At 38.7% G+C, this 121,896-nt stretch overlaps 1 protein-coding gene across 2 annotated transcripts; it reads left to right on the forward strand.

The window, feature by feature from the left end:
- Positions 1-74,607: 74,607 nt before the first annotated feature.
- LOC127959272 (trinucleotide repeat-containing gene 6C protein) lies at positions 74,608-121,647 on the forward strand. Of its 2 annotated transcripts, XM_052558335.1 has the most exons (22): positions 74,608-75,327; positions 85,612-85,706; positions 87,721-87,742; positions 96,082-96,402; positions 100,211-102,439; positions 102,688-102,894; positions 105,383-105,540; positions 105,698-105,775; positions 105,875-105,932; positions 106,028-106,173; positions 106,289-106,435; positions 106,848-106,994; positions 108,589-108,708; positions 108,918-109,001; positions 109,151-109,394; positions 110,050-110,214; positions 111,027-111,215; positions 111,382-111,531; positions 112,857-113,072; positions 113,283-113,356; positions 114,237-114,376; positions 114,821-121,647. In XM_052558335.1, exons 2-22 carry the CDS (start codon positions 85,650-85,652, stop codon positions 115,200-115,202), a joined length of 5,334 nt encoding a protein of 1,777 aa, XP_052414295.1. In that variant the 5' UTR covers positions 74,608-75,327; positions 85,612-85,649; the 3' UTR covers positions 115,203-121,647. The 2 variants fall into 2 exon arrangements, with proteins under 2 accessions (XP_052414295.1, XP_052414296.1); XM_052558336.1 differs by lacking the exon at positions 96,082-96,402 and having other exon boundaries at positions 74,636-75,327.
- The last annotated feature ends 249 nt before the right edge of the window (positions 121,648-121,896 follow it).

Raw genomic sequence — 121,896 nt, forward strand, 5'->3', positions numbered from 1 at the left:
GAGGGGGTTAAACGATGAGAAATGAAAGGGCGGGGATGTATTCTCTCATCTGAGGGTGATCTTTGAGACAAAATAGCCCCAACCCCCACCTCTGATGCATCCACATCCACAATTAAGTAATAAGATGGGTTGGGTCTGATTAAAATGAGAGCCGAAATGAAGTGACTCTTAATATTTTCAAATGCAGTCTGAGCCTGTGATGACTAACCATAACACTTCCTAGTGGAGGTGAAATTAGTCAGAGGAAGGGCAACCTGACTAAAGTTCAGAATGTACCGACTGAAAAAATTGGCAAACACCAGAAATCGCTGGAATCACTTTACAGAAAATTATGTTTCTACAATATTTAGTAGTAGCTAGTAGTTTGTGCACATTTGACAGGTTCAATCAGCAACTGCTTTTACTTTGGCAGGATCCATTCGGATACCCTTGGGAAAGAGAATAAATCCTAGGAACAGAACTGACCATGCATGCAACTCGCACTTCTCCACACTGGTGAATAAACAATTATCTAATAGCCACTGGAGCACTTGCCTGACATGCTGGACATGATCACCCTCGCTCTGGGAGAAGATCAGGATATTGTCTAGGTAAACGTAAACAAACCGATCAACCATGTCTCTAAGCATGTCATTGACAAGTGTTTAGAAGATTGCTGGGGAGTTAGAAGTCAAAACGGCATGACCAAATACTCAAAGTGCCCCATGGGTGGTTTTCCATTTGTCCCCCTCCCTAATCCGAACCAAGTGATAAGCATTGTGGAGGTCCAACTTTGTAAAGATGGTTGCCCCCTGCAAGAGCTCAAAGGCAGATGACATCAGCGGCAAAGGATAACAGTTCTTCACTGTGATGTCATTCATACCTTCTTCTACACAAAAAAGAACTCCACCCTACCCGGAGAGGAAGAGGGTCGAATAATGCCTGCTACCTGAGAATCATGAGTAAACATCTCCAGGCACCTCTTGGGTGGATAAGTCCAGGCAATCGTACAAGCGGAGCAGAGGCAGAGAAGAAGCTCAGGACTTAATGAAAACTCCTCAGCATGACTGCCAGAAAGACTGTGAGCAGAAAACTCAGTGGCATGGGTAATACTGATAAGAAGGGTGCCACAAAGTGTTCTGACCAATATAAGCTTACCAAGGGCAACACACGAAAGTCCCAAGTCTGTGGCCAGCACGGAATCCATGAAGTCAATCAATGCCAAAACCTGATCAGCAGCCCCATTGAACAGTAACGAGACTTGGAACTCACAACGACCAAAAGGGAGCAGTTGAGTACTAGTGACACTCACCGTACACTGTGCGTGCTCCCTAGAGCAGTGAGCGCCGTCTCACTGCCAGGCAGGAAGCTGTCATGTGTCCTGCTTCCCTGCAGTAGAGACATAGTTGGTTATCCAGGTGATAACGTCACTCTCTTAAAGTCAACTGTGCTCTCCCGACCTGCATCAGCTCTTCCTTTGGGAAAACAAGATGTTGGGGAGGCATGTCACTTAGTGCTCCTGACATGGCTCTAGTGACGAGCTCAGGGGCAAACACACTCCTCTGATGGCAAGAATGGAGGGAAATCCGGTTATCCACTCAGATGGCAAGGTCAATGATCCCATCCAGGTCTGAGGCTAATTCGAGGCATTAGATTTCATCCTTAATATGCTCGGATGGACAGTGTGAAAAGTGGTCCCAGAGAGATTTGTCATTCCAGCCAAAGGATGCTGCGAGCATGTGAAACTCGATCGAGTAACTGCATACTGACTGTTTTCCCTGCTATAGCAGCGACAAGGCTCGTGCCACCTCAGTACCTTGAACAGAGCAATCAAACACTTTGCGTAGTTCCTTCGAGAAATTCAAAAGATGAGGAGCATTTCAGCTTGTTATCCCACATTGCCGTTCCCCACTCTCACTTGAACCACCAAGAATGTGATGGTGAAGGCTACTTTGGATCGCCCTGTGGGAAACATTAAGGCTGCATTTAGAAAATCAGAGAGTACTGAGACAAGAAGATAACAGTTAATAATGTCCTTAGTTTTACCATCAGTTCGAGCCTGAAAGAGGAACAGAGTCACGTGACAGACACAGTGATTAAGCTCGTACAGTATGTGTTTGCAGTACACAAGCTACGATGGTTAAGACAGCTGCCTCCACTCTGTGACCCTGTCTCACTCACACACACACACAGACACACACACGCACGTGCGCACAGCACGCAAAACTCTGCATTTGAACATTTAATAGCAAATACTTAAACTAATAACAAAACATACTTTCATTAGCTGATTCAGAAGTGTCAGATTGTCATAGCAAAGTCAGAATTACCACCTCTCCTAGGTTCAAGAAACCGCTTTTCCATAAAATGTTTGAAAAAGTTTGAAAAAAGTAAAAAAAAAGAATATCTCTTTGGATTTGATACTTTAGTATTTGAAACTTTACAGATCTTCTTTATGCACCAAGTGTTTGTAACACTCCAAAGAGAAAGGAAAAATTTAAATCGCATCATATGACCCCTTTAACCAAAGATTCCTCATTGCATCTACTTCCAGAAGGCCAAATAAAGTACTTTTGCTTTCACACAAAAACTCCATGTCTCCCTGACATGGTTGCATCAACACTACTGCGGTTCCTGAAACCATGCCTTCTTTCTTTGCATGAACATTTGGGTGTCATTAAGCTAATATTTCTACAACGTGACTTAGAGATGTTTGGGGTGTTTAAATGAGGCGTTTTAGCTCGGTCTGGGTCAGGCTTCTCTTTTAGAGCCAGCAGCCATATCACCTGGAGCCCAAGACTGGTTTCCCACTGAAAGCTAAGCAGGGCTGAGCCTGATCAGTACCTGGATGGATGACCTCCTGGGAAAAATAGGTTGTTGCTGGAAGAGGTGCTAGTAAGGCCAGCAGGGGGTTCTCACCCTGAGGTCTGTGTGGGTCCTAGCGCCCCAGTGTAGTGATGGGGACATTATACTGTCAACAAGCACCGTCCTTCGGATGAGACGTTAAACCAAGGTCCTGACTCTCTGTGGTCATTAAAAATCCCAGGATGTCTTTCGAAAAGAGTAGAGGTGTGACCTCTGTGTGGCGAGTGGGGTCGGGCCGAGAGCCATGGGAATCGGTGGAGTGATTGGAAATGAATGACACCTCGACCCACTGGTTTTTGAGTCCCAGGGAGGAGATAGAAAGAATATAAAAAAGGAGCGACGACAGTGAAGGATGAGAGAGGACCAGGCCTGGGCTTTATTTTATGTTTTGTTTTTTGTTTGTGTGCGGCAGTCGTCCGCGAGGGGCTGCCACGCTGTTTTTGTCTCAATATGGCTGCCGTCGCATCATCCAGGTGGTGCTGCACACTGGTGGTGGATGAGGAGATACCCCCTGACAATATAAGCACTTTGAGTGCTTAGAGAAGCGCTATATAAATGTAATGAATTCTCTTTTTTTTCCTTTTTGTGGGAGACTTTGAGCTTTGTAACTCTGCAGATCTTATATATGCACAAATAGCTACATAACAAGAAAAGGAAAAATAGAAATCACATCATATGTTTGTCCCTGCTTTTTATTTTTCTTATTGTATGTCTTTTGGATGTTTTTCCCCCTCCCTATGTCTGTTTAATGGTTGTCACTTGTTGTATTGCTGCACATACCACTTATATCTGCCAGCAGTGGCCTGTTCAATAACCACAGTGTGTCCAAATAGAGCAACTGTTTAATGTTAATAATGTGCATAATACTCTTTACTACTCTCAACAACAGGCAAGCTTCCAGAGCTTAACCCCTGAATGTTTTTACAAATTTTGTCTGGTAATGTTTTCCAGCTATAAAATTATAGTCATACCTCAGCTCTTGATTATTTGATTAAAGTGTAGTGTGTTGTAGCTGTTTTTCTACAACAAATTGGAAGCTCTTTCAAATTATGATAGTATTCTGGTCTGCCAACAAGCCGAAACTGTGTGTTGACTTCAGTGTTGATTTTGCCTCCTTCCAGTTATAATAAGCACAACATGATTCAGAGACTTAATGTGTATTATCAAACATATTATACAGTGCTTAATTAATTTGTTGGCAAGTCTTGTGGCTGGAAATTTGGGCAAACTGGGCATACAAAATACCAGAGCTATCCATATTCCTAACCATTCAATGTTGCTTGTACAGAGAAATCAGTGAATTTTGTTTAGTGTACAGTGAAATAATTGATTGTTTGCTACTTTTCCTATGGTATTGTAACATGGATTCATTCATTCAGCAGTGTTTGTTTCTCACAAAAGTAATGTAGGGTGTGACAAAGTAAGAGGAGAGTGTCTTGATGAAATCCAAACATCCAAGTTGTCACAGGACACATTTTACACTCCAGGTACCAGGTGTAAACAATAATTTGTCTTGACTGGCTACATGGGATCATTAAAATGCATCATAATAATGTGTTTCAATAGTAGTGCTAATGAACTTTTAATGACCTTAAAAGTGTAACTAAAATAAAGTGCTGAGTCTAAAATTAATTTGAAAATGATTCCCCATTGATGTTATTTTACAAAATTAATTTATTTTATTTACCTTATACTACTACTATATACCACCATAATGTAAGTTTTATTAAACAGATCTCTCTATACAATATATATATATATATATATATATATATATATATATATATATATATATATATATATATATATATATACCTTTGAACACCAAACTGTCTTTCTGACAGTCACTTAGGACTCCAGAAAGCTATTTCTATTTTATTCCCCTTTGTCACTTTACTATATATCACAACCATGCATCACGGTAGCCTTGAAGATTGAGTCTGACACCTGTAAGTGGTGAATCAGCTGTGGCTGGAGGCCTAAACCATTAGAGAACAGGAGAGCCACTGTGACTGGGGCCATTACTGCAAAAACAAGTGGAACTGGAGTTATTACACACACAGCCAATACATTCTGATTGATGACAGACTTCATAACAGTTATGAGGATTTTTCTCTTCTAAGAGCACACTCTGACACTCTTGAAGCAGTATTTGTGTTTGTGTAAGGGAGAGAGTGGTTTAACCGTGGTATTGATCTGTAAAGCTACCTATCTTTCCAATGACATGTTTTTCAGAATCATTTTCATCGTCTGAGCTTCCATCTGTCAGATGGCTGAGCATTTAATGCGTCCGTTGGATGATACATCTCTGTCAAGGATGTTGAGATGCACCCTTCAGTTGGAAAGAACCTGCTGTTCTGTCCTGTCAGTCCAGTCACAACACACAAAAGCAAAGAGCCAGCCTGCTTATTTAGTCAACTGGATCTTTCACAAACCATTTAGCTGGATGAAAAGACCTATCCCTTTATACTAAAGTGAATGTTTCCAAAACTGCTCTGGGGGCTTTTGCAAGCTGACAGCATCATACAACTGCGATTAAGGCATCCTAGTAACAACACGCACCAATGGGTGACTACTTTCCTCCCTTTAAAAAGGCATGGCTGCAAGTGAGTGTCACATCAAATTCTGGATCCCAGGAGTGTCTTTGCTTTTGATGTCATGTTTTGATTAATTAAACTGAACTTAACAGAGACAATTGCACCAGTTCACTTTATCTGTGTCCATATAGAAGCCATAATAAGGGAAACAGCCTTCACCACTACATCATGCTGCTCTGTGCTGTAATACCAGTCCACTGGGACAATTAACAAGCTCAATTCATGGCACTCTGGAACTAATTGTGTCTCTGTCTAGTGCCACTTTGTAGAGAGAGATGTATTTAAAGAAATTCTGTATGAATTAGTCATAATTATGAGATAAAATGATGTCACAAACTACCCAGATATTTTTCCTTAGCTAGAGACGCTGGATCTCTCACATTTGTTTCTTTTAAAGCTTTAAAATAGATCTCAACAGCACTCACTGTGCTCAGATATTTCTCCTTAGCTAGAGACTTCTGGATTACTCGCATTTGTCTCCTTTAAAGCTTCAGAAGAGATCAAAACAGAATCACACACTGTGCTCAGATATTTCTCTTTATCTTGTTAATCTGGATTTCTCACATTTGTCTCCTCAAAAGAACATCACACACTTTGCTTATATTTTTTTCTTTAGCTAAATAATCTGGGGTTTCATGTTTGTCTCCAGTAATGGTTTACAAGAGATCTCAACAACTTGTGCACAAAGTGTGCATCAAGTCAAGTCCTTGAAAGGCACTAAATAAAGGGGGGGGGGGGGGGCATAAATAGTTATAGTTAAATGCTATATTGAAATAATTCTTTACATTTATATAATGCTTTTCTAGGCACTCATTGCGCTTTACATTGTCTGGGGGTATCTCCTCATCCACCACCAGTGTGCAGCATCCACCTGGATGATGCGACTGCAGCCATATTGCGCCAGAACGCCCACCACACACCAGCTTAATGGTGGAGAGGAGACATAGTGGTGAAGCCAATCAGCAGATATGTCGATTATTAGAAGGCCATGTTGGTCAGAGGCCAATGGGCAAATTTGGCCTTGATGCCTACTCTTTTCGAAAGACATCCTGGGATTTTTAATGACCACAGAGAGTCAGGACCTCGGTTTAACATCTCATCTGACAGTTGACAGTATAGTATCCCCATGATTACACTGGGGCGCTAGGACCCACACAGACCACAGGTTGAGCACCCCCTGCTGGCCTCACAAGCACCTCTTCCAGCAGCAACCTAGTTTTCACAGGAGGTCTCCCATCCAGGTGCTGACCAGGCTCAGCCCTGCTTAGCTTCAGTGGGCAACCAGTCTTGGGCTCCAGAAAATTTTCTGAAAGAGAAATTACGCATAAATAAGGATGATGTTACTGTTTTAGGACAATGTTTATGTACTTGGGCACATCATCTGTTGTTGGAAATACTACCAGATGCCTTAAAAAACACTGATCTACAGAAAATGCAACACTGGAGCTTTCTTTGCTGAAAGACACATAAATGGCTTAAGACTCAGTCTTGATTATTAGTTATTAGATTATTAATTAGATTATTAAACACTGTTTAAGATATTTTAGATTTAGTCCGAGAGCTCTCAGTCTCTCCATTGAAACTGTGTGTACGGTCTACTGTCCATGTCCAGAAAGGTAAGAAAAATGTAATCAAAGTAGTCCATGTGACATCAGAGGGTCAATTAGAATTTTTTGAAGCATTGAAAATATATTTTGGTCCAAAAATAGCAAAAACTACGACTTTATTCATCATTGTCTTCTCTTCCGTGTCTGTTGTAAGAGAGTTCAAAACAAAGCAGTTTGTGATATCCAGTTCGCGAACAAATTATTCGATGTAACTGGATCTTTTTGAACCAGTTCACCAAATTGAACTGAATCGTTTTAAACGGTTTGCGTCTCCAATATGCATTAATCCACAAATGACTTAAGCTGTTAACTTTTTTAAAGTGGCTGACACTCCCTCTGAGTTAAAACAAACCAATATCCCAGAGTAATTCATTTACTCACGGGTTTGGACAACATGAGGGTGAGTTATTAATAACATAATTTGGTAACACTTTATAATAACTGCATGCTATTAATCATTAGTTAAGCATTAGGAAACAGTTAATTCATCATTTATAAAGCATTAATAGACATTTATAAGCAGTTTATAAATACAGATATAAATGCTTTATACCTGATTTAAAAGCATATCTATAATGTATTTAATAATTGTTTTTTCATACTTTATTAATGATCAATGTATCATTTCTAAATCAAGTATAGCATTATTTACACACAAGTTATTAAGGAGTTGTCAGTGGTTCATAAGATCACATAGAAATTGTAAGTAAATGATTAATAAACTATTTAAATGTGCATTCATACATCTTTTTATTCAGACATATAGTAATAGTTACTTATAGTGTTAATAAATGGTTTATTAACATGTATTTCTACTGTAATTCAGGGTTAATTCAGGTAGTTATGAAACATATGTAGTTGTTAGTTAACTATTTTTGTGAGCTCATCTAAAGTGAGGACTATTTATGCCTTGTAAAGCTTTTGCAAATGAGATTTAAAGGCTGTTAATATTTCTATGTTCTGTATCACTGTGTTGTGTTTGTTTCTGTTTTTTGTTTAGAAGATAACTGAGCCATCCTTTATGAATGCTTTACAAGGTATGTTATAAATGCTTTATAACTACCTGAATTTAAAATGATAAAATGATCATGAATAAAATATGAAATTACACATTATAGATATTCTTTTAAATCAAGAATAAAGCATATATATCTGTATTTATAAACTGATTATTACTGTCTATTGATGCTTTATAAATTATGAATTATCTGTTTACTAATGCTTAATTAATGATTAATAGTGTGTAGTTATTATAAAGTGTTACCCATAATTTTGATTTTTCGATGAACTAACCCTTTAATACATATGAGATGGAATAAGTTTTGAGCTCTTATTGAGGCATTTGACTTGGTGCACACTTTGTAAAGTTGTTGAGATCTCTTCTAAGCTACTTTCCTGCTCCTGTTCGATTCTCTCCTGTCCAATTGTTTTCTTTCTCTGTACTCCTGCTGTCCTGACTTTTAAAAGTCAAAAACTCCATTGCAATAAAAAAAGCAACAGCAACCTCCGAGCAGTCAAACTTTTTTATAATAGAGTCTTGCAAGAGATTACAGCAAGAGAATAAAGAGCTCTCCCATGTTTCTCACACATTTCTCTCCCACTATCATTTTGGATTCCTTTCATTCAGAACTTTCTCATGTGTCGGTTGTGTCTACTTTTATTTATCCTACGGATTTTTAGGAGAAGCATCTGAGACACTGTTGAGACTAAAACGAGAAATACATGAAAATCACAACTAAGTCTCCTGAGGTTAGAAAGAGCAATCACTGGGCAACAGAAAATATTCCTATGATGGAGTGTTGATAGAGATTGCAGCAAGACAGTAAAGATATATTCTATGTTTCTTCCATCACATTCTCTGTTTTGACACTTTTTTTCTCAAATATTTCCCATGTCTCATTTGTGCCTACTTATGTTTCTCCTAAGGAATTTTAGGAGAAACATCTGAAATGCTGTTGATACTAAAATTAGAGATATTTGAGAATCTCGTCTCTTGAGCTTAGGAAAAGCACCCACTGAGCAATAAATATTTCCTATGGGAGATTAAATTGAATCTTCATATAACAAGAAAAGGTTTAAATCTGGTAGTTTTAATGATAACCAGTTTTTATGACTAAAAAGGTCCCTACTGCTAGCCTTGATGTTTTGATGTTGTGCGTCGGGGGGATTACTTGGAATTTGTGTTCAAGACACAAATTGCTGTTTACTTTGTAGGTTATAGTGACAAATTACATGTGGTTGTATTTTAAATGTGCAGACTCCATATGCAGGTTAATATCTCCATAGTCAAGGGTCACTCTCCCTCGTGTAGTGATTTGACATTTGCAGGAACTGTGCCTAGTGCATTAATAACAATAACAATAAAAAAGCAATCAAATCTGTAAAGACAATATGCGCTTAATGTTTGCCCAGAATCCCTTGCTTAAAGCTTATTTCATCAAATTGGAGATTAGTGGCAGCTGTAACTTTATTAGAGGTGGAGCAGGCGTAGAGAGAACATAAATAATTCAGTGAGGTGTCTATGGGAAATGCAGTGATTTAATTCTGCAGAATGAAGTTTGCGGCTATGTCGACACTCTATGAAGCAGAGATCCCCCCATCTTCACTTTCTTTCACTGTCTGTCGCTTGCGTTATATATGCACTCTCGATCTCTCACTCACTCACTCTCTCACACCCTGTGTTCACTATATGGTTCATTCCTCAGTGTCAGGTAGCACCATGGCAACAATCTTACCAACTACATCAATCTCTTAGGCATGTGCCTTTAGCAGGAAAAGTGAGAGAGGAGGGAGAGCAGAAATAAATGAGAAAAGGAATCCTGTTTGGCAGGAGGTTTTGTGCTATGAAAGAAAAAAAGTGACAGAATATGCAGAATGTTTGCCACATGTGCAAGATTTAAATGCCATGATCACTGAGTCATTAGATTTCTTTATTAACACAGATTTTATTGCTTTGACCCAGTAAACACATTATGTACCCCTAGTGTTAATGTATGTAGTTCCCATTTTGTTATTTCTTTGAGAATCAATTCCTAACACTGTAGGAATAGTTTTAGATAACATTTTTTAATAAACATAAACAAATGTTCTAGGGACATTCTGGGCATGTAAGAGGTAAGAGGTGCACTCCTGTCTGAGGTCACAGTAAAGGGGTGGATGGGCTCTATCAGATGTACTGCAGCATGTCTCTCAGAGCACTGCATGTATAAAAACCCCAAGCAAACTGAGCTCTTGTGGGTTTGTCTGTGTTTTGTTTCTGTCTGAGCTCAGATATGAAGTTATAAAACAGAGAGGAAGCAGATTTTGACAATAGGAGTGAAATAGCTTTCCCTCCCACGTGTCGTGCTGTGGTTCCTTAAGGGGCATCTGCTGTGACTGATGTAATGGCAAGGTAATATCAGCAGCAATAGCAGGGAACTGAGACACTGCTGGACCTGGGGGTCTGAAGAGGGGTGGGGTGGGGATATAATGGTGCCGAAAGGAAAAGCCGCCACATTGCAATCAGTTCCGCTGCTCTGGCTCACTCCGTCACCTGGTAGCTTTTCACCGCAACCATCATGGCATTTTGATATGTGGGAGTGCCTATAGGATGATATTAATGGCAAGATGAACCAAGAGTTAGTTATGTGCCCCTGAAACACAGCCTCAGACTAGGGGAGGGCTCTTACCTCAGCAATCTGCTGCAGATATTAGATAGCACTGAAAAATAGCAGACACACAGCCTCCTTCAAGGCCAGAGACTCTTGGTTAATCTCTTCCTTGTTTTATTTCAAGGTTTTTCTCTGAGTGTGTGCTTGTGTTTCAAGGTTAGAAGGAAGCGAGATTCACAAACAGCTTTCTAGTGATCAGGAGATTTTAATGGCTCTCTTGGGAAAGCCCGTGGTCTGTTTTGGTGAGCTGTAAGACCTGCCTACATTTCTTACTCTCTTCACACTGCAAAGGCTCTGACACTGGTAGACTATACTGTACATCACTTGTATTTATTCACAGTTGGTCTGAATTTAATTTCACATGCAAAGGGGAACTTCTTAAAGGTGCAGGAGTGGAAAATGGGCCTCTAAGGGGAAAATAATAATAATAAATAATCAGCATGTATACAGTATGTGCCTCTCTTTGGGTATACATTTGTTTGTTTTGGTTACCACCAATTTCATAACTCAAGGGGAAATTTGCTTTTACTCATTATTAATTTGAATTTAAAATTTTCTTTGAACCTGTTAAGGGTGACACCCCAAACTATCAAAGAACTAGTGGAGATAAAAGCTGACTGTGTAACAGTGTAATAACAGACAGGAATGCACATAAGTGTTGTGCAGGTCCACATGTGTGACCAAAATAAAAAATGCGCTGGATAAATAAGTTCAGGCTGCTCAATTGCGTACCGATCCCGTTGACAGCTGTTAATACACAATCAATGATTTAGATCGACTAACTGTAATATTTTACAAGATTTCCATTTGAACTGAAAGCATAAATCTAGGCTATGAGCTGCCGGTTTCAGAGCAAAAATCAAAACAGTGACATTTCATTCACTGACACATTTTACTCTGCAATGCTGAAACTGGCAGCGCATACAATCTTAAAAATAAAGGTTCTTTATTTGCATTGCTGATGTCAATACAAACCTTTCACACCCATGGAACCCTTCAATTGCACAAAAGGTTACTCATGGTGGTTAAAAGTTATTTAGATTAAAATATAAAATGAAAATTATGTTTCTTTTAACTGTTAACTGAAAGTTCTCTGGCGAAGCCAAAATGGTTCTTGTTGTCGCAGTTACATTCAGTTAGGTTTCATGGAATTTTAGTTTGTATTCTTTAGTTCCTGTCTGCCTTGATTTGACTTTCCCACTTGTTGGCACAGATACTAGCTGTGTCCCAAAGTTGAGTGTGCACACTTCAAGGGCGGACTTCGAAGACCAAGCCTCTCAAGTGCACAGGATTTCCTAATTCCGACACCAGGTGTTTGGGCGAGGAGAGCTGAAGAGAGGACAATCCTGCCAGGATAGGTGGAGCCAGATTATTATTATTATTATGTTTTATCTATATTAATAAATATAGATTAAAACACAGGGGATTAAATAAAATGTTATAATAAATTATATTTATCAAATAAATCTAACAGGATTAGGTGGAGTCAGAATTTCTCATTTTTGTTTTTATGTTTTACGTCATAATAGAGGTGATGGTGATGTACCTCAGGCTTAGCTAAGACCAAGGCCAGGTAAAGAACACTGGTTTGCTCCGTGCTTTGTAAGATTACAACTATAAATGCAGGTACTGTCTTGGAGCTTACTTGAATAATGTAATGATGCATATGAAAAACTACAAAATACCCACATACACACACACATAGCAGTTCAAACGCTGGCTGATATCTTACAAATATTAGAAAAAATGTATTCATATTCTGACAAAAAATGTTGTTACTTTCATTTTCAAAATAATCAGAGGTGAATTGTAAGAAAGTACATTAGTTAAGTATACTCGTAAAAATATAAAGTAATATATATATATATATATATATTTATTTTTTTTTTTTTTTCTCACAGGACAGCAGCACTACAAAAATATGATATTTTACAACATGATGCATTGTTGTAGATTAAACTTCCCAACAGTATATTTAGTAGGCATCTTTAAATTTAAAAACCTTGAACATATTTAGAAGTAAACGGCAACATTCAAAATACTTCCACTGTCCACCACATTGTCCTTTGAGTCACTGAAGAGGTGCTGGTCATACACCATATACATAAGAGATTCACCTCCTGAAGACGCCAGAACACATGGAGGCAGGGCTGGGCTCAAAACTAATGTTTTTCTGATGTTAAACCTAAGCTATTTTGTAAATAGTTGTAAAAGTACTTTCCGTTATGTATAAAACAATTTGTTTTAATGTGTAAAAACATTTACAGGACAAACAAAAATAAACATATAAAAGAATGTTTTGTGAAAAAAAAAAAACAATTATAAGCTGCATTTAAAAAAAATTACAATGTACATAAGTATTTCTCTTTTATTTACATGAATATGTAAAACAAAAATACAAAATGTACAGAAAGTACTCAGGCTTATTTACAAATTAATTACAAACACAAAAAAATGAATAATGTACACAACTTATGCATTTCATTTATAACTTGCATCAAAAAAATAAAGTACAGAAATTAGGTTGTTTCAGTGACAACATCACATTTAAAAACAATATTGATAACTGTAATGTATCCATTTTTCCCACTGTTTTCTCTTGGCTAATGAATAATGTATTTGTTAAGCATTCTCTCAAGAAGAGAAAACTTGAGCTCTTCTCTCTCAAAAATCATAACATTATAAAATATGACAGCAGAACATTCATATTTGTCGACATCTCCTGCATGATAGCACTTCAATTGAAATTTGTGACCACAGTGATGCATGACTTTGGGACTGCTTACGTCGTGATGCTGTGACGCAATCGCACTTCAAATGCACACTTTGGAGTCCATACACTTAACTTTGGGACACAGCTACTGATTTAACTGGTTCTTGAATTGGCTGTGTGTCATTAATTTACCTTGTTGGTATCAGTTTTTAAGTTCTTCCTTTTTTCTGCATTCAGTGTCCAGTCTTCGCTAACCTGATTTTACCAAGTGAGACATGTTCCTGGGACAACATCGTTGTTGACCCTGGAACAACATTGTGATTAACCAATCAGATTTGAAGAACCAGTTTATAGATTTTGTGAAGTTTATGCTTAAAATCAGTGTTTGGTGCTTGTACATCAGAGTCATTCATCTATCATTTCCTCTGATTTTAGGGATTACTCATGGTTAAGGTTAGGTTTAGGTGTAGGGATATGGTTAAGAATATATTTTTGGAGTAAAATGTTGTTCCAGGGTCAACAAAATATGTTGACCTAGGAACACATCGGACTTGGCAAAATCAGGACGTGCTCCAGTCTTGCTTACCTTTATTGTGTTGTACTGTATCTATCATCTGTTCTGTTTACCTGAGCATTTTGTATTAAAGATTACTTTTTTGGATTCTCTGCCTGTCTGTCAACAACACACTGTGACCTGCTTTTGGAAACTTTAATTTTGAGAGTGTATACTTACTTGCTGACAACCTGCCAAAATAAAAGTTTGCTGATTTAGGTTTAAAAATTATGACTTATTGTATAACAAAAAATATATATATATTTATATTGTATTGTATACACTTTTATTGTAAAATATAATAGTATCATCACACTTTAATTATTATTTTGTTTATTATTTTATAATAAAAAAGTTGTATTTAATGGGTGACACTATGTGCAGAGTGAACACCAAACCAAATCTCCAGTGCTTTCATGTGAACCAGATTTATTAAAAACTTATGTGCATCCTGAATTATAGATGTATATTTATTATTATAAATTTAATTCTAAATTAATTGCAGATGTAATTAGATGCATTTTATAACAAATTATGTACATGAATGTATGTACAATGTAAGTGCATTGTATTAAATTAAATTTTAAAGTAATCAAGATGTTAGTACATGATAATTAAAGACACTTAATATATGAAGCGGGTTCAAATGTGCATCCAATAAATCTGTTACTGGATTATCTGTTGTTTACATCTAACAGTATGTTTTCTTTATTATCCTACTGCATGTCCTCTTAGGTCCATCTTGTTGTTTGTATTTGTTGATGTGTGATTATCTCATTGCTGAATGTATCAGTGGTGTAAAACAATTGGCAATTCTTTTATAAAGAAAATCTTCTTTAGGTTTCATTTGTTATTGTTGTTTTTTCAGAGCTTTTCCTGCACAGAACCATGAAATATTGTCTTTCCACAATTGTCTGCTCTGGACCAGTGTGTTGAAATGATATCAAACAGAGGTATAGAAAGAAAAAAAGACAGAGACAGGGGGAATGAGAGAGCATTTTATGCAATGCAAATCTTTTTGCCCACACTTAAATTAGTTAATTAAAACTAGAATATATCTTCTGCCCTTGCATGAAGAGAATAAGGAGCATTATGCTATGATACAGCATTTTGTTAATTAAGAAGTGCTCTAGAGGGGGGCTGATGGCGGGTAATATTTTTTTGACTATAGGATGTTTAAATTTTTTCATCCTAAAATTTCATATATCTGGAAAAACCTTTAAATTAAGTGTTGTTTTTTCACTGTATTATTCCAGCAAAGCTGATCCATTATTCTCCACAGACAAGTCTGTCAGCCAAGTTTTTAATGGCATCTCTCTCACACGCACACACGCACGCTGAAGAGCCAATGTGACCTTCAGCAGACTCTTCTGTGTTGTGTTTCTAAAAATAAAGCTGTGATCAGTGAAGAAGAGGGGCGTCTCTACCCATGGGCACACGCTCAAAGAGAGCCTAATTAACTCTTTCACCATTAAAGAGACAGCGAGGGGAGGTGTGAGGGGGGAGTGTGTGTGAAGACCTTACATGGGCAGTCTTGTGCTGGCAGTGAACTGATGAAAACTAATTGGATGAAAGAGAAGCAAAGCATGTCTGCTGAGAGGAGGAAAAAAAGGGCTAAAGATGAAGTGAATGCGGGGATGGAGATTGATGGGGGTGCGTAAGCCTGCAGTGCTGAGTTATGAGAGGAAACATATACATTTCCAAAGAAAATGGTTTAAATGAACAAGCACAATTAACCATCATCCATAAAGCAAAACAATTCATCAGAACAATCTAGATAAATGAGGCTTGAGACAGACAGTTTTAGATTATTGTGGTGTAGACTACTTATTATTGCAGTGATTAATGGTGTAAACATAATAGTGTAACATAACATAATCTCTCTGAGTTATTGTATTACGTTTAATAAAATTGTTTATATATATATAAACAATTATATATATATGTATTAGGGGTGTAACGGTTCACAAAATTCACGGTTCGGTTCGATATGATTCACTGGTGTCACTGTTCGGTACGGTACGGTTCGGTACATTTTAGATACAGCAAAAATAAAAAAATGGCAGATAAATTTCCTTGATTTTTAACAAATTTTTTATTTATTAAAACTAACAAAGTATGTTTTTTATTTTTTACATTGAAAATGATGGAGCTATTCTTTACCCATCTTCTATGGTGTTTTCTTAGCAGCATACTGTATAAACAAAAACAGCTCCTTATAAATAAAAAAAATCTAAATGTTATATTGTTATAGTAGTTATGAACAAATACAAAGATGTAACTTTTTATATGGAACTCTATAACTCTTTATATTGAGTGTGTTTTTACTCAATTGGTTCTCTATAGGGCTTATGTTTTTTGGAACAAAGCAGGAATTACTGTCTGGCTGAAATGGGCTCGTGAAGGAATATTGTAACGGGGCTCAATTACATTAAGCATGTTCTTAAAACCTGCGTTTTCCACTACAGAGTAATGCGCTCACTCACTCAGTACACGCTGAAGGCTCGTTGGAAAATGGCCAAATGGTCTTTCACAGAGCCATATAGAGAGAGAGTTGCGACAACGGAAGTTCGAAATGTTTGGTTGTCACGTGATTCGTGTAGACTTCAAATAGTTCCAGGAAGTGCGTTGGCGGCCATTCAAACTGATAGAGTAGAGTGACAGAACTGCAATTTCTGGTAATAAGGAGTCAATAAATGCATTTTTTTATATATATTTATACAACACACTGACATATGTATGTAGCATGAGTATGTAGTTACAGCGATGTTGTTTTTAAAATATTAAATCGGGTAATATTTGAGGATTAGTGTTCAATTACCGTTATTTTAAAAACGTATTTCAGGCTAACGTTAAGTTTTATAAACACGGGTTGCTGTTGCCTTTTTACGTTACATATTGTCCATTTTTTCACTGATCTAATGTTAACTCATGTCATATTGATGACTTTCAGGTAGTACAGAGACAGGCTGGTGACAGGTGATTTTCAGCTCACACCGCACTATGGGTCAATTAACTGTTAGCAGCAGTAATTAGCATGTTAAATAAAGGTAAAATGAAGCTTACTGTTTATAATTCTTACAATTACATATAGTAATATAATTATGTATTATAAATAATATACCTATTATATCTAATATAATTCTTACAATACTTATTCATGTACACAATATATTCTGGTTTAAAACAACTTAAGTATACGCGTATATAAACATGTACACTGCCATTCAAAAGTAATGACGCTGAAAATTCAGGTTGGCATCACAGGAGTATATTCCATTTTAAAACAGAAAACAGTTATTTTAAATTGTAATTATACAATTAACTATTTACAGCAATTCATGAATACATTTCTAATAAATTTAATAGCATGACAAGCATTTTGTATGTGTCCTTTCTTTAATGTTGTCCTTGCATAGTCTCCACCGTGGTTTACTGTGCTGCATGGGGATGCTCCACTCAGTCAGAGAAAGGTGTGCGAATGTATGGCTTCCCCGCTGACATAGAGAGGAGAAAATAATGGTTGGCTCAAGTCAGCAGGAGCAATCTAAATGCAAATAAAAATTACAACAACAAAAAATTGTTAGGTAATTATACTTACATTTATTTGCACTTTTTTACATTGACAATGTTTTACTAGAAATAAGGAACAAACAAACCCTTGCAAAACCCAGGGAGCTGAGACTCTGGGTGAGACATTGCAGGGAGTCATCAGTGTTACCTATAACTGTGCATTTAACCACCATGTGATATGTACTGTATGTGCGTAGACAAAAAAAAAAAGGTGTGTGTGTAAACTAAACTGAAGTCAGTATGCAGACAAATTGCGGCAAAGCAATTTGTCATGACCAAAAAATTCAAGAGTAGGCTGAGGTCAGATGCTATTCCCACAATCTTTGTACATCGTCCTGTGGTCAAAAAGAGGAGGGCCCTGCTCCACGATGCACCCCTAGACCTGTGAACATACAAGAAATGGCAGCTGATTACAGCTATGTTATTTCAGGTGATTCATATATAATAAGTACAAACTCGTACTAGTTGAAGTAAAGTGATGTGATATTTTCAATATTTAAAATTAGCAAAACCATGTATTCTACCTCGATCAGTTTCAAAGGTTGAGGAAAAAAGAACGAGGACACTCAGAGAAAGGAAAGTGAGAGTGAAGAAAAAGGACATGGCTAGAGAGGAGAGACAGGGACAGGTGACATTGCCCAGTCAACCAGCAGCCAGTCAGCATTCCAGTGAACCATCAGCCAGTTACCTGGGTCTATTAAAAAAATGTAAGAGACAAGAAAAAAAAAAAAAAAAAAAAAAAATCAAACAATGCAAAGGCAGCACTAAGAAAAATAATGAAAATTCAGCTATCAAAAAAAAGGTCCCCTCAGCTCTCCTGACCTGCATCCTCACTGATGCTCCATCCCAGAACAGTTCAGTGGCACCACTAATCCTCCACCCACCAGCACCCACAGAATGTTACAGTATGTTACTTTTATACACTAACAAGTTTAAGTTTATAATACAGTATTATTATATAATATAGACAGGTAATAGTAAATGAATCACAATGACTAAAAACACTCCACCCATGTTTTTGCAAACTCAATTCACTCTAAATTTATATCAATAGGGTGTATTTTATTATTAAGGAATTTAATACGTGTAATAAGGAACAAACTTTATAACCTCATTTTTACCACTTCCACTCACCGCTGTCACACGTTATATTGAACTAACGTAATAGGCTATGTAACGTTAGCTAACTTTCCCCACCCTGCAAAAAAATATGTTTATACTCCTTTTTTTCTAATTGCAAACACGATGGATGAAACTGAATTATGAGAACAGATTTTACAATTATTAGGGTGTTCGTTACTAAATTTATTCAGCTCCAATCCTAGCCTAATCTGTTAGTTATCTGATAACAAACCTTAAATCTACTCCTTTAATGAGTGATAATCTACTAGAAGGTTTTAATTTGCAATTTATTGTTATTAAGATGTACTGATAATATTCAATCTTATTATTTAAGCGTCTTACCTGTTAAAAGTGCGTCGCGAACCGTTTGTTCTGTTGCATCTCTACGGCGTGGCATCGGTTTGCTGCTACTTCCGGGAACTATTTAGAGGCTCCACGAGCCGCCATTGCTGTAAAAAAAAAAAAGCGTTCCATTGGAGTCAATGGAGTTGTCGTAACTCTCAGGAAATTCCGACACAGTACAGTACTAGTCCATTTTGATTTCCGTGTTTGTTTGGATGCCCCGATCGATTGGTAAAGTTCACCCAAACACCAGACCTGTTGGTTATTGGAGGATTTTCTATTTCTGGTCTTTTAAACGCAGTAGCCATTTTTGAAACGAGCCTTCAGCGCGTACTGAGTGAGCGAGCGCCTGAGTAGCATAACATAAACATATAAGTTGGTGTTTTTTTTTCTTCTTCGGGGTGTCAGGGGCGTTGTCTGTTACGTCGTTTGGGTTATTGGGCTACCTTGTTGAACACATATTATTATATTTCACAATTTTTTTTTTTTCCAAATATAATTAATTAGTCCAACGAACCGTTCGGTACATAGTGCGTACCGCGTACCGAACCGAAAGCCTCATATCGAACGGTTCAATACGAATACGTATTATATTATTATATATATATATTAGTGCTGTCAAAATTAGCGCGTTAACGCATTCGATTAATTTGAAATATTTAACGCGTTAAAAAAAAATAACGCAATTAACGCGGTTGCAGTTTTTTTTATTTCCAGTTGTGGCCTATGTGTGTTCAACGTGCAAAGAAATATGGATAAGACCAAGGAAGGACTTTTACACGGAAAGTTTCAGTATAAAACTCTGCCGGATTACTCTTCAGTCTGCCACAAGAAACATTACTCTTCATTTAGTCTGCCACAAGAAACAGCAACATTAAAATCATGAACTCTTGTTTAAAAAAAAAAAAAAAAACAATGACTGTAACAGTGCGTAAATCAGACCTTTCTGTAACGCTAACGTTAATAAGCTTAAACAAAAATAACGAAATAATTGTGTAGCGGAGTATTTTTTGTACACAGTGCCGCGAACTGTCAATCACTCCTGTACGCGTGCATCACTGTCCTCCTCAGCAGCAACTTGCGCTCTCTCTCTTCATCAAGCTTTAAAACAAAAAGGGAACAAAAAGATCATATTGTCTTTGTGCATAGGCTATAGATTAATTAGATAAATTAATATCTAAATTTGTGCCTTGCCGTCTACGGTATTTGTTTAGAACTTAGAAAAAAGATGCTGCAGCCAATGAGCAGCCAGCGGGGGCTGCAGGACGACTCAACCTCCGCAGACAGTTTTTAATGTTTATCAGACAATAAATACTCAAGATTTTGCTTTAGTATAACTCACAACGAGTTTCACACACCTTCTCCGGCCACGTTGAGTTGTTGACACATGCGCTATTCACTTGTATAACTTAAGGGTGAATGGGTAATGTAGTTTCTGCTCTGGGTGGGATGAATTAGGAAGCTTGCATTGTGAAGGGCGCTCTGAAAATCGGCAGTGCAGGTAAAAGATTAAAACCTCTATTAAAACAGATGTCCAAATGAGCGTACAGGTACGCTACAAGCACGTTCTGGGCGCACGGAGAGGTGGCGGTACGCTCAAGAGCTATATTTGGAAGTGGCAGCACTGAGTACCAGTGCATACCGGCCCACTTAAAGCACTGGCAATGACTATACTTTGGAATTTTTTTGCAGTCCACTTAGAATTCAACATGGAAATCATTTTTGTTTTTTATTGGCATTGATTGTTTTGAAATTCAAATGGTACTTACATGCCTGTGTTTTTATTTCTGTAATAAATATGGCTTTCAAGCCAACAGTTAATTTGGAGGATATTGATGGTTTATTGCAGGTATGTTGTTTACATGAGAAAATCTGTGTTACAAGTTAAACAAAAATTCCAATAAACAATCATATTTTGAATTTAAATAGTTTCTTTGTCTTGAGTTTACATTAATTATTGACATTTTACATTTACATATCCAAAAAGTTTCAGTCTTTTAATTGCGATTAATCGCGATTAATCGCGATTAATTTTAAAAAATTGTGCGATTAATTAGTTAATTTTTTTTAATCGATTGACAGCACTAATATATATATGTATACACTGAACAAAATTATAAACGCAACACTTCTGTTTTTGCCCCCATTTTTCTTGAGCTGAACTCAAAGATCTTAATGAATGTGCAGTTTTACTGTATTGGGTCGGAAACTAGTCAGTAAATGCTGTGACCACCATTTGCCTCACACAGTGCAACAATCTTGATCAGGCTGTTGATTGCGGTCTGTGGAATGTTGGTCTACTCCTCTTCAATGGCTGTGCGAAGTGGCTGGCTACTGGCAATAATTGGAACACACTGTCGTATACGCTGAGCCAGAGCATCCCAAACATGCTCGATGGGTGACATTTCTGGTGAGTATGCTGGCCATGCAAGAACTGAGAATTGTGTTCAGATCCTTGCAACATTGGGCTGTGCATTATCATGCTGCAACATGAGGTGATATTCGTGGATGAATGGCACAACAATGGGCATCAAGATCTCGTCATGGTATCTCTGTGCATTCAAAATGCCATAAATAAATGCACCGGTGTTCATTGTCCATAACATATGCCTGCCCATACCATAACCCCACCGCCACAATGGGCCTCTCGATCCACAAGGTTGAAATCAGCAAACCACTCACCCATACAACACCATACACGCTGTCTGCCATATGCCCTGTACAGTGAAAAGCAGGATTCATCCATGAAGAGAACACCTCTCCAAAATGCCAGATGCCTTTGAATGTGAGCATTTGCCCACTCAAGTTGGTTACGACAACGAATTGCAGTCAGGTTGAGACCCCGCTGAGGACAACAAGCATGCAGATGAGATTCCCTGAGACAGTTTCTGACAATTTGGGCGGGTATTCTTTGGTCATGCAAACCAATTGTTGTAGCAGCTGTCCGGGGGGCTGGTCTTAGATGATCTTGGATGTGGAGGTCCTGAGCTGGTGTGGTTACATGTGGTCTGTGTTTGTGAGGCCGGTTGGGTGCACTGCCAAATTCTCTGAAATGCCTTTGGAGATTTCTTATGGTATAGAAATTAACATTCAATTCACAGGCAACAGCTATAGTGGACATTCCTGCAGTCAGCATGCCAATTGCTGCCCCCTCAAAAGTTGCGACATCTGTGACATTGTGCTGTGTGATAAAACTGCTCATTTTAGAGTGGCCTTTTGTTGCGGCCAGCATAAGGCACACCTGTGCAATAACCATGCTGTCTAATCAACATCTTGATATATGCCACACCTGTGAGGTGGATGGATTATTTCGGCAAAGGAGAAATGCTCACTAACATGGCCTTAGACAGATCTGTAAACAACATTTTATAGAAATAGGCCTTTTGTGTACATAGAAAATGTGTTAGATCTTAGAGATCAGTTCATGATTTTTTTTTATTTTTATTTTTTTTTTCAGGCTAGTCCAGGTTCCACAATATAACAGTCTCTGTGGAATGTTCTACCAAGCTGAACAAATGCACCTACTGCTTCTTTTAAAGCCGTTAACACCAATCCAAAATCAAAGAACTAATGGCAATGAAAGTTTGCTCTGTTGCCTTGCATAACCTATGGGCCAAAAATTAAACTTGGACCAACCTCAAAGACAACAGCCAATGGACACCTAGAAAATACATTCTGCACCTACAAGAGATGGATTAGCTTTCCATGCCAGCCTTTGGCAGTAGCATATGTATTTGTCATTTAAAAAAAAAAAAAAAAAAAAACGGAATAGTACTGCGATTATACAAACTGTAAACAAAGAAGCACTTGCTTACCATTTTAAGATAGGAGTCATTTTAATTTGTTGGTATTCCAGACAGTTATGGCACTATAAAAATATTTAAATAAAAAAATTATATATCTCAATATATATATATATATATATATATATATATATACAGTATATATATATATATATATATATATATATATATATATATATACTTAGCACTGGCTAGCTAAGAGAAGGAGCCAATCAGAGTGGTCTCTTTGACCAATTATCACAGATTGGTGGCTTCGATGCAAATTCAACATGCTCAGTCGGCCAAAAAGCTAATGATGATTATCTGACTATGTACAGTAGTGCCAGTGATGTGGAACACCACAACTTGGCAGAAAGATGCTCAACGACAGCATGACATTGGCCAAAGTTATTTAATCACTGAAGACTTTTGTCTGAGGCCGAGTGTCCCACATAATTTCATTTGAAAATTATGAGATCTTTATCAGAAATGGAATACCTTCTGAAGAAACGGAGACCTGGTGATCTTTTCAAGGCCTTGGCATAACCTTAAAACCTGAAAGAAATCAGAAATACTCAACATAATATTATGCGTTCCTGCTGGTTTCCAGTTGTGTGTGTACTGAGCATGTGAATGTGCTGTATGCATGCACAGATGTTTTTATGAACATGATAATAGCATGTGTTGAACAGCTGGATGTACAGATGTTTTCCATCAGCCCTTGTGTTGTAAACATGTGTAATGGCCCACTCAAGGGCTTTTTTTTTCTTATCCCTAGTTTCCCAGACCATATATCAGGACAGTGTTACTGCTCCACATATCTGCTGTTGTGAAAAAAAATAATGATCTGAGAACCTTTGTGTGTTTGTGTGCTAGAACAATGTATATAACTGAGCATACTGCAAGTTATGTGTGTGTTTTATCTTTAAATATGTAAATTATGACAGAATTTTCATTTTTATGTGAACTATCCTTTTGTTATCTCTATGTTTTATGAGACTTGGATTGAATTTCCACTCATATAAGTTTTTGTGTACTCATGTAAAGGAAGCACCACTGAAAATATCGTAGCTTGATCAAGGAAAAATCTTACAAATACTATAACTCAGAGGTGGGTAAAAGATGAGGGAATCAAATGGCAGGTTTTTATACTATTTTTCTGAGACAATAAATGTAGCCATTATCACCGATGTGTAACATGTTATGTAAGAGAATGTTTACCCTGAAAATCAAGTGTGTGTGATTATTCTTTTAATAGGCTCCGTTATGGCTGGTGAGTCTAAAAGTAATCCGGCTCTTTTCGGCAGACCTTTAATTTAGCTCATTACTCGTGCAACTAAATGGTTTCGAGTGTTGAATTGTTCTGTAGGCTTAATTATGAGCAGGGCTGAAAACCCATTTGTTAGTTCTCTAATGGAGCTCAGACACTGACTTCACATCCTCAACATCCACAACCGCAACATCAATTATTCTCTGTTTGGATGCTGTTCTTGAAACGAGCGGAAACAGTTAAGAAGCCCATTTTCTCTGAATCTCTTCTCATTTCTCTCACTCTGTTTGCCTTTTTAAGATCAGTTTCTCTCTCTTCTTACTTTCTCTTCTGCTCATCTGTCTGCTTAGTCTTTCTTTTCTACTACTCCATAGGCATCACCTTACGTCAATGGTATTTTTATTTTATTTTATTTTTTATTATTGTTTTAAGCACAAGCCATATCTCTTAAATATTTTATAAAGACCCATTTAAATGTAGAAACTACAGAAAATATTTTTTTATTACAAATAAATATTCTTTGTAAATTGTTTTTATATTGTTATTATATTGAAACAAGGACAAATTAAGAAAATGTTTTTTATTAAGTGCCTATTTTTTTTCTTCGCAATGAGAAATGAATGAGAAACTGATGAGAACTATTTCAACAACCTACAAACATCTTCGGTCCCACATGAATTACCCAGACCCAAATTTGAAACCCCTGTCTTGATCTTTCCTTTGACAAATGAGTTTGCCTTAAATTTGCAGCCATTTCTTTTCGGATGCAATGTTAGTGTGATTACTGGTTTTCCTTTGTAGGGCATACATTATTAAAACAAGAAAAAAAATTAACTGTAAAATAAAAAACTAAAAACTAAATTCCAAATCTTTTAATCTGAAAACAAGTCAATTAAGCTTACCTTTTCTCATGAAACAACTGTATCTTGTTTAAGAATGTTTAAACAATTTTCATGGAAATCAGATAAATGTACCTCTTTTAACTTATTTATTTTTTAGTGTACATCACTGCCGGGACAAGTCCCCACTTCCCCTAACGCAAATAACACCTCCTATATAACATTTCTATCAGAATTTTTTCCTCTTCAAAGAGATAGCAGGTTGTGGACATCACCTGCATCTTAGGAACAAAGCCTCCCTCCTCCTCTGAGCTGCAGGAGCAGGAAAAAGCAATTACTGTGACCTCCAGAGTCTGCACTGGGGTAAATAACTCACCATCAGCAAGCGCTGAGAGTGAGACAGAGTGTGACGGGCACACATACACACTCCCCTCTCATGTGCCAGCCTTTAATAAGAAACTCCTCTCTTCTCTGAAACATGTGTCCTCTCCTTTGTAGCTCTCCCCATCTCTACCCTTCATTTCTCTACCCTCCATTTCTCATGCCCATGTACATTATTCTTTATTCCCTCTCTCTTTTTTCACTCTCTTCCTCCTTTCTGCAATCTATAATGCAACTGAGCTCCATCACTCTTCCCTGGGCATCCAATCCCCCCCCCCCCCCCCCCTCTGTCTCTCTCTGTGATTAGGAATCGGCGTGTCTGCAGCAATGTGGATTTGTCTGCTGTGAGCTGGGAAGTGATTGTGTAGTTGTCAGTGGGTTGCGAGCTGCTGATATAAATCTTAATATCCTACTTAAGGACCTGATTCATCATTCAGCTGATTTATTAACTGGGTCTCTCCTCCAATTCATCAAATAAACACCAGTTCAGATACTGAACAGCCACACAGCCAATTAAAGCATCACATAGCCAACTGGTATGAACTGTTTTTTGCTTCTCTTTCTCTTTTTCTCTTTCTTGGTGGGTGCAGGACCCCCCAAAAGGCGCATGTCGTTCTATAATATAGAGAATATAATATTTATATAATCAATATGTTTCCATTTTGAGTAGGGGCGTGTTGATCTACGATATAGAGAATATAAAATGTATATGATCTATATGATTCTATTTTAAATGTGTGACAAATAACAACAATATTAATGAATAAAAGCAAATACCCAGTTGTCCCATATGAGTTCCCCATATGCTCTGAAGGCACCATCTTTCCTCCCACTAGCAACAATCCTGGTTATAATGTTCTTGGAGTGTGTATGTGTGTGTGTGTGTGTGTGTGTGTTACAAGTTCTTCCATCTAGACTTAACCTTAACCTGGTTTCCTTCAGCTCATGTTCCTCACTGTCTGCATCACACTACAGAACAGATCACAGAAACACTGCCACACATCCTTGAACGGCTGTCATGCTTATAAAGGAATGTACATAGCACGCCATGACAGAATAGTGGGTTTGATAGTGAAAGACATAGCAAACTATTTACCATCTTAAGTAAGAATATTCACACATTCTTGTGTAAACATCCATGTTCCAGTATCTGAACAGTGACTATGAAATCTTCTCTCATCTGTCTGCTAACACACCAGATGTTGTTGTGATTAATGAGGAGTGTAGAGAGGTGTTTGTTTTGGAGGTTGCATGCACCTTTGACTCTAGTATAGAGGAAGCTTTCATGACTAAAATCATTAAATATCAATTACTCCTAAATACCATTTCACAAATAGGTTATCGAGGCCAATTACTTGTTTTTATATTTGGTAGCTTAGGACACACACACAGGTTGGTCGTAAGAGGGCTTCAACAGCTTGAGATGCCCAAAACGAGGCCCAAATGCTTGGCAAAGTACTGTAAACTGTCTGCTATTATAGGCAGCTGTCATATATGGAGGAGATGCTATTATTTATACCCATAACAACTGAATGATATGCTTAATATTGTATGTCACTAGTCCATGATCTTGTACATGTTTAACTGCATCTGTAATAGTGGACTTAAATAAATTGTTAAAATGTGTCTGCAGAATTAGTGGTAAATAAACAAGACTGTGACGAGTGGGGCAGGGCCGAGGGTGGAGCCTCCTGCCATCCGCCAGAAGGGGGAGGAGCGGGGCATGAACGAACTCGCTGCCGGCCACCCCAGATGTGGAGGAAAGGCTGCTGCACACAGAGGGAGCAGAGGAGTCGGCGCCGTTTGCCAGGGAGCCGGAGCCCGCTGCAATCCACCAGAATGGGGAGGGGCAGGGAATGGGAGACTCCTGCCGGCTGCCCAAAACTGGAGGAGCCGTCACCGTCCACTAGGCCATCCAGTACTAGCACCGCGGAAGAGTTCACACGGCTGGTGGAGGGCCGAGCGGCAGTGTGTCTGGGAACCATAACAATTTTTTTTGATATTTAAATTAAAGTATAATACTAAAATAAACACAAAACAACACGACAGCCCCTCTCGGACGACTGCCGCGCACAAACAAAACCAAAACACAAAATAAAGACCAGGTCTGGTCCTCGCTCGCCCTTCATTGTAGTAGCTCCTTTTTTGTATCCTTCTGATCTCCTCCTTGGGACTCGAGACCGGTGAGTGGCACAGGTGTCGCACATTTCCAAATCACTCCACAGCTCTCGGCCCCACCCCACTCGTCATGAAGACATTCATCTTCATCAACATAATTGAAATATTAAATATATTTATGTTGCTTGCATAAATGTTATTTAGTCAGAATACACAGTTTTATTTGAATGGCTGTTGAATAAATATATAGATACATTAAATATATATATATATAAAATGGAGTCAATCAGTCTGTGGCATTGCTCAGGTGTTATGAGAGCCCAGGTTGTTCTGATAGTGGCCTTCAGCTCTTCTGCATTGTTGGGTCTGGCATATCATACCAAACATGGTATAGATTTTAAAATATTGCTTATTACTTATAAAGCCCTGAATGGTTTAGCACCTCAGTATTTGAATGAGCTCCTTTTACATTATAAACCTCTACGTCCGCTACGTTCTCAAAACTCAGGCAATTTGATAATACCTACAATATCAAAATCAACTGCGGGCGACAGATCCTTTTCCCATTTGGCGCCTAAACTCTGGAATAATCTACCCAATATTGTTCGGGAGGCAGACACACTCTTGCAGTTTAAATCTAGATTAAAGACCCATCTCTTTAACCTGGCTTACACATAACATACTAATATGCTTTTAATATCCAAATCCGTTAAAGGATTTTTAGGCTGCATTAATTAGGTAAACCGGAACCGGGAACACTTCCCATAACACCCTATGCACTTGCTAAATCATTAGAAGAATGGCATCTACGCTAATATTTGTCTGTTTCTCTCTTATTCCGAGGTCACCATAGCCACCAGATCCAGTCTGTATCCAGATCAGAGGGTCACTGCAGTCACCCGGATCCAGTACGTATCCAGACCAGATGGGTCTGATGGGACCAGAGGAGAACTGGCCCCCCAACTGAGCCTGGTTTCTCCCAAGGTTTTTTTCTCCATTCTGTCACCGATGGAGTTTATTTAACTGAACAGAGATGACATCACTGAATTCAATGATGAACTGCCTTTAACTATCATTTTTCATTATTGACACACTGTTTTCCTAATGAATGTTGTTCAGTTGGAACTGCAGGATCTGTGGAGACCTATGTTCGGTGGGACCAACCCAGGATATTCATTCGGTTGACCATAAAGACGTCATATCAATACTGTGCTAAGGACAGCATCTCTTTGATACTTGTTTTAATATCTAGATCATCCTGATTTTATGGTAATAAAATATTTTGTAATTCAATCTACTACTGTTGAGTGTCAGTCGTGCCCAGCCCTCAGTAAATAATTCAATTGGGTGAACTTGGGTCCTGGGTTTTAGTAAACCACCTAGGTGGCGTAGTCGGCTACTTTTATGTAAGTGGGGTTTAATACCAACAGTATTTGCTGGTTGGTGGTAGAAACTATTATAAGAAAAGCCATTGAACCATCCCCCTTCTTGCCACGCCACATCTGGCGTAGTCTGCAGGATTATTTGTTGAACCTGTGTAAGGGACTGAGGACATTTTGACACTCATGTGGTAGACTGAACTAGGGTATAAATGTTGAAGCCAGTTTTCCCTGGGCCTCCTTGGGTTCCCAAATTTAGTGGGACAGGTGATGGTTTGAGTTATGGGGATTGGAAGGAGCAAATGCAAGGACTTTTAGAGGCTCAAGAAATGAATGAAGCAAAGAAAGTAAAGATTTTATTTGGTGCTTTGGGTGGGAATGCAAAATTCCCACAATCACAATTTTTTATCTGCAGACAGAAGTCCGATGATTCTTTTAAAGCTTTTGTTGTACGGTTGCGAGAACTCTTTCGGAGGTTACAGCGGCACATCCCAGAGAGAAACCTGGTGGTAGATCAGCTGAAGGAACTGCTATTGCTGGGGATGGAGGATGGGCCGATGCAGAGAGCCTTGAAGACGTATGCCCACCATCACGCAGAAGGGATCTTTGCTGAGCTGCACCAAGAGGCGTTATAGCTGGATGTTGAGTATGGCCATGGGAGGTATGAGACTGCATGTGCTGCCATAAGTCAGCTTGATCTACCGAATCCATGTCCATATAGGCCTGACTGGAAAGCTGTGTTAAAGCATGAAATTTTGGAGGAAGTCAAGGGCCAGATTCCTGAGTTGACTCAGGAAGTGGTAAGAGAGTTGAGGACTTCTAATTGTGCAGCCCCTGTAAATCTTGCATCCTTGCAAGGCTTTTCCTGTGCCTAGAAGGAGGGAATCAGTCGATTAACCGATGGAACCCTGATGGTAGACACATTTGTCGACACTGCAAGCAACCATGTGGCCCATCATTGTAGTGAAGGAGACGATTGAGTGAATGCCACTGATCATATCCTTTCTTCAATATATATATTTATCTCATTAATATTGTGTAATTATTAATCAAGTGTTTGATCAGTATTTAACCTCCAAGATTGTTGTATGATTTAACTAAGTAAAAAGCAATCTATATACGTATAGATAGGTCCATGCTGCTTACACAGATATATATTTTCCCTTTTAGAAGTAACAGACAGGAGCATATGTGAGTGTATTCCTTCTCCTAGGGTCACAAGGTCAGCTAAAATGGCCAGGGAAGGCCCTTCCTCTACGTGCGCTGCGAGGGACAAAAAGAAATGTAGAACTGTGACATTTAGAAATGTAAACTAGATATGAAGAATCCTGTTCTATCCTGTATTTCTATTCCTCAAGATTAATGTCGGCCTATTATGTGTGTGTATCCAACCGTAGTGACTTGCCAGGGCTAGAGAACCTTGAATTGTAGATCTGGGCTTTGTGTGTATGTGTGTGTGTCAGCACCTATTTTCTGTACAGAAAAATAGTTTCTGCTGACATCTGGACCATGAGATGAGGGGTCTTCACCCGTGCTGATGCCGGCTACAATCATTGGAGATATGAAGATGTTTATGCCCAAATGTGAAGATTGTCTAAGTTTATCTAGGTTTTGGAACCAATCAGATTGCTGCTGACCAGCGCTTTGACACAACTAAAGTCTTCTGTCTGGAGTATAACTGTGGTTGATTTGGTATTGTACAGGGGCGGCCTACGAACTCCGAGAGTATTGAAGCTGACTTCTGCTTATGAAACTGCAAACTATTTTCTTCAAGTAAAATTATTATTATTATTATTATTAATTGAACTCCTCTCTGACTCCTGGTCTTCATTGTGACAACACTTGGTCCTTGAGTTATAACTGTAAATTCCCCTAACAGTTATATGGTGGAGGACGCGGACAATCGTTCTTTGGTGACATCCATGATCAATCATCAAAACCAAGGTAGGAAAGATTTTATATTTAATATTATTGGTAAGGGACTGTCCATAAAGGACGGGGGTCAAGAGAGGGAAGAATGATAGACTCACTCAGATGTGAGGGGGTAGACACAAGCTCCTGGGTGGAGTAGGTAAATTGGTGTGAAAATACACATGTAAATGAAGTAACCTTGTGAGTATAATCCCTAATTTTCCTGTTTTTCCGCTGGTTCCGTCCAGCCCTGATCCCCCTGTATACCCTCTCAGTCTCCCACTCCTACCTCCTCCAGTCTGTTCCTCTGCTCCATTTCCGCTGGTTCCACCCAGCCATGAATTTTCTGCTTCTCCGCTGGTTCCGCCCAGCTCTGAACTTCCTTTGTCTCCTGTATTCCCTCCCAGCCTCCCTCTCCCACCTCCTAAACCTGCCAGTCCCCCTGCTCCACTTCCGCTGGTTCCATCCAGCCCTGATTCTCCTGTTTCCTCCCATCCTTCCTCTCTTTCCTCCTCCTAGACCAGCCCGTTCATCGACCTCATCTCTGATGGTGCCAGTCAGTCCCGCAGCTCACCCTCAGTCCGTGCCATCTGGGCGCGATGGTTCGCCGCTGGACTGCCAGTCTCCAGCTCTGCCTTGGCGTGTTAAGTCCCTGTCTCCGCCTCCAGCCTCCGAGCCCTCGGGACTTCGACCCAGCAGCTACGCTTTGGCTCTTGGCTCCCTCGTCTCCACCGTGGCCTGGCATCCCACCTGCTCCACCGGGCTCCCTCTTCCCTCCGGCTCCACCTTGGTCCGTCTTCGACCATCCGCCGTCTCGGGACTCCATTCCTCTGGTTTCACCTCGTCACTCCATCCCTCCGGCTCTGTCAGGCTCCTCCTTCCCTCTGGTTCCACCTCCATCCTCGGTCGCTCCGGCTCCACAGCGGTCTTCCAGGACCCCATCTCCGCATTGGTTGCCTGAGCCTTCTGCTCCACCTTGGCCCTCCGGATCCTCGACGTCACCCTGGCTCTGCGGCTGCGCTGCTCCATCTTGGGCTCCTCACACACCGGTGCAGTCTCCGCCTGTCGTCGTCGGCTCATTCACCACCATGGCTCCTCCCGCCGTTGACTCCACCCTGGATCTCCGTCCTGGGTGGTCTCTGGAGGACCATCTGGATCCTCCTGCTCCTGTCTCTTTCCTGGCTCCTTCCTCCATGGTCCCTGTCTGCTGGCCCCCTCCTGGGAGTCTGTCCTCCACCGAAATCTCCTCCCAAGTTCCCACCCATGCCTCCCTCTCTTGTTTCTATGGTGCGAGAACGCACATACCGGGAGGGGGGAGTAATGTCACACCCCTGGACTCATTAAGTGTGTTTTTGCCCCTGTGACCCAGTTTCTATGTGTGTCTATTTTATTCCCCATGTGTTCCATGTCCCTGTTAGTTTAGTCATTCCATCCACCTGTGTTTCCCCAATTATCCCATGTATTTAAGCCTTGTCCATTCAGTTCAGTTTTGTCGGGTCTACATACCACTTACGTGTGTCTTCCTGTGTTCCATGTTGGATATCCCCTGTGTTGGATTTAATAAAGACTTATTTTGTTTATTCCTCGGCTCCGTGTTACTTCCGGCAGCGTAACATAAAATTATCCAGATTTCACTGAGGTTTCTAGGCCACATGCAAATGTCAACCAGAGGGCTGAAAACATTGGTGTTCCACTGTCTCCTCCTGAGCGAAGCCTCCTCCCAGGGAGGGGTCTCTGCTGTGCCCATTAGAGCTGTTGTTGAGGAACAGAGAAACACTGAAATGGGGGTGGGATATGAGATAGGGGAGTGGAGTAGACTCACAGTTGTTGAGAAAAACAATTTGTTGAGTGGCATAGAACCCTTCAAACTGTTTAGTCCAAATAAGGTGTTGTGGGATAAACTAGAGTCTGTAGCTAGACAGCAAAGTTTAGGAATTGCAGACATTCAATATATGGTAGAAACTCTTGTGCCCCACAGTAAATTAGGCAGAGTTCAAGCTATCAGAATTGACCGAGTATTGTATAGCATATAGAGAATACAAAGCGCATGTGCAAGATCTGTCAGGGAGGGGTTCCTTTCCCTGGACTAGTGTTACCCAAATTAAGCAGAGATCCACAGAAAAAGTCCCTTAGAGTATGTTGAACGTTTTATGTCGTACTGCATATGAGAATTACTGTGCTGCTAATAATAATAATGAGGATTATGATTCAGCGATCATCATTGAATCCGCTATAAGCGGATTGACTAAACGTTATCAAGATTTGCTTATTTCAGGTTCTGTTAACATTCCAAATTGGGAATCTCTGCTCCAGTGGAGTGCAGTAAGTTGGAGTCGTCTGCAGAGTGAACCAGGTGCACACCCCGCGGCTGTTGCTGCAGGGGCTGAAGCGGAAACAAATCCAGGTCAGTTGTTACAATTGCCGCCAACCAGGTCATTTCAGCCGTAATTTTCCTAAAGAACCTGTGAAATGTAGCCGATGGCATGGAAAGGAAAGTGCATTTACGTACACAATGTTGAGTTAATTTGTCCCAATCAAATTTCAAAAAGGGTAGAAGAGACAGGCAGCCACAACGGCTGACTCTGTCTGATGCTGACATCACCAAGCTGAAGAAACTGGTAGAGGACTAGGGGTCAGCGGCCTCCAGTTCTTGTGATGTGACTGACCCTATATTCATGCGTTGTTATGAGCCCGACAATGTACAGCATTAATTGATACTGGGGCTCAAGTTAGCATCACCAACATTGGTTTGGAATCTACTTCTGATTTTATGTACGTTGAAGGATTGAATGGCAAAAAATGTATTATAAATCTGTTCCTGTTCCTCTCTCTATTACAGACTCTCAAAGAATTTTGGACAGAATTCTTGGTTGGGAAAAACACTTTAGGAACTATAATTGGTGTTGACATTTTGAATAATCTCGAAGCTGATGTTTTGCTTTCTACAGATAAGCTTGTGCTTGGCTGCAATGAAGTACTTTGCTTATCTCATTCGAGGCCACACCATGGAGCTGGGTGTGCAGTGGCTGAAGCTGTAAGTGCCTTAAATATTACAGAAACTAGGCCTGAGTGGAAATACCTTATTTCATAATTTATGGGCTAAAGATAAATTTGATTGTGGTAAGGCAAATATTCAGCCACTCAGCATCCCAGGTCCCATGCATGATGCCAAACGCCAATATCCTTTGAAAAATGATGCTCGTGTAGGAGCTGAAAAGGTTGTTAATGTGTTGCATAAACCGGGGATCATTGTGCCATGCTCCTCTCCCACTAATTCTCCTATGTGGCCTCTGCAAAAAGCAGATGGAAATTGGCATTTGACAATCGATTATACCGCCTTGAATGCAGCCACTGCTCCAATGCACCCCCTGGTGGCCAACCCAGCCACTATTTTGAATGAGATTGGATCTGAGCATTGCTATTTTACTGCTTTAGACATTGCTAATGGCTTTTGGACTTGCCCCTTAGCACCAGATGATCAACTGAAATTAGCATTTTCCTGTTCCGGACAACAATGGACATGGACTCGAATTCCTCAAGGATTCTGCCACTCACCCAGTCTGTTCAATCAAGTATTGGCTTCATTTATTGATCCCATTCGAAAAGAAATTGAAACTGATGGGTCCGTCGTACTCCAGTACATGGATGACCTTTTGATCTGTAGTCCTACCAAACTTAAACATTTGAATGCTGTTCAGGAGGGTTCAAGATTAATTTGCAGAAGGTGCAGTTGGCAAGACCCGAGGTGACGTATATGGGACAGAATGTTGGAGTCCATGGCAGACGCATCACTCCTGAATGTGTCAAAGCTATCGTCGAGCTGCCAAAGCCTAACACTGTGACTGGTCTAAGGCAGGTAATGGGACTTTTGAATTACTGCCACCAGTATGTGTCTGAATATACTGAACTTTCTAAGCCCCTCACAGTAGCACTGAAGGGAGGAAATCCTGGACAGGAGTTTATCGAATGGACAGAGGAGATGGAAGAGGCATTTGAGTATCAAAGAGACTTTCTTCTTGCCCTGCACTTAGACACGCAGATGCCCAGTGGGCCTTTCACCTATGGACTTGGGTAGGGAAGAAATCCTACTCAGCTGCCCTGGGTCAACATGTTCCTGGAAGAACGTCTTACGGTATGGTGGGGTACTACTCGACACCTATTCCCATTTCCATGGCCGGTCAGCATCCATGCTTGCGGATTTGTGACTGTGCTGAATGGGCTGTCAAGGCAACAGAGGAGATCATCATGCACCAGAAAGTGGTACTGCACACCAGACACCAGATACTCAAACTACTCACAAACACACACCTGGGTACGATTTCAAATAAATGACGAGCTTAGTGGGAAGCCACCCTTTTGAGTAAAAATGTTGAAATCTTGATTGATGCTGACAATGTAATCAACCCTGCATCCCTTCTGCCAGAAGAAGGAACTGATCACAATTGCATACAGCTGATTGAGAACGACACTCGGAGCCCACTTGACACCGAGCCACTGCAAGATGCAATGAAATTGTTCGTCGATGGGTCCAGTTTTTATGAGAATGGTACAAGATACACTGGATGGGCTGTGGTCAATGAGCACAGTGAGACAGTTGACTGTGGTTCTCTTTCAGGTGTTGGAGCTCAAGTAGATGAACTCATTGCCCTGACCCGTACCCTGCAGTTCGGCAAAGGGAAACATGTAAATGTGTATACAGATGTATACCGTTCTGCTTATGGGGTCGCTGTAGATTTTGGGCCTGTGTGGCAACGCTGGGGATTTTTGACCACTGCTGGTCTACCTATTTCTCATCAAAAGCAGGTCATTGAACTGATGGAGGCCTGCAACCTGCCTGCTGCTGGAATTGTGATCAAAGTAACGGGGCATTCACAGGAAGAGTCACCAGAAGCCAAAGGAAATCAGGCTGCAGATACTGCCGCCAGGGGGGCTGCAAAACAAATTGAGAAACTTTTGAGTGTAGTACCTCTTTCTCCACAGGAGGGGGACGTGCCAACCAGAGATGTATTTGAGTTATATGACACTGATGATCCAGAAGAGACTGAACAGTGGGCTAAGTTAGGGGCACTAAAGAATGCTGCTTCGTGTTAATCATCATACCTCGTAGTCCACCTTAGGTGTTATTGGTAAAAGTTAAATGTAAGGGTTTATCCTAAATTTTGACTTGACCGTTTCTGTAACGGCTCGTAAGAGAGGAGGAAGCAAATGCAGGCAATCAGAAATGGTTAATTGAAAACTAGTCCAGAATGTAGGCAATGGTGATAGAAGGTCTACGGTGGCGTGAGAAGTGCTGGATGGTGAAGTCGGTGGTGAAGGTGAAGACGGTCAATGGATGAAACCAGGAACAGACCGGAACACTCACATAAAGACGACAACACGAACATAATCCAGAACACGAACACGGGAGACGGTAATCCAACTGTATGGCTGAAACATGAATGAGGATCTGACAACAGACAGAGAGATGGGTGAGTATTTATAGCTGAGTGGAGATGAGGATCAGCTGGAGCGAGACAATCAACATACAGGTGACAACAATTAACCAAACGAGCACATGGAGACTACGAGAGTACAAATACCAACACAAAACATGACACGGAGGAAACAATGGATTTCCTACCATGACAGTTTCAGATGTCCAGACCTGATGACATGCTGAAGCTGCTGATTCTTCATGAAGAAGCACACAGAGAAAGACGTCTGAAACTCAGACGAGCATTCATTTGTTTGGTTATTCCGCTCTCATTGGTAATATTTATTCCAATTGCATTATCATTTTTGCTATGGATCCAAATTTCTCTCTCAACTGGAAGCTTTCTTGCATTCTCAACAAATTGGGATTGTGAAATGGCCGACTGCCGTCCTTCTTGGGTTAGATACCGATGCATAAATTCTACAGAGGGTCTAAATTTTCTTCCGACTATGTATCAAAAGGTTAAGAATCATTGTTATCGACTTAACGGCAATGATACAGTGACCTATTGGCTCGGTCACTCCCCAAATTATCCAGAGGATACCCTCATCATGCAGAAAGGTCGCTGGTGGAATAATGGTGATGTGGATGTTTTTGATTGAAATTATAGTTCCCTTAATTGGATTCCCATTACAGTAGCTAACAGGAACCATAGTGACTGTCCAGTAATGATAAATAAGCACCGCAAGTATGTATTAAATCAGAAAGCACCTGCCGCTCCTAAACGTAGTAAGAGAGACGATGATGATGATGATTCACAGCAGACTCATATAATTTTTTGGGGAAAAGCATTAAAGTCACCTTTGTATCCTATTGCACCTGATCCACGTCACATTATGTCTTATTTTCTGCCAAAGGCTAGGGACCAGCTTGACTCAAATAAAGTAGTAAAGGATGTAGTACGAAGTTACTTGTACAGTAACATTTTTGTTCGAGATGACCCAGGCTCTGACACGTGAGTTAGTTGCAAATGACAAATTTCTGAGACGATGGAATGTTTTGCAACCTGCTAAGGTTAATCTTGTCAGGTGGAATAAAGACAGATCTTTTGGGGCAATATGTGATAGACGAGGACAAATGGATAAGAATGATAAGGGTAATTTTGATCTAAATGGAAGTGGGAATGAATTACCAAAGGTAAATGCTCTCTCCCTCGCTTGGCCAAGATATACTAGGTTTGATGATCCTTGGAAGGAGACCGTGCATGTGGAACGATGCTTGGGTAGGGAGGTGAGACAGTGGTTCGTCCAGACGTTTCCCCTACATCAGCCTGACTAATGTGCGGTAATTAGTAATAAAGTATTAGGTACCCCAGGGGCAAAGGTCCAAATGGAGATTTGTAACTCATCCTTTGTGAAGGCGGATTATACATGGGCAAATTAGGCAGACGTTTTGTTTCAGTATTATGTTGCTATGTTACTGGCTAATAAATCCATTATTCGAAAGGAGCAACTACATGACCATCTTGAAAGTAGGTGTCATAGCCCCACCTTAATGGTCTATTATTTCACTGCCTGGATGCAGTTGAATGTGTTTCATTTGTGTTAAGAGATGATTTCCAGCAGGAAAACCATGATGCAGGTTCCTCAAACCATGGAGGATTTGATATGGAAAGATTTCCAGCCCCATCAAGTCTACATGTGGCCACAGGTATCTGATGCTGCTATGGGAGACGAGTGGTTTGACAGGGAGAAACAATTTTGTAAATTCTTAAGGCCAATTCCCTTCATTCAAGAGTTACGATAATTACATTATAGGTTGAATTTAGGTCATTGTCTGTCATCATAAGGTTGTCCATGCTATAGGTCCTGAGTGGTATCCAGCTGAGAGGTGTGAAAAGGAAGATTGTACTGAGACCGAGTATTGTGTTGCTAATATGACTACATCGACAGAATACTACCCTCAAGTAAAATTGTAGCAAGCGAGTAAGAAATACATTAATAATTTCTTGAAACAGGTCAAGACTAATGATTTGTTTGCTGGTTATGAATATTTAAATTCAGTATGGCTCCGATCAACAGGTACCCCTTTCTTGTCAGATCCTCAAGAACCTATGGCGTTAGCATTAGCTTGGATGTTTGCTTTCACAGTAGTGGCTATATTTACAGATGTGACCGAGTCTGTAGAAGATTTTGTGGAAGCCTCAGAGGACGCGCTTATGGGAATCTTTAAAATATGTCTTGTATGTTTTTGGAGGATTTGTGGGAATTGTTGTCCTGTATTTGTTTGTGTGGGGATTGGTACGCTGTTGTCTGTCCTATGTGTTTAAATCTGCTTGCAGGACTGTAAATCCGGTGGAGGAGGATTTGCGACTACGGAAGCTGACCAACAGTCTGCAGCAGCTGACGAAGGATGACGTCAACACCCTGTTGTGAGTGGAAGGGCAGGGAGAGCCCTAAGCATGGGGACTGGATTAACTAGTATCCAGCTTGTCCATGATAGGGTGAAGAGACAAGTGTGACCCTTATGGGAAACATGCGTCACCACTCCAACTTCCGTAAAATCGTAGACCCTTACTTGATAGACCAGACGTGGAGTCCAAACCGGTCGAAAATGGGGGACTGAAGGAGAGGATTGAGTGGATGCAGCTGATCATATCCTTTCTTCAATATACACACACATATATATATATATATATATATATATATATATATATATATATATATATATATATATATATATATATATATATATATATATATATATAAAATCATTAATATTGTGTAATTATTAATTAACCTCCAAGATTGTTGTATGATTTAACTAAGTAAAAAGCCATCTATATACGTATAGATAGATCCATGCTGCTTACACAGATATATATTTTCCCTTTTAGAAGTAACAGACAGGAGCATGTGGGAGTGTATTCTTTCTCCTAGGGTCACAAAGTCAGCTATAAGGGTCAGGGGAGGCCCTTCCTCTACGTGCGCTGCGAGGGACAAAAAGAAATGTAGAACTGTGAAATTTAGAAATGTATACTAGATATGAAGAATCCTGTTCTATCCTGTATTTCTATTCCTCAAGATTAATGTCGGCCTATTATGTGTTTATCCAACCGTATTGATGAGAGACTTGAGGCTAGAGAACCTTGAAGTGTGTATGTGTGTGTGTGTGTGTGTGTGTGTACCTATGTTCTGTACAGAAAAATACTTTCTGCTGACATCTGGACCTGAAATGAGGGGTCTTCACCCGTGCTGATGCCGGCTACAATCATTGGAGATATGCTGAAGATGTTTATGCCCATATGTGAAGATTGTCTAAGTTTATCTAGGTTTTGGAACCAATCAGATTGCTGCTGACCAGCGCTTTGACGCAACTAATGTCTTCTGTCTGGAGTATAACTGTGGTTGATTTGGTATTGTACAGGGGCGGCCTACGAACTCCGTCGAGAGTATTGAAGCTGACTTCTGCTTATGAAACTGCAAACTATTTTCTTTAAAGGGGGGGTGAAATGCTATTTCATGCACATGAACAGTTTTTTACACTGTTAAAGAGTTGGATTCCCATGCTAAACATGGACAAAGTTTCAAAAATTAAGTTGTACGTTTGAAGGAGTATTTTTGTTCCCAAAATACTCCTTCCGGTTTGTCACAAGTTTCGGAAAGTTTTTTTCGAGTATGGCTCTGTGTGACGTTAGATGGAGTGGAATTTCCTTATATGGGTCCTAAGGGCAGGTCTGCCGGAAGAGCGCGCGCTCCCGTATAGCAGAGCACTGAGAGCACAACAGGCATTCACTGATCAGAGCGAGAGCGTCACGAAATGTCACAAAAGGAGTGTGTTTTTGGTTGCCAGGGCAAGACAACCCTGCACAGATTACCAAAAAAAAACAGCATTAAGGGACCAGTGGATGGAGTTTATTTTTACAGAGCATCAACAGAGTTGTGCAAGTGTTTTTGTTTGTTTCCTGCATTTCGAAGATGCTTGTTTTACAAATAAGGCCCAGTTTGACGACGGATTTGCGTATCGTTTATTTCTTAAGGATGATGCAATCCCAACGAAAAAGGGTCACGATCGTGTGTTGGAACCGCAGGCGGTGAGTAAAACTGCTTAAAATATCTCTGCCTCCTTGTAAGTGTGTCCCCTCCCATGCCGGAAACCCGGGTTCGAGCCCCGCTCGGAGCGAGTAGTTGCTGCTGCTGCTCTCGTTCACTTTCAGCCTCGGGATCTGATTCTGGATCATAAATAGAGGCTGAATCTGACTGTAAGCCATGGTTTGTTTTGGATGATGGTTTTTCCCTCACTGTAATGTCACAGCTTCCACATGCTCTCAACGCAAAAGCCTACTGGCGCTCGTGATTCTATAGCTCCGCCCACATGTCACGCCTCCAGCCGGTCGTGTTTTTCTGGGAAAAATCGGTACAGACTATCTTTCTCCTATGAATATAATAAAACTAAAGACTTTTTGGAGTTATGAAGGATGCAGTACTACTGTACATACAGATATGTAGGACCATGTTGGACCACATAAGGGATATAGAAATCCCTTATGTGGGGTATGCATTATTGGATTTTGAAGTGGCAGACATCCAACTTTAGGGAAGGGGTGTTGTGATTTGTGAAGGACAAATTTTCTACGTATCCCTTAATTATTGGAATGAACGCTATCTACCTACAGAGGCGAGACATGGAGCGGTGGAACAGTGCTGGGCAGCCCAACTGGCTAATTTTGACTTCACATTGAAATGTCGAGCTGGTCCAGGTTCCCAGAAGATTGAATGGCTCCTATTGAGGTACGACGAGTTGAGGCAACAGAAGATGCCTGTCAGCCAGTAACTGACCTCCCAGATGTTGAAGAGTGGCTTAAGAGCCAAGGTGAAGATGAGGAACTTCAACAGGTATGGAAGTATGTGGAGTCAAGTAGTGTACCTTCGACCATGGAGCGAGCCAATATGTCTCCAACGGTGAAACAACTACTTCAACAGAGCATTAAGCTTGTGATTTCAAGATTGTGTTTTGTATACGAAAATGATTGAACCCAGTACCCATGAGTTGCATCTACAGATTATCTGTCCGGCATCTAGACGTGAGGAAGTATGGCGACGATACCATGATGCGTCTGCACATGCAGGAGTTTCACGGACACTTTGGAGGGTCAGACACCACTTTTTCTGGCCGAAGATGGAGTACCGTCTGTCAAGGGGTACCACCTGGGTTGTGTAGTTTGTGGCCTACAGAAAGGCAAGAATGAGAAGGCCCCCCTTAATCCAATCCTGGTATCATTCCCCTTAGAAGTGGTGTCATTAGACTTTATTTAGCCATTAGGCCGTCCAGCCGATTTATGTCAAAACATTTTAGTCATTGTTGATTTGTTTACTCGTTATGCATGGGCTATCCCGATGAGCGATCAAACTGCTAAGGTGACAGTCAGGGCTTTGTGGGAATAGGTCATCCAGACTTTTGGTTGTCCCTTGATTCCATTCTGATATGGGCCCGATTTTTTAATCCGCATTGATGAAAGAATTTTGCTACTTGTATGGTACAGTTAAGAGCTGAACAACCCCTTACCACCCGGTTGGGAATGGTAGAGTAGAGAGAGTGAATGAGACATTGTTGGGAATGCTGCATTCTCATGAGAGATAAGCAGGGTAGGTGGCCAGAATTTCCAGTGGCCAGAGTTTATTCAGGCATATAATAATGCAATACATGGGGCTACGGGCTTTACACCTTCATATTTGATGTTTGGCCGTTCCTTGCAGACACCTGTAGATATGAGCCTTGGAGTGGGAGTGGGACAAACTAGAAAGTATTTGACTGTGTGGGTACAAGAGCACCATGAAAAATTGAGTTGGGCTTATACATTAGCAAAAAGAGCCATGGATAAGACCGCAACAATATCTAAACCGATCTATGATCGTGGGGCGAAAGCTACCCCATTATTGGCGGGTCAGCGTGTTTTGGTTCGGTACCGAAATAGGCAGGGATGCTGGAAGTTGTGCAGATGGTGGGATCCTACAGAGAGTCATCCTACGGAGACTGTTGCCCTTTAAGACCGTGCTTGAGAGACTGACCGGTGTCTCATTCGGATTGCATCACTTACGTGAAAGTCGACGCCTTGTTGAGTGTTGTGCACCGGTGCTGGCATCTGAGAAGGAACACAAGAGCAGTGATAACCGAACATTTTACGGCTGTGCAGAAAACCGTGAGTCGAAGTGTTGTGAAGACGCCGATGTAGAGCAATCACGGGCGCAGCTCTTGGAGACGAGTCAGCGTGTGTTCGGAGATCAAGCAACAGCGGTTGGTGAAGTTGACTAGCAGAGTAACCATGTTTGTACAACTGTTTGAAGGCAAGCAATTCAGTGAGTGCTGTTCGGAGACGAGTGAGACGGCGACTGAGGGTTTGTGCAAAGCTGGAAATTGACTAAACTGGGTAGTGGGCACTGCTAGTTCACTGATTTTGTGAGTACAACCCCAGTTTGAAGATCGTTTGATGAATGTTATTGTGACCATTTTTTGCATCTTATTCCTAATTAATAGTCAAATAACTAATTGCCAGTATACTAGCCATAGCTCTTAGTTTTCCTTTTTGTAGTGGTGTGATTTATTTGGTTTCAGTGTATATTGGTTGGTGTGGGTATTTGTGTGCACAAGTGAGAGTGGTAGTAGGCTACGTTAGCTTTTGCTGACATTGGACTGGAGATACTGGTAGTTGTTTCTTATTTCTCTCTAGTACACTACTGGCTGGATCTGTGGAGACCTATGTGTGGTGGGACCAACCCAGGACATTAATTTGGTTGACCATAAAGACGTCACATCAGACTGTTTTAAGGACTGCATCTTTTTGATACTTTTTTAATATCTAGATCATCCTGATTTTATGGTAACAAAATATTTTGTAATTCAATCTACTACTGTTGAGTGTCAATTGTGACCAGCCCTCAGTGAATAATTCAGTTGGGTGAACTTGGGTCCGGGGTTTTAGTAAACCACCTAGGTGGCATAGTCGGCTACTTTTATGTAAGTGGGGATTAATACCAACAGTGTTGCTGGTTGGTGGTAGAAAGCATTATAAGAAAAGCCCTTAAACCATCCCCCTTTCTTGCCACACTACTATGTCCCTATTTAGGTTTTAATTTGTATATATTTTGTTACATGAATATCTGAACATGCACAACATCCAAAGAAAGAACAGGGTATCTGTTGTAAAAAAAAAAAAATACTCAGAAAAAAGTTGTCTTGGATATGGCTGAGGGCGAGTATATTTCTTTTATTTTTTTTTGGGGGGGGGGATACCCTTTATTGGAGAATGATGTTTTTCCCCACATAATGTATAATGGTATTGACCAGCATGGGTGAACAGGACTATGCCTTGACCTCTTTTTTGGGATCTAGAAAATTCATGAAAGAGCTATACAGGCAACAAGACTAGTTACAAAAAGGAATTCTGTGTGTGTGTGTATGAGTGTGTGAGCCCTGTGATTTTGTTTGAACACAAGCAGCGATGCATGTGTGTTTGTGTGAGAGAGAAAGAGATGAAGGTTGAAGAAATCAGTGTTATCAGTAGCTGGCTTTGCTGAACTGTAAAAATCTTTACAAAGAGAGAAGCCATGTGCGAGAATCTTTATAATCTCACACTACCAGGCATGCAGCTAGCTTATGAAGCTTAAAAACCATAAAGGCTTGCTTATACGGCTGCTGTGTTGACCTTTAGATCGAAAATGAGAGCAAGGCTCTCTTGGACTTCCTACCAGACTGACCTGAAAATGTCTATGATTTTTTCAAGCCATGTATTACAGAATTCTCTGTTGTGTGAGAAATTACAACTTCCATATTTTTCTTTGTACTCATGGGGCATTATCTTGACTTACCCAATAAAGAGCTTTCTGAATGGGTTGAATCACATAATCCAACTGTGATATTGATTGCAAAGGATCATTATCTTGCGATCAATGTCCACGCAGAAGAGGTCAGACTTGGGTCATGACCTCTTACCCAGAGTGTTCTTTTGAGAGTCTGGGTTTCAGACAAGAAGTGAGTTAATCACCGGTAAGTTGTCTGGTATACTGAGGAAACCAAATAAATCTCCACCGCACAAACAAGAGTCACAGATGGCCAGACACAATGCCATTCAAAACTGACCAATCCTTGTCGACGGTTGCTGTGCATGCTTTGGCTTTGAACCAAATACTATATATAATACTGATTTTGGTGGGAACTCAATAAAAAAAAAAAAATGTATATATATATATATATATATATATATATATATATATATATATATATATATACAGGGCCAAAAACCATACTGGATCCCCGTGATCTTCGGGCCCTTAGACGGCACTGCATCACATACAGGAATGCTACTGTAATGGAAATCACAACATGGGCTCATGAATACTTCCAGAAAACATTGTCGGTGAACACAATCCACCGTTGCTGGCTAAAACTCTATAGGTCAAAAAAGAAGCCATATCTTTTCTCTGGGCCAAGGCTCATTTCAAATGGACTGTGGCAAAGTGGAAAACTGTTCTGTGGTCAAACGAATCGAAATTTGAGTTTTTTTGGAAAAGTGGGACACCATGCAACCCGGACTAAAGAGGACAAGGTTAACCCAAGTTGTTTTCGGCGCTCATTTCAGAAGCCTGCATCTCTGATGGTATGGGGTTGCATGAGTATATGTAGCATGGGCAGCCTACACATCTGGAAAGGCACAAACAGTGCTGAAAGGTATATCCAAGTTCTAGAACAACATATTCTCCCATCCAGATGTCGTCTCTTTCAGCGAAGACCTTGCATTTTCCGACATGACAATGCCAGACCACATACTGCATCAATTACAACATGGCTGCGTAGAAGAAGGATCTGGGTACTTAAATGGCCAGCCTGCAATCCAGATCTTTCACCCATAGAAAACATTTGATGCATCATAAAGAGGAAGATGCAACAAAGACCTAAGACAGTTGATAAACTAGAAGCCTGTATTAGACAAGAATGGCACAACATTCCTATTCCTAAACTTGAGCAACTTGTCTCCTCAGTCCCCAGACATTTGCAGACTGTTATAAAAAAGAGGGGATGCCACACAGTGGTAAACATGGCCTTGTCCCTACTTTTTTAAGATGTGTTGATGCCATGAAATTTACAATCAACTTATTTACCCTTAAAATTATGCTTTTTCTCAGTTTAAACATTTCTATGTGTCATTTATGTTGTATTCTGAATAAAATATTGAAATTTGAAACTTCCACATCATTGGATTCTGTTTTTATTCACAGTTTGTACAGTGTCCCAACTTTTTTGAAATCGGGTTTGTATATTATTAATAATCTTTTAAATTATGTACAAACAGAGCCAGTAATGCATTTGCAACTATTGAACTATTGTAAACAGACATACATTCTTTTTGAAGTCATATGTTATGCACAGTGTCAGTCCCTTGTGAAATATCTCTAATTTCTGAGTAAGTGGGGTGGAGAACATTTCCTCTCATCTTTAGTGACCAGACCTAAGATCTTAGTGGAATTGAGGCATATTAAAATGAGCAAAGGGTGAAGCATGCTGAGTTAAATAACCTCAAATCATAGCCTTCCCCACTCTGTGCCTGCCACTACGTCTCTCGACTAACGTGACCGCAAGTCCAGTGACACCTCAGTCCGATAATGAGTGATATCCATCAAATCTTTATGAAGGATCGTTATGGAAGTATGGAATATAAGAGAGAAGAAAGGTCAAAGGTGAAGGCCCTTGCTAATAACGGAAGCTCTGTGGAGCTCTTATGCATCATTCAGTAGTCATATGCACAATGAAGGGTCATATATGCTAATGAAGGCTTTGTTTCATTTTCCTGTGGGAAATTGTTAGGGCTGTGAGTGGCGGTCCTGATAACTAAGTGCTTTTCAGACCCACTCAAATATATTTGTGACCCTTTGGACCACTGAATATGGAGAAGCAATGATTTCACTGTTAAACCTTTCAATAACAGTACAATGCAACTTAAAGTTAGATTAATTATTTTGTAATTTTGTGTCCTTAGCCCAAATGACACACAGGCATGCAAATAAGTGGCAGAACCACAAGCTTTGCTGTTTAGCACAAAAACTCCTCATGAAATCAAAATGTTCTATATATATATATATATATATATATATATATATATATATATATATATATATATATATATAGTATAAAAAGTTTGTTTTGGTAATTTTTAATAAGAATTTGCTTCCGCTCTGGAATGGCATTCCTTTTCTGATGGTGTCAGTTTGATGGCTTGGGCAGAATATGCTTAACGTCGCCCCTCCAACCATTTGTTTGCTGCGAATGAAACATGAGAGGAGGAGCGAAAAAATAAAACCCCAACCTCTATTCAATATTTTGTTTTATTTGCAAATACGTCACAAAAAATAAGATATGTGCTAAAAGTTCACTGCCTGGTTTCAGTTAACACAACAAACACGATTAATGTAGTCATGCAATGGGTTGAGCACAATTAAATTAAGAACAAAATGTTCAACAATTGTTTTGCCTATGTTTTTTCTGAGTAAAATGCACAGAATAAGTTACATACACACAAAAATACAGTTTGCATAAGAATTTGAAGAATTTGTCACTTATTTTTGGCTCTTGCACAAAACATTTATTAAGGACTAACTTAAACATAAAATATCAATTTCATTGAATCAATGACATCCAACTAATATGCACATCGGACTACGGAAAGCCAAAATTTTAAACGAAAATGCAATATATATTCCGCTAATCAATAGGTGCATCCCAATTTGAGTACTTGTGCATTATTCTTGAATGTTTTGTTTATAGTGACAGTAGTGTGTTAACATCCAACTTCCAAAAAGAAGGTGTGCACTTCCAATACCTGGATTAAGTGTGGAATGTTGGAACATGCACTCAGCTGTTGCAGCTTTAATTACATAGTGGAGGAGCTATCATACTCTAATTATAAATAACAAAATACATTCTGAAATTCAAACACTACACAGTTGAGTACATTCAGTTGTATATGAGTGCATAGTGTATAATTGTAAGTTAGGATGCAAATAATTACTTTCAGAAACCTTTGGGAGTTAGCCAATCAGATTAAATTTATGCCTTTGTGCAAGTGTTTCCACTTTAGAGTGCCATATACATCAGACATTTAGTCAAATGTGAGTGTTGGTGGTCAATAGGTGTGACAGCTGAGTCTAGGACTACTTTAGACTTAACTTTAGGCATTTATAATTACACCTACTATGCAAGGTATTTGTTTATTAATAGCTGCCACTCCACACCAAACCGTATGTTGTGTTTTGTTAGTTTTTTGGTCTGTTTTTTTTTTATTTTTTGGTCTTATAATGCACACATTGATGATGGACACATTTAATGTAAAAAGTAATTATTATTATTATTATTAATATTATTATAGTTCAGTATTCCCAGCTGCTTAGTGAAGGCGGGGGGGGGGGGGGGGGGGGGGGGGGGGGTTAAACAGATTTGTTTCAGACTACATTTAGATGGTATTGAATGTATTGTGTGTGTGTGTGTTTTGTGTGTGTGTGTGTTAGCAATTGGTCTTCCTGAAATTGTTCTAAAGGTAAGTCATATGGAACAGACATGCTGTTTGCTGTTAAAGTGTGCAGAAGTGCAGTGTGTGTAGCCCCCAACATAGCAGTCAAGGGCCAAAGAACAGAAGCTTTGCTCAGTGCATTTGTAGTCATCTCTTTTAAAGACCTCCCATGTCTGCGGTGAGCCAGTGATAGATCGTCATCCAAGCCTTTTCTGACACCCAATCCTAGAATCTGTGATTATAAAACGCCTCACGCATTTCCGCACACCGGTGTATCAGACCATGAAAAAAAAATCTAATTTCATTCCTCTCCACAGATAGGCTGAGGTTGATATATGTGTTTGTGTGCAAGTGTTTCCGCAGGCGCCCTTATTTGTGACCCCACTGCCCTCGAAAATAAATTTATTTCTGGAATCCTTTGTTCAGATATTCTCACTTTATGTGTATTTTAGAATACTTGTTATCCATTTTCTCTTATTGTCTGTCTGTATATAATAGATAAGTTTTGTAACATTTATTTTCTGTATCTTTGTGTATAAAATGTTTGATGTATGTACATTAATTGATTTTCAATATAAATGTTTGACTCAATCATTTTATGGCATCTATTGCTTTTTTAATAAAAAGAATATAAAACAACATTAAATAAACCAATGCATTCATTTTTTTAAGTCTTTTGCTCTGACATGACATCAGAATAGATGACAGCGGGCTCTTTAAATTGTGAACATGACAAATCAATTGTAATGACCTACATGTTTTTCACTTGGGTATCAGCAAATACATGGCTGTCTCTGCGACAGTAGTCATTACAGGTATGAATACAATAGTGCTGATTATTTAAGTGCTTCTGCTGTCCAGGGTTAAGAAGAAAGGGCCCTTAATGTGACTTAAAAATGCATTCCCCTTTCCATCTCTTTCATTTTTGGTGATGGCAGCTCTCTCGGCTGTCATTGTGCATAAGGAACCTTTGCTTGCCTTGAGGGAATCCTCTGGGCTGTGTATTAGGTATGACATGATTAAATGGTGGTTGTTAATTGCTTAGGGGTTGTCTTTGGCATGTGAGATCTATTTTAGCTACTATTGTGTAATCTCTGAAACTGTTCTTGTGTACATAACATAAATGTCAATGTCAGAGTGGGTGATAATGGTGTTTGGAGAAAAAGGTTGTATACAACTTGGAATACTTATATTTTAGGCAAGATTATAATAATAAAGGTGCTGAAAATAGAATGCATCCATACATACTTTAGGGGCTGATATAGATTTATCATCAAGAAACAATAGTATGATTCAGGAGTACTTTCTTTCATGTCTTACTATATACTTAAAAGTACATACTGTACAGTACTTTCTCATCACAAGTGCAGTTCTTATTTTTATATTCAGTAAAGTTAGAATTTAGCCAGTGAGGAAATGATTAATTATATTGGTAACACTATGGTATAGGGACCGAGTCTCACTATTAACTAGTTGGTTAGCATGCTTATTATTAATACATTGTATTAACATTTTTAAAATATTAATGCCTTATTTTGCATGACTATACAGTATCTGGGAGGATGATGTGTTGTTTCCTAAAGTAAATATGTGTTATAGTCTAAAACTGGTCTAAATTACCCAAAAAAAGCACAGAAGCATTGTAAGTGGATCATGTCCTACAAAAGTCTGCAGTACAATGCCTACAGTGATCATCAAAAGCATTTTCCAGAATAGTCACCTCTGTAAATACCCATTATGAGGTAATGGTAGCATTGTGAGAGATCCCTCAACCAAAACGGTGATTCCCATGATCACCATGGCTATTTGCAGAGCAGAGTACAACCCCCCCCCCCCCCCCCCCCTGCCTTCTTCATAGAAAGGTGATAATAATGCTAATAAAACTGACTGCTTGTGTCCAGGCAGTGCTGCTAATGCTCTAACTCTCAGCAGGGAAGCATTCGGCAGAGTGCATGCAGACAGAATTCCCTCAACACCAGCTTGGAGCCTGAACATCGCTGTGCTCAAACTAATTGGATTACACTGACAGTAATGCACTACAAAGCTTCACACATGCCACCTAATAAATTGCACCAATATCAGTTGAGGGTGGAGATTAAAAAAGATTATACAGAGGATGAAGTAAGTTTACCTCATTGTGATTAATTAAAGTATTACCTTTCTACATACTGATAGTTAAAATAAAGTACCTTGAATTGACCTACATAGTTAACATAGTAATACTGTCAGGGATAATGATGCTCATAATTATAGCTGTGATAATCAAAATTATATCATCACAGTTGTAAACACAGCGGCTTTCTTTTTTCGTCGGTTTTGGCACCACAATGTCTTTGTTTCCAGGCGGAATGTTAAAGAACGAGACACACAAGTCTCATGGAAATTCTGTAGAATTCGACCAATGCGATGACGACTTCGATACTCCTGTAGTGTTTCTACTTTTGTGTCCCATATGCATCAGACCTTTAGCCAACGGCCCATGCGGCGTGACGTCTGAGGCTGAGACCAGTGCCTCAATAACAATCTTGCTCATAATAGTTTAGTAATAAGTTATTTATCATTTTAATTAACTTATACTATCTAAATTATTTTATTTTATTTTTTTGGAATAGATGAAATAAAAAGCAGTTAAATGAGTTAATTCCTCTAACTCTACATGCTGACAGATTATATGGATGAGGGTTTCACTCTGCTCCGTGCAGTGCCTTCTTCACATTATGGTTGACCTTTTTTCAGAATGTTCTCTCTCATCTTCTCTATGTGACCTTCCATTGATATGGTCAGAGCTCTCACTTTTTTCTTTCAGTTCCAGTCAGAAGACATACATCTGCTGAATGATTTATTTATGAACACCACTCCTCAACGACCTCTCTTTTTTTCTGTTTCAGACATACACCTTTGCTTTTGCTTTATTTGTTTCCATCTGTGTCAATACCAACAGTTGTTTTTATTATTTGATATATTTCTGTCCTCTCTTCTGCTTTTTCTTATTATTTCTCCTCTGTTAACTTAGAAGAGTGATCATTTTTAGAATTTGCAGCAGTATTCAGAAATGTATTAAAGACCTACAAATTAACTTGATGCTTGTTCAATGGGGGCCTACTTATCTTCATTTTCAAAATACCTAGGCCATTAGCTGAGGCTACCTCCTTTCACGAGGATAGTCATGTAATGTTGAACTGTACTAAGTGAGGAGTATTCATTCCCTGGATATATATATATACTTAATCTTATTTAGTATTCCATACCAGCTTGTACAAGCATGCATTACATTGTTATTGGTCTAGCCATTTGTCGAACACGCATGTCTCTTTATAAACCAGCTTAAATGAGTATTTTTTTCCAGCAAGTGTTATTACTATTTTTTTTTAATCGACATTACACTAAATGTGAACAAACCAAAGGATAACATCATAACTATTCAATAACAATGTGCTTTTTCCTAAATAATTACCACACACCTAAATTAGAAAGTCAAGGCTTAATGAAAGTATAACAAGTTTCCTTTTGGTAAATACGATTTGAGTTTGGCATTCATGAACTCAAATGATAAACATGCTTTGCGTTGTCTGCAGACTCTGGCTTCATAGATAGCATGGACTTGTGATAAAATAACAAACAAAAAAATTACTTCATGGTACTTGCAGTGTTCAGTGTTTTTGGTTTTCAAATAAAACATTACTATGTGTTAAAATCAATGTAGATTTTATTTAATTTATTTCATAATTTTTTCGTAGTGCCACTTTATATTCAATGTAAACAGATCTCATCAAGCGAGCCCATATGAGAGGAAATCAATTCAATTCAATTCAAGTTTATTTGTATAGCGTTTTTACGATACAAATCATTGCAAAGCAACTTTACAGAAAATTAAGATCCTACAATATTTAGTAGCTTATAAGTGGCTGTCAGTTTATGTGCATATGACAGGAATTTTCAGTAAACTTAATACAAGATGTAGTCAACCAGACAATGAACACTATTAACAGCAATTATTATTTGATTCAATCACACTTGCAGCAATATTTGTTAGTTCTGTATGTTGTTTCAGGGTTAGCAGCTGCTGTTCCAACAAAGTAAAATTAATTAGTTTAACCCAAGCTAAAGAATAATGTGCATTTGATCAGATACAACTGCACTCACAAATTATATGATGCATTTGAATGCTTGGCGAAAGAGATGTGTTTTTAATATAGATTTAAACATATAGAGTGTGTCTGGAACCCGAACATTATCAGAAAGGCTAGTCCAGAGTTTGGGAGACAAATGCAAAAAAGCTCTACCCTCCTTTAGTGGACATTTCTATCCTCGGAACTACCAAAAATGGATTGGATTGTAGCATGGTATTAGGCTAGTTAGGTACGCAAGAGCTAAATAATTTAGGACCCTATAGGTAATAATAATTTGTAACTGATACAGAAGCTAATAGTTGCATAGTTTACAGTGCAGAGACTGTAAAACTGGGGTAATATGATCCATTTTTCTTGACCTAGTATGGTTAGCCGCTGCATTTTGGACTACCTGTAGCTTGTTTATTGAAGATGCAGGACAACCACCTAGCAGTGCATTACAATAGTCCAGTCTAGAGGTCATGAATGCATGAACTAACATTTCTGCATCAGAAACAGGTAGCATTTTTTATAGCTTGGCAATGTTTCATGCATTTTATGTAACTTGGGAAATATGGTTTTCACAAGACACGTTGTTGTCTAATATAACACCAAGACTGTTGACTGTAGGGGAAGTAACAGTACATCCATCTAGTTGCAAACTGTAGTCTACTAGATTCTGTGTACTGTTTTTTGGTCCAAAAAGTGATATCTCTGTCTCATCCAAATTTAATAGGAGAAAATTATTGTTCATCCAATCTTTGAAATTTTTAACACACTCTGGTAGCTTAGATGATCTAGAAGTTCCTCTTCAGGAACTCGAGCTGCATCGAAAACGGAGAACGCGTCTAGCATGAGCGACTGAATATCGTGTGTAATCTGTCCAATGGAAGAGACGGAAGCACGTGCCGCCCAGCTGGTGTCAGCTTGGCATCTTCAGCAAGAACTCTGTGTGTGAATGTCCTCAGTTTATCTTGTGAGTCTTATTTAATGTTGTCTGTCCCAGTAAAAGTTCCAAACATGTCAAAGAGCAAGGCAACAACTAAACGTTTAAAAGGAGAACCCGGATCTCATTTCAGGTTGTATGTTCCTTCCTGCCGACAATATGTAACGGGTGGGGATACACACAGTCTGTGCATGGTTGGCCTGGGGTCGAAGCACGCTGAGTCAGCTCTCGAGGGAACCAACTGCCCGCATTGCAAAAGATTGCTAATGCAGCTGTTTCGATCCCGGAGGGCTCTCTTTGAGGAGGGAGCCTACTCCAGTGTTCCCCATGGTGCTGGCCCCACTTCTGCCTAGGCAGCTGCACTCGTGGGTTTCGCAAATGGATCTGGCAGAGGGAATAGAGACAGGCTATGAGGTGGTTACTCACGCGGTGGCCAAGCTTAACATTGAATGGCCCGGCGAAAAAAAATCCGAACCGCAGAATGCAAGCTTGATGAATGCTTTCTGTGGGCGAGTCAACCACCTCCTAGCCAGGGCCTTCCCTTTTTTCCTGATCTGCATGAAGAGATAGCCAGATCATGGAAACGCCCATTCTCAGCCCACCTCTACATCCCCACGTCTGATTATTACGCCAACTTGGTGGGGATGGGAGAGTGTGGCTACATAGCGATGTCTCCTGTGGAACAGACACTCAACCTGCTAAAATAAGTAAATGAGGGAGAGGAGATCAAGTCCAATGACGTCTCAGATCTTAGATGGACCACTGATCTCTCCCTCCGCGCCATCAAGGAGACACTATGGCAGCTATGGTGGCCGCAAAGAGACACTTATAGCTGACCCTGTCCGAAATGAAAGAGCGGGACAGGGTCAGCCTTCTGGCCTGTTCAGCGATGCTGTCAGCTCAATTGGCGACAGGTTTCAGGAGGCTCGCAAAACAAGCGGCAGCATTCCATAAGTTCCTCCCTCGTCACTCTCTTGGGGCATCTGGGCGTGAGATGCCCCAGCTGCATGTCAGCTCCTCATACAGAGAGCCTCAAAAACAGAGCGTATTCAATTCGTCTCTCCACCGCCGAGATTCAACAAGATACTCCAATGCTAGTTGGCCCCGAGCAGGCTCTGGTTATGGAACAAAAAGTGAATACCCTATAAGGGAAGGAGGCCAACAAGGTGGTCCCTCCTCAAGACAGGGAATCTGGGTTCTACAGCCAGTATAGTTCCAAAGAAGGATGGGGGTTGCGTACAGTCATAGATCTGGGTGTTTTAAATCGATCAGTTATGAGACTGAAGTTCAAAATGCTCATGATCACGCATATTGTAGCTCAAATCAGATCCGAGGACTGGTTTGTCACAATAGATCTCAAAGATGCATAGTTCCACATATCCATCCTTCCACAACACAGGAAGTTTTTGAAGTTCACTTTCGGAGATGAAGCTTACCAATATCGAGTACTTCCCTTCGGCCTTGCACTTTCAACACGCACATTCACGAAATGTGTAGATGCTGCTCTGGTTCCTCTGTGCATGCAGGCCATCCGCATTCTCAGTTATATCGACGATTAGTTGATTTTAGCTCAATCAGAGCAAATGGCAGTTCGACATCAAGATGTCGTTCTCGCACACATGGGGGAGCAGGGTTTGAGACTGGACGACAAGAAGAGTGTACTTTCTCCAGTCCAGAGAACCACCTTTATAGGTGTAGTATAGGATTCGACCGCGATGCAGGCATGTCTGTCCCCTGCTCGAGTCGATCCTCATGTCAGTCAAGAGAGTCAAAGAAGGCCAGTCACTCTCTCACAAACAATTTCAGAAATTGTTGGGTCTGATGGCAGCTGTGTCCAACGTGACACCTCTTGGCCTGCTGTACATGAGACCCCTACAGTGGTGGCTCAAGACCAAGGGTTTTTCACTAAGGGGCAATCCACCTCAAACTATCAAGATCACGCGGCGATGCCTCCGTGCCTTGGACATGTGGAGGAAACCTTGGTTCTTGAATCAGGGCCCGGTACTGGGAGCTCCTTGTTGCCGTGTAATACTAGCAACAGATGTGTCCCTCACTGGCTGGGGTGCGGTCATGAGTGGCCACCCTGCCCGTGGTCTGTGGAGCGGTCGCCATCTGACATGGCATATCAATAGTCTATAGATGCTAGCCGTTTATCGAGCACTAAAATTCTTCCTCCCAGACCTGAGAGGTTACCATGTGTTGGTGCACATGGACAACACATCCGTGGTCTCTTATATCAACCAACCATATCTGCTTTCGCGCTCCTTGTACAAGCTGGCGCACCAGATCCTTGTGTGGTCCCAGGGCAAACTCCTTTCACTCAGAGCTGTGTATATTCCTGGGGAACTAAATATGGGAGCAGACATACTGTCGAGGCAGGGGCCGAGGCCCAGGGAATGGAACCTTCACCCCGAGGTGGTGAAGCAGATATGGAGAATTTTTGGCAAAGCTCAAGTGGACCTCTTTGTGACTCAAGAGATATTGCAATGTCCCATTTGGTTCTCTCTAGTTCATCCAGCTCCTCTGGGACTGGATGCTATGGTACAGACCTGGCCGAGGCTTCGTCTGTGCGCTTTTCCCCATATTTCACTGCTCTCGGGAGTACTGGTGAGAGTATGCTGGGATTGGGTCTGTCTGTTGCTAGTAGCCCCGTTCTGGCAGGGCCGAGTATGGTTCACAGATCTGGTCTCGCTCCTCGATGGCTCTCCTTGGGAGATACCAATCTGGACAGACCTACTCTCACAGGCGCAGGGCATGTAAATTCACCCTCGCTCAGAGTTTTGGAAGCTGTGGGTGTGCCCCCTTTAGGGGCACAAGTCATAGCATCTGGTTTCTCAACCGAGGTTGTTGAGACCATCCTCCAAGCCAGAGCGAACGAGGAAACTGTACGCCCTGAGGTGGAAACTCTTCATCTCATGGTGCAGAGATCACCAGCTTGATCCAACTAACTGCAAGTCAGGTTCTCTGGAGAGTTGACCCTCTCCAAGCTGAAGGTTTACGTGGGAGTCATTGCGGCCTACAATGTCCCTCTCTATGGTCAGTCTTAGGAAAGACACCCCCTAGTTACACATTTCCTCCACTGTGTGCTGAGGCTGAGACCTCGAGTGCGGTCCCTTATTCCCCCGTGGGGACTTGGTTGTGGTGCTAGAGGCTCTTTGTAAAGCTCCATTCGAGCCAATACAAGATATATCAGACAGACATCTGACCCTCAAAATTACCTTTCTGTTGGCTATCACCTCTCCAAGGAGAGTTGGAGATCTTCAGGCCCTCTCAGTGGCCCCTACTTATCTTGCCTTTGCACCCGGCATGGCCAAAGCGTTCATATACCCTTGATCGGTTTATGTTCCTAAGGTTACCTCTGTCACACCACAACCTGTAGTGCTGCAGGCCTTTTGCCTTCCTACCTTTTGGGAGCCGACAAAGAGAAGCTAAATTGTATGTGTCCAGTTCAAGCGCTGGACGCATACGTCCACAGAGTTGCCCTGTAGAGAAAATCTGACCAATTGCTAGTATGCTACGGTCCCCCCAAAAGGGGCTTTCCTGCATCTATGCAGACTATTAGTCATTGGATAGTCAAGGCTATCAACGCCACTGGTCATCCCCCGTTGTTGGGAGCCAAGGCTCACTCTACACGGGGTATGGCGGCCTCCAAGGCCTTCCTAGCAGGTGTATGCATGCTGAACATCTGTAACGATGCGGGGTGGTCCACGCCCTCCACCTTTGCAAGATTCTATGACCTAGATATGCCAGTTACTTGAGGCGCTTCTGTTCTCTTGTCCTAAACTGTGCTCTTTGGATACACATTAGACGGGGATTTGGTAGTCTGGCAGCATGGGCACATCATTCCCCGTAGCGCTTTCGACGCAGCTCAAGTTCCTGAAGAGGAACATCTCTAGGTTACGCATGTAACCATGGTTCCTCGAGGGAACGAGATGCTGCGTCTCGATGCCATACCCCTTGCACCCCGCCCGTGACGTCACGCTCTTCCATTGGACAGATTACACATGATATTCAGAGTTGCTCATGCTAGATGAGTTCCCCGTAGCGTTTTCAACGCAGCATCTCATTCCCTTGAGGAACCATTGTTACATACGTAACTTGGGGTGTTTCATCTGATCTTGTTGAGATATATAGTTGAGTATCATCAGCATAACAGTGGAAACTAATCTCGTATTTTCTAATAATATTACCAAGGGGTCACATGTATATTGAAGAGATAACAGAAGAGGTCCTTGTGGCACTCCATTTTTTAAATTTGTTTTAAATAAACAAAATGGTAGAGATTGGACAGGTAGGATATAAACCATCTTAGAGCCTGCCCTTGAATACCTGTATAGTTTTGTAATCGATCTATGAGTATGTCATCATGGTGTCAAATGCAGCACTAAGATCAAGTAAAACTAGCAATACGATGCAGCCTTGATCTGACGCAAGAAGCAAGTCATTTATAATTTTAACAAGTGCAGTTTCTGTACTATGGTGGAGCCAGAAGCCTGAAATTCTTCATACAGATAATTTTTTGCAGGAAGGAAAACAACTGAGCAGACAAAAATTTTTCAAAAATTTTAGACATAAATGGAAGATTTAAAATGGGCCTATAATCTGCCAGTTCACTAGGATCTAGTTGTGGTTTCTTAATAAGAGGCTTAATAGCCGCCAGCTTGAATGGTTTTGGGATGTGACCTAAAGATAACGACGAGTTATTAATAAAGAGAAGTGGTTCTTCTTCTACAGGTTAAAACTCTTTCAGTAATTTAGTGGGTACAGGATCAAATAAAAATGTTGTTGGTTTAGATGCAGTGATAATTTTATTTAGCTCTTCCTGTCCTGTAGTTGTAAAGCACTGCAGTTTATCTTTGGTTGCTATGAATGAAACTGAAGTATTAGACGCTGTAGAATCTACATTTGTTATTGTATTTCTGATGCTATCTATTTATCAGTGAATAAAGTCATTACTATTAAATGTTGATGGAATACTTGAATCAGGTGGTGTCTGGTTATTTGTTAATTTAGCCACTGTGCTAAATAAAAAACTTTGATTGTTTAGGTTCATTTTCAATGAGTTTGGGGATATGCTCGACCCTGGCAGTTTTTAGGGCCTGTTTATAGTTGGACATACTGTTTTTCCACTTTAGTTTTTCTCCATTTGTGCTCAAGACTATGAGTTTCTTTCTTGAGAGAGTGAGGAATGGCTGTGGCTGTGCTAGAATACCCACATATATCCTCCTCTTACCCCCCCCCCCCCCCCCCCCACACACACACACAATTCCCTTTCTAACATTCCTTTCAGTTTCTTCCTTTTATTCACCTGTCTTTCCATCCCATCCCTTTTCTTGCTTTCCTCATCTGGCTGACCTTATCTCTGAGCCTCAATCATTTTACAGGCTGAAATGGGTGGATGTTTCTGACAGGGTATGAGAAGGTGTATGGTGGGTTTCTAAAGAGGAAAATCTCCATACCTGGATCACCACTTCTCTCCTGAAGAGACTGTTATACAATGAAAAATGACAGATGTTCTCTGTCAGCAAGGCAGGCACAATTCAGCCCTTTGTCTCGCCCTACTGTAGCAACCGCCTTAACCTCCCCTCCCTCCTCTCCCTCTCTCTTAGTCTGCCCTGCTGCACACACACTGCACCATATCTACATATTTGCTGTAATTGACATTTTCCATTTGGCAGGTTCTATATGTCCTCCCTGCCGTCGCCTTGGAAACAATCATAGGGCCTCAGGTTAGCAAGTTAGCACTGCTGACTGGGGGGCAACTCATCTCATCTCTAACACTTCTAACCTTGACTAGAAACCCCTTTCTTCCCCTTAGGGACAGTTTAAGCAGCTAAATAGTCAATTGTAAGAACTAATTATATTTAAGGATTAATAAGAAATGTATTACACTACTTGGTATAATTAGCATGGATGTGTTGTCCATGCATTCCTCTCATTTCCTTGTGGGCTTATGTCTCCAGTGTAAACAATTTTACATCAAGCCAAACATTGAATTTAGCCAGAGTCTGCCTTGCTAATTTGACCTTCTAACAACAAGGTTATCTTAAATTTCTATCCACAATTGCAACAAGGGAAAAAAATCCAATGAATAAGAAAACAGTTGAAAAATCAATATAGCCTCAGGTCTAATCTAGGGGCTTAATTACACAGATTTCAATGAAAGGTGGTTTAAATCCAGATTCTGCACATTTTCATGTCTCTCTGCTGGTTGAAGACTAAGCCCCCGATGAAGATAAATGTTCCTAACAACAAACGAGTGCAGCACGTCTAAATTACCCTACAGCGCTTGATTGTTTAAAGTTAATAAACAAATAAGATAAATAATAATAATAATAATTAAAAATGAAGACATGATTTTAGTTGGCAAAGCACAGGATTATAAGATTTTGTTCAGACAGTATTTACTACTCAAATACAAGAAAAATACTACACTGTCTGGTATGAGACTTTTGTATCCATTCCTCCACATTCTCATTAAGCTAACTGGAGTGTATGACCTTGTAGTATATTTAGGTTGCCTTTAGGCAAAATGGATCTGGGAGAAATAAAATGTTGTTTTAAGTATGTCTTGTAGTTATTGTTTGAATACCTGAACAATTGACGCAGTTAACATAGTTTGCAAATCAATAACAAAATGGGAATCTTTTACAATTTCAGTACAATACATTATTTCACTTAGTCTCAAAAGCAGAGTTTACCCAAAAATACTTTATTTACTTTGATTTTGTGTTCATGCATAAATGACACTTCTTCATCCTCAGAGAACCAGGCAATCTATCAGCCTTAGTCACCATTTAATATCATTGTATTGTTTTTCCTTATAGAAAAAAAGCATCATGAAACAATGTAAGCAAATATTGACAGACTTTCCATTGTTGGTTGAACTATCCCTTTACAAGCATACTCTATGGCCAGAAAAGTAGGCTATATTCCATGTAAATATATAAATATTAAAAGGACATAGAAAAAGCCTTTAGGGAGTCTATAGAAAAATGCTATTTTGAGTTGTATGCATGTTAACTTATTAGACCACACTGTTTGATTTTGATTGGTCAGTTGCAGGATTATGCAATCAAATGCTTTTTGTAATGACCTCTAAACTGTATATTTGTCCATATACTGTGCATATCTGCATGCCTCTCCTAACACTGCATAGTCTCTTTTTACACATGAATTTCACCTTCAAATTAAAATCAATTATGAGTAAATTAAATAAATAAATGTCATTACAGAAAAACAGGTCTAGATTATCAGTTACGGTTGAATCCTCAAGCTGCTAGCTTTCATAACAGACTTCTTATACCCTTGAAATCAGTGTTCTGTTTACTTCCAATTAAGAAAACGTTGTATACTTAGGGAGGAGTAAACTCTGCAAACATTGATATTAAGACTGGATTTCTTGGGCTTGATCACTTTTCATAGTTGAATGGCTGCAGTAACTCATGCAGCAAATGTTTTTGTGGCTGAATGAATCTGATGAAAATGGCATAAATTCTGCAACCAGAGTGTGCCTGTCTGTTCTCAGCTGGCCCATGTTAGTTCCAGACGGCACGCTCTCACCCTGATAAGACCAGACTATTACTGTCCGATTCAATCTATGCCAGGATTTGATGGCGTGTCCAGTTCCACTCCATTTTATTTGTCCGAGAGAGAGGGTGAGACAAATGAGAGAAGGATGCAGAGAAAGATAAATGGCTAGCAGGGACGTAGTCAGCTGCAATGCTAAATTGAAATGGAAAGATTGTGATCGGTTCAGATCCTTTCATGCCAGCTGCTGCTGCAGACTGTGGGATGTTAATTTGTTGGTATTTAGCACTGCAAAGCCATATAGAGTAACAAACCCTAATCATAGACACATACTTTGTGACTCAATTCACAATGAATGTGATCTATAAAATTGATGTTTTAAAATTCATTTAGGAAATTGGGTGGAATTTTGAAGACTATTAATTTAAAGCTTTCAAAATAAGTTATTCAAGGCTCTAAAAAAAAAAAGAAAAGAAAAAGAAACCCCAATTCATGTTTGTAGAATAAAGACACCATTAACTAGACTGATCAGATTACTGTAATCTTTCTGAAGCACTGATTTAGATAGAAATCTTTTCATTCATTACTCACACACCTCCCATGGCTCGACCGCCACCCCGGCCCACCCTCCTCTGGTGGCTTTAATTAGTTGTGGATTAAATTAAAGGCTATATGTTCATGTTAATTGATTTATCTTGAGAGTCCATAATTACAATCTCTGAATGGAGAGATCTCTGCAGTGTAGCTCGAAGCTCTAAGAATATGTGTGTGTGACTACGAGTGACTGAATATGAATGTGTGCATGCATGAATGTGTTTGCATACTCATGCATAAATAATTGTCTATGTGTGTGTGTGTGTGTGTAAAGTGTGTGTGTGTAAAGTGCATACATTTCAGTGGCTTTACCAGTGAATGCATAAAACCTGAGGCAGCTTAGAGGTTAGCAGGCGCTCAAAAAGGCTACCTTAATGAGATGTGATGCAAATAGATGTAATGGTACTACAATCAGACACAATTACAGCCTTGTCATGGATGTAATTGCTTTGTTAGCGCCATTGAGTTTATCTGTTTTATGTTTCACTCATTTTGCTGCAGTGAATCTGCTCTTTGTTAGTGACCCTGTCATCTATCTATTTGTTTTAAACAACACTATTCAATTGTACAATTATCCTGTTTTGAGATAATTGGCCCTTGTTTGAGCTGAGTCTAGTTCACACAGACATGTTCACAGTTTTATGTATTTATCTGTGTGCTTATGCATTGGATTTTGTACAGAGTGTGCTTAATGCAATTCCTCAGAGGGTGTTAGGAAAGAGAAAGCCTTGCACAAAGAGCTTGAACATACAGGTATATTTACATAGTCAGATGAAATATAAGGTTCACTGTCCTGGTTTTCTCAGACATGTTCTTTTTGACTGAGACAAATAATATTAAGGTCACTTGCATACAAGCACACACACACATATTCATAAAATTAGACCAGCATTTGCTAGAAGTGCATGTTTAAACTGTCTTATTCATTAAAACTTTGGAATTTATAAAAAAAAATGAAGCAAGTGACTATTCTTGGGTATGTCTGAAATTACATTCTCTTAAATGGGTACTTATCTTGAATAAGTAATTACTTTGCAACACTAAAAAAAAGATATTCCTTTACATTAATGTAATATAGTAGTGAAGTATGAGATTTTAGATGCAGCCCTTATGAATGGGTCATTGTTCACTTGATTTGTTCAAGTGAAAGTTTATCCCATTTCTTCACTAATTTAAATTTCAGCAGTTTTTACAACCAGAGGCTGTGCAATGTTGTGGCATCTATGAAAACTCATTGATTTTTACTGTGAGTGATGACACATTGACCATTCCAGGATGGTGGATGCGTCAATGTGTCTGGAGCAGTCGAATGTGTATCTATGCATCACCTCATACATATTTATGCATAACCACATCACACAGTCAGTTGAGATTCTGTATCATGTTTGTCACTAAGCAACTACTGCAGAGTCAGGTCAGGGCTGTGTTATATGCAGCACTAAGTTTATTGTGAGATCTGGTCCATGACCTCATAAGAAATGGATTGTAAACAGTAAAATCCTTAATGCAGACTTTACTGTGCAGTGTTTGTGTTTAATAAAAATTATATTTCCTGTATGTTTCCAAATTACAGAATACACAGATGATTTTTTTAAAAAATATTCTATCTTCTGTCTGTATGAACCCTTTTGCTCCTGAGCACCAACCCCCATCTGTTAAGTGACCTATGATTGATAGTACATTATTAGCTGAACTGCGATTACTCCTCAGATATTACCACATTGATAATGTCTAATTTTCTTTTAATAGCATACTTCTGCCACATTTATAATGTGTTATTTCTACCAACCCAACCAATAATGAATTTCATCTCATCCTATTCATGAACATCCCTCTAATTTTTTGGTAAAGTGTTAGAGGCCAAAGTAATTCCCCTGCCGCAATGCAAAGATGCGGTCATGGAAATATGGATTTTCACAGTTCATCCATGTGTAAAATCCCATTTGGGTTGGGATATGAGCCCTTCAGCTCCAGTAATGTGTGAGTACAGGCTGTTTAATCACGCTGATGCATGGCTGGCACCTCTACATCTGTAAATGCTGCTTTCCTGCAAACCATGCAAACCAAAAAAAAAAAAACAACAACAACAACAAAACAGAAAGAGTCTTCAAGTATTAAAGATCATAACTGAAGCTGGACAAAGAAAGTTTACTATTTTTGTGGCCCTGTCTAAAGTCATATTAATTGATATCTTAATGACCTTTAAGTGTCCTTGGCAAACAGTTGTGCCTGCAGTTCAATCTCTGGTCTGAAGACTAGAAAATGAAGGACTGGATGTCTGAAAGCCCCCACCCAGATATATACCTCCCATGGGAAACTGTCTGGTGTATGGCTGCCAGGGGTCTGAAATGAAGTACTGCCTCTTATCACTGTCATTTAAGATAGCTGCAGAAACAAAGGCATTAATGTTGCATTCTTTTGGAATAAACATTCATCCATAACAAGTGGAATCAAACATCTCCTCATCCTGCTATGTCCACTTAAAGATTAGCTGCAAAAACCAGTAAAAAGCGGTATCCTGCTGGTTGTAACACTGTTAAGAAAGCAGCAGCTAAAATAAGAACAGAAACAGCATTCTGACAAACACAGGTGGGGACATGTCAACACTGTGTTGTTGTGTCTAAATAACGTAATTGCAATCCTATTATGCAGTTATGGACATTAATTAGGCATGAACTGGTGGAGAGGTGTTGGACACATGATAAATAGGCCATTTAACATCTCCAATTAAGCAAACGTTGTCCCTGTGCATATGGAAACAGCTTTGTGACTGTTGCTGAAGCACTGAAATGGATATTTTCTCTCTCTCTCATTCTCTCATTCTATTTTTCTATCATTACGCAGAAGATAGTCTGCTGGTTTAGCTGGAGATTAATTTCTGTGCTTTTGTCATTTTTTTTGACCATGGGGACAGGGGGATGGGGAGATGAGGGCAGAGAGAGGGATTGGAGTTGGCGAACTAGTGTAGCTTGAAAAGATGTTGGCGGAGGCGTGAAATTTGCTCTGCCCTCTTCATCTGCCCCCTCCAAGAGGCAGCGACACAAGATTGCAAGACCATAGCTATACTGATGAGCTTATCGCCCTCCCTTCCCCCACTTTCTGCACACACTGTTTTTCACATTCATAACTCACTATAATTGTGTTTCAGAAGTGGCTATCAGAATACTATAACCCATATATATTTGTGGAGACAGCACAGAGAAATGCATTTGGGGATTGGTAGATGATGCAGCCAAGGCCGCTTTAGGTGTCTGTAAATTTATACTACTTGATTTCACTTCCTTCCTTCTATTCTGAAAGGTAAAAGACTTCGCCAATATGCTGGTGGTTCTTGCTTTCTCTTTTTCTGTTTCCTATTCTCCTGTCTGCACTGCAAATAAAGTAAACAAATAAAAATAACCAGTAGCATTTTATTTTACAGCCCTATTCTGCATATACATACTAAGTGCTTGTTCTTGTCATATACTGATGCTTGGTCAGGACAATTTGGAGTCACTTTTTGATGCACAGGGTACCCCTTTAGCGTGATCTTTCAACATACAGGGTCCTTCATTGCTTTAAATAAGAAATGCTTAGCGTCAATATGCTGACGTAAAAAAGGCTTATCGTCATGATTCAATTATTGGGCAATAATATTGCCATTATTGCATACTGTATTTTGGGGTGTGATTTTTCAATGTAAACAGTCACATTTATTTATATTACACTATTTACAAATTTATGAGCAGATAACCCAACCCCTGCCCCTAAACCTACCATTTGTTAATAAAACACAATATTTAACATGCATATACAACTATGGACATAATTTATAAAAAAAAAAAAAAAAAATCATATTTTAAGTGTTTCGAGGCAAAAGTCCACCGTGAAGCTCTTCCTGTGTCTGTCTCTGTGCAAGAATGTAAAAAATGCCACCAGAAGAAGCCTTTCGTGTCTCTTGTGTGTCTTGTGACCTGTTGCGTCATGCTACAGGAGTATCTTTTTGAATGAGACGTGATGTGAGCACATTAACGGAGCGGTATCATTTTAAGCGATTAAAACCTTAAGTTTTACTCTGTTCTTCACATAAAGATATCATATGGCTTCAAAAGACTAGGAATGCGACACAACATGTTTGTAATGCTTTCATACTGTTGTTTATGGTTGGTTTTTGCAATAAATACCTGTGACTGTACTTTTATTTGCCTGTTACATGTTTTATATTGTTCAAAAGTGGGAAGGTTTAGGGTAGGGGTGGGGTTACGTGCTCCAGTGAAAGTATACATTTATATAAAATATATATTTTTTAATACAAATCGTCCCCTTGAAATCATAAGGTTCTATCTGACATTTTATAAAAATTGAGTTATTTCCATATTGTTATTCTGTGACAACTTGAAAAAACTTTGAAGCTCAATATCTCAAAACTACTCGGAATGCAGATAGAACCTTATTATTCCAAGAGGACGAAATGCATGAAAACCAGACAAGACAAACAACTGAAAACAATGAAGGACCCTGTGCTTTGAAAAATTAGGCTAAAGGGGGTACCTGCATTAGCATCAAAAAGCAACGCCAAGGTGTCCTGACCAAGCGTCAATATATGACAAGTTCGGAGTGAGACTGTTGCAACTACAATAACTACTGTACATACTTACACTGAACCTACCCCTTAACCTAACCCTAATCTATGTACAGTAGTTACCTTGTATTATAAATACTTTCTTTAGTAAGTACACTTGTAAGTACAGGTAAGTGCATATACTGTAAAATAAAGTGCAACCAAATCATCTTTATTTTGAATTGGGTTGTAGTAAATGTTAAATTATTTTCAACATTCTTAAAACATTCAAACTTTTTAGGCATTAATTATTAGAAAAATAGGCCTTATCATGCCTCTCTGTCTTTCGCTCTATCTTCTTATGTGATATCACTGTTATCAGTAGCATCATACAGTATATTAAAGTGGATGCATGAATGCTCAGACTGTGTATTTATGGGCTGGTGCAACCACACACATCATTAATGAATACAGTTCACTTTTTTCGCATGGAATAACACAAATATAATTAAGGATGTTGCATTACATGTGGGAAAACTCACACATGTTTTTATAACTCCTAAATGGTTTAATTTGTATCGTGTATGTTTACTGTGCTCATTAGACTGTTATACTGACAGTGGTCAGATTAGATTCTGTGTCTTTTTATATGGTCATTAGTAGAAACTGGGGAACATGTTTCCCCTGAAGGCAAATCCTCTCAGCGCTTCTGATGTGTCTCTGACTGTTCAAAATGAGGCTGAGGAAGACATTTGGAAATTGTGTGAGCATTCCTCAGGTTTAGTCTGACGTGGGGTAGCTGGGGGGAAGTGGAGGGTATTGAACTGCAAGAACAAAAGAACAGCCTTTCCTTGTCTTTTTGCAGGTCTCTCAAGCTTTTTGTAATAGCTGCTCTGAAGCTCAGGCTTGCAGTATGCATCAATTTGTCTTCCTCGCTCTTGCCCTTTCTCTCCCTCTCTCTCCTCTGGTGTAAGGTAATGGGTGTGTGTGTGTGTGTGTGTGTGTGTGTGTGTGTGTGTGTGTGTGTGTGTGTGTGTGTGTGCGTGTGTGTGTGTGTGTGTGTGTGTGTGTCTCCTGGGAGCACGCCTCAGGGATTATAGCAAGCGGCCGAATGAAAGATTCATGACACCCAGGAAATGTGTGTGTGTGTGTGTGCTCAGACTGAAAATAAGGTGCAGGAATAAGAAAGGAGAGAGAGAAAACATTAGAAACACAGACACAGGAGTAAGAGCAATGGATGGCACCACATACTGCAGACTCAAAGGGAAAGACTCACTTGGTTCTTAGTCGGGAGTCTTGAGCTGTTTAAGTCTGACTCAGAAAGATGTGACTCATATCAGCATAAAGTAATCACTCAGAAACGCTGAGTGAACGCATTAGATATTCAGTCAGAGCCTGCCCATCTAATCATCACACCATGCTACGAATTTCAAAGCCTATGCTGAAGTTCTATAATGGTTCTGTTTACTCGCGCCTGAAAAGTAATTGAATACTTAAAGATACTTGGAACTCAAGTGCCTGCCCTGAAGTGGCTGTTATTGAATACGAAGGCTATTTTTTCATATCTTATCACAGCAGTAACACTGCAAAGTGCACATCAAGATTTACTCAAGTAGAATTGGTTCCTAGATTAGTATCCTTTGGTTGACGATGTTGTTATGGAATCAACAAAAATGTTGATCCAGAAATGTGTCTTATTTGATAAAACCAAAGTTAGCATGTAAATAAATAACTCAGCGAAGTCGTAAAACTGAGGATCTTTGTGTGCATGCATAAGCATCTATACTTTTCAGAATGCATGTGTGCAACAGCTAGGAGTTTTAATTTCTCTTTTTTGCTATTTAAATGCCTGTTCAAAAATGATCGCATTATTGAAATGTCTTCAAGATAAACAAAATAGCTTTCTAGCTATCCTTTTGTATCTTTCTAGATTTTCAACAAGAAAAGAAAATGTAAGACAGGACTATTTATCTGGAATCGAGCAGATCATGGGTATTGGAAACATGAGTGGGAACGTCACATCTGTTCTAGGTTTTGTTCATTTTTTTTTTAATCTTTCATCTTTTATTTAGAAATTTGTCATAGCATGTTTCCTATTTTGTGTCATGTGATTCAGTTTGCCCCTCATGTGATATTGTTATGTACTTCCTTTTCTTCATGTATTATGTTTTCATTGGTTTAGTGTCTTGGCAGGTGGTCCTCAGTACTATTTTTTTCAGTGGTTCATTGTCTTGTTTACTTTCTTTTATTTGATTTGCCATTTGTCAATAACTGCACATGGGTTCTCAACTTTGACTCACTGTCATTGGAAAATATGTTACATTATAATACAGTGTATACCAGAATTCAGGAAGACCAAATGAGAGTTTGCTAAAATTAAGGCTAAATAGGTACACTATTTGCCTACTGAGGAATATTTTCCAACAGATGCCAGCACATGAGAAAAATACATTTATAGACTACTATAAATCGCTACCAACTGTAGTTTCAGTAGTAAATTATTAGTTTGTAACTACTAAACTACTGGTGTCATTTAGTGGAACTAAATAATAAATTTTTAAATAGTGCTCCTTTTGACGTGTATAACGCCTCCTATTACAGTTTTTCTCAGTCGCTTTGGTTCATTTTTCAAAACAGAAATGAAATTCTCAAAACCTCTTGTACAACCTCCACATCATTTAGTCATTTATACACATCATAAAACCAGTTTCTCATTCTTTTGAACAAGTCTTGACTGTCTTATCCATAAACTATGACACAAGGACTTGTCATTCTGATGGCACTGATATGTTCATTGACACAGATATTTATTTTTGAGAGATGAACTGAGGATTTTGAGCAAGAGACTGGCTTTTGCAGGTAATCCATGGTGTTTTGCTATTTGTACGAGTTGTTTTGAGAAATGCACTTACTGTTTTGCAAATCTCAAGAATGATTCGAGAAATGTATCAAAGCGACTGAGAAAAACTGTAAAGGTCTAAAAAAGACATGTCTCTTTAGGTAAAAACAGTTCAATAAAAGGTTCAACATAGACTTTTTATTTGAAGCTTACCTGTCAAGAATAATCTAGACTTTTGTCAGAGTTTGTCAGATCAATTCAAAGTTTGTCAAATCAACTGAAATCCAAACATCCATCAAATTCTTCCATACTATAAAACCAGTGCTAATGTTTAGCCTTGTTTTACCCAAATCTCAAAACCAATACATTCATTGTTGTAAAAGGTTCAGATATGCAAAACGACCTGAAGAATTTTTTATTTTTTTCTAAAGATGATATATAGCTCTAGTTCTTACAGTTTTTCTCAGTCACTTTGGTGCATTTTTCAAAACAGAAATGAAATTCTCAAAACTACTTGTACAACCTCCACATCATCTAGTCATTTATACACATCATTAAACAGTTTCTCATTCTTTTGAACAAGTTGTGATTGCTTTTGTACATTCATGCAATTGATTACGCACATTTAGCATTTCCTACATTATCAGTTGCTAATGTCATTTCACTCAAAATGTATTATACAGTTTTCTGTGCGATAGTCTTACCCCTCAAAACACCTAGTCTTTAGTTCATCCTATAAGTCAATGTAAAAAATGCAAAATGGTTATTCTAGTTGTCACAAACTGCCAAGCACACTTTTTATTTTTATTTTTACACATTATTATTAGACTTTTTGTCAATTTGGCACAAATTGTGCAAGTGAATCTTGACTAATGAAGATAATGTAGATGATAAACCAATGATAAACCATTTATGTGAAATAGCTCAAAGGTTCATCTCATGGAAGTTGGAAAGCATATACCGTATAGACAGAGGACAACACAAGAGTTACAAATTCAGAAAATGGACCTATTTTCATCATTGTGCCCATATTTCCTTTTCCATATATCACAAAAACATTATAAAGGATTTGTTTTTTGTTTTTTGTTTTTTTTTGGTCAGACCACTAGTACTGTAAAAGTGTAACTGTGAATTATATCCAGTCTCTTTCAATCAATATCCCACATACAGTAATGTTTAAATGTATACTTTTGAAATGGATATATGGCATACATAAGCATATGGCATACTGTTCAATACAGTTGTTTACATCAGAACATACATCAGTTATATCAGTCTTATCCATACACAATGACACAAGGACTTGTCATTCTGATGGCACTGACATGTTCATTGACACAGATATTTATTTTTGAGAGATGAACTAAGGATTTTGAGCAAGAGACTGGCTTTTGCAGGTAATCCATTGTGTTTTGCTATTTCTTACGAGTTGTTTTGAGAAATGCACTTACTGTTTTGCAAATCTCAAGAATGATTCGAGAAATACCCAAAGCAACTGAGAAAAACTGTAATGTGGATACTGTTAGATCCAAAATTTCTGACTTGGTGTCATGAAGCCAGAGTATTCCCCAGAAGTATATATACTATATTTTGTAAATATTGGCCTTGGAAAAAGCAGTACCACTTTATATTAGAAGGCCTTATTTACTTACATTTAAAAAAAGTACAATATATTTATATATGGTGTGACTCTGGTCAGGTGTGTTAGCTGTGAGTCGGTTATATGAATGCTTATGTCGACCATCAGCACCCCCTCCACCAATCTTTGGTTCTTCCAAGCCAGTTGTATTAAAGCGAGTTTGATTACATTTCAGATCAGAGCAGCAGAGAGGCGTTTGCTGCAGAAGTGAATTATGCACTGCTTTACCCCCCTCAGTGTCACCCCTCACTCCCTCTGTTCCTTTGACCTTCGGGTCACACACAGAAAAGCTGCATTAATCACAATGATACCCTGAAAAGAGAGAGAGGGAGATAAAGAATGACAGTGAAACACAGAGAAAGAGGAGGGGTTGTACCATAGACAGTAACACCTCCAATCCCACACTTTTCCTTTTCCTATCTCGTTTTCCCCTGCACTATGTCTGCCTGTGGCAAAAGACCTCTGTTTCTCTGCTTCCCAAAAACTAAATTAACCCATTTACAACCCCTATTACAGCTGTGTACTCCTGAATATCACCCCTCGCCTGAGGGGATAAATGCCTCTAACGTTCACAACAGAGGTGGAATTCATCTGTGCTCTTTCGGCAAATAGAGTTCATAATGTGAGGTTCATAGTTTGAGCCAAGCTCTTCACAAATTAAAGGACAAGATTCATACAGCTGAAAAGCAAATCAAAACATAGGAAATGCTGTAGTGACTGTAGTGGACCAGGAGTCCCCCATGACAGAAAAAAAAACCTATCCATAGTCTAACATGTCAAGAGGCATCAAAGGTTATATTACAAGTAAAACATGTATGCTCAGTCTTTAAAGACAATCCACATTTGAAGTAATCTGTTGTGCTTCTACTTGAACCAGGAGGCAGCCACCTAGCAGCAATGTCACTTTTTTGGTTGAGATTTTTGTTGTGTTGGTTCTCTGGCCAGAGCGGGTGCTCGCCTGGAGCTTGGACAAAGCTGTCTGAGCCTATTGGTTGATTAGGATTGTTCAGCTGTCCAACTGAAGCAGCACAATTGCTTGATAGAAACTAAATGTAACTTAAATCTCAAAGGATTTTTTTAAATACATTAGGTTTGGAGCAACATTCAGTGGCAAATGAGTGATCAGACTACTTGTGATCTAGAATATTGCACTGGAAACTTCATTCAGCCAAATCCTGTCAATACGTATGCCTTATAAATCTGTTGGTCCATGCGTCTGCTCTGCATTAGGCTTAACCTGAGGAAATGAATGCAATAGAACTACTGGTCTGATAAGGATTAGGTTAGGTGCTCATCTCACTTACAAATTGACAGAGATTTATAAACAGGGTTTTGTTGTCAAAATCATCCTCAATCTCTAGAAGGGTGTTTTGTATAAGAAATGCTAAGTGTTTGTACTATATAATTTACAATATTCCAGAAGTATAAAAGCACTAAAGAAATGCTTAATAAATATATTGTTGAATATAATTGCATTTCTAAGCATTTGCTATGTACCCTTGTGCTTTATTTGTGCAAAACCTAATGATCCAAAGAGCATCTTGTGAGCAAGGAAACTGTACCTTGAATTCAAAGTACTTATTATGGCCAGTATCACACATTTGCACGCATTTGATATCAGATATCGAGTACATGATTATGATTTTGTTTCACCAGATTTTTTTCATGACGTAAGAACACAATGTATTTTCAGGCGTTTTATTCATACAGAATTATTAGCACAAAAAACCTTACATGCAGCTGGCAACCGATCAAACATGCAGAACAGAAATAATGACACCTTCATGAGTGACAGAATGCTCTCTCTCGCTCTCTCTCTCTCTCTGCTCGTTGGTCATTATCCTCTTTTCCCTGTTCACTTCCAGGTTTTTGAAACAAAGACAATGCTTATTAGCTCCTCATTATTCATTTAAATCCATGAAGGCAATCAATTAAGTTTAAGTGTGCAATAAATCAGATTAACCAGTCAAGTCCCAAAACACTATAAAACCAGCACTGGACTGATTTTCCATAATTAGTTTGATGAGAGAGGCTGGGCCACAACAGTGCCAACAAGATTGTGTGTGTGTGTGTGTGTGTGTCATTTAAAGAGGCTTTGTCTTGTTATTTTATATGATTAAGTGCTGTGAGAATGCTGTGTCAGATAATACCTTCCTCCCGTGATGTCAGTTGTATGCAGGTTTCATGTAAAGCTGCTCAACTATAATTTGATCGTTTAGTTTAAAGGGATAGTTCCCCAAAAAATGAAAATTCTGTCATTCTTGCCATCATGGTAATATCAAAAATATAAAAAAATCCATAAAAATATATTTTAATATGTGTTCCAAAGATGTGTACTTACGGGTTTGGAACGACAATGAGGGTGAGTAATTAATGACAGAATTTAGATTTTGGGGTGAACTAACCATTTGAATGTAATGGGATTTTTTTCTTCTTTCTTTCTTTCTTTGTACTTCAAAACATCGTATGGGTTTATTTAGAAAATAACTAAAAATAACTAAAATGAACTGTCTCTCCCTCAGCTTGTTTTCTTTTGCCAGCCCTTTCATCCCCCTTTTTGTCCCATGGGAAATTACAACAGCATAAAGCCTTGACCCTGCTGCATGAATCTTTTTCTCTCTTTCTCCCTTTTGTGTTTCAGAATGTGACACTAGGAATCACACTATAGGTCAAACAGAGGCAGAGTCCATACTATATGGGCACATCCTTGAATGTAGATTAAATTACTCCCTTCACAAGTAATGTGTGTCATAGTTAGATGATAAACAGGTCATATGACGTTGCTAAAAAGAACATCATTTGGTGTATTTGGTGTAATGCAAGTTTAAGTGGTATAAAGTTAAAAAAACACATTATTTTCCACATAATGCATATTATTGTTTCTCCTCTATATCCTCCCTCTTTATGAAGTGTGTAATTTTTAACAATGCTCGTCAGTGTGCTCTGATTGGCCAGCTATCCAGTACGTTGTGACTGGTCAAATGCCTCAAGCGATTGAAGAAATGTTAGAGTGTGTGCCTGACAGGTAGGATAAAATGTCAGGACAATGGCACGATAAGACAAAATAAATAAAACCCGTTACAAATTAGGCATTTGTTGCATGCAATGGGGAAATAATTACTGATTAAAATGACTTATACTGTCTTTTTATGCATTGCGAATGCGTCAGACCGGAAACGCAGGCTCATGCGAGAATTTTCGCATTTCACTGCATTCGAAAGTTCAAATTTGGTGAACTCTGACCTGCAAATTCGCATCACATGAAGTTGTGTGACCAGCAAATGATGGATACGCGTGACCTCTCTGTACAGAAATTAAAAAATGAAGTGCTAATTTTAGCCGTTGCGCAGCATCCTATTTTATATAATACATTTAAAAGATAATAAAATAAGAAGTTTCATGGTTCGCAGTGTCAATGGAAACAGGAACAGATGGCACATTTGAATGAGGACACGTTCTAAATTTTTTTATTGTTTAGTGTGTATATATTTATAGAGAGAGAGAGAGAGAGAGTACAATATAATTAGATGCTTTTGACGCCGTCGCCAAAGACACAGTAAAAGCACAGATTAACCCATGTTGTGATAACTAAGGGGAAACCGCTATTTCTTGCTCCCGCCCATATTCGCAGCGGCGTCCGAAATAATTTTGCACGTTCAAAGGCTAGTGTGACCGCACCTTGACCGGTGGATTGCCGTTGCTGACACTGCCGTCGAGCTAGGTGTGCATGGTTTCAGCAACCAGCTCCCGCCTTTTTGCCCATTTTCGATTATCCGGGAGTGATGCATGGTGATGTGCTGCCAAGATGGCGATGGCCAGCTCCGCGTACTTTTGGCTTCAAAAACGCTCTTCGGAAACTTATGGGTGACATCATAAACACTACGTCCATGTTTTTATACAGTCTATGGGTTAGACTGTTCCATAACAGTGTTGTAAATACAACTTAACCATTAGTTGTGTCTTTCTTTGGAAGGCCAAACAAAGTTGCATCACATTCACAATGAAACAACATGGAGGCGGTGGCAACAGTGAGAATAAAAGTTATGCCTCTTTAATTTGGGGGGCATCATGCAAATCTTTCCACATTATGACAGACATGTGGGAATGTGTTAGAATGAGACGTTTTAGGTAGAGTGGTTAACTCTTAACTTTTATAAAGAATATCTCTTTGGATTTGAGACTTTAGTCTTGCCAACTTTACAGATCTTCTTTATGCACCAAGAGATTGTAACACTAAAAAGAGAAAGGAAACATTTAAATCACATCATATGACCCCTTTAATCAGCTATCATTTCACACTGATTTTAGAAATAATTTATGGTTAGGGTTAGGTTTAGGGGTAGGGATTAAGTTTAGTCTATATTTTTGGACAGTAATGTTGGTCCAGGATCAACAAAAGATGTTGATCTTGTAACATGTCGTGCAAAATCACGACTACTAGATAGATAGATAGATAGATAGATAGATAGATAGATAGATAGATAGATAGATAGATAGATAGATAGATAGATAGATAGATAGATAGATAGATAGATAGATAGATAGATAGATAGATAGATAGATTTCACAGCCAGTGTGAAATGAAAACAATGTTTTTTAAATCGTTTGTTTGTGTAGAGAGCGTGCAGAGGTCTCCGCTGAACGCCCATAACAGCCCCTGTGAATTTCAACTGGACGCTTTAAAACATTTTATGGAAAACCAGTCTGCTTGCTTATTGGTTGGTTAAACGTTATATGGAAATGACTTCAGTGGCTAAGCCCCTCCCACTGGAGTTGAGCTGCACGTCTGCTGTGTTGATACCGAACAAAATGGCTGCAGAGGTTTGATCCTGACCCGACACTCTCAGCGCTTTCTCCGGACACTCCGCACTTATCCCTGGATATTTCCACTGTCGTTTTAAAAGCATCTCTGGATTGTTCGACACGACTGCAGCCAGACTGCTCGCCACATCGCTCGCTATCTTTATTTTTGCACTTTAATGAAGCAGCTTGCATCGTATAATTTCATGTCAGTATACCAGACAGTAACGTTAGCAGCTTCAAACTGCCCTTTTCCTTTACTTGCACCGTAGATGAGATGCTATTTCTGATGACCACTTTATGCCACTGTAATTGACAAACTGCCTCGCTGATTTAATGTATTTTTCCTGGCTTTTCGAGTGTATTTATGTCATGGAAATGTCATCTGCTGTTTTTCCAGCATGCAAGCTTCTATAATCTCCATCAGAGCCCGAGGCTCTGAGTCTGCATAGAAATTTCACAACAGTCCTTTTCCCTTTGCATACTGAATTTTGCGTTTATTTTCGTTCTGTTGCCTTTTTGGGACTCTTTCAGCTGCTCATTCAGTACAGTGTTACCTGGGTCTGTCTGTTTTTACGGGTACATTTTTTTTTTCGGGAAAAAAGGCCTTTTATACCGCCGTACAACATGCAACACTTTTTTAAAGAAAGCTGCCAAAGCTCGACTTGTGAACAAAAAGGTAAGTTAAAATACTGGCTCCGTTTCAAAACCTCGGCTGCTGACTCTTTAACATATACGATTGCAACCGATGTTGTCTAGATAAACAGCTCAGTATTTCTTTTCTTGTATTTTTTGCTAAATCTTTAATCGTCTCTAAAACAGTCTGCAAATTCAATTTAAATCTAATCCGTTGGAGACATGTCTGTGCTTTGGCGTAGTGGTTAAAAATCTGGGCTGTTACTTGAAAGCTTGTAGCTTCTAACTCAGCGACAAGCTTGACCATAAACGCGCCTAACCAAGTTACTGCAGGTAGACTAGTTGACCTGTAATGTGTTTACTGTTAGTTACTTTGCTGACTGGGTCAGCTAAATGATAGCTTGGGTAAAATACTGTTTTAGATGTATCTAACTGCTGTCAAGACGTGTAATCTGTAATTAGAGCCTTTATTTATACTGAAAAGTTTTTTTTTTTTCTTAATAGTCTTTAATTTTGTTCTATTTATTTACCCGTGTGTTTATTTTAAGATATACTGTGCTCAAATATGTTAATTAGCATAACAGACTACCACAGGTCCAAAGTAATAAACTATGCAGTGAATCTGATATTTGAATTTAATATTAATTTGGTTGTGAGGGGAGTGATATCACGTTGTCAATGTCAAAACATATCCCTAAAACGTATGCATTTTTAAATGTTTGAGGTGGTACAAAGTGAAGGGCTGGGCTTTCGCTGTTACTCTTCCTGTCTATCAAAATAATAGAAGATTCAGCTAATTTAATCTGGTGGGTACAACTAACATCACATGCATATGATCCTATTAAACACCACACTTAAAATCCTCCAATTCACAGGTTCCTCACTGTTGACATGTTCCTTCACACTGAAAGGGATCTTTTCACCATGATATTACATTTTCTGTTGGTTGTGTGATTTCCAGCAAAACACACAAAAAGGAAAGCCTGTAACTTATGTACTGACATATATTTTACAGGAAAGAAAAGAGAAAGACTAGAAGTCAAATAGATCAATTAGAGTTTGTCTCTTAGATCTAGCCTAGATTCTAGCTCTGTTAGCTGTTTATATTCACAATCTTGGGGTCATCTGTTTCTCCTTGTGAAAAAATTACATTCAGAATTATTATCTAAATACTAAAGAGCAGTTAGATATTATGTAAAAAAAAATCATTTTTTAGAGAACCATCTTTACTCTTTATTTGGATATGCCACCCCCCACCCCCCGCATTATTCTAGTACTGTTTATCCATATTGGCATTTTGTTCTTTTGTAGCTTTGCTTATTGTCTTGTTCACTTAATTGAGAACCATAATTTTATTCTTCTATCTATTTTTCTCTTGAAAATCACGTCACACTTGGCTGATGCCATTGATAAGATGAATAGGGCAATTCACTTGTAATTCATAACCTGTCTACCCTTTGAGTGTGTGCTGCTCAACCTTAATTATAAATCACACCAAAACGAGGAGCTCCTTTGCTCTGATACACTCAGATTCAGCTCTCCCCCCTTTCGTCTGGTTTTAGGAAACCACCGTCCCTCATGGCACTGCAGGGGATTGGGGTCAAAGCTTGGAGGCGTGAGACGCCAGTGTTCAGCTTGTGGCAAAAAGGGCAAGCAGTACGTATGAGCGATCACACTCTGGACTATACGGGTGCACAAAAACCCCTGAACCGCAGAGCTTGTAAAAGTAGAATGACACTGGGAATTCCTTGTCTTTCATGGGATTCTCTGTGTACATTGTGGCTTTCTATTTGGTGTCTAGCCCCACTTTAAAGCTGGACATAATTTAATATTTGGCTTCTGTGGCTGCACACTGCCTCCGTCTTGCTCTGATAAAATTAGAGCACATTGTTCTTGTCTGCACAGATTTCAAAGGCTGGCTGTGGTGAACTCTCCTTTGCTGGAGTTCAGTTTGCATTTCTGTAACCGTAGAATCCTTTTCCTGATTTTTATTCTTTCCTTTTTTTAATGAATTCATTATTATGTTTTTTAAAGGAGGTATTTCTCTTCAGGCAGTCGTGTAGTATAAAACCGCATGTTTGTAATTGCTTAAATTAAAATAGAATATCCATCCCAAGAGGTTAGACAGTGCTGACCTGGCATCAAAACGCATGCTAAATATCGAACAACCAGACAGGGGTCTTCGGTGGTGTTATGGGATCTTTCCACCCATATTTCTCTCATTACCTCATCATCACACTACAGTCCAGTCCAGCTCAGTTAACATTGAACCCTCTGATGTAAGAGGCTGAAATCCTCTTGTCCATGTGAGAGGAGAATGGTGCGCCACGCAGCAGGACAGGATGGGGTCCGGGTTAGGGAAAGAACTGAAGACAGGATTTGTGAGCATTGGCTAGTGTCCCAGAAAATCCCTGCTGTGTTGCTGGGTCCTTCGCCCATTCTGTCTTACAATAGCATTATGCTATAAACTCTAGGCAGAGTAAAGCTTCGAGATTTTGAGTTTGTCGATTACTGTTTCAACACTCGTTCAACACTGCCTATTAATTAGACAGAAAACATACATTTTACACAATGACTTTTAATTATGTCTAATAATTTGTTCAAAATTGATACGATTGAAAAAAAAATTTGTGACCTCAGAGCCTAGATAAAACAGCATGAATAAATGCACCAGGCAAACTCAAAATTAAAAGTTAGTCTGAGAAGAGCACAGATATAATTTCTTTCGATTCTTCTTTGTGGTTTCTAAGTTTAGTTATAGAATAGTTTGTACGTGTAACTAATTATTATTTTAACATTTTATTCTACAGGTATGTCTTCATTCTACAAAAATATTTACATAAAAAGGTGTTTGTAAAATAGTGGAATTTGATGCAAACCATTACGGTCTTCTTTATATTTGTCTAAATATTCTATTTTATTTTAAGAATGCTATAATAAATTTTCTTAGAGGTTCTAGACAGCTGTTTAACTTCATCTAGCAGCCAAAAACCGAGGGAAAGAATGCATGTGATTAATGAATGTCAGTGACATTAAGAATTGACCTATTAGGACAAGAGCCAGTTTTGTCAATTACCAGCCAGCCATCACTAACATTGAGCCCTAATGTTTGAATGTAAATGTAATGTACTATATGTAATAAGGCTGCACGATAAATCGCATGCAATATTTAATGCGCATCTTGTTTGTAAAGCCTGTAATCTGCGGTAAATCTCGATCACGTGCGTGCTTTAACATAGACATGCGTTTACTAAACAAAGCCATTGTTAACTGACAAGCTGCTCAAAACCACGATTGTATATGATATACCACTGATTGCAAAAAACGTCTTTAAGCGATTTTATCATGTTTTTGCGATTTTATCATGCAGTCCTAATATGTCAATGATGGGAATTTGCTGATATGAGGAACCACAACAAGAGTGCACCATAATAAATTACTGAGAGGCTTTAACACTGCAAGAAAGTTGAAGCTCGTTCAAGATGGCGTACAAATCTTATTCGTTCTGTTTTAACTGTTTTCTGGTTTGCTAGTTCTCATCATTTCGGATTTCAGTGATTTAATGATTTCTGAATACAGTGATGGTATTGTCAGGTGTATTGATTCAGTACTGCTTGAGCTCTCAGGCGTACTATTAAAAATGAGCATCTGGTTTTCCTTTATTTATAAACACTTGTTTGCCTTTATTGTGCTTTGTACCCTTGACAGGCTGTCAGAAGCGATTGTCTGTTTTTCTGTGTGTGGGCTCTGTGGTAGCTGTCAGTATAACCTTCAGGATGAAAGGGAGAACCATTCGGGAATGATACTGACTCCATCTCCTGGAGCTTGGTGTTTTTGTATAGTGTCTTATCCGATTTCACTTTGATAAATTTCATCAGAATAGAGCTGACATTGATGTTTTGACAGCTTAGACAAAGCTGTTCTTCTTGTAAGGCAATCCTGGATTGTTTAGCCTCAATTCTGCTGTGTGCCTGACTTCTTAAACATCACATGGTAAGGCCAGGATACAACTTAAGGCTCTTTGCTAACGTTAAATGTCTGGTATTCAGTGATTGGTTTCCATTTGGTTGTGAGTTGATTGTTTTGTCTCAATTTACCTCCCGTTGTTTTTCCAGCGTAAACTTCAAAAATAGATCAATCTAAATCTAGGCATTAATTCATCTAATTTAAGTTCCAATCTACGTTTTTATACAAATAACTAACTTTTAATAGTAATCTAAGCAGTTTATGCAATGGGTCATAGATCATTAAGTCAGTGAGTTGGAGTCAAGATCCAAATCAGTTCAGCTGGAGTCAGGTTGTACATGACGAACCAGCATTCTAAATTTAGCAGGTTGTGCCCACTCCCCCCAATCCCGCATATCCTTAACACACAGTAATTCCAGCACGTAGGATGTGCTAAGCTGCTCTTTAGTTGTAGTTTGAGAAGGCCTCTTGATGACCCAGTCAGTGCAGTGAACTACCGAGGGGAGCTGCAGGTTGCTAATACTCTGTGGCAGGAAGACCGAAGGTTAATGGTTTTTCCCCTCCCCTCTGCTGTGGTGTGCCAGAAGTCCTTGTGAGCACACAAGCCTTTGCTCGCAGCCTCCACAAGTCTGGATATAAGCCAAGATGGCCTACTCTGAAACACACCACCTTTCAGTGTGTTTTTCTGTATTCCTCCCCTGTCCTCCCCTGCAGGTCGATAACCACATCCCTTGCACCACTTCACCTTAAGCGTTGCCTGACCTAAGCTTGATCATGCAACTTGAGACTTTTCGTTTGTGAGAATGAATATCACACTTTGTTTATTTAGTTTTTATTTTGCCTTTGAGGCATGTACATTTTAATGATTTTCATCCTCTTTCATTCTTTTTGAGCAATTAGAAAATCTCACTGTTTTTATTATATAGCTGAGTGTGCCCTTCAGGTCTCCTGCCTGGAGAAAGAGATGTATGTATCCTAAAACTAGGGTCAGTTTCCACTGGTATTTTTTTTTTTTTGCGCATTCTGATGTAACTTTGGTAATTGTAAACAAATAACATTGACTGTGATATTATTCCTAGAGTAGTAGAGTGCTAGCAATGCCAAGGTCATGGGTTAAATTCCTATGGAATGCATTAACTGGCAAATTGTACCATCAATGCAATGGAAGTCATTTGAATTAAAGCATTTGCCAAATGCATAGATGTAGGTTTAAGAGTTTATTGTTTTTTCTTTATTGGGTATGGTAAAAGAACTAAAAAAAAAAAAACAGTTTTAAGTTTGGCGTTTCAGCTTATATGTTAGTTAATTTTCAAGAATCTCTTCAATCCATCTTTTTCAATTAACACTCTGATTTCAGCAGTCTGTAGCACGATTCAGGCAGTAATTATTTCTCATTAGGATGTCTGTAAAAATGTATTTACATATCACCTCAGTGATAAAACTCATAAATTCAGATGGCTATTTATTTACAGAGGAGTGAGTTATGTGATCCTACGAACCCTAGAACATGCTGCTCACGTGACAAGTCACACAATTTTTCTGCTGTAAATAAAATTAACTTTAAGCTTATTTACAAAATGTATTCTTATTATTGTGTAATATGAAATTAAAAAACTTTTTTTTTAAATGTATTCTTATTATTCCAAGCATATTTAATAATATATAATCCTATTTATTATTAGATTATTTAAATCTCCTGTTTAAAAAGACAATTATACACAATATAGTTATAGCCTATATAATAACAGTTTATAAAACTAATTTTATAACTGCATTGCATACTACCTGCTGCTGCCATAATAAAGACCCATTTAAAATGTTTGCACTTTTCTTCTCTTTCTGCTCCTAGTCACTGTGAGCAGTTATGAAGTATTGTTCTTTTAAATACTTTCCAGCATTTTAGAAATGTGTGCAAATTATAGTAAAATGATAAGTAAAACAGTTATATAGAGTTATATAGAGTTAATAGTTAATAAGATGGTTGTTAGGTTTAGGTGCGGGTTTAGTATTAAGAATCTAAAATATTGTCTTGCAGAATAAGGCATTAATATGTGCTTTATACTACAATATGTACAATATTTTTGTGAACCCTTTGAAAATATCTGAATTTCTGCATTGGTCGCTCAAAATGTAATTAGACTTAAAGGGATAGTTCACCCAAAAATGAAAACTTTGTCTTTTAAATACTCGCCTTTGCCGTTCCAAACTCGTAAGATTACCGTTCTTCTTAGGAACACATATAAAGATATTTTTAATGGAATCTGACAGCTCTCTAACCCTCCCATTGACTCAGTCCACAAACTCTTCCTTTGCATATACTGTGAGTTTGGGTTGCTTAACGTTTTTCTGGGAAAACTCTAGATTTATAACGTAAATCATTTATAAAACTATGCAAATACAGGAGTAGGCTATATCAACATATTTCTGTTAAGCTAGTGTGATTTGTTGTACATCACAATTTCAAAATAAAAATTCCAGCCCTGGCCCAGAGTTTGCATGTGGCCAAATCTTAAAATGACATGGATTTAAATGTCATTGAATCACGCTGTAAAGTGAAGCATGGCCAGTCTATTGGTGCCCTCTGCAGATATTTTTTTAATCATAGTGTACTCACATTAGGTTATTTTCATATTATTTATAGGCATATAACATATTTTAACAGTAATGCTAAAAAAAAAAAAAACCATGCGTTTAATTGGTTTTGATACTTTATCTGAACCTATTATTATTACCTCATCGTTAGTTTATATGTAGCCATTATAAAGCCTGTTTTTCACTTAAAATATCAGGTTACTTAGTTGTCAAATATAATCAGTAGATTAAGATTACTTGATTACCAAGATAATCATTAGTTACGGCTCTAGATTAGTTAAATGTTTCAATATACAACATACATTGTTTTGCTTTCTGTGATTTAAAAGACAAATATTTTGTCATTGAAAATTTCTTCATTCTATCGAATCAAGTATCTGGATTTTGTCTGTTCTCATGATCTAAGTGTATTGTCACACCCCTGGTGTCTACGAGCATGACATAATTTATAATTTTCCAAGTGTATGATGAAGCTTTTACTCTTCAGGTTAATCATATATTCATAAAAAAATTACTTTGAATGAGGAAAAGCGATAACTTTGCCATAGTGTATTTTCATGTTGCCACAGCCATTGTGTGCTGCACTTTATTTATACCATTTTATTTTATTAGTTCATTTATCAGAATTTGAAAGATAACAATATTGTGATCTCTGTTTTTAGTCCTTGAAAACGAAAAGTAGTCCTTAAAGTCCTTGAAAGTCCTGGAATTTCATTATGCAGTTTCTGTACGAACCCTGTGAACTGTAACAGAACAGACACTGCTACTTTGCTGTCATTGAAAGAACAATGAAATGTATCAAGATGTATTGGTGGAGAATGTCAGTACAACAGTTTATGACTTCAGGAGTGGTTAGGTGAAGCTACAAGATGATGACCCAAAGCACACAAATAAATAAAGAATGGCTGGGGGAAAAAAGGAAAATATGTGTTTCCCTTACCTTAACCCAGGGCAGATTTTGTGCCATAATCTAGGGAGGATTGTTCTAGCATGACCGCTCAGAAATATTGATAAACTGAAATAGATTTGTGGGGAGGGACGGACCAAAATTGGTCAATAGTCTTGTAAGCAACTAGAAGATATTTAGTTGAGGTTTTGCTGTTAAATGAGGATCTGCTATTTACTAAAGTTAAGGTTTCATTGACTGTCTTCATCCTGCACTGCAATAAAAATGTAAAAAACACAGTTTGTGTATTATTAGTTAATTCAGTTTGTATTTGTATTACATATACAGTTATAAAAAAAGAAATCCAGATATTTTGAAAGGGTTCACAAATTGAATCTTGCCACTGTGTTATTAAGGTCCAATACCAATTCTATTTTATACCCCTTCCCCTTCCCCTACTCCTCCGCCTACCCCTTCCCCTTGTCCCTTGAAACAGAGTGTCAAGGGGTAGGGGAGAAAATATTCCAAGGATTGGGACACCACTACCATGACGTCACATGCCATCATTCGTCGTCTAGCTCTTATAATAAACACATATGCTGGTGTGCATTAGAGCCTTTAATTATCGTTCTGTATTAATGAGCTGCTTACTGACACACACACATATCGGAAATCGCACAGCTCACACATCCAGGAAAAAATAAACGTGTCAGCGCTTTTATTAAATACAGTTTAAATACTGAATCGCTACATTATATTTTCCAGTGACGAGAGGATACAATCACTGTTTTTAAGTAAACTCACTCTAAAAAGATAAACACATGGACGCGAATACACGCAACTTCCATTTCTCTTTCTCCCTCTCTCTCTCTCTCTCTCTCTCTCTCTCTCTCTCTCTCTCGATTAGGCAATATTTGAGAAAATGGTTTAGCGATTTCTAATTATTGGGGGGATTAGCCCCCATCAATGTCTACGTTAGTTATCACCCTGATCAGACATATGCTGTGCTGATCAGACTATCATGCAGTCTGTAATGATGTGATGTTAGCAAATATTAGCGATTTGTTTTTTGCAAACATTTCTTTGATTAACATGACCATTAATATGAACTCACAATTGAATGTAACATAAAACAAATTATTACTTTTTGTTAAAATCTTTATTTATGCCAAAAAAAGCTTACGTTTACAGTGTATGTGTCTTTTTGTTCGCTGTAGCAGCCATGTTGCCGAGATAATTCATACCCCTTCGTTTGAAGTGTGATCCCGAAAAATCTTCATTTGAAGGGCTATCTCCAACCAAAAGAGAATCGAGACACCGCTACCCCTTCATGTGAATGCGCGAAACGGAGGGGTAGGGGAAAGGAGAAGGACTAAGGGGTAGAATTGGGATTGGGCTTAGGTCATGTAAAATGTTAAACTATTAAACATAATTTTAATAGTTTAATATTATTTAATTAATTATTACATTCTAAATTCAATGAATTGTTAAACGTCATTCAAAATTAAACATTTAAAAAATCTTAATTTTTGAAAAACTTGACTTAATTTACTGTAGATTTAGTGCCCTAGGTTGTGTAATGATGTAAGGATGGTTCTTCTGATTGGGAGGGAAAAAATATATAAACCTCAAAAATATTATATTAATATAGCAAAAACTGTATTAAATTGAGTATATTTTCAGTATTTTGATTAAAATATGTCTAAACACATTAGAGACAATTTATTGTTACATTTATTTGTGATGATGTGCAAGTAAAACCTGGAATAAATTATAAACTGGACCAAGTATTTGATTATAGAATGTTCTTTCCATTAAAAACAAATTTATCAGAATCAAAGAATACAGTATGTTTACACAAATCCTAATGGGACTGTATCTGCTCTATTGTCTGTAGCAGATGGTTATATTTTATTAACAGCTAAACTGGTAGGCTTTGGAAAATTCCAGCAGACAAAGGGTGGGGGATATTTATAAAGCTGTTCAGTGTCCCACTCTACAAAATGCACCGGGTAATTTCAACATGATCCATTCCTATCCTCTCGCTCTGGACCTCTGCCAAGATGTATGAATGGCAATGACTCAAATGCCTGTGTTCTGATTGGACAGTAAAAGTGGGTATAAGTTTACTAGCCAATGGAAGGGGTTTGAGGCTGAGTCAGAGGTTAAATCAGGACAGCCGATTGGCAACTCTAAGCATTGGTCCAGCCATACTATGGCTCTCTGCCAGTGCGTTGTTTCTAAGCACAATACACTGTTGTCACTTGCAGTTTCACTGATTGACAGCTTTTCCTTTACTAACTGGCAACTCAACAGGACACCCCCCATTATTTCTGGCGTATATTGTTTACGTGTATATTTATGAATTAATACCTGACTTGTGACTTCTGAGATCTAATTGTGTGTTGTTGGGTGGAAAATGCGTTTAGATTTAGGGTGTTATATATTGTACATGGTCTTAGATTTGGAAAGATGAGGATCATCTGTCTACTTGGCTAGGTCATGCTTTCTAAACTGTGCATGAGTGAGATAAGTGAAGTCAGGATACCAACTGGCACTGACAAAATGTGGATGGACCCCTGTAGCACAATCAATTTATCAAATCAATGCACGGTCATAGTTTTACCAATGCCTTTTGCAGACTTTTTGTATTAGGATTTTGGTCACTGCAGTGTTGGATTTAACTAGACTTACCATAGAGACTGATCCCCTCAAATTGGCCTCGGGTTGGGTCTCAGAAACCATTACCTGTCTTCAGATACATTAAAGAGTGATAAAGTTGGATCTGGAAACATTGTATCTGTTCTTGTACTGTCCAAATTTTGCAGATCCTACATCCTTCCATCTTGACAATTATTAATATTTCACCTGTCTGTCCTCTAGCTGAGAGAAGCTGAACATCACGAGGAGATAACCATTTGATGGAAGAAAAGAAAACGCTAGAAGAAGAGACAAAGAAGGATACTACGCAGAAAACGGTCAGTTTGTTTTAATTAAAAAAAGAAACAAAAAAATAAATACATTTCTGGTAGCCTGGACCAAGAAGACATATTATACTTTTTTTATATAAGGCCAATAACTGATGGATGACAGTGATATTAAATCTTACACGTAACATCAGAAATTGTAGTATACTTTATAATAGTTTTTTTTTTTTTTTTTTTTTTACTCTATTTATTTATTTATTGGATGAAATATTGTGCACAGTTTCGGACTGATTTCGATATGTTTCAGAATGTCTATTTAGACATTAACTGAAATGCTACACAAATACATATATATAAAGGTGTCTCAAAACACTTGAACTTGTGCCGACAAATACATACAAAATATTTCAAAATATCCACCTTGGAAATTATGCTCGAAAAAACTGTCAGTTATTTCTTAAGTGAAAGTAAACAGTTGAGGGGAAAAAATGGGATGTGTATTATATGGGATGCGTTCATCGTCTCTTAAAGGGACCGCGCCTAATTTAGCGACTGGCTGCTGTAATGTTAATCCAAGAAAATGAAAATCACTCACTGCTCTTTACTGCATTACTTTGTAGTTTTAACAGTCAAACCAAAAATTATTCAGACACCAGGTATCATTTTTGATATATATAGCAAAACTGTAATAATGTGAGAAATGTTGAAGGTGTCTGAATAAATGTATGTTTGATTGTATATTTCATTTTTACATTGAAGATTATCCAGTGCTATTTTACATTTAATTATTTGGTTTCTGTACCTTGACACCTACAAACTTGAAAAAAACGTAAACATTGGTGTGAAACAGGCGTAATGTTGTTTGCACCTTGTGCAATGTGGAATTAGTTTACACCTTTTTCAAGCACTTTGTGATTTTGGAAAAGGCATTTTGGAAACAGGAGATGAGCCCCTTTTCTAATGCACCACCTAGCTTGATAAACCCCTTCTCAAAGACTTACTGTTTGTCAGTTTTATTTGGGTAACACACATATTCTGAATGCCTTCGGCAGAATTCGAATGAGCCATTTAAATCTAGATTAATTTCAAGATCACAGTGAGATTAATCTAGATTAAAAAAAAATAATCTATGCCCACCACTAATATATATATATATATATATGTGTGTGTGTGTGTGTGTGTGTGTGTGTGTGTGTGTGTGTGTGTGTGTACGTGTGTGTGTACTTGTTTTTCTATTCTGGTGGGGACTTAAACCTGAAAACACACAGACTCATGGGGACTCGTGTCACGGTGGGGACCTAAATTGAGGTCCCCACGGGTAAACAAGCTGATAAATTACACAGAATGAAGTTTCTTGAAAATCTAAAAATGCAGAAAGTTTCCTGTGAGGGTTAGGTTTAGGGGTAGGGTTGGTGTAGGGCGATAGAAAATACGGCTGTTAACAGTTTTTCATCTCTTAAGACTTTTTCCTATTAAGAATTTGTCATTTGTGTTTGAATCAGTGGTTAGATCTTTTGGGATTCAGCAAATGCACATTGAGTACTCCAGTATCTTTATTTTGAACCCGGTGTTCTGAAGTTCTGTACTTAAAAGGGCAGTAAGAAAAGAACAGTCTTTATAACAGTTCTGTAACGGCACCAGGGAATGTAAACTAGCACTCTGGCCTTGCTCCCTTCTCTTACTCCTCTTCCCCCTAGACTCCTTTCTGACAGAGGGCTGTTTGTAATCTGTCTCCACTCGATTAGCAGGCCACTGTTTGTGCCAATATGATTTGCTCCATAATCTCTTGTCAAGATTACGAGGCACAGTGTATTTTAAGACTTGAAGTAGAGTTTTGTTTTTTGTTGGTGCTTATTTAATCTTGCAGTTATTTTGGGCTGGGTACAATTGTGAACCTCCTTAACCCCAAATAATTTATTAGCAGTAAAATGTCAGGTCAGCCTGCTACAGAAATATGGTATGAATATTCATCATACTATGCAAATAACATGTAATCTACAACACTAAGTAGTGTGAAATATATCATAGCTTTTGCTGATAATGCATCTCTTGCTTTCATTTACAGGACACTGAACAGAAAACCAAAGGTAAGTACTCTTTAAAGTCCTTTTCATCTTTAAAAATACAATATTGTTATATTTCAACAAAAGAGTAATGTAATTCAGCACAAATTTAATGCGGCTCATGTGTAGTAAGGTCAGCAGATATGGAGATCTCCCTCATTAGTCTGAAGATAGCTTTTGTCGCTCTGATTTCATGCCTGTGCGGACTAATGCTTGGTGACACATGCTTTATTTCATTAGCATATGTTCACTGGGCTGTAGGGAAACCCAGACGGGTAATACTGGGTGTCACTCCTCAGTATCAGCAGTTTGCTGGATTTAATTTATGGACTTGTTTTTTTATTTTTTATTATAAAATATATATATATATATATATATATATATATATATATATATATATATATATATATATTGTTTCTTGCTTTCTGACACCTATTGTAAAAATTCAGACTTTAGGGAATATTGTAAATATTTATTAAATAAAAATATTTACTAGATATAATTTATAATATCTACATTAATATAACATTTTACATTAATTTGGGTTTCTCAGGGTCAGACTCAGAATCAAATCAATTATAAATGAACTCACACTTGCAACATTCTGTACTTGAACTTAGCATAAACTCCATGTCATGTGTAACATCAGAGATAAAAAAAAAAAAATTAACATCATAAAATTAAGATGTCAAGACTAGGGGTGGGCGATATCTCGATATTTAAAAAAAAAAAAAAAAAAAAAATGATGAACAGCCTCGGATGAACAGCAGGCAAATATCTACTGTAGGGCCCTATGATTTCCGTGATGCAGAAAATGCGCACGAAATCGCGGAATCCAGACATAATAACAGAATTTACAGTTTAATGTGGAATGCCATGTAATTTGTACAATTTTGAATGAATTAATCAAAAGTCAGCCATTGCACTCACATCAAATCGCAAATCTGTAAATATTAAGCCGAAAAAGTCTAATTAAATATGAATCCTGCATGTGTCTCTGTTAATGAATGGCCCAGAAGCACGGCTTTGTTTATTTACACACACGGAAGCCCACGTGACGCTCGCGGTTATTTCAGCATCTGTCGTCTCACTAAATTAGGACGTAAACACATGAAGAACATCTACAGAACTGCACTGAGAGTCACTTCATGACAAAAAATAACAATATTTGCCAGAAATCTATTACTATTGTTAAGCAGAATGTACATAGCCCACTACTACTAGTCAAGTCAAGTCACCCAAATTGCATCGGTGACAGAATGGAGAAAAAAACCTTGGGAGAAAAAAGGCTCATTTGGGGGGCCAGTTCTCCTCTCACCAGACAAAACCAGTAGTTCAGTTCCATGCTGCAGCAAAGTAAGATTGTGCAGAAGAATCAACTGTTTTCTGTGGTCTTGTCCTGGTGGTCCTCTGAGACAAGGTCTTTACAGGGGATCTGTATCTGGGGCTCTAGTTGTCCTGGTCTCCGCTGTCTTTCAGGGCTGTAGAGGTCCTTTTTAGATGCTGATCCACCATCTGGTCTGCTACTGCTATTAAAATGAAACTACTATTAAAATGAAATGACACAAAAAAAAAAAAAAATCACAACATTTCTTCCATGTTTTATGTTAAATAATAAAGCCCCTTTGTTTACAAAAAATTGAGTTTGCTTAATTTTCAATAATTAAAAGATAAATTAAATGAATGTTTTATGTCTTAATTTGATAACCAAATGTTAAGGAAAAAAATTACATTTGTTTTTATGCATTTAAATAATTACAAATGCTAAATCACAGATTCAGGTAACAATAAAACATATGATGAAGAAAACATAAAACATTTCATAGGGCACTAAACATGTAATATTTGGCATATTTGTTTTTGCAGTAGTTTTGGGGGGATTATTTTTCCTGTAAAGATATCGAGATATATATCGTATATCGAGAAATAACAAAATATATCGAGAAATATTTTTTGCTCCATATCGCCCAGCCCTAGTCAAGACCTTAATAAACATCTCCGTATCTAAACATCAACTCGATTGGTGAAGGACAAGATGGCCTAAGACCCAACACTATCTGTAGTTACCCAGCTCTAATATTTTGGTATTTGCATATGGTTACTATATCATTCACAATGGTCTTCACATGGTACCAGCATGGTATTGAAATCGCTGGTACCATTGAAAACTATTGAAAACTTGATAAATTCTAATTGCAACAAAACTGCTACCATCATTGTTTTTGTTTTTTGTTTTTTGGTCATATCAGTGTATGTGTTGCTTTAATGTTGCCTTAGCAGTCTTAGAAGCTTATTAAATATTTGTATCAGTTTTTTGAATATTGCAGTTGTAAAAAGTTTTCATAGGTGAATTCCAGTCTTGCATTAATTAAGTGCATTAAGTAATTATTGTGTCTGGGGATTCTGTCTGCTTTGTTTGCTTGCATTGACAGATTTAAATGGATATTTTGTAGGGGTTGCACAGAGGCGTTGTTAACTGAAAAGATGCGCCAATAAACGCTGAAAATTAACGTGATTTGCGCATCTTCTCTATTAACAACAACTCTGTGTAGTAACAGCTACTCTATGTGAAATCACGCACCTGATGGAATTTACCGCTGATTAGAAAACCGGCTTTACTGACGAGATGCGTATTAACGATCGGCTGATCGTGATCGGAGCACCCCTAATATTTTGGTGTACCTTTCATAGGGCTGGCATGAAAATGCAGCCTTATCTTTATTTCTATTCTGAAATATCGATCTAGTGCATCATCCATGTTTACATGAATGTGGAAGATCTATATAATTACAGCTTAATTAACTTCAGTAACTTCTGTTAGATATGGGCTATTGGACTCAAAATAAATGTAAATAGTCTTCAGGGATTGCCAATGTTTTCAAAGTGGAGGACATAAAGGAAGATTTGTCTGAGATCAGGACATTGAGATGAGAGATAGTAGCAATCTTTAACCTACCTCAAAGACATCTCTTGGTAATAGTTGGTAGCCACAGCAGCAGTAAACATGTTTGAGCTATGCCTGTGCTTTTGAACATTCAGACTTGTTTAAAAAGGCACATCTCCTCATAACATGCAAAATCATTTACTGTGTAAGTGAAAGTGGCTTTTTGCAAAGGTCACCAATTTCTTAGTGCGGCACAGCAAGGCCACAATAAAACAGAGTTCAAACTGAGGCATTTTCTACCCCAATTATGCCCTGCTGGGATGAAAATTTCCTGCAGTCAGTTGACTTTTTAATGTGTAATGGAAAATTTTAAATGCATTTTTTTTTATTGGACGTATTCTGAGGTTCACAGTGATTTCCCTTTGTAGCAGAACAATTACAGTCTTGGAAATGATAACAGCATCACTTCTCTGCTTGACAAACCAAAATTCTTGATGCAATTAATTTGCAATTTCTCATCCAATTAATTACGTCAACACTCACCACGAGGCTGATTTTCATGAATTGCAGTCTAATAAGCGGCTAATTTGCCTGAACAGAAAGGAAGGAGGGTCTTCAATTCTGACATTTATAAATACTCAAATTAATCATGAAAGTTTAGATTCTGTTATGTTGATTTATTCTGGAACACATTAATCAGTTTAGAGGCCTTCATTCATCATATTATTTAACTGTGCTACATTGGAGGGGCAGCTCTCAATGCTGTCACAGTAGAACAGTTTACAATTGTCCATTAGAACTTGTCAGAATGATTTCAAACTCCTGATCCAGAAGGGACTCCATGATTATGCAAATTTACAAAGGCCAAGATCATTTTCATCACTGTCAAGAGTCCATGTCAGCTTAATGCTTATACATTTTGGAATTTAGAAGATTTAGATATTGTAATAATGTAAATAAATAAATAATATGAATTAGAAAAATATACTATAAAGGAAAGTGTCAAAAATGCTCTTTAGTTTCTGTGTATCAGTAATGTGCTTTAACTTTATTTTTAACGTCTTTGAACAATGCTTCACAATATGATGTTTACAAAATAGCTGTGGTTAGTTGTTTTAAATGTCAGTCAGGCTGTCAACTTCCTGTTTTAAGTGGGTAGTTATAAGCCATAATAAGCTACAAAGTGAACCAGATTTATGCCAAAAGTGACAGGTCGGTGAACGATCAACTTTCTCCATAGCAAGGATGATTCCCTAAAAATTTCCCTGATAAAGGCAGAAATATCTTATGTATTACATTTTTCTTTTCACAACCAGGGAGATTGACTTGCCATAGAATTTCAGTGAAGAAAAGAGAGAACCATCCTCCTTTGTGTATTTTGATGTTAAAACCTTGCCTAATTAAATTGTTGCTGAAGAATTTTACTAATTTATTGCCTAAAAACATTTAACACCATAAACGGCGTTGCAATATCAATTACCCAATTATCCAAATTTAATTGCCCAAATGTTTATTTAAAGCTAAATGAAAAGTTTAATTTGTGTTTCATTAAAAAGAAAAAGCTTTAGTAGTCTCAAAACTCTATTCTATTAGTACCAACTGTGTCCACTCTTGAAACATTTGAGATATTTCCATGAAAACGATCCTCTAAAACAGAAACCAGTAACTAGTCTAGATTGATTTAAAAACTGCTTTCCTTGTTTTCCATTATCAACAAAATGTTCTACATTGGAAACTTCCGATGCAAACTTGCAAACTTGCACACGGCACCATTTTGGTCGAAACGTTGTATCAGTGTTTAAACCTTGGTTTAATTTCAGTCTGAAAACTAAGTAGAATGACTTAAATGCTGCCCAAAGTTTCTATAATTATTATTATTATTATAAAGAACCATCTCTCATCCTCTGCACTGACTATAATGCGCTTTGTCAGCAGTTCATGCCTGTGCGCCTTTGAGAGTTTCTCATTTTCTCTTTGCATCGTTAAACGAATATCATCCCAAGACAAATGCAAGTGGAATTTGTATTTAGATAGTGAATTATGTACACGTTCTATATACCTCCTAATATTTACTGGAAGAAAAGAGTTAAGGGAGTCTAGGATCTTTTCATATTTGTTGAACTGACAGATGGAATTCTGGGTAATCTAGAGGGAAACTAGAAGGAAATTAGCATGTTCAACTACAGCCAGACTTTTACTGTTGTGACAATAAAAGAAGGAAACACATGCAAACAATTATTAACATAAAAGCACTAATACTGATATTTTTCTGTCAGTGTCCCTGATGATTGCCACCCAAACACAGCAGACATGTACAGTAATAAATGTATTAAAGATTTGGTTTCTTCTCTAGCTTCTGAACACTTTAAAGAGAATTGGTTCCAGATTTTTTCTGGGATTAAGAGCCATACGTATGTGCTTACTTATGTGTGATTTTGAGAGAGAGAGAGAAAGAGAGATGGAGCTGTAGACTGAACACAAGAACACAAGATTGAAGCAGACAGGAAGAGATGGAATGAGAGAGGCCCCACAGCAAATTGCCTGTCTGAGATTGCCAGTGTGAAGATCTCATGGTCCCAGTGTCCATCTGTTTCCTATAATGAATTCACAAGCACTTTGAACAATAGGGACAATGAACGAGTCGAACAGGCTGTGGGGGATGGAGGAGAGAATGGAGAGAGGGAAAGGGTAGAGGAGGAGGGGAAATGTGCGAAGGAGAAGGGCACAGAAGAGAAAGAGACAGGCAAGACTGCTCTGATTGGCTGGAAGCATTGTCGATGGATAGGCACGCTGAGCAGAATGTAATTATAGATGTGCGTCACCATCTTCAGCCAGCGGCCAACAGTGCTCTGTTTTTAAATGACTCCAGGGGATCTCTGTATTCAATTCACAACTGGAAAACATTAAGAGTTCTTTGCTTGGTTTGTAAGTATCCCACACAGTAGACACAAACTGCGAGACAAACTCAAGGCTTTCGTTTTTTTAAATGTGCAAAGATCTGCATGGGGCTGATTGATCATGTTTTATTCTTGCGTGTTAATTTCCAGATCATTTAATTTCCTTTAATTCAGGCTGTTATAAATGTCTCATCTTGGCATGAAGACTTTTCTTCGAACTGTGACTATCCTTAACCCAAAACCTGGGATGAGTTACAGCAACTCTGCCCAGAGCTGCTCAGTGCTTGAGGCTGATGTTAATCCTTTTCTTTTCTCCTGAGCATTGTGTGTAAATCTCTCAAAGAGCCTTTCCCCATATGGCCCTCCTGTGTAGTGTTTACCCAGAATACCTAGAAATTGTGAAAATTTATCTTAGGCCGGCAAAGGGACTTGCTACTGTTGGTAGTCTTTAGTCACTGCAGCTTGCAGCTTTTCCCCATTTTTCACAATAGACATTAGACAGGTTTTTTTTTTTTTTTTTTTTGAGTGGTTTGTAGTCAGTGTTCATGGACTGCCACATCCTCCTCTTCCTCTACAGCATTCATAGTAAACACTGTTGAGGAGGTCTCTTTCTGAATATGCACAATCCATTGACAGATGTTTATTAAAAAAATTAAATGTAATAATAAATTTTTCTTGAAGGTTTATGCCATTTAGACTTTTAAAGCACAAAAAAAAAAAAAAAAAAAAAAACCCTTTTCCAGCAAACCCCATATGAGAAAGCATGTGATCTGAGTAATTTATAATAATTTCTGACGTTGTGGGTCAGATTTTTTTCCCCCTTTTGACTTTTGATTTTGAATGAGTGACCAGGGTTGCTGTTCAGAACTTGAAATGTTAAATGCTAGCTAGCTGACTAGTTGAAACAGCATTACTTGTTGTAACATCCAACTGCATCCACACATGCTATATTGTTGTCAGACTATTCTTTGCTCATGGATGTGACAAACAATATTGAATGACATAGGCAAAAAATTTGAAATCTGACTTTACAGCTCAAAATGTTAATTAATCATTTAGGCATAGTGAATAAGGATAATGCCAAAATAAGACAGTTAATTTATAAGTTAATAAATATTGTGTTATTTTAGACACAATGTGGTCTGTTATGCTCAATTTTGCCAACCAGAAGATAAAGACAAATCAGAACTTTTCATCCCCGAGCAACCTACAGTGGCATTTCATTTCTTAATCCACATTTTGAACAAATTAGGTGAACCATTTGGTGCATTGAACCATTGGCATATGCGTTGACTTTGAAGTGGCACAGCACAGTGTATGTATCTGTGAATGACATCAAATTACCGTGAGAGCGATTCAAAAGCACAAGGAGTCGTCTGTTGTCTAATCTCTTGCGGTACTTTGATGTCACACACCGATCGGTGTTGTTCAAGTCGAACAAGCCTAATGATTCAGTGAACCATTCATAAAGAACCGTTTACTTCACTCCTGAATGAATCAGCCATTTGAACGAATCAAACGAATGAATTAATGACTTGATGACTTAAAGGGTTAGTTCACCCAAAAATGACTCACCCTCATGTCATTCCAATCCCATAAGACCTCCGTTCATCTTCGGAACACAGTTTAAGATATTTTAGATTTAGTCCGAGAGCTTTCTGACCCTCCATTGAAAATGTATGTATAGTACACTGTCCATGTCCAGAAAGGTAATAAAAACATCATCAAAGTAGTCCATGTGACATCAGAGGGTCAGTTAGAATTTGTTGAAGCATTGAAAATACCTTTTGGTTATTAGTGGTTTATTTTTGTACCAAAATGTATTTTCGATACTTCAACAAATTCTAATTCTAATTTTAACTGATTAAGGTCCGAAAGCTCTCGGACTAAATCTAAAATATCTTAAACCGTGTTCCGAAGATGAATGGGAGGTCTTACGGGTTTGGAACGACATGAGGGTGAGTCATTAATGACAAATTTTTGGGTAAAGACATTTACCACCACCTACTGGAAGTTTTAATTTTAATATTTAGAATATCATTTTAATATAGAAATAATGTCATATTTTCATAATAATAATAATAATAATAATAAAACGAAGAAAATAAATTATTAGTTAAAGTTATTGTACACCCAACCCAAAACTCACATGGTCCAAAAGAGTAGGCTATATGTAATACATTTTGTCAAACAAAATATTTCTTGCCGAACCTACTTTTTGTAATGGCTGTTTGATGATTTACACAACAATGACTTTAAATTATCTTTTGGGAGGAATTTCTCAAAATTTATTTGTGTGATTAATTCGATTAATTAATCATCACATCATGCAATTAAAGCCCTAATATATGTGTGTGTGTGTGTGTGTGTGTGTGTGTGTGTGTGTGTGTACGTGTACGTGTACGTGTTTGTATAGTTACAGTTTAAAAAAAAAAAAAAGCTTTAGTGGTGCAGCTTAGAAAAATTAACAAAGACTGTAAGATGATTGGTATTTTATTGTAGTTTGATATATTGCCACTTATTTCTATAAATTCATTTCTCTAAATTTGGATTTTGTCTTTAAATTTCCACTTCTCTCGCAGTGCCAGACTCTGTTAATCCCAATTCCACCATCCCTTCAAGCCCCATTCTGTCCTTGAACCTGCCTGTACCCTCTGCTGCCACCACCAGCAATGGCAAGCGTAGCCCTTGTTATTCCCTGCAACATCAGTTACACCCATTACAGCAGCCCAGTCCCCGATATGTGCCCAGAGAGGTTCCTCCACGCTTCCGACAGCAGGAGCAGAGGCAGCTACTGAAGAGGGGTCAACCTTTACCTACAGGCACTCTGAACCCGACCTCTGCTTGCACTCAGTCCGGTGTCATCTCCCCTCCCGAGACGCCCACCAGCAAACGGCACACTGGTGAGAATCATGTTCTGTTTTTGAAGGAGAAAATAAGTTATTTAGTTTAACAGGCTTTTCACTTGACCAATATCAGGTCTGTGAATAGAGATGAACTTTTTTTTTTTTTTATCATTTGATGTCTTGATAGAGACATTGTATTCCTCCTCATGGCCCAGCTGGGATATAGAAGTGTAGAGTGGCTATGATTTAGAGACAGAGGGTGGGATTGTGTCCCCCACACTGCTACACCCTAACAAAGCCTGCCATTGACCTCTTAAGTCTTGTTCTATGCCTGAGGTCATGGGAGTGGCATGGTTGAGGGACTCTGTCTCTAGTGTTTTTTGCAATTATTGTTTACTGGGCCCCTCCCCTACATCCCTCTGGTTGATGACTGAGAGCGTTTGCAATTCACTCCAATCTGCCAAATTTAATGGCAGGTGTAAGAACAGAGGGGAATCCCTGGGAACAGCGGCACACCGGCTGTTCCATGGCTCCTAATGGCTTTGTCAACTCTTGAATAATTATTGTCTTCACTGTTTCAAATGCATTTGATTTTCTGCTAATTAATATTTTAGATGTGCATGCTTCTGAGATTTTAACACCATCAAAAGCAGAGAACAATTAATTTTTTATTTGAAATTACGAAATGGTCTTTTGAACTGAAGGTTTAATTTTGGGATGTGCAGAACAACATTTTTTTTTGGTAATTGATTAGTAAGTGGTTTCCTTTAATAATAATTATTAAATGACTCAGCCTTAGAGAAGCTCTATGTGGTTTTGTTTTTACCAGACCATTATCTGTAGAGCATTCACCGGTGCATCTCAATAAATTAGAATGTTGTGGAAAACTGATCACCTCCATGCAACGCTGAATTGAAGCATTAATTAAAGCAAATGGAGCCCCTACCAAGTATTGAGTACTTGTACAGTAAATTAACATACTTTCCAGAAGGCCAACAATTCACAATTTTATTTTTTTATTGGTCTTATGAAGTGTTCTAATTTGTTGAAATAGTGAATTGGTGGGTTTTTGTTAAATGTGAGACAAAATCATCACAATTAAATGAATCAAAGACTTAAACTACTTCAGTCTTGTGTGCATTGGATTTATTTAATGTACAAATTTCACAATTTGAGTTGATTTACTGAAATAATTAACTTTTCCACAACATTCTAATTTTAGAGATGCACCTGTACATAAGATTTATTGTTGCATTCAAAGACTTGTCTTTTCAATGGGCATCTAAATTAATTAGCATGGTGCTAGGAATGGCAAGGTCATTGGTTAGATTCCCAGAAAAAGCAAGAACTGATCAAATGTTTAACTGGAGTACAATGTTTCTTTAGATAAGAGCATCTGCTAAAAGCATATAAATGTATGTGTCGTAACTGGACACTCAAAAAACATCTAAACTCAAAGATGTCCTTCCAGAGAGGGTTGTACTGTGCAAACAATAGCACAGCATGTTATTAATAAATAAATCTGTTTTAGCTGTTATATTACAACTAAAGTGAACACAAAACGTGTTCGACGTAAGTCCATTTTCAGTCCATGAACCGTGTGAATACAAAGAAAAGTGACTTCTCTCCTCTTTTGGATCAGCTGAAAGAGTTCCAGTTCTTGGTAGCAGAACAAGATTCGAGAGCTGCTTTTTCAGTGCGATTTCAATTTTGGTATTTAGTTTTAAAATGTTTAAAGCATCAGAAATATGAGATGTTAAATATAATCATTAAACAGTTTAAATCACAGCACTTATATTTGTTAGATTTGATTAGCTTTGTTATAGAACAGGCATCGAGACAGGTTTAAAGGTGTGGACATGCAAAATTAGTAGGGTGGTGCTTGAGTTATGTCACAGATATGATTTCATCCATGTCTAAACTAGATATGGTCCCTGTCTCACTTGCCTAGCCCCCTCTAGCTTCATTAGCACAGTGTCTCTCCCCAGCTGAGTCTCTCTCTCTCTCTCTCTCTCTCTCTCTCTCTCTCTCTCCTTTTTTTCCTCACTCTTTTTCTTTCTAATTCTTTCTTCTTTCTCTCAGCGCTCTTCTAAAAGAACACTGTGATCTGACTTTGACAAGTGGAAAACATGACTGATGAGCTTTTAAAACATGTTTGCCATTCCGCTCTTGGGAAGAAGTGAGGCCTTTGATCCAGAAAACAGAATTAGTATGAAAGGAAGTTATTTTCAGACAAAAGCACAGTCTTTTACGTCACTGAAACTTTGGCTAGAGAAAGTCTGGCACTGGAAAGCTGTAATTGTAGACTGTATTAAAGCAAAATGTAAGAAAATCTAAATTTGTTAGGTAAACATGCCAAAAGGTCTGATGTTATTTTCCAAAGTTTGAAAACTTCCTGGGCATACACCAGGATGAAAAACAGATACACAGTTCAGCAAATTATTGTTTCATTCAAGACAGAGGTACTTCAGGCGGTGGAAGGATGCTGTAGAAAGACTCTTAGACAGTAGTTGCAGAAGTATGTTGGTGTCGAATGGTCACAATTTGTATCTCGATTTATTTTTTTTAGGCTAGTAATGTGGAGCTACTTTCTAGGTATATAAACTCCCACTTCCTGTGTCTTCTATTTTGTTTTGCTTTGTTCTGTTCTGGATGCTCAAGTAAGAATGTGAAAGGAAAAAGCCTCCGCCTTATGTGTGATTAATTTATCATGCAGCCTTCTTTCTGTTGCTTTCCCTCTGAAGGGAGAGAATATGACTAATAGCGAGAGTAAGCAGAGGAAGGTATGTGAGGAGAAAGTGAAAAAGGGAATGAAAGCGAGGGTGAGAGAATTGTAGACAGCAGCCTTGTTCTCCTGGCTGCCTTTCAGCTCTGATAAAATGGCGTCTCTGAGAGCGGCTGGCTACAGGAGAATAAGTCGCTGGATTGTCTGAGCTCCATCAAAAATTTGAAAACTCAAAAGTTGTAAGATTATTCAAATGTTGTCAAACTAATGACATTTCAGCTAAATTGTTACTTTGTTGATAGTGAAAACTTAAGCAGTGGTTGCATGGTTGATGTTGAAATGCACTGTAGCTTGAATGAGGCTGTGGCGAAATGAGGGGATAATTGTATAGATGGAAGAACTGCATTATGAGGCACTGGCAATATTGTGGCCTGGCGATATCATAAACCTCACATCTATTTGAGCTGACACAGAATTTTTTTTTTTTTTTAAGTCTTTGTATCATTCTAGTAAAAGAGCAAATTAATTTACAAAGAATACACTGGTTGCTTAAGCAGGCACTCACCAAGGAAATGAATAAAAAATGTACTTGTTATTAACTAAACATTAGGTTAGTCATGGGCACCATATTTGATTTATGCAGTGAATCATTTAGTTGCCACATGCCCCTTTAAGGGGCTCGATAATACATCTGTGTACTGTTTCTAAGGAACACTCTTAGTAGTTGTGGAGAGTGCACTTGCTTTTGCATTGTAGATCAATGCCGCCTTTCTGCTTTTCACTATAATTTAACACCATCGATTACCTGCTGGCTCATGATTGAGTATAGCTAGAAAGAAGTAATGCTGTGTGTTAGAGAGAGTGAGAGAGAGAAACGTGTACATATTGGTTTAGTATGCATCCTCTTGAGTATCTGTGGAACATGTTGGTGAAGACCACAAAAAACAATGGATGACAAGCTTGGTTTTATTCCAGTAAATGAACACCGTTCCACCTCTTTCTTCCCTTTAAGTGATGGAGATGCTATATATTCATATTCCTTGGTTTTAGTTTAAGATAAATGGCGTCATGTGTGTATATATATAGTTTTTTTTATCTCTTTTTGCTACATAACATCCACCCTATTTATTTATTTTACAGGACTTTCTCATCAAAGTGGACTGAGAGCCCAGCATGAAAATTGTCTTTGGAGCATCCCAGTCAGCAAAAGCAACAGCAGCAACCGTGATAAAGTGATTATTAACTGTAACGACACCGACACTTGGCCTTCCAATAGATACGGCAACAGCCAACAGACACCAGAATGCACCTTGAACCCTGAACGCACATCAGAGGTCGTCAGCAACAGTAGCAGCACTATTATGGCTACAGGAGCTAGCCAGCAGGGTCATTACCCATTTAGCAAAGCCAGCATTAATCTCTCTTCTAATATGGTCTCTAGTCAAAGTGGACCCACCAGGGGCTGGGTCTCAGAGGGAAAGATTGACTTGTCCATGGGCAGTAGAGGGCAGTCCAACTGGGGTGCCTCTAATCTTAACTTAAATCCCAGTGCTAACCCTGCTGCTTGGCCAGCACTTGGACATGAGGGTCCTGGGGTAGGGTCAGGCCCTAGTAGCATGGTTTGCTCAAATCCACTTTCGCTCAGTATGTGTGGCCAAGGAGGAGTGGCACCACCTCATGGCACCAATGGAAATAGTTGCATTGGTTCAATGGAAATTGGAAACCTGGTAGGGGACTGTGCATGGGGCAACCCGGATGTCCCAGAACAGCATCAGTCACCCACAAATGTATCTTTCAACATGAAACCTCCTAACCTTACAAGTGATGGACCAAATAACACTAAACCAGAGCCAATGAGTCCAGTGAACAGCTGGAGAGGAAACCTCAGTCAGTCACCTACTGAGCCTGCCAGTGAAGATGGAACTGCCTTCTGGGGCAACGGCAATGCCAAAAATGCAGAATCAAAGGACGCAGGCTGGGATTCTGCAGGCGTTTCCTCTTGGGGGCAGGGGGGAGGTAGCAGTGGTGGTGGCTGGGGTGACTGGGGCAAACAACCAAGCACTGAAGGTACAGGATGGGATGCGAATGATGGTCCTTCCCATGACCATATGAGTTCCTGGGGCCCTGATACTCCAGCAAGTGAGGGCAGCAGGGACAGTAGTGAGGGCCACCCACGAAGAAGAGAAAGGTCCTCAAGTGATGATTTGGCCCCTTTGCTCCCAAGACAGGACTTGGACCCACGTGTCCTCTGCAACACAGGCTGGGGACAGACTCCAGTTCGCCAACACACTGTTTGGGAAATGGAAGAAAGTCCAGACAAAAAGAATGGTGCAGAGACTGATGTCTGGGGGTCTTCCTCCAACACACCTTCATCTGGACCTGCACCACCTCCTCCAGGATGTGCCAGTCCCAACCTCAGTGTACCTCCTAGAATGGAGACAAGCAAGAGTGAGGGATCTTGCAGAGCCATACCAAATGCAGGCTGGGGAGGATCAGTCTCAGTCTCTTCTCAGCATAACAGTGGATGGGGGGAACCTCCTGCAAATAAAAAGGTTCCCAATGGATCCCAGTGTAGCTGGGGTGATCCTGTTGCTGAAGGTCCCAATACCAGTGGTTCTAATGGCCAATCCTGGGCTGAAGAAAAGTCCCCTAGCTGGAATGATGGTACTTCTCAGAAGAAAACACAAGGTTGGGGTGATGGAACCAAAACTTCCTCAGGCTGGGGAAGTAGTGGGAGTGGGAATAGTGGAGAGTGGGGTGACCCTTCAGAAATGCGAAAGAATGGGTCTGGAAGTTCCTCCTGGGACCCTGACAACAGAAACTGGAAAGAAACACAGAGAGGATGGGGTAAAGCAGCACCAGCACAGAGTGGTAGTTGGGGTGATGCTCAACATTCCAATGGTTCAGCCCAAGGTTGGGGTGGAAAACTTCAGGAATCCACATGTGGCAACGGTGGAGCTGGAGGAATAGGATCATGGGGCAGCCCAAATTCTGAGCAACAGAAACAGAGCAACTCTGGCTGGGCATCAGGAGGGCGACAGGAGCTGGGAGATGAGGCCACAGGCTGGGAAGAACCCTCTCCTTCTTCTATTCGTCGCAAAATGGAAATTGATGATGGGACCTCCACCTGGGGGGACCCCAGTGCTTACAGCAAGAGTGTAAACATGTGGGACAGGAATAACTCCCAAAATAATCCAGGAACCAGCAACAGTGGCAACAATAATAGCCTCACTGGGCCAAACAACAATAGCAAGCCTCACCAACACCACAGCCAAGGTCCCACTCAGAACCATGTCAGTGGGAGCAACAACAATGGTTCACCCAATCAAGGTGAATCTCCTCTCAACAGAATGCCCGTGGTGAACCCAGGTAAGAGAATGCAAATATTTTATCTTAATTTTAGATAATGTTATTATTCTGTACATCTGGAAAACTTTAGTAAAATATCCGGAGATTGTTGAAGTCAAGGTTAGTGCAATCTCTGATGTCCACTAAAAAAAAAAACATCCATCAGTTTGGAAGCCTAAATGTGTGTTCTGCTTGATACTATTTTGATAATTTATTGATTATTTGGACATAAAAAAAAAACATTTTATTTTTTATATTTTAATTACCAGGCTGGGGAGAGCCTAGTAATGTACAGCCAAACTCCGAACCCTCTTCATGGGGCGAGCCAGCCAATTCTAACTCTTCTGTGGACAATGGAACTTCAACTTGGGGCCAGCACTCTAGGGGCTGTGGGGGATGGGGTGAAGGTGGCCATGACTCCAGTGGACCCTATGGTAGAGGAAATGCACCTGCTGGATCAGGCTCCTGTCAGGAAGGTAATGAAATAAAGAAACCTTTTCATATTAAAGCACTCGCTATAATGGAAGTTTGGAAACTAAGAAATTGTTGATACTTAAAGGGTTAGTTCACCCAAAAATTTAAATTAGCCTAACTAAAAATAGTCCTAGCCCCTCCAAGCCTTTCAATGGGGCTAAGCGGGTGTTGGTTGTCAACAGTTCAGAAGACATGAAATAAAGTGTGCACATCCGTAATAAAACATCCCTCACACGGTTCTGGGTGGTGAATAAAGGCCTGCTGTAATGAATCTATGCATTTTTGTGAGATAAATATCAATTTTACGAACATAATAAACACTTTTCTATCACTTCCGCCATCTGTCAAACAAAGTTAAACCACACTGGCCTCTGGTGGTTGCATAAATCAAGTACAGATTGCATTAATTCACTTCAAATTTTAAGTTTTAGTTTTTTCTGCTAAATACTTTAAGTTACAACTTTAAGTTATTTGTATTATAAAATATAAATTCTGTGGCTCTCTGGCATTTAAAAAAATTGCTCTGTTTGCTTGAACATCTCAACCAGCCTGACAAGCACTGACACAACCAGTGACGTGGGTTTGGACCATGGCTATATGTCTTTACAACCAGTAACAGAATGGGACAGTATTTGAGAAGCTTGTTTGAAAACTGTCATTATGTTTGCAGTTTAATTTGGTGACCCTGGTGCCACAGAAATTAACTTGTACATGTTGTTTGAACATAAATGTGTGTTGGCAGTGTGTGTACACAACAATCCTAAAAATTCGCCTGCCCCTTTTTTTTAATCCCTATAAATCATAAGCAGTGTCTAAGAGCAAGCCGATCACAGTGCCGAGACGCAGTCCACAATCCATTCAGTTCAGAGCTGTGAGTAATTGTTTAGGTACTGTATTTTACACTGCTGTCACTTGATACACAGATCTAATATAAACAAACTTCACAGACATAGCTGACTGTGTTTTTGTAATTTATGCATTTTTTATTTTTTTTACATAAACGTGTGTGAAAGAGAACTTAGTTTAGTACTCACATGACATGTGAAAGTCTGTGTGTGCAGAAGTTTAAACTGATATGGATTTAAAATGCATTAATTAAGTGCAATAGTCATAATTAAAAACCAAAGCGATGCTTTTTGGCATAGTTTTTTTTTAGTTTTGAGCTGTAAAGGCTAGCCGATTCTGGAAAAGGTGATAGGGAGAAGCAGCTTATTTGCATCTAAAAAGTCATGCACACTCAAAATAGGCTTTTTTTTATTCTATAATAAATGATCTGTGGGGTATTTTGAGCTGAAACTTTACAGACACATTGAAATATCTTGAAAAAAGGAACATAATAGGTACCCTTTAAAGGGATAGTTCACCTAAAACTGAAAATTCTGTCAATACTTACCCTTGTGTCGATCCAAACCTGTAAGAGCTTTCTTCAGGGACACAATTTAAGAGATGTCTGATGAAATCCAAGAGCTCTCCGATCCTCCCATAGACAGCTAGGGTCCTACCATGATCAAGGCACAGAAATGTAGTAAGTAAATGGTTAATGTGACATCACTGGTTCAACTGTAATTTTACAAAGCTATGGGAATACTTTTTTGTGCTCAAAAAAATAAATAAATAACGACTTTTATTTGATGATTTATTCTCTTTTGGGGACAGTACTCCCATGCAATTATTGACACAATCTGACTTTTCTGCAGCCTGGAATTGAATTGCTGGTTTCATCTGGTCGGAGGAGAACTGGCCCCCCAACTGAGCCTGGTTTCTACCAAGTTTTTTTTCTCCATTCTGTCGCCTTTGGCTTGCTTAGTTTGGGTCACTTCATCTACAGCGATATCGTTTACATGATTGCAAATAAATGCACAGACACTTTTTAAAGTGAACAGAGATGACATCACTGAATTCAATGATGAACTGCCTTTAACTATCATTTTGCATTATTGACGCACTGTTTTTCTAATGAATGTTGTTCAGTTGCTTTGAGTGCAAAGTACGCAAAGTATTTTGTTTAAAGCACTATATAAATAAAGGTGACTTGACTTGACAAGCGCATTGCTTTCCTCTGCTTGTGAACAAGGTGACGTGCATGTGTGTTCTACATCAGCAGCACCTGTCCAGGAAGAAAAGAAATTGTTGAATAATTTTTTTTTTTTTTTGCACTTAAAAAGTTTTCTCCTATCTTTGTAAAATTATGGTTGAAACACTTGACTGGTGTCACTACATTGGCCTGGGTCGTCATTAGTAAACAATGGAGAGCTCTCTGCTGGACAAAGTAATTACAGCATTTTATCTGCATTATATGTTCTATAAAAAAAAAATATTGGTAGCATATCTGTGGGATATACTCCAATGCAGATATATCTGCGACAGTCTCATATCGGCCGATAAAATTAGCAAAACAATAAATCGATCGGGCTCTAATAAAATGTATGGTAATAAAATTCTGGTTACAGCCCTGATTATGAGCAGTCTTGTCTATTGGTGTTTTGCCAGGTCCAAAATCTATGCAAGATGGCTGGGGATCAGGAGGGGAAGAGCTTGGCATGAACACTGGCCAATGGGATGCTGATGATGGTGACATGTGGAATAGTCCTACATCCCAAGATACCTTGTGTAACTCCTGGAGTCAATCCAAGAAGGGCCCACAAAGGGTAAGCCATTTAAAGCCATGAGTGCTCTGTTGTGTAATGTCATGTCACATGCTTATTGTGTGGTTAAGAAGCTTTTTATGTAAACTATATATATATATATATATATATATATATATATATATATATAAGTAATATTGCTATTGTTTGTTCTTTACAGGGCAAGGTCTTCAACAGACAGGATGATGTTTGGATTATGACCAGACTTATCAAGCAGCTTACAGATATGGGTTTTCCAGTATGTTGAATCCATAAACATTTACTCTTTTGTCATTAACAAGATATGTGAAATAAAAAATATTTAGCATATAAATTATTTTTCTTTTACCTGATACAGAAGGATCCTGCAGAAGAAGCCCTAAAGAGCAACAACATGAATCTGGATCAGGCCATGAGTACGTAGTAAACTTTGATGTTAACTCATAACAGCAGACACGCGTCATATGATCTTTGTCTTAAATACTGATTATGTACTTGCTGTTTTTTTCAGGTGCTTTGTTGGAGAAGAAAACTGAACTGGACAAACGGGGAATGGGCATGTCAGACTACAGTAATGGAATGAATAAACCCGTTGTGTGCCGACCCACAAACCTCTCCAAAGACCACTCACTGGATCGTGCCCCCTTCCTAGACAAGGTACAGTTTTTTGTTTGTTTTGAAGAAGTCCCAAGAAATTTTCTAGACTGGAGTAGAGAAAATTTGATTAGGTCAATTTTACAACTAATTTTTGTAACATTTTCTGGTCTCTCAGGATGGTAGGCTGTCAGATGATGCTTCAACCTCACAGTTTATGCCTTCTCCTGGCCTCAAGCTCCCATTGGCCAATAGCAGCCTCCCTAGCCACGGATTGGGTGGGGTCTCCTCTGGCCTGTCCATGCAAAACTTGAACAACAGACAGGTGAGTGTTGTGAAATCTGTGGAAAGGACATATCCACAGCACACAAGCGTTTTAAATTTAGATGCAGCTGTAAAGCTGCTTTGTCTGGTATAAGGTCCTACTGCTTATATATATATATTCTAGCCACTAATACTAGAGTGGTGAAATGAACTTATTTGTATTTATTTTTTATTTATATGAAATTAATATTTATTTATTTTAGTGGTTTATTTTAATCTGAAAGTGGCAGGAGAATTTGACGTTGTGTTCAGGTCAATGTTAAAAAGAACATACTATTTTTTTTAAGAGGCTGCATTGTAAAAGAGATTTCAATTTGTGCTGAAATGTTTTCTTGTTAAGTGCATCCAGCCATTAGGAGTATATAAAAGCATTTTATTTTTATTGGTCTATACCCCCACTCTCTGTTTTCTAGATGCAGAATGGAATGTTCGGCACTAACGGAGCAGCACAAACTCGGGTCATGCAACAGCAGGCCCCGCCCCCTCAACCACCAGTGCCACCTCTTAGCTCCGCCCAGCCTACTCTACGTGCTCAAGTGCCTCAGCTTCTCAACCCTCAGGTACAAATTGATTCTATTATTTCAAATTCAAATTTCATAATTCTTAAATTCAAGTCAATCCTCTAGTCGGAATAGTCAAGTCAAGTCACCTTTATTTCTGTAGTGCTTTATACAGTACCATTTGTGTCAAAGCAGCTTCATAGAGATAAACAAGAAAACAGCAGAATTCATTACGGAAGTTCAGCTGTGGAGACAGATTCTGCATTAAAGCAGCTCTAAAAGACAACAGTGTCATTATTTAGCTAAAGTCAGTTCAGATAACATAACAGTGTGAATTTAATCAGCTATAAGCAATGTTGTTATTCAACTCAAGTCAGTTCAGTGCTGATTTAGTTTTACAGTGTTGATGTAAAGTAGCTAAACTGAAAACAATAGTCCCATTATCCAGCTAAATTCAGTTCAAGTACTGTTTTCATCTGACTGTGTCAGTCACTGTGGTCATATTGATAAATTACTGAAGATTAAGTGTCTTTCAGACCCCAATAAATCAAGCCAGAAGGCAACAGTGGCAAAGAACCGAACTCAATCACCAGAAGAAGAATAATACACTATAGGGTTGTTACATGTAGAGATATTTCACTCAAAAATTAAAGTTCTGTCATTATTTACTCACCCTCAACTTATAAATAAAAGACCATTTGGGTTACCCCACATTTAAAGGTCCTGTATGTATTTGAGACTGTTAAAGCATAAAAATACCATAATATGTCTGCAGATATTTAAGAAACATGCTAAGTTAACATACTTTTGTGTATCTGAAAAACAATGCTACAGTCAGTTATTCTCCTTTGAAAATGTGTGCTACGGCCCAGAATGTCAGTCTCTGTCTTGGTTTGTGAAACCCACCCACTGCCAGTTTACCCAGTTGTATTTTGTATAGTTGTATTCCAATAGTTGGTGAAAAACACCACGTATTTCATTTCATTCATCATCAAGTGCACTCGTTCCTGTTTTTGTCATCAGTCTGGCAACCGTTGTGTGTGTCAAGTCTAAGGAGGAGGTGCGGGGCGAAAAAAAACCCTCTCCAGTTATTTTTATTTGGCCTGCAATAACCACTCTGTGTCAATCGTACATACAGGACCTTTTATTGTCCCCATCAACAAAACCTGTATAAAAACACACTAAATACAAAGAAATGACTAAGATTAAATGTATTTAAATACAAAATACATTTGACTTTTTCCAAAGGTATTAAAATACAAAGTAGTTTTTCAAATACATGTATTTCAAATGCTGCCCATCCCTGCAGGAAATCAGCAGTCAAATAAGTAGGTTGATACCTTATGTATTTAGAAAATTCATACTCAGATTAATTGTTTAAATGCCAAATATATTCTATTTTTTTTTCAAAGGTATTTAATTACAAAATAGTATTATGTATTTCAAATACATGTATTTGAAATACTGCCCATCCCTGGCTGTTGTGAATAATTAAGAGAAGCGTCTTCTCATAGGATAAGAACACGAGGTCTCATGAATAATTGAAAAGACACTGAAATGTCATCAATGTACTATAGTCTGTGACGTCAACACAATGGATGTTGTGGATCATCAGGCTGTGCACAAACCGTTTTTTTGTTTTTTTCCACTCTAGGTTCAAGCACAGCTCTTACAGTTTGCGGCAAAAAACATTGGACTGAATCCTGCACTTTTAACCTCACCAATAAATCCTCAACAAATGACCCTGCTGTACCAACTACAACAACTGCAGGTGGTGAGTCACAGTTCACTCGCCTGCTCTGATGTTTCCACATGAATACCAATGATTGTCGTCTACCCACTGGCCTGTCTGCAGGGAGTGAGATGCTAGTGCTTTCTGTCTTGATAATGACCCCATCACCTTTCTATCTCTTTTTCTACTTCTTTCTATTTCTCTGTAATTTCCTCTCTTTCTCAAATTGTGTCTTTTTCTCTTTCGGTTAGGCTTATCAGCGTTTGCAGATTCAGCAGCAAATGATGCAGGCTCAGCGTAATGTCTCTGGTCCCATCAAACAACAAGAGCAGCAAGTATGACATTTATTTTACTGGCCCTGGTATTTAGACACTTATAGTAATTCTAGTCCTAAAATATTAGCTTATAGTTATCTTTTCATGAGCATAACAAATAATGTTCCATATACAGTGAAAAAGATGATCACCGTCGTCCTCTCACACAGGTTGCACGTACAATCACAAACATGCAGCAGCAGATCCAGCAGCACCAGCGTCAGCTGGCCCAGGCCCTGCTTATGAAACAGCAGCAGCCTCCACCTTCCTCTCACACTGGCCTGCACCCAAATCTTGGCAAGGCAAGCCTGGATACTTTTACAGGTCATCCTCACACTTCATGCCTCTCCGTCTCAGACCTGCAGACCAAAGAGCAGCAGTCTTCTCCAAACTCCTTCAGTCCTTATACACTCTGTAAGAGAACAAGCCTCATGTGCACACACTCTTGTGTGTGTGTCTGTGTGTCTGTGTGTCTGTGTGTCTGTGTCTGTGTGTCTGTGTGCACTTGTCACTTTATTTTACAATGTCCATGTTGTGCATGTTCCATGTACGTACTGTAGTAATAATACCAGTAAATTTTGCAGAATTACAAACAGCTAACAATAGTACAAACCCTAACCTTATAGTAAGTCCAAGTTGTTAATTGAAAGCACATCTTAACACAGTGTAAATTTTATATAGTAGCTGAGTTCTGTATCATTTGTAATAATACTATGACTGTCAATTTAAAACTTTGCTTTAGTCACAAGTAACAATCTAATGCCTTTCAGTTATCTTCATTTGGGGTTTCATTAGGGGGTTTTCGGCACAAACATTGTTATAAATAAATAATGTATTAGGCTCAAGTGGTAGAGCATTGTGTTAGCAGCACAAGGTTGTGGGTTTGATTCCCAGGGAACACGTTAGGTAAATTTTTTTAGCCTGAAAGCACTTTAAGTTGCTTTGGATAAAAGCATCTGCTAAATGCATACATTTGTATAATTTATTTATAGTTTTAGTTATTTAATCATGACATGTTTTCCCCCTTTTGTGCATTAATCTCCTTGTCTCTTTGTCTCCCCTTCTGTAGCTGGTTTGAACCCGAACATGAATGTAAACTGTATGGAGGTGAGAAGTCTATCTCTTAAAGACCAACCTCAGCCTCAATCCCGGCTCTCGCAGTGGACTCATTCAAACTCCATAGATTCCCTGTCAGCTAGCGCTCAGCACTTGGAAGCAAACCTCAATAAGCACGGTATTAATTTATTCATTGCTCCAGACATATTATGGGCGTGATTTTGTGCTGTGACTACATAAATGTATCTAATCTAATCTATAAATGTCAAGACAATCATATGATAGCCTTAAGGTCTTACATCCTTTAAAACAGTGGCATGCACCGGGAAGGGGGACGCTAAAGTGCCCTTTCGGTCCGGTCTATGTGTCCCCTTCTACTAAGGGGGGCATCCCCCTCCCCCATTGTGCCCTAGCAGTGTTGCTTTGCTCCTGCTGCTCCGGAAGTCTGTGCATACTTCTGCTTCAACAAACAACATTCCACTCAATGAAAACACAGCAATATATTTAATCAAACACCAAACTCCAGACACCGAGTCACAATTTCTGTTCCTGAGATTTGTGTATTTCAAAAGGACAGACAAAACTCCTTCTCAGATTAAGTGCTTGCAGACATTCCAGAGTTATTTTTGCTCTGAGTCAGCAGGGCCTTTTAAAGTATTATCCTTTCTTGGCATTTGTTCTCCGTAAACTTGGCCTGAACAGTACTACCAGCCGAGCCGCTGCAGTTTACTGGAGTGAGTTCATCTGAGGACAAAAGCTCAAGCCTGTAATCCTGAAATTTATTACGCCGATTGTAACTTTGAAGATGGATTTTTTTTTTTTTAGAGAAGCAAAATAGTTCAGATATTGGGCATTAAAATATATGTCTTGCTTCGCCTCTAAATGTTTTATTAAATTATGTTGCTTAGTCTCTAAATGTTTTATTAAATTATGTTTTGAGTAAAACCCCCTGTGAATAGAGAGATTAAAGAGACCGTTCTTTTGTTTCAGGTTCAATCTCTTCTGCTCAGTCCCATGTTCCTGTCGGAAAGAACACCATGGAAGATTCTTTCAGCCCATACAATTTGATGTCAAGCTCCGAATCCCCCACCAGCACCTTGGTGTCTCCAGAGAGCTGGACACAAGGCAAAAGTCACAATGAGAAAATGTCTAATAACTCCAATATCAACTGGCCTCCTGGTAAGCTTCACTGGCACATTATCCCCACTGATCACAGCAATATATATTTTTTATTATGCGTCTCAGATGGCACAGTGATTTTCCCAGAAAAAAATTAGGTTGCCGACCCGTTACATACTTTGAGTCTTGATGCTGAACAACCAATTATGTTCTTATGTTATCTCAGAATTCTGCCCTGGGGTGCCATGGAAAGGTCTTCAGAACATTGACCCTGAGAATGACCCCAACATGACCCCGGGAAGTGTTCCAAGTGGCCCCACCATTAACACTAACATACAGGATGTGAATCGCTACCTGTTACGTGACAGGACTGGGGGTAAGGATGATTAATAGCATATGAAATATGTAACAGACCAACAGAACTTGTTACTTAAAAGTTCTGAAATATTTACTTCTAAATGAATGTTGACTATCAACTTTAAAGCTATAACAGAAATCACTGTTTTAAGGATCATTACACAATAAATGTTTTGTACTGTTTCTTCACGCCCCTTTTGCTATCCACTTGGGACATATGGCCACAATAGCCTTTTCCCCATCTCCGTTTGGGACAGTGTCTTCCTCGAGTGAATGGTCAGTCAGTGCCTGTAACTCATTCAGTCTGTCCCCTCAGAACGAGAGGGATGCTAACAGTCCAGGTACAGCCCTAAATCCTAAACGGCCCTGTCCCACACTAGACCTACTTACCCCTTATTAATCCTTACACCTAGACAGGCCCTCACCAAGTGTGTTCTCCTAAAACCCACATTCACCCTTGTTCTGTTATAGTTTTTGCTGTTTTAAATTTGGATCGTTGTCAGAATCAATAAACTAACCATAAGTTTATGTTTGTATGTATGTATGTATGTATCCATATATGTAAATATGTAGATATATATAGTGAATATTTTAATGTTTAAAAGACCTGCTGAGGGAGGTTGCAGTATGTTATATGAGCAGACATTTATAATTTTATTCTAATAAAAGTAAAAAAAAAAAAAAAAAAAAAAAAAAATGTTGATAGCATATGGAAAGCTGAACACGCTATTCCTTGTAACATTCTGTTAAATCAAATGTATCGTTCACACAGTTTCCCTGATTTTCAGTTTCGATAATACCATTTTAATATTTATTTGTGATAATTATTAAAAAGTATTTTTCACCTAGTCGGCTATTATTTATGTATAATACACTAAAATGGTAAAATTTAGAAATATTACTACAAACTGTTTTCTGTCTTAATATTTTAAATAAAATATTTAAAATTGTATTTATTCATGTGATGGCAAAGCTGAATTTTCAGCAGCCATTACTCCAGTCTTCAGTGTCCCATCATTCTAATATGCTATTTGGTGCTCAATAAATAATTCTTAGTAAATGAGATAATAGCTGTGCTGCTTAATATATGTGTGGAAACTGTGATTACAAATTTTTCAGCATTCTTTGATGAATAAAAATTTTAAAAGAACAGCATTTATTTGAAATAGCCATTAGAACGGACTTTCTCTGCCTCATTGTGGCTGTTTGAATAATCCCAACCAGAACAAATTTCTGTTTGCATATTGTTTCTGTTACCAATCCTTAGAGACAGTTATGTGTGAGACTGTGCCTACAGCTGTTATTCATTTGTCCCTCTCTTTCCTCCACTCCTCTCTTCTTCAGGAAAACTCTTGGAAATGAAGTCTACCTGGTCCCCTGGACCCATCTCCCACACACAGGCCTCTTTATCTCATGAGTTATGGAAGGGTTCTCCAGGGACACGTAACTCCTGTGCTCCCTCACGCCCCCCTCCAGGCCTGACCAACACCAAGCCCTCCTCCACCTGGGGAGGAAACTCTCTTGGCCTCAGCCAGGGCTGGACCAGCTCTTACTCCTCAGGTAAATCCTCAGTACACCTGTGTGGTACAAAGCAGCAAAACCAGTTACTCACGAGGTTCTGCTGTAGTGTGGCCAACCAGTCAGACTTCCCTCTGTCTGTCTCAAGTTGTGTGTTTAGATTTGCAAATGGCCAAAAGTCAAGAATTTAGTGGAAAATATGCTCAGCTGCAACATGTTTTTCCAAACCGGTCTCATTATTTTTTGTTATAGAAGGGGGAACTTGGAGCTCTGACAGTCCCAACAGAGGAAGCAGCTGGCTGGTGCTGAGAAACCTCACTCCTCAGGTGCATAGAGCAAACAATTGATATTATTGTGAAAACTAGTATGATTTATTCAGATTCATAGCATGAAATTACAGAGATTTATAAGTATGTCACTTTTCTTTTTTTTTAATACAGGTATTGAGGTTTTTTTATTTAGCATTTATGCACTATTATTTTGTTAGTTGCACTCTGCTGATTAATCTTTTTTTTTTTTCAATATAAAGGTTTTTTAAAAACTACACTTCTATAAAAACACTTTTTTATTACTGCTGCATTATAACTCACTGTTTTTCCATCATCTTACACATGAGCACAAAAAGAAGTTTTGACATATAGCGCACCTCATCAGTATCAATTTCGAAACATTGGGCCAATCAGAAGAAGCTGTAGGCTGGCATATTCTGAGTATGTGTTTACAGCAGCATCTATGTATCATTTTTAGCATTTCAATAGGAGTTCCTACACTTCAAAATCAGTCCAGTCAGAGAATACCATATATATATTTTTTTGAGCTGATTTTATAATATTTTTTTTATCTGTCATTCACCTTCTAGCAACGAGACTGATTTCTTTGTGTTCAATGCGTGTGTAAAGTCTGGTAGTGTGTGATCCTGCATGATGCCCAGTTTTTCTTCTTGGCAAGCCTTTTATGGCTATAGTGTTTAAAATCTGTTCAGATTTTAAAAGTAGCACAGTGTTTTGAAAGTTGCCCAGCTTTTATGTTTGTTTTGGCTAAAACATGACCAATTTAAAAAGTGCATTTCAAAACCGTTGTGTTCTGTGCAGCTTCTTTTTACCATTCCGTCCTTGTTATTAATGCAAGAATGCATTCTCTCTGAACTGCCCCTTAGCACTTGAATATGAATAACAATGAATTTACTAATTTATGTGTGTTCATCAGATTGACGGCTCCACCCTGCGGACTCTGTGCATGCAGCACGGCCCTCTCATTACCTTCCATCTGAACCTGACGCAGGGCAATGCTGTTGTACGTTATAGCTCCAAGGAGGAGACTGCCAAAGCCCAAAAATCCCTACACATGTAAGACTACAAGCTCTTTTGTTTCAAACATCTCTGAGGCCTTGTCCCAAATGGCACCCTAAACACCCACGGTCTTCCTCTAAGTCCACACTTTTGAGACATGATGCCCCTTTGACTGTTGGGTAGAAGTCTGCTGCCGAGCCCTTCGGCATTACAGACTTTACAGTCATGTATACATGACTGGCATTGTATGTCTACAAGACTGCTAGTGCACATGAAATGTGCCATTTGGGACAGAGCCTAAAGAGGATATTTGAGAATAGCTTTTATATACAGTTTATAGTTTTAGGTATTTGTTGTTTCTTCACTTTTTTTCTAAATTCAAGTCCTGTAGATAAATGTGCATCATGTCATCTTTCTCTCTTCAAGCTGATTACGTGTGTTCTCAATCAAGAAAGCTTTTTAATACTTGAATCCCTTTCAACGTTTTGTCTGCCTCTCAAGGTGTGTGCTGGGTAACACTACCATCCTGGCAGAGTTTGCCGGTGAGGACGAAGTGAACCGCTTCTTTGCACAGGGCCAGTCCCTTACCCCCACCACCAGCTGGCAGGCCAGCCCAGCACCAGGCTCCAATCAACCCCGGCTGTGCAACCCTGCTGCCAGCCACCCCACAGGCCTCTGGAGCGGGGGTGGAGGAGGTACCAAGACCGTCTGCAGTACCGGGAACAGCAGCAGCGGAAACGGAAGCGACCTGCTGTGGGGAGGTGTGCCACAGTACTCCAGTTTGTGGGCTCCCCCAAATGGAGACGACACCAGGGTAATCGGCAGCCCCATCCCAATTAACACTCTGCTCCCGGGAGACCTTCTGAGCGGAGAGAGCATGTAGGATGTATCGGACATCATAAACCAACAAAGTCAAAAGACCTAATGGATCAAAACCCAAGCAAATCAATGTGGCGATAATCATTTTTTGTGGAGCTGTAATGGAGGTTTAGGGTGAAACAAAGCTGCAAACCTCCCAATGCTGTTTATTTGTCCTCTGGTTTTTATGTCAGACTATCTGTTGTTTTCGATGATCTTGTTCTTAGTGTTCAAAGACCTTTGAAAGCAAGAAAGAAGCAGAAACCTTTTAATGCTTTTTTTATTTCCAAAGGTTTTTTTTTTTCTCAGAAGTGTTGTTCAGGAGAAGCCATCAGCGAGGCAGCCATCTGAAAGCGACCCAGGCACAGTGAGACCTCGTGACACCTTTCCCTATAACGACACTGTTCTGATGATTGGAACGATCCTGGTACTTTTTTGGTTTTCAATTTTGCATAGTTTCTTCAGAACTTATATTAGCCGTAAGTGCTCTCTCTCCAGGTCCTCCTTGAAATGTTACTTTTTTTTTAAACCAACAAGAAAAAAACTAACAAAAAAAAAAAAAAAAAAAACTTTGTATCTTGCACAGTTCTGTTTCTGAGCCAGCGAATAGGCCAGAGCAAATGAGAAGAACACTCCTAGCAGTGGCCTGTCAGCATGACTAATCACCAATGATCTTTTTTCTTTAATTCTTTTAGTTTTACAAAAGGGAGCTGCACTGCTCTTTGATTTCTATTGACTCATGCCAGTTTGTTTTTACAAAAATATGTGTATGGTTTAAAAAATAACAATAATAAGCTGAATGTTAAGCTTTGATGTAGATGAATGGATGTCAGTGTGTCTGCTGGAACTTGACCAAGCATCTGTGCGCGAGAACATAACCACTGTTAAAACGCTCTCAGTGGAGGCTTTTTAAGTATACCTTATGGACTTCAGTGCTGAACCAATCAGAAGTTATTCAGTTACTATGTGAAGTATCTGGTTGGCCACTTTTATTGAGATACTATCAAGAAAAGAAACTCATTCTGATGCATTGTGCAATAGAAGCCAGAGACCCTTTCTTCCGTCCACACTGAAGCTTACTGAAACTTAAGACTCCTTTTTTTTTTCTCTCGAAGATTTTTGAAGAATTTAACCTTTGAACTCATTTTCCCATCTTGCCTCTGTCCGTCTGGCTTGCTGGCTGTTCGGTATTTGCGTGGAAAGGAGAAACTGTTAATTGTGTTTGACATCACTCCATGCAGTTTTAAACTCGGCATGTGTTGGATCTCACAGTCTCCCAGCCACTTCTTCACCAAACAGAAATGGAATCCAAAGCAGAGGCACATGGCATGGGAGTCAGGCACAATACCAAATACAATGGATTTCTCTTAATGCAGTACAGAATAAGAGACCTTTGCATTTGGTACAAACATAAAAGACATCTACGTTTTCTATGTCTCTTCTTAAAGGGGTATTATCATAGCACTTATTACAAGAGTTATGCTCCTTCTGTGAAGCCAATAAATCAGATAAATGGAGTGTATAGTTAGAAAAAAAAAAAGAAAAAAAAAAAAAACCTTCTTATGGCAACTTTTAACTTTTTTTTTTTTTCCTTTGTTTTTGTACCTTACTGGTAATCAAAAAAAATGCATTTGTTTGTCGTCCATCTCTGGTCCAGAAACTTGAGTGCAAAAAAAAAATCAGAATGAAGGGAAGAACAAATTCTACAATCATACAAAACTTGCAATGTATGTTTTATTGTGTGTCTGTACTTTTTCCCCCTCTCTTTTAAAGTGAATGTCATTGTTACTCAAATGAAATAGTCTAATGTCTTTATCTGTCTGGAGGAGGCACCTCGATTAGAAAAAGATTGAAAAGGTGAATGTGGAAACTGATAGGAGGAGGTTTGATTCTCCAACGCAACTTCTCCGTGCACCTACTACAATGGAATGCAAGGCAGGACAGTAAAATGACGTCTTGATATGGACATTGGCGTCATCATTTATCGTATGCGTCCTTGTTGTAGTAACTTAGGTACGGATCTTCGAATGTCCCCCGTTCCTTCTCCAGATAACATCACACCTCTCATGGTCATTGCATGATCTTTTTCGCTGGAGCTTGAGATGGAATGGAATTGCCAGTGTTGTGAAACGTTTTTTTTTTGTGTGTGTGTGAGAGTGTTTTTTTTTTTCACATTCTGTTGGTCTTCATGCAGTGTTCTTGAACTGCCTTCAGTGCAGGTGCCTCTGTATTCCTGTCCTGTATAACGAATGCAAATGAAGATCTATGGTGTGGGCCATTTTTTTTTTTTTTTTTGCTGTTAACCGTGTTCTTAGGTCATTTAGATTAGGGACTCTTCTGTTGATGCACCTCACCCTGGGTGTCCCACCTCTAACTCAGCTGCTAACATCCTCTTTTCTCTTGTGTGGCCTCGGTGAAGCCAACCCTGTTGTCGAGACAAGTCGCCCGTACTTGAAAAGCCCTGTCCGAGCAGCGTTTCTGTGGACAGACTCTTTCTGCCACTGGCTGTTTAACTACAGCACACGGTATGCTGTCACTATGCAAAGTTAGAGAAGATGGGCAAGTAATGTCAGCCCTGTGCCAATCTGGAACTATCCCACAGTCCTCCCATAATACTTTCTCACAAACTCGAGGTCATTGCCATCCTTGTAAACTTCAAGCCAATTTCATTTTTCGGAGGTCTGTGTGGTAATTCTGCTGAATTTGATAAATCTCATTTCAATGCAATCTCAGGGCACGACAAGATGAACTAAATTTATGTTTATTGAAAGTTGGTCGTTTTGACGATTTATCATTTGTAAGTGGTTTTACACATTCAGCGATGTGTATGCAGCTTACAAAGTGTACATTAAAGAAACGCAAGAGGATATTTAACAGTGGGGCAATACATTTAGGAGGGTGGCTAGTTTAGGTCTGCTGCAGAGCCATCAGTTCATTTATACAGTAAATGGGACCTGTGTATCTTACCTCTCTGCTGCTGGTTGTGTTGAATTCCCCTTATGGTCTCATGTGCCAATATATACATAGATATATATGTAGAGTACACTGTGGCATCTCTGACTTCACATCTTAAATTCCAGTGTGTGTCGTTTTGTTGTAGAGCACTTCTGTTTGGAGGCACTTTGATGATTCTTGTGTGTTTGAGGTAGGGTTGGGTTGGAAAGGGTTGAGGATATTCGTCAGATATATTTGTCACCTCATGCTGACTATTTGTGATAATCTTGTTGCTGTCATTGGAAGAATCCTTTATAACAAGCAAGAACTTTAACAGCATTGGGGATTATGGTGTGCTGATGGCATACAGATCACAAGTGATCCCTGGTACTTTTTTTGAATACCAAAAATGTAATAGCATTTTAATATCTTGTTTGTAAAAGTTTGACAAAAACACAATTGAAAATGCACTTCTTGCTGATATGATCTCCTGCTTGCTGGTCACATTCTGAAGGTTGACCGCAAGCTGGAGGGCCTTTTGTGTATGCTGTATTAACTGTTTGTAAAAATGGGGACTGAAAATGAACTGTGCATTTCCATCTCAGTTTCAGTTCGTTTTGGGCCTTTATGCTGTATAAACCTTTTTTGTTCTTTAGGGAAAAGACATTTCAGCAGATGTGTCTTAAGAAATTAAAGTGACTTTTTTTTCTGTTTCGGGGTGGGGGTGGGGGTGGGTATCACTGTTGCCTGTGTATGTAACTGCCTTGTTCCAAACTCAGTCGCAGCTGACTGACAGTGAACCACAATGTGGCTGTATTTCCAAACAGCCAAACATCACAGGAAGTCTCTGGTGACACCAGCATAGGTAGACTACAGCTAAACATTATCTTGTATATTATCATGCTCATTATGTAGGGAAAAAAAATGCTATCAGATTCTGAATCCTTCCCTTGTGAAACTAATGGGTAAAATATAATTTGAATTAAGCAATAGACCTTGATCCTTACAGTGTGTCATCTGAGAGAATTTTCCTAAAGGAGTGATCAATGATAGATATGAACCAAACAGTCTTACTGGAGAAGCATGTTTAAAATTAATTGACACCGGACATACATGCAGTATTTGTGTATACCTTCAATCATTATGTTGTATCCCTTAATTATGAACCATGTTTTTATCTCTAGGCAAAGAATGAAAAATCATAAACATATCAAAATAAATATCTTCACCGATACTTGAATTGAAGTGCGCCAATTGTAAAATGTGAATTTATTTTTTTCTTACATTTTTGTTTGGGTCTGACCCTTTCAAGGGTATTGATACCATGCTCACAAGATTTAACATTCTTCACTATAAAAAAAAAAAAAGCGATCTTAAAAAAAAAAAAAAAAAAGTTTGAATGTGTTTGGTTTTGTATGTGCGCTCTCTAATCACTGCTTCTTGTCACGGGGCGACTGTCTGCATTTATAATCCATTCATTTACTTACAGTAATATGTTGTACTGTCTGTTATTTGTGTGTTTTAAAAATTGTTCAAACATGGTTACTATCTAGCATTGCACTGAGTGTCTTTTTTTCCCTTGCTCAGCTATACTAAAAAACTGAAAACTGCAGGGGAGATGATGACATTTCATGTGTTACTGTTTACTCAAGGACTTTATGGATTTATTGTCATCTTAAAATGTTTAAAACCTGTAAAATTGTATCCTCATAGTGGCTTTTATTGTGGATTCATTCCCACACAAGTTATCATTTTGAAGAGTGTTGCATCATTTCAATCGCATTATTAAATTAAATAAATACAAAAAAAAAAAAACTGAGCTTTGGCTATAGTGAGAAAGTTGGTAGAGAAGCAGTTACATTCATGGATGAACAGTAAAGATGACCAGATGCTAGTTAGTGACATTCTGACTCATTTCAAAAGGTGCCTCTCTTCCATTCTGTGAAATTCTTTTTCTTTTCAAATCTACCTACCGTTTACAAATGGTTGAATTGTCTGAACTTGCAAAAATAAAAGAAATTGATTACAAGAATGCAAGAAAAAAAAACTTCCATTTAAATAAATAAATTAAAAAAAAAAACCTTTTAAAATGAAGATGTATGCTACTTGCTGAACTCTGGGATTGTTTCAGTGTTGCATTGTGTTTTGCTTATAAATTACATTCTTGTTGCTTAAACTGATGCCGAAGCTTTCATTTCTGTAAATGTAACATGATTCTGTCACTGTCTTGCACACTGACAGGGGACTTGGATATTTTCTCAGGAAGATTAGGGGTCCAGAGTTACAGTTCCACTGTTACGATGTTGATTATCATGAGAATTTAACAAGTGGGTTAATGAAAGAAGAAAAAAAGATGCTGATAGAAATCCAGCTGTAAGCACTGAAGGTTATGGATTTAAAAATGTCTTTTTGAATTTGAATCCGTAGCAGATACACATTTACCAAATATTAGATTCGTAGTGAACCTATGCGTAATATTTCTTGGAGTACTTTCTATTTGAAATATGTTTGTTTGTATCTGTCGCTTTATGTACAAATACAGTTATGTTTATTGGTTAGGTTGTGGAAGGACCTACCACTGTTTGATTTTACCTTGCCTGATGTTTCTCAACGAGGTCCAGTAAAAGATGCTTGATATTCCATCCTCTTGTCTTTACTTGTTTTAAAAAAAAATTCAGTAGAGGCCTGAATGCAAAGGCCAGAGAATTGTAGATTAACACAGAACTTGAACTCTTACCAGAGCTTCTTACTAGTTTTTAGAGTTAATTCTCCATCAAGTTTTAACACTAGATGCAGAAATAAGATGTTGTGAAAGGATTAAGAATCTATGCACAAGTTTGAGGGGGACAGTATGTCTGGACTCGCTATTGTTACGGGGGGGTGGTGGGGGGGGTCCAGTTTTCATTTTAATCAGCAGAAAGTGTCATCACCATGCTCTGTCTCTCAACCAAGGATCATCATCAACCAAGCACTGTGGGTTTATGCAAATCTCTGACTTTCTTGTGTGTAATGATGGGTTGTTAAAGGGAATTGAACTGTTTCTCTTTATTGTTCAGATATTAAGAACATGACTGTAATGAGATTTAACTAGTTGTTGTCCCCCCCCCCCCATCCCCCCTTCTTACCCTAGCTGACACAAAAATGAGAATACTGTCATCATTTACTCTTTCTCTGGTTGTTCCAAATCTGTACGACATTCTTTCTTCTGGTGAAAACAGAAGAAGATATTTAGAAAAATGTTGGGAACCAGATAGTTGCTGGTAGCCATTGACTTCCATAGTTCCTTTTCTCTCTCTCACTACACTATAGAGATACCAACAACTGGCTACCTACATTCATCAAAATATCTTCTTCTGTGTTCAATAGAAGAGAGAAGTTTATACCCGTTTGGAAAAACATAATGATGACATTTTCACTTTTGTGCGAAATATCCTTTAATAGAATGTGATAGTTGAGGACTTGCACCGAAAAAGTCTTTCCATGTGGTATGGAGATTATTTCAGCCTATATTAATAAACAGCATTTTTCCTCTTGAACTGTGTCTGTTTGAATTTGTTGTGAGCTAATATTTTATTTACACCAGTTTAGTCAACATTTGAGTAGGTAGTTTATATGCTGGCTGACAGGGTACTCATCTTGAACTTGTACAAAAAAAAAAGTGAGTTTGGTTATGGCAATATGCAATATATTTAGCTGTACTTGCATGACCAAAAAATAGTTTGCTTTCTGAGTTGACTTTTTAGCATTTGGACATGATTAATTTGTGTGAGAAAAGAGAACTGCAA

Source organism: Carassius gibelio, chromosome B6 (genome assembly GCF_023724105.1).
Source record: "Carassius gibelio isolate Cgi1373 ecotype wild population from Czech Republic chromosome B6, carGib1.2-hapl.c, whole genome shotgun sequence".
Classification (NCBI taxonomy): domain Eukaryota; kingdom Metazoa; phylum Chordata; class Actinopteri; order Cypriniformes; family Cyprinidae; genus Carassius; species Carassius gibelio.

Bases quoted from the DNA above. Each gene is read 5' to 3' on its own strand.
- LOC127959272 (XM_052558335.1), top strand. From the start codon at position 85,650: ATGGAAGAAAAGAAAACGCTAGAAGAAGAGACAAAGAAGGATACTACG. The intron at 106,995-108,588 runs GTACAAATTGAT...TTTCCACTCTAG, and splicing joins CTCAGCTTCTCAACCCTCAG to GTTCAAGCACAGCTCTTACA. The intron at 113,357-114,236 runs GTGCATAGAGCA...TGTGTTCATCAG, and splicing joins TGAGAAACCTCACTCCTCAG to ATTGACGGCTCCACCCTGCG.